Source organism: Brachycentrus maculatus, unplaced genomic scaffold (assembly GCF_059751285.1).
Source record: "Brachycentrus maculatus isolate JH-2025_06_01 unplaced genomic scaffold, ASM5975128v1 h1tg000376l, whole genome shotgun sequence".
Taxonomy (NCBI): Eukaryota; Metazoa; Arthropoda; class Insecta; order Trichoptera; family Brachycentridae; genus Brachycentrus; species Brachycentrus maculatus.
This window is the reverse complement of record NW_028281125.1, coordinates 308,275-433,097: the sequence shown is the minus strand read 5'-3', so window position 1 is coordinate 433,097 and position 124,823 is coordinate 308,275. Positions and strand designations below refer to the sequence as shown.

Here is a 124,823-nt window from a genome sequence, read left to right as displayed (position 1 = left end):
ATATGATTTTATTGTCTATGGAGGAATCTGCGTATGTGATTGGAGAACTGGAAGAGGCGAGGGAGAAGGAAAGTAGAAGACTTGTCCTGTAAGGGGAAACGTCAGGGACTTAAAAAAAAAAAAAAAAAAAAAAAAAAAAAACCTTATTGATCATTGCTTTATTGCTGTCATTGTTAGTTATTGGTTGATTTAATTAGTTTGTACGTGTATTGGTTGATGATAGGATTATGAAAAATATCAACCGCCTACAAGAAAATATTTTGTAAAAATAAAAAAAAAATAAAAATACTTGTTGATATGTTATTTATGCGTGTAGGCTTGATGATATTTTTACGTTGCATTCGTCGTTATCGAATAAAGAGGTAAATGATTTGGTTATTCATTTTATCAAGCACCCGATGATGGATGTATATACGTTAATACATGTACAAATAGTAGACATATACACTATCGGATGTACGATGTCCATATGTTAGGTACATAAATCGAAATGACCTCATATTATGAAGATACGTCAGTCGTCAGTACGAACGTGCAAAAAGGTCAAAGCAATTTTGCTTTGCTAGACATGCTAGACATGTTAGACATGCAAAATTTACTTGCCATTTTTAACAATACTTGTTTTGCTCAGGATCGTTTTGCTGCTAACTTCATTTGTGTTTATCAATGTCACTGACAGCCCCTTTTGACGCGTTGTTTTCTAAACGAGATGTATTTCTAAATAAGATAAAAAGTTTTGTTAATTAATATATTGTATAAAAAAGGAAGAATCGGTTTCTTACGTTACATTATTGATCCGAAGTCTTGAAATTCGTTGTCTAATGTCCAATCAACTTGGATATTTCAGAAAACGATAACCTCAAAACTCCCAAAGAAAGATTGTGTCCACAGAAGAAAACCTCTCTCAATATTATATTATCCTCGCAACACTGTTACGTTGTTCCCGTGAAAACTTTGTATTCTCTTACGTTTCCTTTTGGAGTCATTTCCAGAGTGACGATGTCATGTTTCGAGATTTTTCTATTCGTCAAATCACTCTGAACAATCCACCGATCCCCATCTTTTATAACCCCAACATGAGTTCTGCTGAGATAACCATAACTTGACACGTCCACGTCTACGTGTGCAAGTGTGTGTTCATTTTCAATTTCGTGGATTTGCTCGTGCAAATCCACGAAACTGCACGTGTTAATGCACGTGTAATTGCACGTGTACTTGCACGAGTAATTGCACGTGTATCTACATGCATTTGCACGTGTAATTGCACCTGTGAATGCACGTGTAATCGCACGTGTTTCATCCACGATTAATCGCACGAGGAACTGCACGTGTAATTGCACGTGTAGTCCCACGTGTAATCCCACGTGTAATCCCACATGTAATTGCACTTGTAATCACACGTGTAATTGCACGCCTAACCCCACTTGTAAATCCACGTGAAATTGCACTCACGTGCACGTGCAATTTCACATTTGCACGTGTAAAATTGGACGTGTACTTGCACGTGTAATCACACGTGTAATTGCACGTGTAATCGCACGTGTAAATCCAGAGAAATGGCGCGTGTAATTGTTCGTGTAATTTCACGTGTTATTGCACGTGTCATTTCACGTGTAATTGCACGTGTAATTTCACGTGTAATTGCACGTATAAATCCATGAGAAATGGCACGTGTAATTGGACGTGTACTTGCACGTGTAATCGCACGTGTAATCGCATGTGTAATCGCACGTGTAATTGCACGAGTAAATCCATGAGAAATGGCACGTGTAATTGCACGGTAATTTCACGTGTAATTTCACTCACTGACAGTTCCGTTTTACGCGTTTTTTGGTATCGGCTAAATTAATCTTAAAAGCTTTGCAAGTTTAAAATTGATATTTTAAATTAAAATAAAAACCCGATATTCAAGAATATCAAAGATGGCAAATAATGGTATTTCCTATCAACTTAGACATTTCAGAAAATAATCTCAAAACCACCGGAAGAAGGAATGTTTGCACATAAGAAATATCTTTCTCGATTATAGCCTCGCAACACTGTTTCGTTGTTCTTGTGAACACTGTATATTCTATTACGTTTCCTGTTGGAGTCATCTCCAGAGTGATTACAGTCATTTTACGAGATTTTTTGATTCGTCGAATTTCTCTGAACGATCCTGTTCTACTGAGTTCTGCTGAGATAACTAAGGGTACGTTAAGAAGTGGCACGTCCACGTCTACGTGTGCAAGTGTGTGTTGCACGTAGATGCAAGTCTAATTGCACGTGTACCTGCACGTGAAATTGCACGTGCACTTGCACGTGTAAGCAGTTACACGTGGTATTTCTAAAAAAAATACACGTGCAATTACATGTGCTATTTCTCAACAAAATAAACGAACTTTGACATTTGAAGTTTTGAACTTTGACAATTTTAACATTGACCTTTGAACTTTGACGTTTGAACCTAGACATTTGTTCATTAATCTTTAAACTTTGACGTTTGAACTTATACATTTGTACTTTGACATTTGAACTTTGACCTTTAAACTTAGACATTTGAACTTTTACCCTTGAACTTTGAACTTTGAATTTTGACCTTTGAACTTTGATCTTTTAACTTTGACCATTGAACTAAGCCGTTTGAACTAAAGTTCATACTAAGTCCGGACGGAGATGAGAACACGGAGATGACACGGAGATGAACACGAAGACGGAGATGAAGACGGAGATAAACACGGAGATAAACACGGAGATGAACACGGTAATGAACACGGAGATGAACACGGAGATGAAGACGGAGAAAGAGATGAAGACGGAATCGGAGAACACGGAGACGAAAACGGAGATAGAGATGAAGACGGAAACGGAGATGAACACGGAGATGAACGCGGAGATGAACGCGGAGATGAACACGGAGATGAACACGGAGATGAACACGGAGATGAACGCGGAGATGAACACGGAGATGAACTCGGAGAAGAACACGGAGATGAACACGGAGATGAACGCGGAGATGAACACGGAGATGAACTCGGAGATGAAAACGGAGATGAACACAGAGATGAACACGGAGATGAACATGGAGATGAAAACAGAGACGGAGTTAAAGACGGAGATGAACGTGGAAATGAACACGGAGATGAACACGGAGATGAACCTGGAGATGAAGATGGAAACGGAGATGAACACGGAGATGAACACGGAGATGAACGCGGAGATGAACACGGAGATGAACTCGGAGATGAAGATGGAAACGGAGATGAACACGGAGATGAACGCGGAGATGAACGCGTAGATGAACGCGGAGATGAACGCGGAGATGAACGCGGAGATGAACGCGGAGATAAACACGGAGATAAAAAAAACGGAAACGGAGATGAACACGGAGATGAACGCAGAGATGAACACGGATATAAACACGGAGATGAACCCTGAGATGAAGATGGAAACGGAGATGAACACGGAGATGAACGCGGAAATGAACGCGGAGATGAATACGGAGAAGAACACCGAGATGAACACGGAGATGAACACGAAGATGAACACGGAGATGAACACGGAGATGAACACGGAGATGAATACGGAGTTGAAGACGGAGATGAACATGGAGATGAACACGGAGATGAAAACAAAGATGAACACGGAGATGAACACGGAGATGAAGACGGAGACGGAGATGAAAACGGAGATGAAGACGGAGATGAAGCCGGAGATGACGACGGAAATGAAGATGGAGATGATGATGAAATGAAGACCGAAATGAAGACGGAGATGAAGACGGAGATGGAGATGGAGATGAAGATGGAGATGAGAGATGAAATGAACAATAAGATGAAATGAATATGAAGACGGAGATGAAGACGATGATGTAGACGGAGATGGAGACGGAGAAGAAGTAGTGAGTGAGATGAGATAGTCAAGTACTAGAACACTGTGATCACTTAAAGAGTCATCTTTATTTGATATTACAAAAATATTTTCACTTTTTTCAATATTAATATTTTTAGTATTTATTTTATATTACCCTGGGCTGGTCCCTGAAGCGCAGGAGTGATCATCTAACCTTCATGTAAGTATTGATCAAGATGCAGTGCATAAAGGTAGGTTAGCTAGTTGCTCTTGTGGTAGGTACTTTTTACTTCTAAATTCATAATATAAATACAGTCGAACTCGGTTATAACGAGGATGAAAGGACCGACTGATTTCGCTCGTTATAACCGTTCCTCGTTATGTCCGAAAATATGTAGTTTTTTAAAAATACCTATCACATGAAGTTTTTTTTATTTGGAACGGTCACATAACACAATATGTCATAATAGTAACATAATTCATACAATTCATCCATTACGCACATGTCATCTTTTTCTGTCAATCCAGTTTTCCATAAAAAAATGGAAAATCTTGTGCTGCTTGAGTACAAAACCATTGTAGCAGTTTGATTAAAATTCGTACGATCACAGTTCCCATATGTTTTTTTTAATGCAGATAAAAATACAATATTGACACTGAGAATGACGAAAACTTTTTAAACACTTCAATTTTAATTTCTGCCTGGTCACAAGAGACCCTTTTTCTTATTAGTACATTTGTTTATAATTCGAGGGTTTGTTTTTAACTGACCTGCTCTAGAATTGATCTGACATTCCCCACCTCTTAATGTTTATTATGCAATGTCCATAGTAAGCAATGTCCATAGTATGTTCTATATACATAAAAAATATGGAAACTATCGTAAAAATCCCCAAAACAAGCATGACGTTCAAAAACTATATAATAAGTTATTGTAACAAAGTAGGTATTGTAACAAAGTAGACATGACAAAGCTTGCAATTTGCAACATGCAATTGAAAACCCATATCGCTCACTCCTTTCAACAACGTCATAAATCAAAAATCGTAAATTTTCAGTTGTGCATGTTTTCGAAATGCCCAGAAAATGTACTATATCCCAGCAAAAGCGGCTTATTTTTTACTTAATATTTACCAGCTACAGGGCAAAAAGTGTTGTTTTTGCATTTTGAAGAAAAGTTATTGTTTAATTTGTTTTTTAAAAACTAAATATTTTTCAAATGGAGAATAAACCTTTAGGTTTTACCTAAAAAGATCTGTTGCACAGTAAAAAGTTCAATAAGTGGCTTGATATTTATTTTTAATATATTGTATTATATTTTTAAACTTTAAAAACGTTCTCCTGAAAAATCAAGTATTTTGATTTATGACGTTCTTGAAAGGAGTGAGCGATATGCGTGAAACATTTTTTTTAGTGTCGGTGACAACACCAAATTAGTGTTTAGAGTTATAAACGTAATGCCATCCCGGCGGCAACGGTCTTATTGCGCGGTCGGATTTTATTGCTTAAGGTCGAAAATGTTTTGAAGCATTCAAATATTTTCAATATCAAAAAAGACGATCTCTTTTTGCTCCCTATAGCCGAGAAGTTTCTCGATATAACTGTGAATAAATGTATGGAGAAAATCAGAAACCAAAATGTCAACGAATGTTTCCTCGCTATATCTCGCTATAGCCGTGCTCCTAATAACCGAGTTCGACTGTATACGATTAAAAAAAGTTTTGCTCAATGTTCGGTATTTATTTGGAAAAGACCTGGCAACCCTGCTTACAAGTCACCGTCGTCGGTATACCGATACCTGCAAAGTCGCTGTAGAGCTTATCTATACGGTTTAGTTCTCTGCTTCAAAAAAAATCGTATCATCTCCGAGTCCGACGTAATGTTGACATTTGAATGATTACGGCTCGGATAAACAAAAAACGAACGCGCAAATATCCAACTATGATAGGAGACTCGTCGGTTGCCGGAAGCTGGGAGGATATCGGACGGCCAATGCGGCGACTCGATGCATGTCTGTTGTTGTTCCGATTCGGAACGAGCACGGACAAACATCACCTCCGGAGTTAATTTCTGAATTACAATGAAGATATTTATTTGGTTACATATTTTTACTACTTTTTTGTTAGTTTGGTGTGTATCACCCTCTTCTTCTAGATACCTAGTTCGATTTGCCGCATAATTTACTACATAAATAACTAACGAATTGAAATCGTTTTTAGCCGGTGATCGAGAAAATTGAAAATTTATGTGGGACATACGGAGAACTGTCAAAATCAGTTATAATAGGTGCATATGATTTGAACTGTGATAAAAAAACTCAATATTCGTTAATATTATTGACTGTAGGCATTGTACTTATGAATTAAAGGCTACACAATAAAGATAATCATCAAATATGAATGATTTAAATTTCATGAGCACACAACGGGATTATGTAGGAGCAATGAGGATTATTTTCTCGTTACTGCTGGAGTTGCAACTACATACTTAAACAATAATGACTTGCATGTCACTCTTGAAGTACCTATATGTCATGTAACACGTGCTGATGAAATTAAAAATCTGCGGATAAATATAAGATTAGCACTTAATGAAGTTCTATAGGAACCAACATCCGTAATATTTTATTCAGTTTTAGATGAATAAGTTTATACCACATATAGATTGGATCAAACGCCCAATAACGAAGTCAGAGCTTAGCTAGTGTCCGCATGCCGCGACATGCGACTGAAATTTCACACATAGAAAATCTTCATTTCACACCGACAATTATAAAAAAATTCAGATGTTTAAATTAATGTTTAGATCAACACAAAACACTATAATAATAAATGAAATATACAAAACATATACCTACATTTTTTTATAAATTAAATTATTATAATCCCACAATAATAGACACACCCATGTATCTTAAAAATTATTTGTAATCAAATTTTTTAAATGTTTATATTCTCGAATTTGCATATAATAAATAACAATTGAAAAAATATCACTAAGTTATTCAATATTTTAATATCCACATTAATCATTAAAAAAACTAATAATATTTCTAAAATAAAAATACAATGCACATTCTTTTTTAATATAAGTTTTACGAATACATCAGATGAAAAAATAATTTGACGTGAAAGGAAAAGGAAGCTGATGATTGTGTAATATAAATTTATCAAAATAGATATTGTTTACAAAACACGACATCCGTGCATGATCCGTGTACACTTCTGAAGGGTAATAATGACCAAAGTGCAGATAAACAAACACTAACGCGCATTAAAAATGCGTGCGAATATAGATCACATACGCAGGTATTTTTGAAGTTATTAGATTGAATTTCGTATGACACATATTTAGGAACTTGCAAAAACCGTAAACAACATCTCCAACATTTGGGAAGAAAATAATTTAAGCTAGGGGAGACCACAGAAAAAAGATAAATCATTGCCTCGATCAAAATCGAAAACACAAGGCACAGCGTTGACTTTTTATATTTATTGGCATATTTTACCATCCGGTTTTATTAATGGTTATTTGCATTTAATGTCTATATGTAGTATATAATTTTGATGTAAGTATGCCATTTGGACGTTTTGCTTGAAGGTAAGGAAACTGGTATCGGTATGTAGTGTAATAATAAATCATCTATAAATTTTCACCATCTTATTTTTATTTAGAATTTTATTATTAATCTTTTAAAATCAAATATGTCGAAAATAATTCAGAGTTGTTCTGCACTTATAATTTGACGACAGGAATGAAATGGCCGCCGTTTTTGTTAGTGTGATTATTTGACTGACATTAATTGAATGCATTTGTTTATCTCAAAATATTATAAATGCGATATCTGAAATGTAATATTTACATATTTTCATAATGCATATTCTTAGATTTAGTATGAAAATACTGAATAGACATTATATCTCGACAGCATTTATTGCGTTGTTGCAGTAAAAGTAGAAATATGTATCATAAATAAATTTTTTGAAGAATTTGCTATTTACTTACCTAAAACCGCAAGAAAATGATTGTTTGTGAGGCCTAAGCTGCTGCAGTCGTTATTAAAAATTGAATTAAGTTGTGGTAGATGGGAGAAACTACACACGTATTGTTTGTAATATGGTGGAGAATATTATTGATTTAACAAAAATTATTTGATTTATTCAAATAAAATACTAGTGATTTTTTATCAATGTTTTTGATTTACCGCGCCTGAAAAAAAAAATCATTTCATTGAATAAATTAAAATATTGGTGAATGAGAATTAAGAGCAAAGTGTATTTTTGTTGACAAAGTATTACAAAATAAACATAATGAAAGACAAACAACGATGAATAAAATAATTATGAGCAAAGTGTATTTTTACTGAACAAAATATTACAAAATTAATAAAAAAAAAACAAAAACGACGTAAAAAACCCGTCCTTAGTCCTAAGCACAGATACGCAAAATTACATGGCGCTGCTTCAACAATACTGCCACCCGACAGTAAGAGCAAGCACTATACAACGTTGCCAAATCTATGCGACAGCAAATATATTTTTTAAATACTGTTTCGATAAAGCGTTATGTGTTTTTATGTCATCTGTGCACATTTTGATTTTTTTATGACCATGAAATTTTTTCGAGTACCCAGTTAATATTCTTACAATGATCACCGTCCCAAGCCGCGAATATCTTTGCGACTTATACATGGGCTGTTCAACGCACGAGGAGCTGAAGACGGTTTAGCAAAATAGACCAGAGTGGCGAAGGAGGTGCCATTTGTTGCTGCAGACCAATCCACGGGATTGAGACCAGAGAAGAAGGCTGTCTTACTATTGTAAGGTTATGTGAATTGTGTATTATGAATACACAATTTAATATATGTATTGTAACATGTGTGTTACAACACATTTATGTTTGGAATTTATTTAACAATATTAGTCACAAATAGCATCTTTTTCAATTTAAATTTTCAATAAAAAAAAATACATATCCCAGTTTTAAGGCGGCCACTTCGTTGGGCATATACAAAATAATTTCGGGGGGAGAAAACCCAAAAAAAAAAATTCGGCGGAAGGGGGAGAATCCCACAAAAAAAATTTCGCCGGGGAGAAATCCTAAAAAAAAAATTTTCGGCGGGGGGGTAGAAATCACAAAACAACATTCGGCGGGGGGGGGAAGAAATCCCATTTAAAAAATCAGTGGGGGGGAGAATTGCCAAAAAAAATATTTTCGGCGGGGGGGGGGGGTAAATCACAAAAAAATATCGGCGGGGGCGGGAGAATTGCAAATTAAAAATGCGAAGAGTTATAAAAGAATATAAAAGATTTATCCTACGAATTAAAAAAAAAAATCTTTATCGAAATCAATACTCATGCTGTTATCAAACTTTTGGTTAACGTGCGGGAGACTATTGAAGGTTGAGTGATATTCTTCCGGTATAACATTATGTTCGCAAAGGTACATCAAGTCTTTATATAGGTTCTGGGATTGATAATGTTGTCTTATAGGCAGTGGTTAATTCCATTGTTTGTCTTGTTTGGCCTCTTGTACCTATAAGCAGTCAACAATCATTTCCTGAGCGTCATCATCAAGATTCTTCTATTATTGATAATATTCGCTAATATTCGATAAACTAATTATATTTAGCTACATTAGCCACCCGTATTTCTTTTACTTTGTTCCAATGGACTCTTTCGTTTTAGGTGTTTTTTTTATCCACTTTCGATGTTTCAATCAAAATTTAATATGATTAATATCATTTGGCGACATTTCTTTTATATTATATGGTTTTCCGTTCACTTTGGCCCAACGCACTAGAGTACACCATTCTTCAGGTGTATAAATATTTTACCTTTGGAGGTTTTTTCTATTAAAGCATGGACACTGTCTCCTTCATTTTGCATATGGCCCTATGCGAGGAATCTGTGACATATGTTTCTATTTAATTTTTGCGAAGCATATAAATACATCAAAATACAATTCTGTTTCGGTTTTGCCCACCGCAGTTGTCCGACCAAAGTCTCGAGTCTTTCAATCCTACGGACGCCTCCTTGCAAATAAAATTATGTACACAACTGGAAACCTCGTTTGCTTCCCTTTTCGCGATATTTTCAATACACATATAGCATGTAGCTTCTCTATGGTCAAGATCGAATATTGTGAAATTGTACACCGACAGTTTTCTCTTATAATAAAAAATACTGACTTCTCCGTGAGGAGCATTCAAAACCTTTTGGAAGTCGAATGTTGCTGCGGTAACGGTGGGATTGTTTTGTGCTTCCATTTTATCTTTTTTTTTAATTCGCGAGAAACTATCTTATTCTTATTACGTTGCTCATATCGCTCACTCCTTTCAAGAACGTCATAAATCAAAAATCGACAATTTTCAGTTGTGCATGTTTTCGGAATGCCCAGAAAATGTACTATACCCCAGCAAAAGCGGCATATTTTGAACTTAATATTTACCCGCTTAAGGGCAGAAAAAATTGTTTTTGCATTTTGAAGAAAATGTATTGTTTAATTATTTTTATAAATAAATTAAATATTTTTCAAATGGAGAAAAAACCTTCAGGTTTTACCTAAAAAGATCTGTTGCACAATAAAAAGTTCAATAAGTGGCTTGATATTTATTTTGAATACATTGTGTTATATTTTTAAACTTTAAAATCGTTCTCCTGAAAAATCAAGTATTTTGATTTATGACGTTCTTGAAAGGAGTGAGTGATATGTATTTCTTTGGTCTGCGGTGGGGTTTGCCGTATTCTTAAAAGAATGAAATTTTACGAAAATGGCGGTATACAAATTATCCTAAATTATTATAATTATCTTTGCCTATTGTTTAGAGTTAAGAGCGAAATATAAATTATTTGAAAATTATTAGTGAACGTGCGAGTTATAATTAATAATTGCATAACCGAAGCAAAAATTTGAAAGTTTAAAAAAGTATTATTTCGTGCTACAAAGCTTTGTGTAGAACGCTAACTATGTATAATAGCAAGCGACGTATAGAGCGTGAAGTGGTAGGTAGCGCTTTATACGGGGACTTATTAAAAATACCATTTTGTACTCACAATGTGCGCACACTTTTATATGATACTTAATACCCAATGCTTGATAAAATGATACCATAAATTACGAAAAACTATTTAAAAACTTATTCAAAACGTTACAAAAAACAACATACCTAGTTATGTGTTTTGAAATTTCATATTATCCATAGCTTCATTTTCGTTTTTAGTGACTTTTTTCACCACTTTCTCTCTAAAGCTTACTTTTTTACCTGAAGACAAGCTTCTTAAATATATATATATATATATATATATATATATATATATATATATATATATATATACATATATATATATATATACATATATATATATATATATATATATATATATATATATATATATATATATATATATATATATATATATATATATATATATTATATATATATATATATATATATATATTTATGTATATATATATATATATATATATATATATATATATATATATATATATATATATATATATATATATATATATATATATATATATATATATATATATATATATTTATATATATATATATGTATATATATATATATATATATATATATATATGTTCGTTTTATATATATATATTCGTTTTTAGTGACTTTTTTCACCACTTTCTCTCTAAAGCTTACTTTTTTACCTGAAGACAAGCTTCTTAAATATATATATATATATATATATATACATATATATATATATATATATATATATATATATATATATATATATACATATATATAAATATATATATATATATATATATATATATATATATATATATATATATATATATATATATATATATATATATATATATATATATATATATATATATATTTATATATATATACAGTATCTACTCAATGAATTAGGGCCACCCATTATTTTTTTGAATACTCTGAAATCTTTTGGATTATTATATTTATTTTACATAAATACTTTAAGTTTTCTATTGACATCTAATATCGTGTATATTACCTTCAATAATATGTAAAATATACCTGGATTATTTAAGCCTTTACAAATTTTCAAACCCTTTTTCTGAGAAAGGTCCCTAATTAGTACAGGTAGACAGATAGTTGAAAGTTCTAAAAATAGTCCTATCTCATTTATTAGTGAAGTTTCTTGAGTTCTGGTTGTTGTTTTGTTCAGAGAGGTTATATAGTTATCGTGTCTTGTGAAAAAAACTTAATTTTTAATTTTAGTTCATAAAGTATAATTTTTTTTTGTAAACACAAGTGTTTTTTTTGAAAAGGACAAAATGGGAAAAAGTAAAGACATTTCTGAGGAAAAAAAGTCTAGTGTTATAGTGCTACAGAAATTAGGAATACTATCTAATAGAGAAATTTCAAAAAAAGAAAACGTTTCTCGTCAAACAGTGGACAGAATTTCAAAATCAATAAAAAATCAGTCACCCGCCACCAGCAATCGGCGAAAGAACTGTCGTAGGATTAGAAAAACAACACCGAGGACTGATTGAAAAATCGTTCAAAGTGCCTTAGAAAACCGTAGTGCATCAGCAAAAACATTAAAAATAAAATTGGAAGAAGAGGGTATAAATATATCGGTATCAACACTGAGGCGACACTTTACGAAGTAAATCTGAAATGCAGGCGCCCTGTAAAAGTACCAAAATTGACACCACGAATGAAAGCGGATCGATTAAAATGGGCCAGGCTACATCGAAATTACTCGGTAGATGATTGGAAAAAGGTATTTATTTAAATTGAATTTTCAACATATCATTTTAGTAAATAAACTTATATATTTGAATTAAACTTAAATTTTCATTATTTTTCAGGTCATCTTTAGTGATGAGTGCCGGTTAGAAGCCGTGACAGAGAGCCGTCGATTCGTCAGGAGAACACCAATGGAACGTTACAATGAGGCCTGTGTGGTAAAAGTTATCAAACACCCCACTGCAACAATGATATGGCCATGTATTATTAACAATTTACCTGCGCCGTTGTTTTTCGTGGAAGGAACAATGAACCAAAATTCCTATAAGCAGGTCCTCGAACGAATTTTATTGCCCTTCTACCATACACTCGACCCAACAGAAGGTCCATACACCTTCATGCAGGATGGGGCACCTTGCCACCGGGCTAAATCAATAATAAAATTTTTGTCTAACAAAAATCTGCCTTTGCTCCCCTGTCCTGGAAATTCTCCGGGCCTTAATCCTATAGAAAACGTATGGAGCATGTTAAAAAATAAGGTATACTCATTTCCAAATCCGACAGTAGACTGTCTAAAAAAAAAATATTCAAAAAATTTGGTCAGAAGACGAAGAAATAAAAAACATGATAAAACAGTGCATTTTAAGTATGCCAAAAAGAATTGAGGCAGTTATTTCTGCCAAAGGTGGAAATACTAAATACTAACTATATTTATATGAAAATATATGCATAATTTAAGCGTAATAAAGTGTTCATGTGTAAATAAAATTCAATGTTGTTTTATTCAAGGTTTTCTCTGAGTTATTCCTGTTTGAATTGAGAAATTGCGCGAAATTCTGCGTGGCCCTAATTCATTGAGTAGATACTGTATATATGTATATATATATATATATTTATGTATATATATATATATATATATATATATATATATATATATATATATATATATATATATATATATATATATATATATATATATATATATATATATATATATATATATATATATATATATATATATATATATATATATATATATATATATATATATATATATATATATATATATATATATATATATATATATATATATATATATATATATATATATATATATATATTTCGGGCTAATCCTTAAAATAATTAAAATTTTGATAAAACCTTTACTTTCATATATAGTCTATTTTGAAATCCCTTGAAGTTTTCAAATAATAATTTGTGTTAAAAAACGTGACAATACTCAGATATTAAGTATTTCAGAGTAAGGTAAATTGGCGAGTGAGGGGCGCATGCGCAGGAGGATTGGCGCCTCCGCCGACTGGAGTAAGTGGTCGCTGGTCGCAGAAGGTCCAGTACAGGAGACATGTCTCGCGGGGTCGTACGTTCCTCGCGCTCCCGGGCCAGTCCGCGTGCGCTCGAAACCTGATCACGCGATTTAAAAATCTTTTACACAGAAGTCAATCACGCTAATATTTTAAAGTCGAGACGTACATCACTTATATATATTTCACATAGAATCTTAATAACCGTGTGTTTTCATTCATTATAATATAAAACAATAAGTGATGTACGTCTCGACTTTAAAATATTACGCGTGATTGACTTCTGTGATAAGTAAGTGTTTACTATTGAGCTGGATCAGGTTGTCAACATTTTGAGTTGAAGATTTGCAAGGTAATAATGTTGTGTATATCTTATTAAAATATTAAATTAAATTAATGAATAAATTTAAAATTATAACTTTTCTGTCGAAAAGTTTTTTTGTACATCATGAGGATACTACATCTATACTCGTATACCATATATACATGTGTATACATATATATATATATATATATATATATATATATATATATATATATATATATATATATATATATATATATATATATTCCGTAGTGTAATGGTCAGCACGCTCGGCTACCGTTCTGGAGGTCCCGGGTTCGATTCCCAAGGGGGGTAAAATAAATATAAGTGATTTTTTCACTGTCATATTTATTCAATATTACCCTGGACTGGTACCTGAAGCGGAGGGCTGATCACCTTTCCTTCAAGTGTAAACGATCAAGATAACACTGCGTTTATATGACGCAGTGCCCTATGCACCATTGGGGTGCGGATAAGGGTTTTATTATTTATTATATATATATATACATATATATATATATATATATATATATATATATATATATATATATATATATATATATATATATATATATATATATATATTTATATATATATATATATATATATATATATATATATATATATATATATATATATATATATATATATATATATAATATATATATATATATATATATATATATATATATATATATATATATATATATATATATATATATATATATATATATATATATATATATATATATATATATATTTATATATATATATATATATATATATATATAAATATAATATATATATATATATATATATATATTTATCAATAAATATGTATATTTTTTTAGCTGAATAATAATATAAACATAAATTAATGTATAAATCACATTCATAACAAGTCTTAAATAACAGAAATCAAATAAAAACGTCCGAAAAAATCATCTTATAACGAAAATGTTATATAAAAATGAATTGAACGATGGTGAAAAGTTTTATAATTTTCCTTCATCTGAAGTTATACTCTTTGATTAGATACTGCAAATTCTAATACTCAGTTATGTTGCTGGAGAGAAAACTTAACAACCATCGCAAAAGTAAATTGACAATGGGAGGCTTCTCCGATGATTTTTTTTTATCAGTAGTATGAAACTTGTACCAGTAAATTTATTTAAAAAATGATGATACGCTTACACCATTAATTAAATTTAATCAAAATGGTGCAATGTATTAACTCTTATTATGAATTATTATTTATCTATTTGAATATCAAAAAGGTAAGAGTGTTTTATAACCGTACCATATATGTATTTGACGTTACCTACGAAGTGCGTTTTGTCCACAGACCACAGACCGACGGCGATGTAAGACAAGGGAGGTAGACATGGCGAGAGGGCGCCGCCGGGAGGTGAGTGCGCGGCTAGGCTAGGGGCCCCCGAGATGCTCGTGCACCTGCTGACGCAGTTCCCCGCGCCGTCGCAGCCCGCGCCGCCCTTCCCGGCGGCCAGCAGCTCGCTGCTGCCGCCCTCGGGCTACGAGTTCCGCTCGGCGGGCCGCTCCTCCGCCGCGCCGGGGCCGCCCTCGGCCGCGCCGCTGCCGCCGGGCGGCGCGGAGGCGCTGGCGCCCGCCTGGCCCGACCTGCTGGCGCTGCTGCTCAAGGGCTTCATCTTCGGCACCATCATCGTCAGCGCCGTGCTGGGCAACGCGCTCGTCATCATCTCCGTGCACCGCCACAGGAAACTGCGCGTCATCACCAACTACTATGTGGTCAGTCTCGCCATGGCCGACATGCTGGTCGCTCTTTGCGCGATGACGTTTAACGCGAGTGTCGAGCTGACGCAAGGAAAATGGATGTTCGGTTACTTTATGTGCGACGTGTGGAATTCCTTAGATGTGTACTTTTCTACGGCCTCTATTTTACACCTGTGTTGCATTTCCGTAGACCGATATTACGCGATAGTGAGACCTCTAGAGTATCCCATAACGATGACTCACAGAACCGTGTGCTTCATGTTGGCGAACGTTTGGTTACTTCCGGCGCTCATCAGCTTTACGCCCATATTCCTAGGCTGGTACACGACCGAGGATCACCAGAAGTTCAGGGACGCGAATCCGCACATTTGCGTGTTTGTTGTGAACAAGATATACGCGATCGTGTCTTCGTGCGTGTCGTTCTGGATCCCGGGGGTGGTGATGATTACCATGTACTGCCGCATTTACAAGGAAGCCATCAGGCAGCGCAAAGCGCTGTCTCGCACGAGTTCCAACATTCTCCTGAACGCGGTGCACTTGCAGCACACGTCGCACGCCGCACACCACTCTCATCACCACTTGCATCCCAGTGACGGAGATCTGGGGCTCACCATCGGTCAGATCCGTCCCGTGAGTCCAAATTACAGCACGTTTGTCGAAGAAGCGTCGGAGAGCGCTCCGGTGGTGGCGATTGGCGTTCCGGAGGCGAGTCCTCACAAGGCGGTGAGCATGAACTGTGACACGGCGTCCAGCGGCTACCAGTCGGGGGGCTCGAGCAAGCGGAGATCTAGCGCGGGGCTCGCGGGGCTCGCGGGACACCGCAACAGCCGGCAGAGCACCAGCTCGGCTAGCACTGCAGGAGGGACGATCCATTTTAGAGACTATAGTAGGGCTGCTACGGAACTAAATACAAATGGTGAGCAATTAATATTTCTTTACCCGCTTTTACTGTTACATCAATTTGGTTTTCTAGACGTTCACGTAGGTAAATTATAACAAAAATAATAATTGTCCAACAATTATATGTACAAAATTTTATTTGTCAGAAAATTACAAACACTGAAATCCGAAAAAGAAAATTTTAAATTAATAATTACTTTTACTGGTTCAAACATTAAATCTTTTTATAAGCTGGCAACAAATATTCAACCGCTGGCGTTGGTCGTCTTTTAAATGGAAGAAAATTTAATCAAATATCAAGTATCAATTTATTACAAAAAATGAATACCCTACGTGCAGACAACCCTCTAAAATTTAGCCTTTGCGTGTTATTACTATAAAAATAGTTTATTCGTCCAGGTTATCTTCGTTCTTGTAGGAACATGTCAAAAGTATAATACTTTTTTTTGCTACTTGCTGTGTATTCTGAGAGTAGAAAACCTCTGCATTACTCGTAGTTACTCGATTTAGTAATTAAATACGGTAGTATTACTAGTATATATACAAGTAATTTACTAACATATCATCACCCTGGTTTCCACAGAGGTAAATAATAAAATGTTAAACTTCTCTGTCTTTTCAAACATTATTTCAACTATAAACGGTATCTATTTGGTATTTTAATTTTCTTGGTAAATAAAAAAAATCGTAAAAAAACAGTGCCTTATATTGTTATAAATATTGTAAATACTATGAGTAAATATGTAAAAAAACTCGTGAAACGATGATTCAATTAAATGTTTTCTGTTAGAGTATGGAAGTAGTTTTATAGATTATTTTGTCAAACAAAGTTAACGTTATGAATAATTCTTAGCCCCCACTAAAAAATTATATTAATGAGAGAATGTAGTGTAGAATAGAATGTAAAATTGTTTAAGCGATATATTTCTCTAAATATAACATAAAACAATGGCGACTTCCTAACGAGAGACGTTATTCATCTTAATGCTTATTTTATGGTAAAATATTTCTTTTATACAAATGGGTCTGAAAACGAGATATTCATTTTATGAAAAAAGTGTAAAATACCTTAATATATTAACAAAGTTTATTACTTGCCTAATCTTTCCTTTCACTCAGAACACGAAAACTACTTACTTTTATCTCTCTCATATACCTACATGGACAAAGCCACAATACTGAGTTTTTCATCATTGGGATATAGAGCAGTATAAATACCATTGAGAGGAGTTAAATATTTAAATGTTGTTAATGAATTCATTTAATGTTAAAGTTCCTGTACAATAAAATAGGCAAATCTTTTCATAAACCTTTTTAAAAATACTTAAATTTTACTAGGCTATGATTAAAACGTAGTGTTTTTTTGTTTGTTTTTATAATAATTTATATATTAGGAGGCTTATGGACGAGAAGCAATATTTTCCAATAAACCAAAAACTAAAAACCAACTGTTGATATAAGTCAAAGTTTTAACCTTTAACAGTTTTTTGACATTGAAGGATGGATAGTGCTTTACACAAGTGTAAACGAATTGCATTATGAATGCTCAAATAATTACAACATTGTAAATTGATGACGTCAAGGAACGCAAAAGTAGTACTACCAAGTAAACAGTTGAGAGGGAGGTAGAATAGACAAGTAAAATGAAATTATGGACAGTAAGGGTTCTGAGGATAGATAGAAATGTTTCAAACCATTTTGAAAGTTTTCATGTATGGTGCATTTTTCACACAAAAAAGTAACTTTTTACTTAGTTTGTCTGCTTGCACACTCTTTTTTATTGATAAATGATGTGCCATGATAAAGATAGAAAATGTTTTCCCTTAAGAAGAATTAAACGATAAACCATGAAGAAAACATAAAGTTTTTAACAAGATATTTAGATGCAAATATGTGAAATATTATACAGAAGTGGAAAATATATAACAAATTTAAGCACTGATAGAAATGAGGTTTTTTAATTTTTTTGTCATACTGTATAGTTTTTTTTGCTTTCCGAAATTTTTGAACAATTTTGCATTTTCATATAATCTTTCATGTTTAAACCATCAATGCTTATACGTGTACCTCAAATGTTTTGACATAGTTCCGTATCGGGTTGGAACTCAAATCTAGCTGAATAACAAAACAAATATTCTACTTATCCCTGTCACTAATACTTCTAGTAACAGAGATATTGAATATTTTTAGTGTTTTTAATTCATATAACAATATTTACAATTTAAATAATTTTTGCTACTTAGTTCAACAACAAAAAATGATTTGAAAGTATGGTCAAAGCTTCAGTTGGAAATGGAAGAGGAAAACCTCTTCCATTTCTTTACTTACATAAAATTTATGTATTAATTTTAAATCATAAATTAAAATGGAGTTCAACAAATTAAACGCCAAGTCAATAAATTAATTACATAAAATTATTGTTTTTCACATTTAATTTTTCACCTGCGTCATCTATACTCCATCAAATATATCTTCTTCTTCTGTGTGTCTCATGTGAGGTTCCCTCAACGTCAACTATTACTTCAGAACTGTTCACAGCGCCTAAACGGTTCTGATCCCCATCCAAAATGAAATATGTTCCATTACTAAATTGGAAGATCTCGTGCGTAGAATCGGTCACCCTACTTTCGTGTTATCGAGCATCAAGTAAACACCGCCTCATTCCGATGCGAGGCTCTATGCATCACTTTGGTGCGGATGACGCATGACGTCCGTCATGAATCCGTCAGATTAAGCGTACGAATACTGGTTCACAGTTTGCGAAGTAAGCGATCCTTGCATTTACTCATTATGAATCACTCCTCCTTTTTCTTACGGAGTGTATGGAGTATTTAGTGAAAAAACGAACTTTTCGATGCCTCGGGAAAACCCATTTGCTTATAAATCGCCATTCTATTGACAAATATAAGTTTATACAACGAGTTGAGTTTAAAAATCGTATTTCATTTAAAACAGCCACCGTTTACTAAACATATTTATAAAATACATTATAAATACCACAATATTTATGTAAATTATAAACAGTTCATAAGTCATTTATTTTCGACCTTTGAAATATGACAAATCTTTATTCAACATCGGAAATATCTAATTGTACCAAAACACAATGAGTCCACGCATATTATTTACATGCTTAGGGTCTTTTTAATTTGTCTAAGGAATATCTGTTCAAAGTTATACTAATGATGTCGCTTTGATTATAAATCGCTCACATCTTTCTACATTTAAAACAGGGTCCGGAAGTCACATAAAGATTATTTTAGAACAATGATATTATGCCGCGCATGTATTGTACTAGAATATTTTCTCCGCATTTACGGTCTTATTACCTTCTCCTCACTCCCGTCTTCGCTCCTTCCTTTAGAGCCTTCCGTAATGCTATTATGGGAAGATCTTCCTATAACGGCTGCTTAATTGATTTAGCGTTTACTTATCCTTATCCCATATACTTCTATCTGAAACAAATAAAATGAAATCCCTTACGAACTTAATTTAGGAGCAGCTTAACAGCGCTAGTCTAGGGGACGATATTTTATTATTGTTTTAATAGAGTTACTTCTTTCATGAAAACGTTAGAAACTTGAAACTGAATAGATTTTTGGAGTGATATTTTTCGACAAAACACCTCTCTGTATTTCATACCAATTTTTTTAATCGAATTAGAAACAATAAATTAATAAAAAGGAATATCTTTCTTTCCTTCGATTATTTTTGAAGCATTTATTTTTTCGTCAGCGTAGTTTGTTATTTATTATGAAACACATGTAGTTCATTAGATGTTATTTTTCTAAAACCTTCCTCCGTGAACAATTAAATTGTTGAAACTTAATTTTTTATTCATAAACTGAAAAGGTTTTTGCATTTTTTTGTTTCGTTAACAAAACTTTAAGGTGTCATAATAATTGTACGCTTTATGTTTTGCACAGCAATAAATAACATATATCGGTATTTAAATACGTACTTAAATAATTGTACATGTTTATTTTCGGGTTGTGGTCCTGTGGTTAGTTTCACGGACTCTTAAGTCAGAGTTTCTCGGTTCGAACGCACTCTACCACAAGTTGATACCTATTTATAATAATAAGCCGCTTAGGCTCACAGAAATAGTATGAAATTGAAATAATTGTGTAAATAATAAAAACACATATTTCTCTTTTAAAAAAATATATATGTGTCATAGTTTGTCACTTAGTTAGTGACAAATAACACTTTACTCTATTTACAAATATTAAAACTACCATGTAAAGCAAAGAATCCTTTAAGATGAAATTTTCTCGACTTTACAAGCAAAATGTAAAAAAAATTGTCAATCTTCGTGTAATTTGTTTATTCTATTTTTCTGTCCAAATTTTCAACTATAGTTGTGTCGTTGAACATACAGCTATTCATCAAATATTTCCCTTTAATATTTTGAGTTGTACTTTATCGATTTCAATCTTTCTCATATTTTATTGCCAAACGATTGACTTATAAATCATGGCTTAGTCCGGGACAGTTGTTAAGTAAAGTTTAAATGTGAATAGTAGTAGTCAGTTATAACGCAATATTACAGTAGTAGTCGGTTATATCGCGGGTTTGCGGGTGGTGTATCTGACCCGAGTTAAACATATGATCACCGAATCAGCGGCATCAACGAATTGTCCAAAATTATGATATTTTTCTACGAAGAACATGTCAAATTTAAATTCCCTCTAGATTATTTTTATACCAGTACCTACAAATGTAATCATTATATAAGATTGGTAATCGAGTATATTACTTTGAAACATAATTAAATTCCTTAGCTATGGCGTAAATTTATCCGGAAAAAGATTTAGAAGAGATGTAAGAGATACAATATTTAATACTTGATTAAAATTTACAGGGAAAATGGCCAACTGAAATACCATACAGATTGTTATTCGGATATTTCAGTCTTATGTTTCCTGTATTGCGATTCCCTCGGATATAATATTACAGACCCGGCACCAGTTTGGCTCTACCCACCTCGATCCAACAAATTTAGCGAAGTCGATTAATTAAATCAACATTTATTTTCTGGCTTTTTCTAGCTTGAAAATTTATTTGAGTATTCCCTGGGTAACAAATAAAATAGATTTTAATTATCAGTAATGAATCTCACCATCGCGACTCAATATCTGCATCAGATTGATGATGTCTCTTGATGATTGCTAATCGAATCTCAGGGTGATTCATTTTAAAACGTAGTGCAATTTCATCAAAGTAAATATGGTATCTCAGAATAACAGACTTTATAAAAAAATCCAACATAACCTTCATTTATTATCATCACAGTCATTCATAAGATTGGGGAAGAACCGAATGGAAATTATATAATTCGTAATTAGATTTTTTAGTAAAAATTAAAGAACTCGTGATCAATATCAACATTTGACCTTTTGATCAATATCAGGGAATAAATTCAGTTCTTTTCACTAACATTTAAGTTCCTCCATTGTTTCCTTGCATTGAAGCATTTTCCATGTCGTTTGTACTTTCATTAAGTTTGACATAATATGCTAGCGGTCTTCCGGTAGGAATAAATGCAAACACTGTTTTAGGGCTGACGAACGTTCGCAGTACAATTTGGATCTGGTTTAAGTCACGTTTTTATTAAATTTAAGTTTCGTACTGACATTTATTGGTGAAAATGCATTTTATATAATAAAATAATAACAATATAGTTTTTTTCCACATATGAACATGTTTTATGTATTTTATCACGTTTTTATGGTTGATCACCATAAAACATAGAGGAATAAATGTTAATAAAATCCTTCCATCGGAGTGCATCTTGTGCCTTTGTTTCTCTTGTCCTGAAAAATAAATGCGATTTTAAAAAAAAAGTTTTCATACTTATTCTGAGTAGCTTAATAATCTTAAAGTATTAACATAAATTTCACAATCCACCACTCCATAGACAAATGTAATTAACTTTTTATTTTATCTCAAATACTTTCCGTTATCTTCCTTTTTCTAATTAAAAAAAAATAATACTTTATTACACTTATTTCTGAAACATACACACATACTCGTATATTCCATGTGACAAGAAGGTTTTGTTAAATACAAATTTCAGTGCTGCAAACTGTTTGTTAAAATTTTAATTACTCATAAGTGTAGCTAAAACTTCTATTTGATGTATTAATCCATATAATGAGATGTGCCTACAAATATTTCAGTCATTTAAATAACAATATGTTTGAATGGGTGAAACCTCCGTATTATATTATATGTTTGCGTATAGAGCCAGAGAAGCAGTGAGGGCATAGTCTCGGCAGGTCGGTCCACGGGCCAACAACACCAGCAGTACTGGTAGCTGGTAGCTGGTAGTGCTGTAAGAGAGTAGTTCTCCGCGCCGCCCCCCCCCCCTCCCCCGCCCCCCGCGCTGCGCACCGCAGCACCAGGGAACTAAAATCAATACCCTCCATCCACCCTCTCGCGCTGCAGTCAGCTGCTTCCTACACACGACGCTCCACTCCACTCCACTCCGCTCCTCGACGCTCCACTACGCGGGCTACTCTTCCACTCTATAACGCTAGCTCTCCGATCTCTACCGAGTGCATAACAATTCGCGTCTCACACGTGTTCATAGCACTCATTAGTAAATCCTGGAATACAGAATAGCGATCGACAGTTTTGTTTTGGTAATTCGGATGCAAGTAACGGAATATAATCGAATACAAATTATATTATAATTTGGCTCCTCATACATTGTAAATCATAAAACGATTAAAGCACTACGGAATAAATATGATACCTGCGATACCTCTTTTTCATTGCGAGGCAAGGTATTTTTTTAATCTTATTTTCCTTTTAATCAAATGAAGTTGGGTGCGAATAAAGGATTTTAATTTTTTTTATCACATATCAGTTTTAGTTACTTTAACATTTTTGTTTACAGATTGCTTATGAAATAATAAATCGTTCATTTAAAAATTTAATTACTAACTAATAACTTTTGTTACAATATATCCTCCTCTCAACAAAATTTTTGTTAGATTTATATTATCCACTGACACTTCGTGATGGAATTGCATTTTTTAATATATTATTAGATTAAAACCAATATTTTTAGCTTTTCCACTTTATTTTTATTTGACCAGCGACCGGGTTTCGTCGTCACCTACATTATCAGACTGGTGATGTCGGTAACGACGAAACTCGGTCCCTGGTCAAATAAAAATAAAGTGGAAAAGCTAAAAATATTGGTTTTAATCTAATAATATATTTAAAAAAATTGTTTGAAAACTAGACACTAGCTTGAACACTCTTGTAGTTTTTAAAAATCTATTAAACCCATATTCTATGTAATTTTAAATGTAGAAAATTATATTTAAAAATTTCCATGTAGATACTTAATTTTATTTTAAAATATCGATACATTACGCTAATCAATTCTCACGCACTCGATATCCATTTATTTTCAAGCATTGCTTATTTATTTATATTCTTATTGACATTTATTAATGGATATTATTTATCATCAACATTTTTGCAAACATTAATAAACAAATAAAAACATAGAAATTACTTTTTAAGAAATGGTACTGGTGTGTTAAGAAATTGAGAAATTGTATCACGCTTGAGGTCCCGTGCTTGATTCGGGGGGGGGGGTCTGAAATAACACAAGGGATTATTTTTTTCAAATGAATTTATATAAAAAACCCCAAACATTATTTTAATTAAATTAAACACTTGAATAATCCACTGAATTGAGTTTTATTTTTATTTACGACTAGTTTCGAAAACGACAATTGTTTTCATCTTCTGGTACAAATTAAAACAATTAATTTGTACAAGAAGATGAAAACAATTGTCGTTTTCGAAACTAGTCGTAAATAAAAATAAAACTCAATTCAGTGGATTATTCAATTGTTTAATTTAATTAAAATAATCATGTCATTCCACAAAGTAAATGCCGATTCAATAAATAATATAACCCAAAACATGTTTTTGTAGTTCAGGCATAAGAAAAAATATATAATATGTTGTTTAGTACCAGTATTAAAAGGAATTTTAATAAAATATTTTTCTAAACTTCTAATATTTCTCACTTCTCTCTTTTTTCTCTCTATACTGGAATAGACCGGTCAGTTTTAATCGTTGAAGAGCAGATTTGTCTTTGGATAGTAGGCACTCGTAGTCACAAGTCATTGAAAATACGTGTCTCAAGAGATCTACGGTATTTTACTACCGTCCACGACTCTACAAGACTATTGTTTTAACGTTCTTTACGTTTTATGTTCAATATGATCGTAGTAATACATAAAGTTTTTTTTGTAAAAAATAGTCACGTCTCTCGAAATATCTGAATTATGTCAGTAAAATGTTGACAAAACTCTTTCCCAGAATAAGTGTTAAGATACTAGACATATTTTCTTAGTTCGGAGTTCTCTAGGGCGGAAATAAATAACAAGCGTTCCGAGCAAGTAGCGCGACAACTCTTTCAAGGGAAAATTTAAACGTAAGGGAGGATTTAGTATTATCCGCCTTCGAGGGATCGAAATTTTTTGAGAGAAGTACTTTTTTGAGCCGAGCAGAAGAGTAAATACTCAATATACAAATGTATGGTATATCGAGTAAATTACTTGTAGTAAAGGACGCAGGATGGTGTTACACCTGTTTTTCCATTTCATCCACCATTGGTCTAGCCTCGAGTCGAAGTCAGTTGTTGAAACCGAATCAATCCCTTACTACCTACCACGAATAACAATCTAGGTAAATTTAATTCCAAAATCTAGGAATTGTGATTTTTGCAATTGGATTCATGATCCGGAACTTCGAACATAAGGTCAACGTTTTTAGAATTTGACATACTCGTTCATATTTTATTAAACTTAAAACTTATCCAAATGAACTTGTTATTACTTATAATAAATACGCTCCACGCAATAATAGACGAACTCTTATTCTCGTATTTTCGTTTTCTTTGTGTGAATATTTTATTTTGAAATATGCAAAATTAATATCCATGATGAAGTGAGTTTTATGTAGATCATAGAAATATCTGTTATTATTAGTATTTTTCATAAAATATGTTTTTAATGAAAAAAAACATCCGGATATATGTATTTCGGATACCTAGACTGACAGTTTCATGAAATCCGAAATTTACAGCATAGATACGAATTTCAACTGGCGTGTTAATGCTATGAAATAGTCATGTCATGTGATAACTAACCCATATCTGACCAATGAAACGAATTGTCAATCTCAGTACTAAGTGCGGTAAGCTCTCTAGATTGTGTATTCATGGAGATCCCGCTCCTTTCTCGTTAATTCAATCATAATACACATCACCCCCTTACCTCTTATATTTAAAACAAAGGGAGACTTGACACCTGCAGTCCTTTCCATTCCTACTTGACAATTTCAAACGACCAAACATTTCAGAATTCCATTAAAATTGCAAATTAAAAATGCCGAAAAAAAAATAGAGATTAATTGAATTCTTATATCGTGTATTCTACTCTCACCGATTTTGTACTATTTTTTGTGGTAAATTACATCCCGTTATTAAATTAAATTGAATGATTTATGAGAAATGAAATTTAAAACGGTTTTAAAGCACGCTGATTCATTTTCGTTTAAACAATATGGTAATTATGAATTTTCTACTTTTTCTTTAATATGTCGTTAAAGGAATTTCATACGTCATACCACGTACCACGTCAGTGAATGGTTAGTTTTTGTAATAAGTCTATATACTTTTATAATTAAAAATGTCCAAAAGTCGATTTTTACCTTTTTATAAAGGAAAAGGAAAAGTATATTTGATTTTTAAAAATACATCCACTGAAAATTTTAAAATTAATTTTTTATATAATCAATAGAATATTTGATATTTTATTTTTTTATGTTATAATTAAAACAAAACAATCATATTGTTGATTATCACGTCATTGAGAAATCTCCATAAATATGTCTATACGTTTTCCAAAAATATCATGTTATTTTCCTTTTCCATTTCTTAATAATTATGAACCAACCTTACATCCTCTAATTTCCTTCCTATACAGCAGTTATATTTTTTGCAACGAGCAGTTTAGATTTGGCACCTTCATTTGAATCATCTGTATTTCCTTTTTTTAATATAAAGATTTTTCAAACGTCTATAGTATAAACGAGTATAAAATAATGCGTGATTACAAATACGTATGTCAAGTTACGTTCGAGTATAAAGTTTATATATTTTATTTTTCGCAGTCGTATTCTCTCATAACAAAATCGATAATTGGTTTTAAATTAGTCGATCATTCTAAGTAGAATGATCGAATGGTTTCCAACGGGAGCGGGTCATCACCCCCTGCGATCCACAGTCCGGGAGGTCGCGCCGTCCGCCACGTGAGGCCGCGACACGCCAAGGCCGGCCCGGTAGGTAGGTACTGCCGAAGCGGGACATGCACGGCCCGCAGCACGGTACAGGACACACACGACGCGCGACGCGCGACGGGATGACGTGTCAAACTTCGATTTTCCCAAGTTCGGAATGACCCTCCGTACAGCCTACAGCCCGAGGCGAGGCCGACTGAACGAACATCGATCGCACTCCTATCGAGCCGCACGCGATACCGATACCTTTATTTGGCTAACATTTCAAATATTGTTCATCTCGCAAATAAACGGATTTCCTAAATAGATATTACAAAGATGCGGTTGTTTTAGCTTTAAATAATACCGTCTGAAACAAAATAAAAAATATTTAAAAAAGATACAAGTACCTATATTAAAATCACTACCCACCTCTGTAAACGTATGTACGTGTGTCTTATATTTAATACCAGATTGGCGAATTTTTAAAACCGAAGTTTTTTTTTCTCTAATTACTAGATAAAAAAATTTTACAACTCAATATTTCGTCAAGATAAAACAAAAACTTATTTCTCACGCGATGGTTTCAATTTATCCGAAGGGAACCCACTCGAGCCTAGTTGCGTCTCATCTCGCTCACTCCATCTTGTCGCGGAGGTTGAGAGAGTAGAGAGAGAGTCGGACAAAAATAAAAAAAATTAACCACGTGCCCTACGTTTCCGGCATTATTTATCTTTTTAAAATATAATACATAATAAATGTACATCGGTGGGCTTATTTCTAAGAAACAATGTCTTATATATGTGTATAAGATATTGTGTATAAAACATTATTACCTGTGTAATAATAATCATATATACATATTATTGTCCTCCTGAAAAGATTTTTTGTCAAATAACTCCGAGATAATACTGCTGCAGAAAAGCTGCGGGTCAAATTGTCTAAATGTTTCCGTTTTGCAGCAAAGAGTATCGTAGTAGAGGAAGTGATGCAATTCCATTCGGGTATCTGTCCTTGTCCTTAATTGTGTTCCTCCGCATCGCCCGCCGAACTGGTCCGAGGTCAGCGAGGGAATCAAGTGCACACCACTCACCGCTACCCCTATCTAGACCCGTTTCCAGATGTTACACGCTTCACGACGGACTTTTCAAAAACATTGTATTACGGTTCGATTTGGCCATTATTTACTTCAGAAATGTAAGTTACGTATCAGACAGAGCGAGTTCTTTTATTTCAGGCTTTAAGGAAGTTTAGAGACTTCAAAAATTTTCAATGTTGTTTTCAATTATTTTGAAACATAATCGATCACTTAAGATACATAAACGCACATTTTCTGGAACAGCTTTTAGATTTAATCTATTGAAATGACTTTTTGTTTTCACAATCGAAAAAGTTCATTTTATTATATACTTAGCATAAAAATTGTGTTATTTTTTATGAAAGGAAATTTAAACGAAATCTGCCAGGTTTGCATAATCACACTTGGATCATTGTCGAAACATAAAATTATCTGTCACACGGTTAACCTCTGAATATAGTAATTAATACGATGATAAGCAGTTCAAAGATGTAACTGTAAACCGACTATGATAGATATAAAAACAAACGTTCGCAGTTTACTTACAAGTCGTTAAATTATATTTCTAAAGTTGAATTTGTTAAAGATGACCACAGTGAAATATCTACCTATCAATTAAAAAAATTATAAGAAACTTGTTTTGTTAGAAAGATAAATTTAGGTATTTTAGGTAATTTAATTAAGCAAGGGTAGTCATACTATACACACGCTATAAATACAGCAATATTATTTCAAATAGCTCGTAATGTTATTCTTAATTCTCCTTTCATTTATTTAATTTGTTTGATAGTTTTTTTTTCTTTTCTTTATCCGTAGTTTAAATGATACTTTGATTGATTAATCGATTAAGAATGATGTAAATGTGATAAATACTTTTGAGCTATATCCTCCACACTTTAGAACAGCGGTCGGGGAACTTTTTTGACCATTACTCCAAAATATTTTTTGCGTAAGTCGATATTACCCCCTCCCTCAATTTGGGAATGAAGACAATCAACGTTTATTTTAAATAAACGTTATTTATTGAATTAATTTACACAGTGAAAATAAAAAAAAGTTACATGAAAAAAGAGAATATGCAATACACGAAAAAAATTAAATTCTCAAATTGGATTAAACAAAAATTAAGGTTTTGAGGTTTCCTGTTCAGTTTTTGGAGAAAGATGTTGCTTCGTGTTTAGTACAATTACTTAAATTGGGATTTTTTATGTAAGAGCAATTTGAATTCAGTTTTTAGCGTTTAATCGACTTCTGTCGCACAGACCTGAATCGTTCAAGTTCGTAAAAATACTAACACGTTTGTGAAATGGCAAACTAGAAAATTTGCCTTATTACCCCAAAAGAATTTTTTTTCCCCATTTGGGGTAATTAACTCCGGTTCTCTGACCGCTGTTTTAGACTATTTGATTTTGAAAAATTTGGATTGCAATATTTTTTTTGTTTTTATTGATTCTTCTTTGAATTGTAAGAAATATAAATTATTATCATTGATTTAATATACCTATCAAATCTGGATTAAACACACTCTTCTTATGATCCGATGAATTTAATAAAATAAGGTTAAATAACATGTGTATTTTAGAATGTTTTATTCTTCATTAATAACACGATGCGGTAAGTAGGTAATAATATTATCATGTAGGCTCCAAGTTGTTATTTCACATTTGTGGAGGCGCGTGAGAGATATACGGGTGGTGGCGTGCAAGAGCTGGAAGGATAAATATACGAGATATATTCTTTGATCGAAGAGTACAAATACAGCCTAACACCTTTTTCCTCTTTACAGTAACTCCTAAGTGCTAAGTAAATCCAACCGAGTGAAAATAAGATCCTAATCCCGAGAGAGTTAGTTTTACGTCTCCAGAGAATGGAATGTGATATTCATTACTCGAAAACATGCTTAACTATTACTCAATTTACCCGTTTTACTACTTATTATAAAATAAATAAATTATTGAACACATTTCACGGGGTAAAAAGAAAGATTAAGTAGTTTTGGTGACGACTGTAGTTATGATATGATTAGCTTCAAGTTCAGAATCTTGATGAAGATTTTAGTGTGTGAGAAGAAAATATGAAACACTCAATATTGAAACCATTTCCAAGAAACATACACTTTGTCATAATATGTATCCATTTAAATAATTCACAGAAATCTGAAATTAAAATATATAGAAAATAAATTATTTATACTCGTATAGTATCAATACAAATAACGTGATAATTAAAAAAAAATACAAATACGCCCTCAAAGTCCTCATATATGCAAAGTTTATTGATTTTTAAATGCCCTCATTTGATTATATATAAGGTAATCGAATAGTGGAAATCGATAAAACTTATTTTTATTACATTACTACTCATAAATTGTACTTATACTTTTATAACAATAAACTTTGCATAAATTGGACTGTCATCATTTTCTTTACAAATGAAATAGTTACAACATTTTGAGTGTGTCCAAATACTTGTTCACAAAATCTGTATTATCTCCAATTACAGGAATTATTTTCATATTATTTATTAACATCTCATCAAAGATGAAGAAGAATATTTGGACACAATCAAAATGTTGTAAATAAATTATCTGGTCAAATTATAAGCTTAATAATAAAAATAAAAATGGTATTTTCTGGCGTTTCTCATGTGTCTGATTATAATCTAGGATTCGGACCTCACATACTAAATAAGAGCTTCTGCTTAGTAAAAAGCTTCTTTACATCTCACCAATAGATGTCTCTAGTGAAGTTCTAGTGATTCAAGAACAAGGTTTTAAATTGGTTCATATATATAGAACTTCCAAGAATTTGAATAGTGTGGTTGTCAATAATGGGTAGAATTGGTGAATGTTATACGTGTGTAAAGTGATCACTTAAACCAGGCTATGACGGTCGTCAGCCCCGTAAATGCCCAGACTTCCATATTCTTCTTCATCTTTGATGAGATGTTAAAAAATAATAATGAAATAGTTAATCTTAGATTATAATTAGAGAGGTAGTATTAGCGCCCACCAAGTGGCCCTATTAAAGTAGTCTGATCCTCGTCCCATCTTATCGCCGTTATGAGTGGATGCGTAATAGTGATCTAATTGTGACCTGAACCTGCTTCTTGCTACTTCACGCTACCTGTTACCCGTCACCTGGCAATATACTTGATGTAATTTCACCGCAAAAACACTACCTTATTATTCACCGAATTATTCACTACCGAATCAAAATAATCTAAAACTTTATTTTGGCATTGTTTGTACTTAATCATCTTAGCACTTTGCAACATATTTAAGGTATTTTTACGTAACATTACTTTTTGAAATGAATCATGACGGGAGTTTTTTTTAATGGGATATTATTCCATGTTACGAATGTAGATACATACGTATTATGTTTGTAATAAATATTCGACCAGATTTCTAATTCGAGTACAATATCCTTACAAAGGGGTTCTATAGAGACCTACATGATTAACAAAGCCATACCTGGGCTGCAGCCGATATTAATCAATCCGGTGCAAGATATGCTATATGTACAGTGCATACATATTTACATGGGTGATCAGATATAAAGTTTTACAAACGAAGATCGGAGAGTAGGTTCTCAAAATATGCAAATTACATTTATAATCGTTAAAAAACTATTATCTCACTCCAGTTAAATATTTTTTGTTTAATGTAGAGTTCATTCACTATCTCGTATATGTGCAGTACCAAATAAACAAATGATAATACTTCATTATAAATCTGAAATAAAGTACAATTTGTGTGTAACCTTTTTAAATGATGGTATAATATTTCATTTTGTAAAAATCGATATTTCATTTCAAAATCCTAAATAATTGATGCTTATCGTAAAATGACAATTTCATTAAAATAATAGAGCAGCAGTGAAATATCGTTGTTTGTCAGTATATGTATTTTGGACGCCTTACATAATTTAAAAGTTAATAGAATCCCTAATCATTTAAGTTGGCAGATAGACCGAAATAAGGTGAGTTAGTAGTTAGAATGTTTTCGTATTTGGAGGCATGTCTTCTTCTATTACAAATAGTTTCCTCTGAATAAGTTTTCCGGACTTCCTCACCCCGCTGAGCGCGGACTCCCGCCACCGCTATACACTTACTAGTAAGTGCCTATTCTGATTACTATCTGAGCTGATTACATTACTGCGTGACTTTGTTCAGATCCTTTCTTACTTTTGCCTGCTTACTTATAGCGCCTAACACATACAAAAAATTAACTTTATTATTTCAGTATAAAATAGGTGTACTCGTAAACGTATATGTTAAATTAACAATTTACCCACTAAACTGTATTACTCGCTTTAAACAAAAACAAACAAAAAACGACTAAAATGTCAGTAGTTACATCGTGTAGGTCATTTTTAAGTAGCCATTTTTACGATGGTCATTCTCCTGCAAACTATTTCCGTTTAATTTAAAAAAAAATTAAATCCTTATTCAAATATCAACAAATGGTTTTTTCAACAGGATATCGAAATTTTAGTAAAACAATTTCCTTTTTTGTGTACTTTTTGAGTAAACTTTGGAGGTAATGTACCACGATTCTAAATTTCTCACAGCAGTTTGTAATCTTTCGAATTCTTTATCAGAAACATTATATTCCCTACTTTCCTTTTATATTTACATGATTTACAATTAAAATCCGTAAATGAAAAAACTCATGAAATTACGAACATATTTTTTTAATTACTATATAGTTTTATTCGTGAATATTGAATATTACTATTTCTTCGTACAGTAACATTCATAACATATTTTTAAGTAAATAATAAAAAAATAGGATAGTTTTTTTGACTTAAATATTCGGTTTATGACCATACGGAGCTCACATAATTTTTCTGACATTAAACACAATATAAGTATTTACAAATTTGACGTTTGATTTGTTGAATTCCATTTCAATTTATATATTAAATATTAAAATCACACACTGATTTAAAGAGTTCACATTATTAAAACACATGATTGTTAACCCTTTGCACGCGAATTTTTTTGTAAGTACGTGCTATTTATCAAATTATTACTATACGAGGACTTATATGATTTTAGTTTAAAAAATTGAAAACTTAATATATGAAATAAGGTATGAAAAGTATTGTAAAATTAATATCCAACATCCAGACAAATCTGTAAAACTAGAGGTTTTAAGGGTTATTACTTTCTTAACAAACAATATCTAGGCAATTATTTCGCGGACCATATCGATATCTGGAATATGTCACTTCCTAACCATAAAGCAATTATAATTACAATATTTCAGGTTAATGTATGTTCATCCTTGTTTAGATAAGTTCTTTTAGAGCCCATAATAATCTTTAAATAAGAAAACATTATTTTATCATAAAGTATACAACATATAATATTATATATAACGTCAAATTGGCTATGGTCGTTAATAAAGAAAAAATAAACATAAGTAATAAAATGAATTCTTCTTAATTGTAACAATAGTTAATTGTAAGTAGAAAGATTTTAAATGAACCCACTCTTTTACATTATTTGTACACTCACCACAGTAACTTTGTGTAATGCCTGTGAGATGCACCTTCAACCATTCCACTGACTATCTACGAGGTTGCACTTTAGAATAAAAATAATAAAAGTTTTGTGAAAGCTTTTACTTGCGCTGTTCTTTCTGAAATTGCCTTTCTTGAGGGTAAAAGTACTGAGTACCGCAAATAGTGCACAAGAAAGTGTTTTTCAACGTAAGATCTGATAAAGCTACCTTACCGTGGTGCTCTTCAGTCATTTACTTTTGCTAAATTTCGAAAGACCCTTATTTGGAATATTTAATGTTATTTTGTAATTTGACACGAGTCTTTGCGTCAATTCAAAAAACATTATTTGTTGAGTTTATCAAAAATATATGTGATGAAAATTTCTAGCATACTTAAATGTAGCATCGGATTTCAATGATCCATGCTACTGACTAATGCCGATGAATAATAATATTAGGATAAAACATAGATGAAGAATAAGAGCATATCATTACAATATTTACTAACCTGTTTTTCACAGATTATATTATTTTAAATTATGAAAGCATGATAAAAATTTTCAGTAATTTTTTTTCAATAATAAATTTTTATTTATTATTTGAGGAGGTTTTCTTACAGATGTTGAAACGGAAATATCAGAGTAGCACAAGGTAAGGAAACATATTTTAAGCCGAAATTTATTAAATATAATATCATATATGTTTGCCCTCATTTTATTTTCTGTTTAAATTTTACAATAAATTCAATTAATCGGGGGTGAAATAAGTTTAGTAAAATAATTCTTCTGGCAGTTTGAAGGGTGAGTATAACAGTGGCTCTTAATAACTTCTTACACAATATAAATAATTTAATCGGACCATTTCTTGTCCTAAAGTTTCCCAGAGTGATTGAGATGAACAAAGCGTTTTAATGTAAAGTTTCAAGAAGTCGATTTAAAGAAAATCTCTCGCAACTTAGGGTTCTGATGGTTCTATTCGTTAAAAATAATAATACTCAGTTCGAAGGCAAAATTACCTGGAGCTTAAAAGCTCGTCTCAAAATGGAAGAATAAATACATTCTAAATTGTAATAAAAGGCTTAATGATGTTTGTTGAATCGTCATAGTATGATTTTCTACCTTTATATTGAATAAATATTATATATATCACAACATTTTGAGTATATCGAAATTAGAAGTTATTTTTTAATTATTTTTTTGACATCTCAACAAAGATGAAGAATATGAAAGTCTGGCCATTACGGGGCTAACCGTCATAGGCTGTTTTAAGTGATCACTTCACACATATGAAACATTCACGAATTCTACCCATAATTGAAAACCTCACTACTCAAATCCTTGGAACTTTTAATTTTATTGATCGATTTCGTAACCAACTGTTTGAATGAACTAAAATTTCACTGGAGACATCTAAGATGAGACAAGAGAAGCTTTTTATTAAGCAGAAACTCTTTTATTTGTATGTGAAGTCCGAATCCTGAATTATATTCACATACTCGAGAAACACTAGAAAATTTCATTTTTATTTTTATTTCTTAGCTCACAATTCGACAGTTAATTTATTTACATGTTAATATAAAAAATAAAAATAAAAGCCCAAAGAGTCAAATAAACTTTCTCACAGAAAATATGTTAAAGTTAATATATTCCAGAATTCAAAATAAATTTAGATGTTTTTGAAATTTTCCATAAAATAATTGAACAATTCAAACCATGAGTCCAATCAGATCATAGAAATAGTATTATTTATGTAGTTCTCCATACAGGTATTTTTATTTAAAAAAAAAACTTCAATCCGTATATGGATCATATAAATCCGGAAAACTTTGATAGGTTCCAAGTGCTTTCTATCTTAATTCCAGACCTTTACGTTCCAGTAAGGTCACCCTTTAAGTAGGACACGTTAGCCGTCTCATTCGGTATTGCCTTCAGGGTACTCATATTGTTCTGTTCATTTGACTTTAAGTAAGATACGAAACCAAAAACGCATTTAACTAAGTTTTAATTGAATATTGATTTTTATAAGATTGATGTTAAACATTATTTTTATGTAAAAAAACTTGTAATCCAGTTTGCAATACAATAAGTATATTATTAAGTATTTTTGAAATTATACTGGAAACAATTTTTATTTATTCCAGGCTTTGGTATAAAATCAATATTATTCAAACGATTACAAACTGTTATACAATTAAATTCCAACTTTGTTTTCGAATAATTTTATTTTTATACCTTTTCTCAATCGGTTTCGATAAGCACATTGTCATCTTCAGTGATAGATATGAACCAAAGTAAAAATTGAGAAATATTTATAATTAAGGGAGTAAGTTAAGTAAGTAGTAATTTTATTTTCATGTACAGAATGAAAATATGTACATTGGCCGGGTTATTTCTGATCATATTATGATCAAATTGCTTATGAAAATCAAAAACGGTGTTTATGAAAGAGGCTGGAGAGTGTAAAGTGTAACTGTATTATGTATTTACTGGAAACAGCTTTCACAGCGACCTACTTAATTAAGCGCTCGAACTTTGAGTTTCCGTTACCTAACAGTAACAGTGTGCGCTCGCTGGTGCTGTTTAATTATAACACTTAATGTAAGTAAGTGATTCTAAGATCAAAACTTTCAAGATCAAAAGCAAAATATGTAACCCTGACCCCTATCCGCACCCGATGATGCAAAACGTCTTTTTGTTTATATACGTACAAATATATATAAACAAAAAGAACAAGAATTCTATAAAAGTAACATTGTACTTAGTGAAACGAAAACTAAAAAGCTCAATATACACTTTTAAAGAAACAATAACACACTGGAATTGACCAGGAGTATTTCCACTATAGTATATGGAATATTTCAGAAGTTATCGTGTGACTAAGGTCATGAACTAGATACTTATACCTCGTGTGTTCAGTTCGCGTGAGTGACGTGCAGTGTTACTACGCTGTGTATTGTGGGGTACCTACTCGTAAAGTAAAGCCCGAAATGGAAACCGTTCTAAATATTATTATTTGGGGTCAAGTCCGAGAGCGGAGCTGTCCAGAGCCAAAGCCAGGATTACTATTGGCGGTCAAACGGGATGAAATTCTGTTTTACTTCATTCATCATTGTAAACCATTTATCATTTCGTGTTTCTGTATTCTTTTGCTAAAAATAAAAGTGTAACATTTCCTCCACTGCAAAAAAAAGTCAATATAATGCCACGGGCGTACTTATGACAACCCACATAATTTCTTTTGCAAAATCACAATTTTTTGTTTTAAAATTTCATTTGAATAAAATAAAGCCATTATTTATTGCGAAACATTTTTTCTTACTCTTTTTACCACTAGAAAAAAATGACGAGACTTTTACATTAACATATTGATGTAAAGATTATCTGTATCGGTCACGGACGGATCATTGCGTTATGGTTTGTGTGCACATTTATTTATGTATTGTGTACTTGAATTCAGAGGGTTGAAGAAGAATATCGTTGATGGTAAACAATAAAACTTCAACTTGCACAATGAATAATATAACCGGAAGACTACTTTCAGCGTCTGAACGGTCTTGAAAATTCATAAAAGGATTTTAGTAATTACTACAAATGTACATATTAAGATCGGGTGCTTATTTTTATCATGTCTATAAGTGTGGCATCAAAAGTACATATTACTTTTCTGGGAAAACTTTTTTGGGAAAGTTTCCCAAAAGCATGGTGGGACTAACAACTCGCTCTGCATGTTTTGTATGTGTAGTGATAGTGTATGTGAATAGTACTAAGTGGGTGTGGTGTAGTGTTGTTCGCATGATTGTTAAATTGTAGTGTATGTCCTGACGAAGAGACGGGTACGTCTCGAAACCGGTAGACAGAAATAGTCGGTGAGTGGTTATTTACTAACATTACTAATATCAATTAAAATGTTTGACCACAAAGTAAATGCTTTGAATATAAATATTATTTTTTTTAGCTGAGAATACAATCCAGAAAACCGAGTTATTGATTCCAAAATAAATTGTATATAAACTAAATTCCGTCCGCCTCCGTAGTGTAATGGTCAGCATGCTCGCCTACCGTTCTGGAGGTCCCGGGTTCGATTCCCAGATGGGTTAAATAAATATAAGTGATTTTTTTCACTCTAATATTTATTCAATATTACTCTGGACTGGTACCTGAAGTGGAGGGCTGATCACCTTTCCTTCATGTGTAATCGATCGAGATAACGCTGCATTTATATGAAGCAGTGCCCTATGCACCATTTGGGTGCGGTAAGGGATGTATTATTATTATTTATTAAAACTAAATTCCAATACAATTAGGGTATTTGAATAATTTGGCAAATAGTGTCGGCATGAAATAAGTACAAATTTGTGTTTTTTTTAAATAATGATTTACTTTGTAAAAGCATAACTTGATATAAAAGTCTTTTAATCAGGTTTTAATAGGTAATTTACATTATACATATGTAAAGTATAATTATGTACAATAGCTCTTGTTTTTGGATAGCAATGCCGTCAAAACGATTATTTCCGTCAGTTATTACTTCTTTGAAAGGGCATTGCAAGCTCTGAGGTAGTATAGTATACAAGCAGTCTAAGCTTCGTTACACTTGATGACATCGCGATTTGTTTTTATGTAAATTAAATTTGGTACATATTATTTAATCCGTTTTATTTTCTTTATTTCCTTGCAGATTGTAATAAGAATATACCATTACTGTTTTTCTTCATTTATTCCCTAATTTAAGCATCATTATCTTTTAGTGTTCAGAATATTAGAAACTCAACACATTTCTACGTTGGCGTAGCTACTTATCGACCGCCCTTGGTGAAGTGAATGGAAAATATTGGCACCGAGTCCAAGGGTGAGAACTTGGCCGCTAAAGAAGCATATTTCCTAATAAATGTATATTGGTACGAACAGTCTCCGAACGAGTGTGTATTTTTACGAGTGCCGAATACAGATGTTAAACCTTTACATGTGTGCAAATTTAAAGTATTGTTTTCTTCTGGAAGCGTTCTGCGCATTTTGTACGCGGCGCGGCGTTCGACGCCAATATATGTAACTTTTTATAAATGTATTTAAAATCGATATGGAACAGAACAGTTTATGATAAATCACACAAAACTCCTTTTGAAAATAATTAATACTCTATGAATAAAAACTTTTATCGGCATCGACCGTGATGTGGAATATTGTATAATTTGATTTTTTCCTTTTCAGCGGTTTCTGGCATAGTCCAAAGATACGGAATATTAGTTTTTCAAATCTGTATAAAAATACAGTTGGCATTCATTTAAAATATGTCAACAGTTAACAATTTACTTATATCTTCTTTAGAGATCCGTATATATAAAAAGTGTACGAATTTTACGAGTTAGTACGGGTGTGCAACCTAGAGTGTCCTAACTACTATAACATTATTCCTACTTTCTTCCCTCATATTTTTTATTTTTTATTTTTCTTTTCTTTTACCAAAAAGAATTTTTGTACTTTCAGAATATCATCTGCAGTCAATAAGACATATTTAATAAATTAACTAGTCAAATTATAATCTAAAATAATAAAAGTGAAAATGATATTTTCTGGCGTTTCTCATGTTTGTGATAATAATCCAGGATTCGGATCTCACATACTAATAAAAGAGTCTCTGCTCAATATAAAACTTCTTTTCATCTCAACAATAGATGTCTCTAGTGAAGTTCTAATGATTCTAGAACAACGTTTCGAAATTGTTTCATATATATAAAACTTCCAAGAATTTGAATAGTGTGGTTGTCAATAATGGGTAGAATTGGTGAACGTTACACGTGTGTAAAGTGATCACTTAAACCAGCCTATGACGGTCGTCAACCCCGTAAATTCCCAGACATCCATATTCTTTTTCATCTTTGATGAGACATCAAAAATAATATGAAAATAACTCCTATAATTGAAGATAATCCAGATTTTGTGAACAAGTATTTGGACACACTCAAAATAATGTAAAATAAATATTGCACTATATTCTCCAAGAATGTAGAGCGCAACACTGATTGCCGCGCTTTTATCCGATTCAGTGCATTACGCACTGTTTGGGTGAGATTACGGGCCACGAAAAGAAACAAAAACAACGTTTATAGTATCTACCTACCTCCATAGAAATCAAATCGAGGAGGCGCAAAACGAGACAATTACTGTCAGATTAAGTGTACTAATAATTGTTTACTTGATGCAATTAATTCCACGATTATATCTATTCATCCTCATGTGTAATTTTTGCAACCAGAAGCTCCGTTTATGATTAGGTTATACCATTAGGGTGTCGGGTAAAATCCATAAATATTTCGATGAACCGTGGAATGCTCCCTGATATTATACTGACTGACATTCAAAGTTCAACATAATAATGAGGCAACAGAATACGTTCATGTACTTATTTTTCAGTGTTATTATATTATTACTATATTTAATGGAAGCCGCATTTCTAGCGCAAGTAAATATCACATCGATTTTAAAATACCAAACGCTACTATTTCAATTCAAACACGATCGTGATTTCTGTTGTATAATTAAACAAATAGAGCGAAAAACAGGATTTTTTAAAGACGTTTCATTTGTGCGATGCGGAATGTGGTAATATGAGATAAAATGAAAAAAATATTTTGAAAAACGGGTCTGTACGCGTATGTAGACTAGACGATGAAAGCCTCACTTTAAAAATATACGAGTATTTAATCTAATATTTAAAATCACGATAAAAGTAAACTTAGAGACTTTTTAATTGCCCGTAAACAAGTATATTTTTCGATAGTTAATATAAAAAAATCTCCTCTTAGACTTTAATAATTCATTAATTTAATTTAGTAATTTCCCTGTAATGTGAAGTGGTTAGGGCGTTTAACTACTGGGCATTAATATTTGGGTTCGATTAAACCATAAAATATTCAAAGCATACTCTATTAATGATGTTTGTATAAAAGGAATGAAATTAAACAAATAATTTCCAGGGGGGTCAGAATTCATAAGGTGATTATGTTTTGCCAATATTTCTTTTAATATTACTTTGGAGTGGTATGTAAATTGCAGGGCTTAACGATTTAGTTGTTTAGAGACAACTCGTTGGTGGTAAAGGTTACAAATAAATAATGTATACGGCGTACAATTTACTTACATAAACGCAAAAATATAAATCATCATTCCCTTTTTTTTTCAATGATTATACAAAAGGTTTTAATTTCAGGTTTACAATTTAGAGACAGTTTGGAATTTTATTTTCGAAAACTGCTTTGTTTGTAACTGTACACTAACACAAATTGGTAGATTTAAAAACAATTAAATATATATTGAAGAGAAAATCTCACCCATGACCTGCAAATAACGATATCACCTACAGAGCCGAACCAAGAACGATAGCGTTGTGACAATAAATATCATAAAATGAATTTATCAGGATTTGCCGTCAAGTCTCGAGCTCCACACGCTGACATGACATACCAGAATAAATGTCTAAAATCTCCTAACAGCTAAATAATGAAAATGGAAAGAGACAGATGCGTTCTTATTATTTTTCTTCCGACTTTATCCGGAAAGAATAAATTGAACAGAATGTTTTAGGATAAGAATAAAGTAAAAGAAAAGACCAAATCCGTTTAGTTGAAAGACAAGCGAGGAAGATAAATCTGGACGGATTAGTGAAGCTTCAGTATGGTGACAGCAGAAAGTTGAGGCGACGGAAGGAAATTCCAAGTGACAGTTTCCTGTAGACGGAGAGGGTCCGCAAATTACGTGACATTTTCAAGAAAACGCCCTACTTACATATACATATATATATATATATATATACATCTGATTCTCCTTTTTTGTTCCTGCCAATTAAACGAAGGAATAAGTTTCGACGAAATTAATGTTTTATACCTAATTCTGCTAAGAAATCTGTCAAAATGATTTTAAACTAATACGAATATAAAAAATATATAATGCGGTGTCAATTACAAATGCATAAACATTATTGCGTTGTTCCCTTGGTTTCCAAAAAAAGTATTAATAAAATCATCCGAGATATTTATAAAGAAGCAACTTTTTTTTTATTAAAAAAAAACAAATATCGGACAATAAACATAAATATAAGGAATATCCCGGCACTTAGGAGTTTCAAAACCTGTTATCGGTTAAATTTAACAACTATTTTACACACTAATGTTAAATTCACCATTATATCCGTGATTTGAAATTCTGGTTGGTCTTTTTTTACCAATTGTAACTCACAAGTATTTAAAAATAATATTTTGAGATTAAGTTCAAATGACCTCATTGGACAGTCTTTTATGTATATATATATATATATATATATATATATATATATATATATATATATATATATATATATATATATATATATATATATATATATATATATATATATATATATATATATATATATATATATATATATATATAAGAATGAAGAAACTAAAAGGTTTTTGTATTTTTATTTTATTATTTATTCACTTTTTAGTAATAATTGTAAAGGTTAGATAATTTTCCTAAAACGCAAGCAGTTAAGTTTTATTTCCCCTGTAGTTTTAGTTTATGGTAATGCGAAGAACACACCAACCTTGATCCCGATTTACGCTACATTGGATACAAAATTCTGGATAATCTTATGTCAAACAACATTCGAGTAATCTGTTTAGCGAAGAACTTATTTATTCAGAACGCTGCACTTACGTGAAGGCTTCATCGGTCAATGAGCGTAACTCACATTTTTTCTAAAAATTCACAAAAATAGAGCATTAACATATTTTGGTTCCCAAGAGGTCAAACTGTTTCGATTACTAAATAGTTTAAGCAGTTCTTAAAATGTTTTATTACCTTGTCAGCGAGACTCATCATTTTGAAATGTTAATCGACTTTAAATTTGCAAGGGATTAAATAAAACTTTAAAATTTGAATCATAAAATATAACTACTCATACAACCAATTCTTGACTAATACTCGACGAAACAATAAACGTACTACCAATTTACGTCTCTCTGAACACCACGCGTGGCGATATGATTGCATCACACTAGTGATGCAATCATATCGCCACGCATCAGAACAGCGCAGTTTATATACGCAACAGATGTATGGTAGATTTATCCTTTTTTATCAATACAACATACTAAAAAATAGGAGACCGGGTAGTTATAAGTGGTTGGCTTAGATATTAATGGTAAAAGCATCACACTTTTTTGACACATACTCATATAACAAACGATTGACATAAAAGACGCTTCCCGTCAAAAGTTCTGGGAATATATCGGATAAAAAATGTTGGTGTTGATGACAGTGACAAAACTTAAAGTAAAATTAAGTGTCTCTGTTCACATTCTTTTTTGACATCTCATCAAAGATGAAGAAGAATATGGAAGTCTGGGCATTTACGGGGCTGACGACCGTCATAGGCTGCTTTAAGTGATCACTTTATACACGTGTAACATTCACCAATTCTACCCATTATTGACAACCACACTACTCAAATTCTTGGAAGTTCTAAATATATGAACCAATTTAGAAATATTGTTCTCGAATCACTACAACTTCGCAAGAGACACCTATTGGTGTGATCTCTATTCACATTCATTCGTGGACTTACACTGATTGACTCTATAAAGATTCTTTAATTCAGATTGGCCAAGGCTCCAACCTTGAGCTCGTTTTACAGATCGGAACTCGGAGACAGAATATTCCACTTCTTTTAGTAATCACATTCGGTTCACTGAGTTTTGGGAATAGTTCCACGTTGATAAATCGTTACATTTCCTGTCTGAAAAATAAAGCGAAGAAATAGTAGGCGCCATTTTTTTTCAATTGAAAAAAAGATTTTTAATGATGAAAACAACTATTCCTTAATCTCATAAATAGAAACAAATATATTATTAATGAGAAGAGAATTTTTTTCTGAAGTGTTATTAGCATTATTATTAAAAAATTAATGTAATTCTTTATTAAATTGATTGTTTTTCTGCAGAATTTTATGAACTCTTTTAATTTCAAATCAAAATATAATTATAAAATTAATACAAGTATCAACAAGACGTATCTTCGTTATCACTTTAAATGCTCGAGTACGTCTGTTCACAGTTTTATATTTTTACCTCTATATATATATTTTTAAAATTATTTATTTGGCAGTATAAATTATTTAAAAAAACAGCAACTAGAGGTAAAATAACTGTAAACAGACTTGTAGAAAATCCATTGTCGTTTCTACATATGGAGGAATTTTTTACCTAACGTCCAAGTGACTCTGAAATCTAGCTACGGCTTATGCAACACCGTTTATCATGTCCCTACTCAGGCTTCAACTTTAAAAGTTTCATAGCCTATGCCTACTTGTGAGTGGGTTTACTCTTTATGTTTAAAGTTACTATAATTTCATGTAATTCATGAGTGAAAATTCTAGGCAAAAACACTCGCTCATATGGAGGAAGCGCTACAGAGTCGAGGTGGTAGAGTAAGTCACAAAGATGGCCGATCTTAATGTCAACGTATCAAATAATTTATATGATAAACATAATATCCTACGTGATACTAATTAGTTGGTGTAAGAAAATCCGAATCTACATAGTTATTACTCTATTTTAACTATGCTTGAGTTTTAAAAATAAGTATATATACGATATGCACATATTCTCTGTTATGTATTAAGTAAAATTGAAGTGAATAATCCTCTTAGTGGAGAAATAATCAGGGAAATTCCTGAAAAATATTATATTTTTATATTAGTGCTGTGTAACCTAGAGATGTGTCGAGCGAGAGGGCGGGAGGGGGCGGGAGGGGGAGGTGAGAGGGGAGACGGTCTCGGTGGCTGGTCCAGTTGGCGCCTCCGTAACCTTCAGGGGGCGGGGAGGGCTGGGGAGAAGACTTGTATAGATACGCCCATCCTAACTCAATAGTAAGATGAACGTATTTTATTTTTAGATATTAAAAAAAAACTTTACTAGTTATATTATAAACTTTACTACCCTTGTGGTAAAGAATATGTGTAAACCGTAATTCTCACTTAGATTCGATTCTTGACGAATATTCACGAACCAAATATAAATTCATTATATCAAAACACCGAATATTGCTATTAGTGTATAAGGTACTCCAGCGTCTTAATGCAGCCTTATGTTTATTGTCAATAGTGTGACGTATTGTGGTCCCGTGGTTAGTATCGTGGACTCGTAAGTCGGAATTTCTCGGTTCGCTTAGGCTCACAGAAATAGTATAAAATTAAAATATTTGTGTAAGTAATAAAACACAAATATTTATCTTTAAAAAAAATAAGCTCGACTACAGAGTCATCAATCCCGCACTTAATATGTTTGAAAATGAAATTCACTTATTTTATTCTAAGCCTCTTGGAAATTGAATCCGCGACCTTTATTACGGTAGCCAAACGCACTAACCAGTATGCTACGAAGGCGGACAATGACAACCATCAGATATGTAAAGTAAATGCTAAAAGCTATGTCCATCAGATGACCATCGAACGTCAGGATGAGGATGAATTTGTAATAATTTATTTTCGTCAAAAATCAACCTTTGTAGAGGACAAACTTTTAACAGGATTTGTGAATACGGATATTTGTTCGTAATAAGCGCAGGTGAAGCTGCTAATATATTATTTTCGCTACATCATGAACAAGGAGTGTTCTACAATGCCTCGAGTAAAGAACTTTCACGCGCTTCATGCTTCCACCGGAAGAGTAATCTATTCCGGTCAGATGCGACAGCACCTGCAGCACTGCAGAACACCGCGATGCTCCGAGCCCACGTTTTCCCGATTGCTGCAAGAACAATATCTCTATTGTATATGTTACAGTACGTACGGAACTAATGTAAGGAAGCGCCACATTTTATTTAACACTCTAGATAACGAGTTCTAAGAAGGTATGAGTTTTTTTTTAAATCTTTATATTCATAGACAATAAATAAACAAAATTAAGGATAATTAATTTTGATTAAAAATATAAAAAAAATGTTTGTAGAATAATCCTTCTAAATGGAATTCATATGGGTATTTTTTTTAAATACTACAAACAATTCTGGCCGATTCCGGCATTCACTCTCCTTTATATCGTTGTAAATATGCCCATCTCTAGAAAACATAATTTCATAATTTACGAAAATTTGTACCCAACTATTAGAATTTTTTCCATTTACTACTTTTTCACACCCAAATCTTTATTCTTCTCTTTTAAAAATTGATGGTTAGGATTTGTCTACATTCATCAACGAATCACTTTTCTTGCACATATTATACACCTTTGTCACCTGCGCCTGCATGTTTCAATGAGCAAGAAATAGTGCATTGTCAGTATGTGCGATGCAGATCATGGTTAGGTCATTCCCTTTTAAATGTTCTTATTATTTAAATGATGACTTTTATTAAAATATCATTAAAAAAAAATATAAGTATACAATATTCAATAAAAAACCTATATGGATCGATATATGTTTTAACGGTTTTCCAATACCGTATCAAATTAAAATCAGATCTAGAATTTTCGGTAAAAGTATTTTTGTACTCTTTCGTTGGTTATAATGCAAATACTTGTATAATTATCACAAGAAGATACCTACATATAAATACAAAACGGACTACATTTGCGGTTACATCGCCTAACGGTCGCTCCTTTCTTCCCTCCATCCTAATCTTATCACGACATCACCACAACCTTTTAATTATTAATTCAATTAGAACCCCATTCTTACCATTATAAGGATATGTAGTTTAAAATTTTATTTTTAACGATATTTAAATAATTTTAATCAAATTTTATGGACAGATATTCGAAATAAAAATAAAACGAATTAAAAAAAAAACATTTCTTGTATCAATAACATTTTTAGACTTATAAATATTATATTTGTGAGCCACGGCTTCAGTCAGCATTAATTTATCCAAGCTAGAGCAATAATTGTCACTAAATACCTAGACTCCAAATCTGATTTTATACAATAAATCTCTAATTTAATAAGGAGTCTAACAAAGTTAAAACCGTGTCATTACATCTTTTTTTGAAAAACCCAAAAAAAAAACAATTAACAGAAGTATCAGATAGTCAAAATCTTTATTTGTTTGCTGTTTGATTAAATATAACATCTCCGTGCTTCATCTTCGTTTTCGTTTTAAGTTCTGCAGAACTGAGTGAATAAATTCTTATTGAATTGTTGTTTTGCACCTGGTGACTTCCGGTTTCGTGGGGATGGGAAGGAGAGGAGGAACATCTTTTCCGTCACACTAGTCTGCCACTCTTCTCCTTCACCCCTTCACCCCGCACCCGCCACCCGCCACCCGCCACCCCCACACGACTCCACGGTCAAACAGGCTCCGCTCCGTCTAGCCAATTCGTGTCGCCGGCGGGGAATGATCGCGGAGAAAATTTGTGAAAAAAATATAAATGTACAAACGCGAGTTCTTAATCTCCAAATTTTCCGCAATAAAGATCACACCAGATTACGAAATTTACAAAAATAAGATTTGTTACGAAACCCTTTAAAACGTTGTTTGAAAAAGGAAGTCAAGGAAAAATAATTTCCATTTTTACTTTTATTTTAAGGTTCGTTATAAATGTGAATATTTAAATAGCAGAATAAACCATTGTTTAAAACAATAAAAAAAAATCCTGATTTCGGGGAAAGAATATATGGTGTATACATATATCGCTCACTCCTTTCAAGAACGTCATATATCAAAAATCGACAATTTTCAGTTGTGCATGTTTTCGGAATGCCCAGGAAATGTACTATATCCCAGCAAAAGCGGCATATTTTTAACTTAATATTTACCCGCTACAGGGCAGAAAGTGTTGTTTTTGCATTTTGAAGAATAGGTATTGTGTAAGTATTTTTTAAAATATACTAAATATTTTTCAAATGGAGAAAAAACATTCATGTTTTACCTAAAAAGATCTGTTGCGCAGTAGAAAGTTAAATAAGTGGCTTGATATTTATTTTTAATACATTGTATTATGTATATTGTTAAACTTTAAAAACGTTCTGCCGAAAAATCAATTTTTTGATTTATGACGTTCTTGAAAGGAGTGAGCGATATGTCACAAATAATTGTTAATTTATTACACATAGTAACAATTACTCGACTTGAAAGATAAGTACCCAATGTACACGTATCTTTCGATTCAATTGAAATTTTATTAATAATCTTAAAATCAAACCTGTAAACGAGGAATCAAATGAGACTAACCTAAAAACAAAACAAAAATTGTTGAAAAATATGAGCCAAAGTAAAGTTTCATTCAATTTTTCATTTTCAAGTTTCCAAAACGGCAGCCACGTTTTAGAACTTGTGTAAATTTGGAATGGAGTAAAAATTATCGTTGAAAATTTGTCTTCAAAACTTTTTGGAGAATATTTATTACGTATTTTTCAAGTAAGTAGGTAATATTAATTATGTTTATCTTTACACAAAAGAATACCCAAACAGCTAAAAACGATTCAAATAAGACTTTTACTTAACTCTTACCAGTACATCTATATCAAGATCTAAATACCGAATGTTCGTCATTCATGTGAATTCTTTAAAAATTTACATACTTTCACGTATTCACACGTCTATCAAAGTTAATCCGCCAAAAGGGTTTCTAGCTGAAAGGATAAGGTGGCGACCTTGAAAGGGGGCGCTGGAACAACCCTCTCTGTAGGTACTTGCCCGAGGCATCCTCGCTTAGTCCTCCACTACCCCTTCTGGCACTACTTCCTCCCACTCAAGAATCGACTGTCGTACTCATAACACACTTATTATACTGGTAAAAGTTTTACTTATGCAAGGACTTTCCATCGCTTTAATTTTTCAATAAGTATAAAAAACTTTTTTTTATGATTTCTATCAGTAAATACCTAGTCTTCATTTGTATTTATATCTTATCATTTACTTGGTATTACTTAAAGTACGTAAAAAGGTAATTCATCGAATAAAAAAACAATACTGCAAATGCCGCTTTTTGTTTTCAATATATTAGCACCGATGACGCTGTTATATTGTGAAATAAGCCAATAAAATGTTACCTTACAGATACAAAAAAAAATCGCTTGTAAAACCAATCCCGAAATACTGTTTTATCACAAACCATAAGAGTATAAGGTTTGAAAAGGAAGGACAGAAATAAAAAAGAGACAGTAGCTAAGCGGCTTTCGCTTTTTGTACCCTTACTACCAAGTCGTGAAATAATACGAAGGTGTTTTATAAGTTAAGCATCTTATTATTATAATTTTGAATTATAAACGAAGTTTGAAACACTTTTCAAAGTTTAAATGTTAAATATATATTCGATGAGAAAGTATATTTAACATTAAATCTTTGTCAGTTTGGAACGCGCAATCAATTACTTTTTATGTTTAAAACATAGATTCAACATTTCATAATATTCTGTTTTTCATTTATATATATATATATATATATATATATATATATATATATATATATATATATATATATATATATATATATATATATATATATATATATATATATATATATATATATATATATATATATATATATATATATATATATATATATATATATATATATATATATATATATATATATATATATATATATATATATATATATATATATATATATATATATATATATATATATATATATATATATATATATATATATATATATATATATATATATATATATATATATATATATATATATATATATATATATATATATATATATATATATATATATATATATATACATATATATATTATGGTTTCTAGTTGAATACCACTTTAATTTATCAGAAGGGAAGCAAGATGAAAGCGGATTACTTTTAACACAAATTTATTTAGTTCTATCAAATTACAATCAAGAAAATACTTAAGAATAATCGCGTGATTCTAATATGAGAACAGTTGAAGTACGTGTCGATCTGAGGACGGGCGGCGACGAAGTGCGGCGGGCTCGCTTCCGTTCGTTGCGGGCCTCGTATAGGTAGCTCGCTATTTCACTCGATTTGAGTTGCCATAGTCGATGTACATTATATGTGTGGGTTGCCACAATATATATATATATATATATATATATATATATATATATATGTATATATATATGTATATATATATATGTATATATATATGTATATATATATGTATATATATATATATATATATATATATATATATATATATATATATATATATAAATATATATATATATATATATATATATATATATATATATATATATATATATATATATATATATATATATATATATATATATATATATATATATATATATATATATATATATATATATATATATATATATATATATATATATATATATATATATATATATATATATATATATATATATATATATATATATATATATATATATATATATATATATATATATATATATATATATATATATATATATATATATATATATATATATATATATATATATATATATATATATATATATATATATATATATATATATATATATATATATATATATATATATATATATATATATATATATATATATATATATATATATATATATATATATATATATATATATATATATATATATATATATATATATATATATATATATATATATATATATATATATATATATATATATATATATATATATATATATATATATATATATATATATATATATATATATATATATATATATATATATATATATATATATATATATATATATATATATATATATATATATATATATATATATATATATATATATATATGTATATATATATATATATATTTATATATTTATATATATATATTTTTTTATATACATGTTGGCAAAATTCGGGAAAGGGGTATTATGATTTAAATTGAAACAAAAACGAAAGTTTGTCGATATTAAAGTGGAATAATATTATTTTGTTAAGAATGTGTTGAATATAAAAATATCGATTATCAGACAATTTTCGTGTTACCGAAAAGGATAAGTAATTATTTAATGGTTGTGACGAAAGGGTCATATCACGTAACCTTCGTGAAATCTAATAACCTATGTTTCTACATACAAATTTACTCGGTTTTCTTTGCTGGATTACATATATGTCGGCCCTGGGTTCTGCTGTTATATACCTTCAGTTTTTTTAATAAAAACTTTGTTTTCTGTTTTTAACCTTCCCACCAATACTTGTTTATGTTTTTATCCCTATACCAAATACACGTCAAAGCTGTTTAATTTATGGTCTAGACCCATTCCGTGAGGTCTAATGGGATATAAACTTAGCCTAAAGTTACTATACTCCCCTCCGGTACATACTTTACTCGTAAAGCGGATCTCTACTCTGAAATATTACCGAGAAAACTACTAATGTAGGTGTTGTGTCAGAATATTTTACGATTAGATAACCTTATTAAATAATGCAATTAATCATTTCAATGGGTCTTGATGATCATGATATATTTTTTTGTTATTGTTGTTTGTCTTTGAAGTGATTTTTTTACATTAAAACTGAATGACAATAACTTAAAAATGACATAAATAAGTATATTTCGTTCAAAATGATTAAGGAAACACTTGTTTTTATACCACTTGAGTTTATTGATGACTGCTAGTTTCGAAAGCTAAAATTCCATCGTCAGGTCTGATTAATAACCTAAACGATGGAAGTTTAGCTTCCGAAACTAGTAGTCATTAATACATTCCAGTGGTATAAAAACAAGTGTTTCCTTAATCATTTTAACATGTTTTACCACACAGTAAATGCCGAAACAATAAATAAAATATTTCGGTGAAATAAGTAGGTATATGTAGCTTACCATGAAAAAAATGTTTTGATGTTTTACCATTTTTATTTTGTGTCGTAATGTTATTGTTATAAAATAGTGTTATGTCTATTAGTGGTGCAATGGGTTTAAGTTATTCGAATGTATGAAAGGTCGCCTTACAGATCATTCATCAATTTTTTAACACTTGTTATTTTACAATTAAGAAATACTAATAAAAACTAGAGAATGAATCTTTCTAGCCGCTACCGCTATGTGCGCATTGTGTTGCAAAAGTCACATGCATACGTCTTAAGTTTATAATTTGTTTGTTTAAAAAGGTGTAAACTTATTCGTATGTACAAGATGCTTATGGTAATAAATATTTTACATTATCCGAGTAACCAGGATTTTATAAAATGAATTTTTATGAACACGTTTATTCGTGAATTTCAATTCTGCGACAACTTCCTAAAAGCTTTCGTATCGCTTAATTGGGAAGGCGTAAACTTTTATTTTGTCGCGTTGCTGGGGAGTTGTAATGGGTCTGCGCTCTCCTATATGACTCGCACAGTCCCGCAGCATCACACGGAGTAAGCGATGTACGAGTATGTTAGAGAGAGCTTTTGCTTTATTTAATTAAGTTTTTTGGAACACATCGACACTTTAGAAAACGCGTAGCAAATGAATTCCGCGATAGTTTTTTTCATCGAGTTTTCGCTGAGAAGACACTTAACGTTTGCCTTAAAAACGCTTTCTATTCTAAATCTATCTTTATATCTCGGAACGAAAATTCTGAAAATTTTAATAAATGCACTATGAATTTATAATACTGTAGAGATGACCCCAATCATTAGAAAGTGTTAAAGTTTGAATAAAAAAATATATGTTAAAACAAATTCAAGTTTTTCCTAATATATTAAATTCTTAGCGTATTATGAAAGCTGAAGCTTGAATATGAATACTAAATGAATTTAAATAGTATAGTGAAATTCGCCGAGAAATTTTAAAATATTTTATGCTTATCCTTTATAGGTAACAAACTCCGTCTTAAATACATTATCAACATATTTAGTACTTATAAACAAATTTGTAATACAATTTTAATACAAGAAAAAAACATATGCCTGCTTTCTGAAGCAAAAAGTTTAGACCTTCTGGAAATTCGTATTGTACTTTTGTTTTTCTTTAGAAACATGAAAGTATTTAATTTAATTAAGTATTTAAAACGAGTCAGTTTTCTCTAAAAAATAAGTCAAATTAATACACACAAAATATAAAATAACACTAACCAGCCAATAAAAATTCGTAAACTCTCTATTTATAAGACTTCTATATTCTCAATCGTCATCATGTTATTTTTTTGAAATGTGCGTAAAAACCCTCTGTGAACCTTTTTCTTAGTTACTGCGAATAAGGTTTGGAACACAATCAAAATAGTATAAACTATTAAGGTGTCCTCATCAACCGCTTCATGTGAATTTACTTGCGTTTAAACTTTGTTGGTAAACGAGTCTATGGGTTTATATTTCTACTTTGCTAACTTAATATTGAATTAGTCAAGTTATTTGTATAATATTGGTTACTTTTGTTTGCACAAAACTGCTTGTGTTATTAATCAAAGAGTTACCCCTTTCCAATATTTGTTGTTTTATGCATTGAATTTCAACATTGTTTTAGATTTAAAGCATCGTTATTCCGGATCTCAGGGTTAGAAGAAGTAACGTGTATGTGAATACGGACATCGTAAAAAATATAAACTTTAGGGCATATAACCTTTTTTGATTTATGTACCTTTTAACTTATAACAATAAATCTTTCGACAGCTTTAAAAGCGACATATTTTACTCATAAATTGTTAACTTTTGACAGAATGATGGAGAGGAAAAGTTTATAAAAGGGAAGAAGTTTATTTACATGATTTTTTAACCAAAAATGTGATTACGACTTTAATTATTTTAATAAACTAAGTCGCCATTTAGGACGTATAAAAATTATTGTATTTATGTATCTTAACTATGATAAAAATGGTTGCAGATCGAAATTTAAAATACTCAGAATTCTTCAAAGACCGTTTTATTTTAATTTTTAACTTTTTACTGGAAAGTGTAGTCATTATAGACAGTAGCGAAGTAATCTCGAGTTTAAAGTGCATTAAAAATTGAAAAAACGTTAACAATGTAACGATAAATTGAAGAAAATGCATTTTTTCAATGATATCTATTAGTGTTACACTAACAAGTATACCTACCTGATAAAACGTTGATTGAAAAATGATAATAGTCATCTCAGTATATCATGTAAGAATACTTCTTCAACCTTAAATTTTGAAAATGAGTTTTGTCTGCAAAATGTCTGCAAATTATACGTGTTTTAAATTTTATTATTTATAAGTATTAAATAACTTTTTGTTTGCTTCTTTTAGTTTCAAAACTTTTTGTGTTTGTAAGGTTTAAAAAAACATTTAAAAAATATTGTAATAACATCTGTTCGCCAAAATTAACATAGTTATTCGAGGAACAAAAGTCTCTGCTGTTAAATCTGTCTTATCCTGTAATGATGGATACTAAGTGTTTATGTTCCTAGAAATGCAATTTAAATTTACAATTGCAATAGGTATTGAGGATGACAAAGCACTTATATTTATAAATGAGGTGAATGATTCAGTCTACTGATAATACTGCCAATCTCTAGGTTGGCAATATTATAATTGGTAGGACGGGCAATAGCTATTCTAGGCTAATATTATATCGATAAGAAAATTTAAACAATTACAGAAAATTAAGAAAAATAGACTATTATAACGAGTTACAATCGAATCAGGGGTCAATCCACCATCAATGTTATTTGTTTAATTCCATAATTATTTCACATAACCCTGATACAAAAAATAAATAGTGTAGTCAATTTAATGTACAACCAGAAAACAGTAAGTAATTTAACCATAAATTACTTTATAATGAAAGGAATAAATAAATCTAGAGGGACTTGGTTTTCTTAATACGTATTTTACAAAAAAACTTAAAAAGTATTTAACATAATAAAAAGTATTCGAAGGAAATTTTCGATTCTTGATAAAAAAGCATATTTTGACAGCTGTTCTGCCGTCATAGGCGAAATACATTGTTAGCAAACACCAGACATGAAGACAGACGTAGATTGCTTTCATTCAGAGTTGACATTATATTCTGTCGCCAGAAATTGTACATCAATCGCTTCAATGACCTCTGTGACGATAAATTTGTCGCATCAGTGAGTGACGGTCATGGAAAATTCGACATCCATTCATCCTCCCGAGCGCACTGACGTCTCTCATCACCGAGTGCTGAGTACATGTATGGTATAATACGAGTACGTAGCATCGTGAGAACAAGAGGCCAGGTTACACGTATCTGTTATATATGTATACAGAGCCGACTGAACAACAAGTAATATATCGAGGGCTAATGTATGCTAATCCCTCCTTCACCTAATCTCCCTAGCAACTGTTACAAAGCATTCACTTCAAAACACTAAGATATTCATACAAATAGCTACATCTCTATAAATATATTGATTTTGAAGAGAAAATTCCTCATGTTGAGGTTCTTAGTGTTTACGTTAGATATTGTCAATTTGAACCGGTTTAGTTCTGCGTTGCATATTCTTAAATTAAGGAGTGAAATCTATTTGGTTGGACATTACTATTATATCATACAATTGCAGCATTGCTTGCATGCTAGTTGCTAGCGCAGTGTTTGTCTTTACAAAGAGACGGGTATGTCTTATAGTGGTAAACTAAAATCTCGACTGGTTATTAACATTACTAACATTTTTGTAAAAAAGACTTTATTTTAATTGTTCCGCCTTCAAACATTTTTTTAGAAAACAATATATATACAAACTAAAAACTATTAGGTTTATATTAAAATAGATGTTAGTCATACAGCGCATGTCGATGAGTCAGGAGCGGCGCGGTAGGCGGAGAGGGTAGAGGGAAGAGGGAAGAGGGATGGTTGGCCAGGGGCGGTGGGTGAGGCACCTTTTGCGGTAACATTTGTGATTTATGAATGGCAACATTTCCGTCAAATATTTTCAAATCGCTTGGCCGAGAAATTGCAGGAACGTGAGATGAATTTTTCTTCATTTTTGCGAGATCAAAAATCCTCGACTACATAACGTACCCAGTGTTTCCTCTGAGGTTGAATTAAGCATAATAAATGGCCGAAATAAAGTACGTTATCCTCATCCTTCAAATTATTTTAAAACACAATTTGGTTTAAAAAAAAAAATACTTATTCATTTTAAAATAAAATGTTATATACACACACTTACTCGTATATTCGGTGTACATATGTGTAGCACTTGTATTTCCACCATAGAATTTCACTGAAAACTTAGGTTTAATTTTATTTATGTATCTTCTTTAATTTACTTTTGATAAAACATAAGTTAAAATTAAATGTGCGTATTTCTGATTATGTTTAAAGATAAGTTATAGATTTCTGCAGATTTTAATAAATTACCATAGGTTGCCTTAATCTAAGCCTTAATGTTTATTTTTATTTGATATTTGCTAGACTAAATTTATTAAAAGCAGAATGTATTTCTATTTTTACCCTCGGGATAAATAAAAACAGGCGTGGAACACATCTTTGTCACGCGACGAATACTTCATCGCACCGCGTCATGCTCCCGTCATAATCCTCGTAAACCTGCGAAATAAATTATTTCCACTCGGGGATCAACTTCCCAGCAACTGAGAAAGTAAATATTTTTGTTTGGCAAAAAATATCACGTTGCTTCGGGATAAACGTCGTACCTCTTTCTAGACAATACTTTTTCTTACTTCACCCTATTCCTCAGTTAATAAACTTTTGGTATTTTTTATTACTATTTATTAGGAAATATATTAATAATAGCAACAATTAAAAGGTACCCCTTACATATAAATCTATTTCGAAATAAGGAAGCTTAACTGGCAGTTCATAACGAAGTGCTAGTACCGGCACTAATATATGGAAACGATAAATTGTATTGCCAAAAGAATAATATGACATCAGAGTAAAGTCCGTTGAAATTCGTTCGTTCAGAGGAATGTGTAGAAAGTCGTCGAAGGACAAAATTGGCAAATATGCAAGGGAGGAAAGAACGAGGATGCCCTAAAATGACTCAGCATGCCAGATCAGTCGGAACCAGAAGTTAACCTTATCGGAGGGCATGTTTGATTAGATGTATGGATTAGAAGGAAGCTATGTCATAACAGACGTGGAGTGTATGTCGAGACAGACGAGTGTGTCGAGTGTGTTCTATCCTCCCTGCCTCAGTATTGGTTAATATGGATTTGATTGTGTGTACGAGTATTGGTGCGGTTCCTCAGTTTGCCGTTCCCGATTCCAACTATGTATTTCCCGATTCCAACTATGTCATAACAGACGTGGAGTGTATGTCAAGACAGACGAGTGTGTCGAGTGTGTTCTATCCTCCCTGCCTCAGTATTGGTTAATATGTATTTGATTGTGTGTACGAGTATTGGTGCGGTTCCTCAGTTTGCCGTTCCCGATTCCAACTATGTATTTCCCGATTCCAACTATGTCATAACAGACGTGGAGTGTATGTCAAGACAGACGAGTGTGTCGAGTGTGTTCTATCCTCCCTGCCTCAGTATTGGTTAATATGTATTTGATTGTGTGTACGAGTATTGGTGCGGTTCCTCAGTTTGCCGTTCCCGATTCCAACTATGTATTTCCCGATTCCAACTATGTCATAACAGACGTGGAGTGTATGTCAAGACAGACGAGTGTGTCGAGTGTGTTCTATCCTCCCTGCCTCAGTATTGGTTAATATGGATTTGATTGTGTGTACGAGTATTGGTGCGGTTCCTCAGTTTGCCGTTCCCGATTCCAACTATGTATTTCCCGATTCCAACTATGTATTTCCCGATTCCAACTATGTATTTCGTGCTAGATGAATTTTATTATTATTTTGTATAACTTTTGTAGAGTACGAATAATTCAACATTGCATTCAATTTTTTTCTATCTGTATATTGAAATATATATTTAAATAACGAATAAAGGTTTAAAATTCTATAAAAAACACAAAAAACGAGATAATATTGATATGATAAAAACTTTGAAAAAACTTTATATTTGAATTTCATAAGTTATGTATTATTTCTGCACTACCTTATCGATTGATAACCAAATAATAGTAAGTACTAAATGAAAAAGCAGTCGATGCATATACTGAAATACAAAAGCAGTCGATGCATATACTGAAATACAAAAGCAGTCGATGCATATACTGAAATACAAAAGCAGTCGATGCATATACTGAAATACAAAAGACAGAAGGCTGCGGCCTTTATCTATAAATAGGGGTGATTTCATATTTCGAATAAAGGTTAATGCGAAATGAAACTCGGTTTCTCGAAATGAAACATCGATTGGACCTACACATTTGTTTGGTTTCCACTTATTTATTTACATAATTTTTTTCAAATTATTATTCAATCTACAAAGACGGTTACATCGATATAATGACAGGCAGAGAAGAGGAGCGTTGTTTTTTTGAACCCGTGTTTTGAACTCTAGTTACCTTCAATATTTTTAAGTTTTTATCTTTAGCGAGAATAATAAATTAATAGAAAATATTAAAACATTTTTTGGTACGTGAAATGGTTAAATGAAACGTAAAACAACCCTTAATATTATTTTAAGGGTGAAATTGAAAAAGCTTTTTTTTTCAACGTTCATTTAATTTGAAGAATAAATATAAATGATTATAAAAAACAATATTAATTTGAAGAGAAAAAGCGTTCTTTATGTAATATTTGGGAAAATAAAAATCCATTTAATACTCATATTAAGGTAAAGCACTCTTACCCTCGGTTCCATCCTATGGTTGTAAATTGGGAGCTTTTTAGAAAATTTATTTGTCAAATGTAATCATATGAGACAACATCGCGGTGCGGAACTTTACGCTTTGATACATGAACTGACGTATAAATATATTTAGCTTGTTTTTACTGCGGAGGGTGTCAATGTGGGTTAGTTGTAACATCCCTCGAGACATTCTTATAATATTATACTGTGTGTTTACACATCTGGGTTTCGGAAAAATAAAACATTAAATATAACCACTTAAGAAACGAACCTGGATATTATTGCGAGGGCTGGCATGTTTGAAACAATGTTCGTGATACGTCAAGACACCCTATTTCTCACAAAAAAATCTAACTAAAATTTTTAAAACGCAAAACTCTAAAATACAATTGTTACTAATATTTATATTTAAATCGATTAAATGAGAATAAAGTGATTCGGAATTACTTTTTCACACCATAAGTTGACACCCCGCAAGCAAATTAAATCAAAGCATAAAAAAATTAGCTTTGCTAAAAAAATACCATTTTTCCCGAAACCCACCCTGGTCGGTGAAAATACTCAAACTTTTATACCAAACGACCCATTTCACTGTCAAGTCGTTTTTCCGTGTCACGGAAGGTCATCGATTGGTAAGAAATTGAATAAACCTATTTGTCAAAACAATACGGTAGGCTTTAAGATTCTACCGATCAAACTAAGAAATAAAACTACCTCAAGGGCGCTTCACCGGGAATGAATTGGCCAAAATATTATGGTGGAAATCATTTAGCAAACAAATGTATTTTTAGTTTTTTTCTAAAGATCATCTCACTCTCACTATTTCTTATCATTGGTGGAAGAGTATTCCGCGCCATTGGTCTCGCAACAGGAAAGACACGCTTGCCAAATTTAGTGCGCTGGTTGCGAGCTGGTAAGATCGCTTTGCCCATCGGAGTTGTTGTAGCCGATCGGAGCGCGAGACGTCTATGAACCAATTAATCTGGAATACACAGCTCTTTAAGATACTCTGGAGCCATATTGTGTATTGAATTATAGATGAGTAGGCAGAGTTTATACTCAACCCTTTCGGGAAAGCGTAACCAGTGCAGTTTGTGAAGTAGTGGGGTGATGTGACTGAATTTAGAGATTCCAACAATCAGTCTCGCTGCTACGCTTAATACTGATTGCAGTCGAGTCATTTTATTATTTGGTAGACCCGTGTATATACCGTTACTGTCATTAATTCATGAAATTAACAGTTTTTTTATTAATATATTTGTTGTTTATATTTTGTATTTGGATATTATAATATCGATAACTCTTTGGTTAACCATTTCACTTTAGTCTACATTTGACCTTCACCGTTCACAAACTGAACGGTGAATGATAAGGAGAGTGTCAACTATTTAGTTATTTTAAAATAAAATCTTCTACTTCTACTTTCAACCCCTATTCGCACCCAATGATGGATAGAATATTGATACCGTGTTAATTTGATTGCTATTAAAATAAAATCTTCGCATTTAATCTTCTACTTCTACTTTCAACCCCTATTCGCACCCAATGATGGATAGAATATTGATACCGTGTTAATTTGATTGCTATTAACATAAAAGCAAGGTGATCAATTGTGCGTTTATTGTTTAAAATCATGTACATGCATTCATTTTGACCCCCCCTGGGAATCAAACCCAGAACCTGCAACACCTTAACCAGATACGCTAACACCATAAAGATATATATATATATATATATATATATATATATATATAAATATGTATATAATGTGCTTTACTTTAACAAACGTGTATTTTCTGCAATAGTTATTTACATTGTTAACAATATAGGAGTTTTATATTTCTCTTGTTGTTGAAAAATAAATTTTATGGAAAAAATACGTGTTATACCAAAATCCGTAATATAATATTAATTTCGTTTCCCTTCATCGCTGACGAAGGTTAAGGATAAGTAGTTAAACAAACAAACATGCTGTCTGTTTACCTAAACCACCTTTATACGTATAATTTATACGCCTACAATAAAACTTTTAATACGGAGAAGAATATAATTAAAGAGTATACTGCGATATTAATATAATTTTATTTCAACTGTCATATAAAATACACGATCATTTGACAAAATATCTTCTGATTCAAATCATCTATATGTTTTAGTATTCAGGTATCCCAAACCTTTTTCTTTGTATTGCAATTAACCAAATATCGTCACCATAATAAGCCCGTAAACAAAGACCTTATATAATAAAGACAATACATTCCGTAATACGAGTAGCCCACGCGACAGAAAGCAAATGTTGATTCATTTAACGTCGAACATTTTTTGTTGCTTTAATAAACACGCATTTAAACGAACATGAAATGGAAAAAGTCGGACAAAGAGGCCTCACGCTATACGGTTTTAAAAGCAAATGATGAAAAGAGAATAAATGGGTAAATTGGTAGGGGTATATATTATTTCATAAAAGTATTGCATCGTTCTCTTCTACATTCCTGAAACTCCCAGAAAATGACTAATAGAAAAACAAATTCAATATTTCTTCGCGTCATTCAATGTCACCTTAACTTCAATTTTCAATGAATTCTTTACTAATATAAGCTTTGCAGTACCTTATTTAAATTTAAAATATCAACTGATAAAAATATACATAATGAACAACCATGCTATTTTGAATAACTAAAAGACAGACGGGATAGCATAATGATACTAATAATTTAGGATAATTTGAATAGCGTCATTTTCGTTAATCTACTTCTTGAATGATTCGATTAAACTTCAGAATATAGCGTCAATTAAATTTATATGAATTATCTATGATAGTTTTTTTCTCACATTAGAAAGGAATAACGAAGTTTGAGATTTACAGAGAAAACAATATCTGATAAGCACTTTGGCACGGTTGAGTAGACGTCTGACTGTGAAACTTTAGTCCTGGGTTTGATTCCCACTAATCAAGTGATGTGACTGTTTCTGATGTATTTTTCAATTTAAGGTTTTTTATAATTTATTTTTTACAATCGAGAATTTCATTATTATTATAGTTACTTTACAAATATTTTTACTGGTGCAATCACAACATTGGAGTTGCCATCTGGACGATGTGTTAAAGAATTCAAAGATTGTAACAATTTGCCAACACTCAAAACGTTACTGAAATAAAATAAGTAAACGAGCTTCTTTGAAACTCGTAAAGAGACTTTAAGAGATACCTCTAAATAAAATAAGTAAATTTCGATTTGTGTTAGATTTTTTCTTGTTTATTTGTCAAACATGAAAACATAAAATTAAAACAGGTGAAAAGAGTTGTATTATTAAATTATAATACATATTTATATGAATGAAGTGTTCATATATCTCTATGAAACAACAAAATACGTGCTCAAAATATGAATTAAGAGTATATTCCGTGCATTCGTAGTTCAGTGCGTATAGTTAGCGAGTCTCGGGATTATTTTTCAGAGTGGTTGAAATTAATATTCGTGATTTTTCACACTGGTAATTTTTTGATATCACACGTTTTCCAAACCCATTTTTTTGAGCTAAGGGAAAAAATACCTTCATGAAATAAACGATCAAGATAATATTGTATCGATGCGATACAGTGCTCAATTTTTCATTTGTTGTGAATGAGGGTAGGAACAAAAAGAAATGTTTACTGTGGAGGGTTATTTTCAGCTGTTGTTTTCCAGTAATAAAATATAACCCAGAATGTGAATTCGTAATACATTACACATTACACATTACAATAAGAGGATTCCCGGAAGAAGATAATCAGTTCTGATAGTTTCTCAATGTCAGCTACGGCTGACTACGGTACCTACTCGGAGCTCGGAGGCTCTACCTACTGTAACTGCTAGTACGAGCAGTACGCTGTGTCGGTTCCCGTCTCGTCATCGCGTCGCGTGTTTCTAATAATAAAATTCCACATATCCATTTTATTGAGCACGCGATTCATTACAATCGAATGATTTATCATTGTTCATGAAATGGTTTATTCAGAGTAAAACAAAGACTCTCCAATATATTAGGTCAACCAATAAAACTCTTTCGCTGTCGGCAAACAAAAACAATATTTTAACTAGTGTTCTATAATTTTAGGAATTCTACATTATTTTAAAGGGTGCCTTTGCATTTCATAAGAATTATAATTCACTCGAGATACACAATGTCGTTTTATTTTTATTTCGAGAGTTTTTCTTTTGAATAATTAATGTTCATATTGTCGAAAAATCATTTGATTTTACATATATTTTTAAAAAGAAAAGTTGTTATGTGTACCACTTGATTCAGGGTACTTTGCCATAAAAGAAGAGCAAGATGTTAAATTTGACAAGGACATAGTTTATTATATTGAAAGTTTTATAATTTCTTTTATTTTATAATTGTTTTACAACAATTTTTTCAATGAATTTTGATGCCGAAAATAAGTGAACATATGCAAAACTATATTTCGTAATAACAGATCTGATTAAACTCCTTCTCTAAATAATTAATAAGCGTGGATAAAATTTAAACATCATTTCAAGTATTTTCATTAATTGATTCGGCTACTTTGTGGTAAAATCTTTCTATGTTCAATTTAAGTTTTACTTAGTAAATACCACCTTTTCAAATCTACTGCGACACGTGATTCAATGCATTCCGCGTCATTTGTGCGGAAAGTAAAACTAAGTAAAACATTAATTAAAAATCATTCCAAGTATTGCGCATTTCCTCTTGTCAATACTTTTTAACGGATAATCAAATTATCAAGTCAACACTCGTGCTGATCAATAATGGTAAGATCACAAAAAACTTCTTTTCAAAGAAAGAACTTCTTTTTATTGTTTTTAAACGCTAAGTTATGTTTTTACGACAAAAATAGTAATAAAAAAATATTTTAAAACACATACATAGGTATGTATGTATGTATACTCAAAAATTGCGTTTTTTCATCGTACATAGAAATGCGAAAAAATATGTATCCTAACAAAATAAAATAAATGGTTTTACCTGTCAATGAACAATAAAATGGGTATTGACTAAAAAAACTAACCAACCAACACGCCGCTTCCTCGCAGGGAAAGGTAGAGAGAATAGGACGCCAACCGATCTATCTTTGCAAACAATCATCGCCTTTTCCACATCCGTGCATCTCCTCATATATTTTTTTATTCATTTAAATGTACAGAAAAGATTTTTTTATTCACTTCATGTACAGAAAAGAAATAGGTACATTGGCGGGCTTATTGCTAAAAAGCAATATCTTCCGGCCAACCAAAAACAGACTAGTGATATTGGTCAAAACGTTTGATACCATATACATATATAGCTGTTTGCAATCAGAGAGTAGATAGTGCTTGAACAGACTTTTTTTAAAGCTGCATGTATTTTTTTAGTATCCAAAGTTGTCGTAACAAAATTTTACCAATTACCGAGATTTATTTCTACCAGTTCCAAAACGCACATTGGTCTTAGAACATATTGGTCATGGCATATTGATCTTCGTTACAATATTCGTTGTATCGAAGACCAATATGCCCTGCAGTGGTTGCATGTTAGAGTATCAATTGTCCTGATGAAGAGACAAATACGTCTTAACATCGATCGACTCACCAAGATATTAAGCCGATAACAAATACGTCTTAATATCTTGGTGAGTGGTTATATACTTACAAAATAACATTTTGTTCAAACGTCAGATCACAAAGCAAGTACTTAAAATTTTTATAACATTTTGAGTGTGTCTAAATCCCTTTTCACAAATCTGGGTTATTTTTATCTCTTGGAAGTTATTTTTATATTCTATAATCTCGGGCCTAGAGCAGCCGTGTACTAAGCTTTGAGAACAGGTGTTTGCGGAGAATCTTAGGCGTGCGGTGGTTTGACTTTGTGAGGAATGAAGAGATAAGGCGTAGGACGCAGCAAATCTTGGTCACAACTGTCGTCAAAAAAAGGCGATTCAGTTGGCTTGGCCATGTACTCCGCATGCCTCCTGAGAGCCTTAATCAAGCTTGCCTCTTTTACAAGGCATCAGGTTCGCGCCGCCCAGGACGACCACTGCTGACAATTCGTCGGCAGTTCTCGTCAGAACTTCGCGACGCGGATCTGACTTGGGAGGATGCAAGGGAGCTGGCAGCCGACAGAAAAGCCTGGAGACAGTTTGTGGACTCCATATGCTCCACCTAGGGAGCGGATATGGTTATTATTATTTATTATAATCTCAACGTATGTAGATAAAGAAGAATATGGAAGTTGGGATATTTTCGAGGCTTACAATTCGTCATAACCGGTTTAAGTGATCACATTATACACATGTAACTTTCACTATTCTATCCATGATTGATAACCACACTACTCAAATTTTGTAAATCTATTTGGGTAGAATGGTGAATGTTCGCAAGTGCACGATCACTTAAACTAGAATGTGTCAGGTCGTGAGCCTCGAAAATACCCACACTTCCATATTATCATTCATCTTTGTTGAGATGTAAAAATCTTTATTAATTTATGGTAAAATTGTCTTGTTATGTTTGACAGCGGTTACGAATGTGAGATTTTTTTATGTTTTGAATATTAAAGATACACATACATGATTCAAATGGTTTTCTTGTAAATGCTCATATAAAATCAAAGTCTTCATTTTTAATTTATGGTCCAGAAAATAATAATATATCATTCGGCTCACCATAATTCAACGTGAAAATGACATGAAAAATAGGAGCATTTGTGGTTTATAAAGGTTTTATAAATATTAACCTGAGATACGCACAAATTAAACATCATACAATTTCTTAATATTTTTTATGGTCCACATGATTTAATTTTTTTCAGGCACAAGCATAAGACAACAAGCGAAGAGCTGGAGAGCCGAACATAAGGCAGCTAGAACTCTGGGCATCATCATGGGAGTTTTTCTAATCTGTTGGCTACCTTTCTTTCTCTGGTACGTAGAAACTTACCTAAATTATTAACCTACATTTTTTGCATCTAAATTATTTAAAAAAAACTAGTAATATGGTTATCATATCCTCAAAGTATGACAAAAACTTATCCCTTTTCATTTTAAAATCATTTAAATGCTCGTTTTGAACTCGGTTTACTGTAGTTTGTCAATACTAATAGGTAAAGGACATTGATTCCCCAAGGAATACCCAAATACCTAAATATTTATCCATAATTTTGGTCTAATGTGTAATGGTTTTATCGCTTCCTTTATCAATGTTTTAAGTTTTTTTACACTCTTCAGTTAATTATTTTTTATAATGTGTCACACTCATTGTACCTTAAGTATTTTGTTTTGAATTTATACTGTACAGAACAAACCTTTTCATAATCGATCAAGATCACATTGTCGCGTTACAATTCCATACTCTAAGCACCACTAGTTTTAAATAAGGCTTAAAAATAAAACGGAAAATAATTTTCAAAAATCTGCGCTACTTTTTATCTACTGACATCAACCATAATCGTATTTGATATTGTAATCAGTAAAATATTGATTTAATTGCATTTATTTGTTAAGTTGTCTTTAGAGGAAGATCCATAGCCGCATTAATTGATTGGGCAGACTCTGTGGAGTTATATTTTTTTGGTTAGTTTGAAGACCGTCGGGGTCAGCTCTCCTCATCCTCAGGTTCTAGGTCCTTCTTTCATGAATAACGTCACCTAGGCCATACCTTCGAATCGTGTTATTTTTCTGTAGTATCCATGATTTTTTATCTTTCTCTAGATGTCTTTCGAGGAAGATCCACGACGGTTGTCTGGTTAACTGTTCAGGTTTTCTACGCCCTATGTGCCCATGCCATCTCAATCATCTTTCCTCTTCCTAACTTTTGATGTCAGTTACAGTTAGGCTTCCACGAATGCGTGAACTCTTTATTTTGTCCATAAGGGATATATCCGCTGACCATCTAAGCATTCGCACTTCAGTCTAGTTGCCTAGAAAAGGTGCTATACATCGTCCAGCATTCGGAGCCACAGTTTTTGGCCAATATTAGATTGAAAATAATATTCTTCTTTCTCAAAACATTATTTTTTTTACTTGTATCGCAATCAATGACCACATTTTAAGTACGTGCTTAGTGAGCAGAGAGTGGTTGCCAAATAATAATAAAAATGTTTCAAAAATATAGCCACGTTTGTTTGCACGATAATACTAATATTCCACTTCTTGCATAGCAAACTAGATTCTTCAAGTACAAAAGATACATACTTCATTATTATAAGAATATGAAAACGTTGGAATTATTTCTAGTATAAATAGTGTTCAACCTATAAAAGGATCGAATGAAACCTTTCGAGGAAAATGTCCATTACATGTCCATCCCTAGTCCCGAGGGTCTCTCGAGGGATGTATTATTATGTACTGAGTTCAGGTTTCCAGAGGGGGATCGTTTTGTTCGGCTGGCTTTTAGAACTAAAATATAATCAATTTTCAATTACAAAATTGACCGATTTACACGACGTAAATTAGAAAGGCCGTAAATAATTATTTATTTTAATATCATTTTGTAGAATAAATATGTAAAGTGACAAAATATTATCAGTTTAACTATAATCATTAGAAAACTATATTTATCTTATATGTAAACTATCGCAAAGGCATCTTTTGGGTTTTCATGGGGAGTCCTCTAAAAAAACAGTAAAAAAAATAAATGTATTTAAACACACACACACACACACACACACACACACACACACACACACACACACACACACACACACACACACACACACACACACACACACACACACACACACACACACACACACACACACACACACATATATATATATATATATATATATATATATATATATATATATATATATATATATATATATATATATATATATATATACATATATATAGAAAAAAATTAAAAAAGTAATTTTAAATGGTATTTTGTTAATTGATGTTATTAAAATTGATATATCATTAATTAAAAATATTACTTTATATCTCCTCGCTTTAATAAATTACACATAATTCACTCAATAAAATTTTAAAGGCAATAATAAATATTAAAACTATTGGATTTCCCGTTAGAGCCTCACCTCGCTTTCAATAGGAGGATGAAAACAATAGAATAAAATCCTTTTTCTCATGTACCTACTACTGTACACTCGAGTATGTATTGTATGAATGAGTGTTTGATTTATCGGCAGGTATGTGATCACGTCCCTGTGCGGCGACGCCTGCCACTGCCCCGACGTGGTGGTGGGGATGTTGTTCTGGATCGGGTACTTCAACTCCGCCCTCAACCCCTTGATCTACGCCTACTTCAATCGGGACTTCAGGGAGGCCTTCAAGAACACTCTCCAGTGCGCCTTCCCTTGTCTCCAGTGCTGGAAAACCTCTCCATCATCGCAATACGTCTAATCAACTCCTAAACAGTAACTCAACGCCGAGGAGAAAGGTGAAGTAAACCATACCTACGTTTTGTATATCGAAATGGGTCAAAACACACAGCGTTCCGGACTTTATTACAAAACATTTTATTTCGAAAAATTCAATCCCTATTATGAATGCATTTTTAACATATGTAAATAATTAAAGTGATTTTGATGGGTTATATTATTATTCAGGTAATACGGGTCTATCACCAGGTTTTGAAATATGTAGGCAAGATTTTTCCATTAAATGATTCGGCAGTAACTTTGTGGTAAAATCTATCCATTTTTAATTAATGTTTTACTTAGTAAATATCACCATTTCTTAAAATGTAATAAAATAATAATTATACGGTGTTTGAAAATGATGCGGAATGCATCGAAACACGTGTCACAGTAGATTTTAAGAAATAGTGGTAATTACTTATTTTATTTTTTCCACTTTACTTATCTATATAAGTATCATATTATAGTAAAACAACAATTTAATAATTTTTTCTGCTTTTATTTTTATTGCTATGAACATCACTAGTCTAATTATGTCAGTATTAATTCAAAATTTTATGCATTTACAAACTGTATCAACTTGTTCATCAAACAAACGATTGAATTTTAACAAGGCATTATTTTCTTATTACTACAAAAAATATTTAAATATACTCGCTTACGAGTATACATTTTTATTTTATCTCACGCAACCGGTTGCTGTGTTTTTTGTACGAAAGGATAAATAATATATTGTTAAATATAATAAATAAATAAAAATATATACATATTTATATATATATATATATATATATATATATATATATATATATATATATATATATATATATATATATATATATATATATATATATATATATATATATAATACTTGAATTCAATTTATTTGTTATAAAGTATCTACTATAATGTTTTGAAATGCATAATTCAATTGCAATTTTCGTTAGTTTTTAATTGTGTAGAGAAAATCCAATATTATGTAAGTTGCTAATTTTCGATATTTTAGGCATGTTTTTATCAAGTTTTAATAATCTATATAAACTTTTTGTGTTTTTTCATACCTATAAGTTTTGGCCCATGTGAAGAGAATATCTCAATCGAATTTTATTTACATCGTTTACTTGTAGAAAGTATTTTATGCTTATTAAAAGTTGATATTTGAACAACTATATTTAAAAAAAACTTCTTGATAGTCTTAAATCTCGCACAAACCATACGATTTTATTCAATATTTTTCAAAAACTGTTACTATTGTATGTCATATGGAATTTTATAAGGCTTTGGGAGGGATTGAATATGTAGATTTAATTGTATTAATTTTGATATTTATATTTAAAATGAATTTATAATGTTCCTCAGTGCAATTACCATTAATTCACACGGCACTCGTGTTACAAACTCATTCTTAATAACACATTATTGAGCTGCAACTCTTGCTCCCCGCGAAGTTGTAGCTCCTACGAGTTGACTCTGGTTGTATTTTATTGTAAGTCATATGGTTTTACACAATATTTCATTACTTAAGGCGCGATCCAATAAAAATGACTTTATCATTTAGGATTTCATTGTTGTGTGACTATATTTTTACACTCTAGTAGAAAATACGAAGGAGTAGTTTGTAGAATAGTTGAGGAATCACCATAGAATGAGGGAAAAGTAGCCACCTAACTGCTTTTAGTTGATGCTGAATGACGCGGGCCACAGAAAAATGGAGTGGAGAGTCGCGAGACCGATCTATCACTAGCGAAAGGCTATTTCATATTTGTACCGAGGTCATATTAGTTGAGGGGTGTAATTCGGTTAAGACGAATCTTACTTGATACTTATTATTTTCACTCTAATATATTGAATAATACGTAAATACTATATTTATAGAGACTGGAGTGGTACTCGGTTGTGTAATTGTATATGTTATTACATAAAAGTTTGTGGTCCTATGAAATAATTTAATGATAAATTGTAAAAATTATGAATAATGACACGTACATGATAAAATATAATATTTGTTTCATCTGTAAAAATTTAAATTTAATCAAAGTTATAGTATTTTAAATGACATACGTACTCATAGAATAGAAAATATGATTTTAATGCGACATAAGAAATAAAATAAAGTTACGTACACAAAAATAGTATAAAATTAATAACGACACTTTTAAGTTCAATATTACAATAAAATCTTTCGAATAATATTAAATTCAAGTAAAAAAATACTTGTGCAGTGAAACCTGGAGATTCAAATACCTTTATTTTAGAATAATTCAAGTAATGTAAAAAGTCAAGGAATGTAATTGCACTTTGCAAACGAAATTTTAGGTTACGAATAAAAACTATGCATTCACTTCAGCGGAAGTTTCAAATGTAGAAAAGTAGAATGTTTCTGGTTATTTGGTTTACAAAATGTTTAAACAATACTGCAGCAAGATTTTTTGTGAACATTTCTAATAGCATTAAAAATCGATTTAATGCCAGGCCACGTTTTATTTAAACCATTAATAAAACCAACCTAACCTTAATAAACGGGTATTTTTGTGACACAAAAACTGAATTGGCTAAAAAAATATGAATTTATTACGTAAAAAAGTTTCCTTCATTAAATAATATCTCAACGCAATACTTTCAAGAGGTCCAGAAGGTCTCAAAAAATGTAACGAAAAAATGTTTTTGGTTTCTATGAATACGTTTTACGAAACGAATAAAGTTATTACAAATCGATATTTTCAATGTATTTGGTATTTAGATATCTTCTTCTTCTTCAAACTCTCATCTGCACCGAATGGTGCATAGGGCACTGCATCATATAAATGCAGTGTTATCTTGATCATGACCACATGAAGGAAAGGTGACTAGTCCAGGGTAATATTGAATAAATATTAAAGTGACTAAATCACTTATAATTATTTAACCCCCCCTGAGAATCGAGCCCAGGACCTCCAGTACGGTAGCCGAGCATGCTGACCATTACACTACTGAGGTTAATTTAGATATAAGATTTCGTATTTTCTGCACTCTTCATTTGGCGTTAATCGACGATTATTTTTCAAAACACTTAAATAAGTTACACTATATACTAAATAATTATTTGAGCAACTTTTTAATGGTTTGGTGTTTTACGAAATTGAATTTTTTATGCCATGTTTATGTCAAGCTAAAAATTAAAAATAAATTATAATTAGAAAAAAGCTACTCTTTTACGGGTTAAGGTGCCTTCGGTTAGATATGCTGCATTACTAGAATGAAAAGCTCTATAGTATAGGCTCCATAGTATAAGATATTGATCATGTGAACTAGGATTATAAACAAATCAACTTTCTTTATGTCTTGAAATGCATTACTATGGCGTCGTACTTGATGATTTGTGAAATACAAACATTAACAAATTTCACAAAATTTAGAATATTAGTGTTAAAGTTGTTTTTACACCAAAAAGAGACATAATTTGCATTCGAAAATAATATTATAACACACATTCGTATTCGTTTTGCATATTATGATAGATAAAAGTATTCAGTTTAACAGTTACTTTAAAAAATATTTTCCTGTTTATTGAGTAAAAAAAGTATATTCAATAATATGAATAAATAATGAATATTAGGTCGCAAAAAAATTGGTAGATGATATATATGTATATATACATACATATATATATATATATATATATATATATATATATATATATATATATATATATATATATATATATATATATATATATATATATATATATATATATATATATATATATATATATATATATATATATATATATATATATAAATACATATATATATATATATATATATATATATATATATATATATATATATATATATATATATATATATATATATATATATATATATATATATATATATATATATATATATATATATATATATATATATATATATATATATATATATATATATATATATATATATATATATATATATATATATATATATATATATATATATATATATATATATATATATATATATATATATATATATATATATTTACATATCGCTCACTCCTTTCAAGAACGTCATAAATAAAAAATTGTCAATTTTCAGTTGTGCATGTTTTCGAAATGCCCATAAAATATTCTATATCCCAGCAAAAGAGGCATATTTTTAACATAATATTTACCCGCTACAGGGCAGAAAGTGTTGTTTTTGCATTTTGAAGAAAAGGTATTGTTTAATTATTTTTTCAAATAAACTACTTATTTTTCAAGTGGAGAAAAAATCTTCAGGTTTAACCTAAAAAGATCTGTTGCACAGTAAAAAGTTCAATAAGTGGCTTGATCTTTATTTTTAATAAATTGTATTTTATTTTTAAACTTTAAAAACGTTCTCCTGAAAAATCACGTTTTTTGATTTATGACGTTCTTGAAAGGAGTGAGCGATATATTTGTATAAATTTATAATATAAATGTAAGTTTATTACTTGATATCACAATATTTAACCTTGTACTCTAAAACTTCAGAATTTATATTTCAGTATAATGTTACGTTCGTTGTCAACCAAATAATTTAAATACGTTTACAGACTTTGAGGTAAAATATATTGTTAATTATATTAAGCTTTGCTGTTTTCAGCACGTTTCAACGATAAAGAAAAGTTTTCATTTCAATTCAAAGTGTCACGTCACCAAAAACATATGTATGGATGCCGATTATATTATATTTTATAAAATAATGCATATATATTTATACCTATTTTAACATTAAAACAATAAACATGCGGTATTAGTAAATTGTTACATTGTTAAAAGAGTTATTTTAAATTAAAAAACATCTTATAAATTATATCTTAATTCAGCAATATGTAAGTATAGCAATAGTTATCTTGTTCAATCTGCAATAGAGCTGTACAGGGTATAAATTTGCAAGTTAAACGTATTATGTATGAAGTATTTGTAAAGTAATTACACAAAAAAAGATATTATGTGTATGTCATTACACTTACAAATGTAAATTTGCTAAAAATGAAACATGAACGTAGTTTGTCACGGTTACTGTAAATAATGAAAAATGTATTTTTGGGAAAGTGTATTTTCTCATTCTACCGCCCATTATGGGGCCCTCGTAATGGCGTACCATTCTAGTACCCATCCGTATGCAAGTGGTGCAAAAGGCACCAGTATAATTCGTTGTTCATACGATCATTGTAGAAGGAGTGGAATATATTTTATGGAATACAGATAACGTACATGAATAGGCTTAGGAAAAAACCACTGCAACGGGAAAAAATATAGAATATATTGACTTTGTGAGTGAAAAACGAAATTATCAGTGACTGAAGTTCTCGGGGTTGCATACCCGGACTCTTACATGCTTGAGTGTGGGTTTGTAAAGCTGTTCACGTCCATTCGAGATGTAATATATGTACGTGTATATTATATTTGATAATATTATAATTAACTTTTTTTCAATACCCAACACCCAGAAAATGGTCCCTATAGAATACACGGTTTAGCCAAAAAAACGGTTTCTTATAATTGATTAAAAGAAAGTATTTAAAACATTGATAAAATACATATGTAGATAAAATATACATATAATATGTCTAAACTTATGCAACGAAATTTAAAAATTGATTTATTAAAGACAATCATTTTTTTATTGTACAATCGTGATTTCTTCCTATACAAGGTGATATTATTATTTTTTATGTGGTAGATTTAGTTATTGTTACGTTTAATTATGTGTTTTATTATGATTAATATTTTAAAGAATTGAACACCTATTCGTTTCTTTCACACTTTTGTTTATTTGCGTATTGGCAAAGCTTTATCGAGCTTCGCACACTGGAAAATATGACATGGTATCAATAACTTTGTTAATCATATATAAAATTTAATGCGTTGTGCTATTCTCTGGACTAGCCTTATAGTATTATATGTTTAAATGTTGTATTGTATGATCTCATTTTATACCGGAAAACGGCAAACATTAATTAATTAATTAGTTAACTAATTCTTAGGAATATTAGCAATTAAATATACTAACATAATACTTTATTAGGTCTAAAATTATGATTTACTATGTCGAAAATTTCAACATTAAAACATAAAAAAAAATGCCTGTGTAAAAGGATGTGAATAAAACTTTTTTTAACTGGTAATAAAATGAGAAATCTCATTTATTTCAAATCTCTTTTGAGAGGAAATGTATAAAATATTATTTTTGGGTATTATATATATATATATATATATATATATATATATATATATATATATATATATATATATATATATATATATATATTTATATATATATAATAAATATGAAAGTAATTTAATATAAAATAAATACACTTTTATATTTAAAAGTAGTTCAGTGTATCAAACAACAAAAACAAAAATAGATTACCCCGAATGAAATTTTTGTAACGTACTTTGGTCTTAACTGGTTTACAGTGTGATGACCTTTAAAATAAAATTATGTTCTTACAGTACCAGTATTTTCAGGTGTTTTTCACCTGATATTTCCCAATGTCATTGTTGCAAAAATATCATTTGATACATTGAACTTTAAAAAGATAGGTCAAGGATTTAAGACATTTAGATTTATATTAAATAAAATATCAAAATTTGTGTTTATCAGTGTAGTATTGTGTTTAAACAAATTATTATACTTTGAAATCTTAAAAATCATGAAAAATTAAATGACGAAGGAAATAAATAGAGTTTGTTTTTAGACAAATTAGCCATGCGTTTTTTAATTTTAATTAACCTGCTTTATACACAAATAACTTAAAGACGCTATAAAACATTTAAGTTCAAGTAAAGTTTTGAAGAAAAGGGTATAGTATTTCCAGCAATAAAAAAATACAGGTTTTTATTGATATGTTTGTAATATATTAGGCATTATAACCTAAGCTATGTAGATATTCAAGCTGGATATACCACTCAAGAAAATTGTGTTCGTGTACTATGGGTATTTCTATACTTAAGATAAATTATTTGTAAAATATAGAATATATGTTGAAACTTTCGCAATAGGTTAGTGGGAGTAATATTTTCTCAAACAAAAGCGCTACGAAATTTTCAATGTTATCTTCTTGAAACCTGTCTGATAATATAACACGAAGCACGATAACTCATCCTACTTGTCAAATGCTATTATTAAACTTTTTAATTAACTTAAATTCGAAAAAAAACAAAAATAAATTCCTTTATAATTATTTTAAAATATGCAAATGCCTCGAATTAAAGTTAAAAAAACCATTCTAGCTGTCCCATTTGTATCCTATGGGGTCTGCATCAATCCCAAAGCTTCGCTTACGGGGGATTATTTATTTTATTTTCTAGTTTCCCTCGTGGGATTTTTACGGACTTTTTTGTATTTTAGCTTATTTATTTAGAAAATTGAATATTACGTAAAATTCATATATTTTTGTGTATAAATATGATCATTAGACTTTTTTCTCTTCTCGGATAGAAACGAGGTTGTCTTAGAATGCTTTGGATGTTTTGTTGTGTCTTAATAGTCTTTATTATTACTACCATTACCTTGCTCTTATAAAGAATAAAAGCCTATTTCTGTTTTCGAATGTTCTATTAATAAATCTCTTTTTCAATTTCAGTGAGGAGTTATTTTAATTTTCGGATTTTTATTGGCACTTTGGTTCATTCGTTTGCGTAATAAAAAGTTCCACCTTCGCCATTTATAGGCTCCATCTGTTTGATTTATTAGGCCCACTAAATGTTTCAAGAACTTATATTAGGCATGACATTGGCTTCTTTAGAAATCCATTGTTTGCTCAAATCAAAAAGTGATTAGTTTAGTTAATCTAAAATAACAACATTTTGAGAGTGTCCAAATACTTGTTCACAAATCTGGATTATCTCCAATTATAGGAGTCATCTCATCAAAGATGAAGAAGAATTTGAAAGTCTGGGCAATTATAGGGCTGACGTCCGTTATAGACTAGTTTAAGTGATCACTTTAAACAAATGTAACATTCACCAATTCTACCCATTTTTGACAACCACATTACTCAAATTCTTAGAAGTTCTATATATGTATGAACCAATTTAGCAACCATGTTCTTGAATCACTAGAACATCACTAGAGACATTTATTGGTGAAATGTAAAGAAGCTTTTTACTAAGCAGAAACTCTTATATTAGTATGTGAGGTCCGAATCCTGGATTAAATGAAAATTTTCATCGAGATATAAAAAAATAATTTAAAATAAATTACATTACTTTGAAAAACTATTTTATTTTTAATTTCTGGCAAATAAAATATTTATTTTTAGTTAAAAATCAATTGATTGAAGGTAGAAATAAGCTTTTATGTAGTTAAATAAAGAAGTTTAAAGTGTTATTGTAAATAATAATCTTAAAAATATTTAAGGAATTTTTCAGTTTAAATAAACGAATTTGTAAGGATTGTCACTATTAAACGATCAAGCTTATTTTTCAATGTTATTAACAGAAGAGATGCACCGACCACTGATTTGGTCAATTGCAGACTCAATGTTTCGGAAATTTATTTTGTATTTCATTTTTGGTGGAAAATAACATTACATCTTGCAAAAAACCAAAAAAATTATACAAATATTTTTCTTCTTATCCTTACCAAACCTTTTGGTGCATAAAGTACACCATTTGTTTAATGCAATGTTTATAAACATTGATTATGTGATAAACTTTGCACTAAACAAATCATACGCTTCATTTGATAATAAAGAGTAACAATATTAGAAATATCTATCCAACTACTTACTTTACTTTTCGTATGGTATTTGGAAAGAAGACTATCTTACTAACATGGAAAGTAATGAAATCATTACTTATTCGCTTTGTTGATAATGTTAATGTGATAGTTTGTGAAAAAAACTGTTTTTATTAAGCCATTTATTGATTTAGATAAAATTCAGCCCCTCCCAAGTCAAAAGCAATATTCTACAAGACTTTTAAATTTAATAATATTAATCATAAATGTAGCTTCTTTAAGTTACCAACTATAGTGTATTGTAAGTTCGACGTGTATTTTAGAAGTAGGAATGCAATAATGTCACCTGGTCCTAATAAATTTAATTGTATAAAATAGGATATAAAATTATTACAAATGTTAACAATGTATACAAATATTTGCTTATATCAAATTATCTACAAAGAATAAACAACGTACAGACTCGCACACACACATATATTTATACTATATACACACACACATATATATATATATATATATATATATATATATATATATATATATATATATATATATATATATATATATATATATATATATATATATATATATATATATATATATATTATATTATATTATGTGTTTTACCTTAACAACGTGTATTTTCTGAAATAATTGAAAATAGTTTTATGCTTAAAGGGAAAGCAATTAATTGAGATAATTAATCATAAGAATATCGAAATAACTGCTACGTACATCCATAAACGAGTAGATTAAATTAACGTTTCTCTAGGTACTTGACTGTTTGATATTGTTGTTACTTTTCATTCAAACATATCCTCCCCAGACCTCACCGATAAAAATGTATTTGGTGAAAAAGCTTTATTTTTTTCGTAAATAAATGATTAAATTAAATTATATATCCTGTTAACTCTTGAATTTAACTTTTAATTAATTAATTTATTAAAGCAAGTCCTTTGAAAACACTGATATTATCCATCCTATTTTTCATCTATTAAATAAAAAGGCCATTTTAGAAATATTTTCTACAGCGGGTTTCAATTCGATATTAAGTTCAGCTGAAAAAAATATATACCGGTTTTGCAAAAACATCAATCGCAATCTTGGAAAAGCCTCATTATATTTAGATGCCGGGTCCAAGGAGGATACATTTACTTGTAAAAAACTACCATTTATTTAAGCTTTATAATAAGTAAAACTTTACATTTATGTACCACGACTGCGTTTCTTTAATAACTTCTGCTTAAAATGCTTTGTATATATTATGATGGCCTATTTCGAGTGTTAATTTGTGTATTTTGTATAAAAGAGAATATTTTTTTCAGAATTACAGATTAAAACAAAGCTACTTTATAGATTGTATAGCTCTTACTATTTTCAACAAACTCTTTATGTACTCTAATAAAATTGAATGTTACTGTGATGTTAGACTCACTAATTTGTGGTAATATGTAATTATAAAAAATATATTTAAGGGCCTCAACTAAACATTTACACACCCTATATACTTATCATATATATGTACACATATATATATATATATATATATATATATATATATATATATATATATATATATATATATATATATATATATATATATATATATATATATATATATATATATATATATATAAATGTATACAGTTATATATATATAATAAAATGTTGACAGCAATAATAGCATTAATTAATGTGATATGTTAAAAAATAGATAAGATCTGTGTACACTTGTTGATCTACATATTGTGGAAGTATGGAAACCAAATATATATTAATAAATTATTAAAACAGCTATAATTTTTTTCTTCCCACTTCTCAATAAATGCATATACAATGAATAATTCAATTTGTGTTTATCGTTTTAAAAATACTTAAAATATCGCTTTTTATCTACATCAAATCATAATTAAAAACGATAAGTTTAACAAAAAATATTTTATTATTGTTTTTAAAAAAGCTTCACATCCTTTTAAAGGTAACTTCAACTCCATATCGTTGTACGAGAAAAAGAAATTACAAAACATTGCTTTTCGAGTGGTTAAAACTGATTTCGTTATATTAAAAATGAGTCGTTAAACACTGTTCAATAATAGTGTTATTATTGGTACAAGTAAATTACTTGTGCCAATATTAAGACCATAGATTGCTTTAGGCACAAAGTATTCAATGTTAAATTTCCTCGCTGGAAACTGATTCCAATTACAGTTCCGCCTTTCTAACGGAAGCCCAGATTCATATTTCCGGTACCTAGGTAGATGACACCTGACACCATCGACTGGGCAAATAGGTCACCACAACTTTATTAATATCGACTCGACGTCACCTCTTGGAAGTTTGGCGAGGAGTTGATGTTTCCTGATTTGCTTCCAAATTACTTCTCCGTCTCGGAAGGTGTGAAATTAGAAATATACTTTCTCGCATCTTATTATTTACATATCTCTTATTAGTTTTATGTTTGTATGTATGCTACTTTTATGTCATTTTGATAAGAAATAATTGTAGGAAATTATGCATTTTAGAGAACCCAGTGCTTCAATATACAGCAGGAGTTGTCAACCAACGGTTCCAGATTCCCACATATATAATATTGTTTAAGCCCTACTTTAAACCTTTACCCATAGCTAGTGTGGAATTAAGACTTTAATACACTACTTTAATTTATTTTGTTAGAAAAATTAATCAACCACTGTATTGTGTTTATAATATAATTTTTTTTAGTCTCCCACCAGTCTGATGATGTCGGTAACTACAAAAACCGGCCACCGATCAAAAAAATAGTGGAATAGGTTAAAAAACTAAGTTCTTTTAACTAAACGAGGTATGTATTTAATTATGTTTAATGTTTCTAAGGCTTTCATATGAATGAAAATCTGATTTTTTTAAAAATTATTTATTTAAAAAGTGCACAGCGTCTTTTGTTTGAAAATAATTATGAAGTTTTCAACAAGGATGGAGACTTAGAACTTTTAACTCACAAGTCTGCAACACCAACCACGTGACCTTAACTCGATGACAATTGGTCATTATTTTATTTTTATTAAAAATTAAATATTTTTCATTGGTGAGTCATTTTTCTAGCCTACTTTAAAATTATCAAAATACAAAAATTCACACATTTTTTATATACTGTCTAATTTTATCCATTTAATGTCGTACATTTTTTCCCGCTAACTTGGGATGTTGGAAACTGAGATGGGTACTCAGATAAAGCCTCCGCAGAGAACTTTGCCTATTGAATTAATTTCGAAGATCAAGAAGATATTTGTGAGAAGTCGTATGAAGTAGTTAGGGAAGTAGTTTAATATCAAATACATCCTTCTTCAATTACCCTTCACCGCTTTGTATTGGTCAAACTATTGGATAATTTATCGATTTCGGCGCTCCACAGCCAAAACTCCTAACAACATAGTTGTTTATCTCACCCTGGTCGTGAGACCAACATATTACACATATCTGCATGAAATCTTCCAAAATATAAGATATCTGCATGAAATCTACCAAAATATTACATATCTGTATGAAATCTACAAAAATATTACATATCTGCATAAAATCTACCACACACATACACATTTTATACAGTGAAAATGAACTTAAATACTCTTCTTGTAATTCATCGTTTACTTTGTGTAATACTACTCCAAAAATATTTTTCAAGTATCGGTTTCGGAATAACCGTTTCTTCGATAGATTAAGATATAACCATAATGTATATTTGACCTAACGAGTGAATAGTAAGGTTTTTTTTAGTGAAATTACATAAAATAAACGATGTATGAAAAGGATATTGTTACATTACCAAACCACAAAGTTTCGAATACACAAAAAATGTGTTTTTATATACAAAAAATAGACCTTCAAATCCACATAAGTATACAATTTAAATTTATAATTTGGAATATGAAATATTTTCTTTTTTATATGTCTCTGTAATTACAAAAATTTGAGTGTGTCCATATACTTTTTCACAAATCTGGATTATCTTCAATTACAAGAGTTATTCTTTCCATTTTTTGACATCTCAAAACAAAGATGAAGAAGAATATGGATGTCTGGGCATTTACAAGGCTTACGGCCGTCATAGGTAATCATATTATTTATTAAATTATGTCATCTCTGTAATTAAATAACTAGAAAATATAATACCCTAAAATTACGTCTATTTTACGCAAATATTGTTCAGTTGTCGGATTTATAAGCTAGAAGTCTGTAAGAAATATTTGTATCCTTTTTTAAAATATCAATAACAAATATATCAATTTTTAATTTTTGTTTGTTTCCGAGATCCTTTATTAAAAATAGTAATCAAGTTGCTAGAAACACTGAATCAGAGTCAGTAAACAAAAGATCTTTGAGATTTTATTAAACAAATTGACATTTAGCTTTCTATTTCTCTTCATGAATATCATAACTAAAAACATGTTATTATTACCGATTATTTTATCACTCTTCTTATCATTCATCGTTCTATTTTATTAAAATGGTATTACTAAAAGTGTGCGATGAATGATAAGGTGAGTATTATGTTACTATACCACAAAGTTAACAATGCGTTTAATATACATATTTCTAAATATTTTATTCATAACCATAGGTGTTTTCTATTTCAAAGCAATTATCAAAATCTCACAAAACACTTTTCACTACAAATTAAGAAAGAATAAAACATTATAATCGATCATGGTGTTTTAAAAATAAACATAATTAGATTTTTTGTATACCCTAATCTGGTGATCATTACTTTGTAGGCAGAGAGAATAGAGCGCCACACCACTCTGTCCTCGCAAACATTCTTCGCCTCTTCCACGTTCATGCATCTCCTCATATATACCCGGCGATTGTTTAATAACAATTGATAAAATATTTACACACACTTATATGAGAGTGAGCGACAAGTTTCACTTCTCTCATCTAGTGAGAAGTAAATTACTCCAAATTCATGTCAAAATATGTAGGCCTATAATGAAATTATTGATTACATTCAATTTGGCTACAATATTGCGGTTGGCACTATGGGATACCTAAATACTATTTGCTAGTTACTAGTTAGTGACCGAGGATTTGTTTGAGGAAATTGTGTACAAAAGTCATTAGCACATCAACCAGATGACAGGATTCCGATTAGCATTTCGTCGAGTTACCTCAAGCCGACTAATCCAGGTACCGTAATGTTTTAAATAAACTTTGAAATGCCTTTCAAGTAAAGATTTCTATAACATTACCTCTTCGAGTACCCTCGGATAACGTTTCGATTATACACTGCTCAGATTAAACATTTTCAGCACTTCAAGGGATAGTTCTAGGTAAAATGAATTCGGGAGTATTTCATTAAAGTTAATTGTAACGTTTCACCAAATTTTCAATATTTGCAAACTTAAATATAAAAACTATATCAAAATTTAAGTCACCAATACCTAGAACATATTGTTTGTTGAATGATGAAGCTGTTTAAAAAAAGGGTGATCTTCACCCCCTGTATCCAACAACTCACTCATTAATCGTATATTTTCTATTCATCAGTTGAATAAGCCAGTTACGTTAAATAATGTGCAAATGAACTTTCTTATTTAAATATTACTTGCAAAAATATAAACTCACATTATTCTTGTTTTAATAAGAATATGGTCTTTGTTTTTTTTTATTATTACTTTTAAATATTGTTTTGTTACATGACCAATATCAGACAAAAAAATATCTATAACGATACTTTATGTTCCATGTATATAAATCGGATGAAAATTCAAATATGTTTTTAGTGAGAGGCTAGTTTATCGTAAGTTAGAAAATATCACAAAACAGGTTATAAAAATACAACATTATGTTATTATGGCTATTCAATGATATATTTCTTATTGTACAACTTTTTGAGTGTATCCTTTCAATTTAAAGGTTCTTAGGTTAAATTTTCAACTTGATTAATTAGTCTTTTAAGTATATTTTTATATGCCTACATTGTTTATTCAAGATAGATGATAATTTAAATTATCCCTTTTTAAAACTTTGTAAATGAGTTATTAAGGATAAGTTGAGGCTAAATCCGAATTCAACATTTTAAACTCTGGATTATTTTTTTATTTATTGAATGGATAAAATGGAGCAAAATATTCATAAATCTTATTTTAATTTAAATTCGTGTTCGAGCAAAACATAAAGAAGATAGAGAGGGAATCTGTAAATTTCGAATTAACGACATATAAATATATTTTAGGGCGATAAATGTTTGCCGTTTCAATGGATGAATCAAGTCGGTATTGTAAATCGAGTAAGTATTCCAATCAATAATGTGCAAAGGTAGAATCGGAGTTTCTTTTGACATAAGGAAAAAACAAATTTACCAGAAATATTTTCTTATAACCGAAACTCTTTTCTCGGAATCTTTTCATATCCACATTCATAAAAGGGGTTTTGTGTAAGAAAAGTAAATTCCACAGCATAACTTATACTCCTACACATATCCGGAGAAATATAGCTCATCATTCATTCAGCCCTCAGGAATGGGGAGACGGAGAGAGAAGGAGATAGTCTCCTAACTCCCGAGATAAGTAATGAAGTAAGAATTTAATGGAACACAAGTGCAAACAAGTTTCCCGAGGCAATTGCGAGAACAAATTAATCCAACATCTCCTGAGACAGCATCCTATCAAGAGATGAATATTAAACAGCTCGACTTTAAGAGTGTGTCGCCCATATATTACGATAATACTTAATAGGATTTTTAACAGTTTACTGAAATATTATAAATTATAGTTATTTAAATTTAAAACTATGTTCAGTGATTGTTTCTAACTAAATACATTTATTTTTAGTGCGTTTATAAAAGCTGTTTTTTTAAAGAGAAAATTTAAAATTCTCGATATATTGGCAAATATTTTAATCTCGAACTATTTTTTTGATCAAATCGGATTTCAATCAACTAAAGATATCAAACTGTGACAGAGTGGGTTCAGACTCAGGATGTTTGACTAGTGACGAAACCACAACTTGACACACCGATATCGCAACACGGATACAAAAGTTTATTGAGATGCTAAAAGTAAAGTACTGTAATTGGTAGCTATAAAGCTATGAAACATATTAAATTGTTTTTAATTGCAATCAAAAAGCGTTCGTTCGTCAACTTATTCTTGGGAATTAACAAAAGAATATGAAGATTTTTAAATATAGGAGTTAAATACACAGAGGATTTGCTTTTGAAAAATGTAAAAACGTATGAGTGAAAGGGTTAGTTTTTTTTCGTATTCGTAGAAATGAGCTAATGACATCATACTTATTATTATTTTTATTCTAGACATATGCGAGCAAATCATAAGTGTACCATCACACTGACAAGATACGTAGTGTTCGATATGGAGAGGGGTGCCTGAAGTTAAAGTGAAATTATGAATTGATTTTTTGTTGCTAATGTCTAAAAAAATGACTTGGTAATTTTTTTCATAAGGTTAGAAAAGCTTTCACCCATTAAAATACGTCTTTTAAATAGGGTTCTACCCTTTGATTAAATAATATTGAAAAAATAATCTTAATTTTCTAATTATTTTTCAATTCATTATTTTCTTGATCCCTTTGAAAGATTGCCTTAGTACTGTAACAAATAGAAGCGGTAAAGTTGTTTAAATATTCACAAGCTACCAACTCCAAACTTTGTATTAGAACAAATAAGATTACAATTAGTTAAATTATATTACTCGTCTCATTTAGACTTTTATTCCACGTAATTAATTTTATCACAAGTTTTACCGAAGTGTTTTTTTGTCAATTTTTGTAGGTTAAGAGCAAATCATAAATGTGTATGTATGTTTTAAGACAAAGCTGTAAATATTAAAAACATAAAAGAGAAAATGTAAGTCACTCAATATATTTACGAAAATCGCACTGGATAGGATGACTGTTATCAACTTAATGATGACTGATTACCATAAACTAATAACAAATAATCAATAATTAGTTGTGTAATTGTTCACGTTCAAGACATCTGTCGTGTATACACACGACGTAATATCATCAGTTGATAAATGGTAATTAGACAAAAATCTCATGATGCGCAGGCAGTATCTTCGCTGATAATGATAACACGTAGTTTCGATACCAACAAAGGACCTATAATATTATATTCTGAGAAGAAATACTTTACTAACGTACTACTTTACACCTTCATTTCTTTCTATTAATAAAAATTTTACCTTTCATTCTTTATATCCCCTCTAATATATTCTACCCAAAGGAACCGGATCGTGGCACACGGGACTGATACAGTGCTCTTAGCACCATCAATGTGTCAATATGGGTCTCATCTTATCACCTGTGAGATGTTCTTTAACATAAATTTCTTTGTATTATTGCCTGCAGATCATAAGATAAAGAAATCAGAAATAATGGCTACAGCTGCCATGAAAAATATCTAATATTTTGAAATAAGTTACAAAACCAAATATTCCAAACGAGATTGGAATATTGGAAAATTAAAGAAAAAATCCTGAAGCATTAACTCAAAAAAATTATTAATTTATGGTAAATATCACATAAATGATATGGTCACCGATCTAATAAAAAAAACATAATGAGAGTTCATGAGAGAGTTTACTTCTCTGCTATCTATAAGTCGACTCATCAGGTGGACTTATTCTGTAAATGAATTACTACCGAATTCTGAAGTTGAAGTTCAGAATAAAATATTGAATTTTAAATTTTCAGCGTACATAATTTAACCAAGAATGGTAGAATGAGTTAGAAAGCTGCACTAACAAACTTTTAAATTCGTGAATTTTTGATTTTTCATTAGGACTTTCGAAACTGGCGCGAATGTATGGTAACCTCAAAATTATGCTTACAAATGACTACAACTTTTCGTTAAAAAGGTTTATTGTATGTCCAGTCATATCTCCAAATTTCTGCAAGTATTATTAAATACCGGAAAATTGGTCTTTAAAGTGATTGATTAGATTTATTCCCATAGTACACATTCATTCTATTTCAGAAATAAGATTTACCTGGTTTGTACCGAAAGAGTAAAAAAAAACCCCCGAATATATTTCTTAGTATATGTATATATAGATACATAAGGAGATACAAGGAAATTTAGCAATTTTTTTCAAACAAATGGTAGCATTATGATTCCGCAAAATTGTAAGTTCATTGTCCTTTCCAGATTTTTTTTTGTAAAGTTTTCTAACAATTTTATATACATATATATATATATATATATATATATATATATATATATATATATATATATATATATATATATATATATATATATATATATATATATATATATATATATATATATATATATATATATATATATATATATATATATATATATATATATATATATATATATATATATATATATATATATATATATATATATATATATATATATATATATATATATATATATATATATATATATATATATACATATATATATATCTATATATATATATATATATGTATATATATATATATATATATTTAGTGAAATATATATATATATAGTGAAAGTAATGTCTAATTGTTAGAAAACTTTACAAAAAAAATCTGGAAAGGACAGTGAACTTACAATTTTGCTGAATCATAATGCTACCATTTGTTTGAAAAAAATTGCTAAATTTCCTAGTATCTCCTAATGTATCTGAATTGGAATGTGAATATTAATCTAGAAATTCATAGAAAATGGCATTTTTCCAACAGTCTTAAAAAACTTGTTCTTTGAAAAAAAATCAGGAAAATATTTTGTGAAAGATTTGATATTTTTCAGTAAAAATATTAATGAATCTTTTTGGCACTTTTTATCTTAAAAATCGCATAATAAACCAATAAGTTCGATAAGGGTATCTGGTATTCACAGATAAAATTTTCCCATGTTTATTGATTATCGATGCTTACTGATTCTCTGAGTAAAATGTTCGTACATATGATCAGTTAATTGGAGTTAATCTTTAAATTCTACAACCGATTTAGGCCACAACGATTTACGATAGAATTCAGTTTGAATGAATTTGGATTTAGGGTTTAATATCCGAAAAGGTTTCGCCGTTGTGTACGAATCCGATTATGCTTCGATTGTTACCATAATGTAAATATTTAAATGAGTTATTCTTTCATGGCCATTACTTTAAATTGAAAACATGAAATCGGGACATTATTTCACCCGAACACAGAAACCAGATGATGTAGGCTGAAGGTTATTTTACAAATAATGAACACTTCACTCGTGTATAATAGTAATAAATAAATATATTTAGGAGATAAAAACCGCCCATTTATTAAAAATTAAAACATTGTTTGTACAGATTGAATATGTATTAAAAAGTTTACCATGAATTGTTAGAAAATTGTAACAAATTATTTTTTCATCAAGTACAATCCTGTCGTAAATTTAATTTCCTCCGTTATTTAAAATAAATGTAAGCTCTTAATCATATATTTGTTTAATTAATCATATATCACAAAAATGTGTACGTATCAAGATTTTCGGGATTAAAAAAAATATATCTGTAGAGATGATTTATTCATTTAATTATTTTTTCAGGTATTACATAAATAAACACTTAATACGAAATCATTTCATGAAACTTGCTCCATTCCTTTGATTTTTTCAGGTATTACATAAATAAACACTTAATACGAAATCATTTCATGAAACTTGCTCCATTCCTTTGATTTTTAGTAATTTAAGATTTTTAGAATTTGTGTTACAAAAAAATATTTCGAATTTTGATTTTTATTTTCAGAGATTGAAGCCAAAAACAGAACTTGCGAAAAATTCAAAATTCATTTATCAAATCGTTTAATATAAGACATTCTTGTCATAATTGTCAAAAGTATACGTATAAAATTTAATACAAAGTTTACTTCATTTGTCTAAAAATTGTCCGTGTTTAAATGTTAATATTTAATGAATTTAACATTTTAGTACTTTTTTTTCTTTAAATGTGATTGATGAATTTAAAAGTCCATTTTATTAAACGTTTCAGAACGTATATTTATATTTAAAAAAACCATGATGTTACAAGAACTTAATGTACTAAAACTTAATAAGTAAATTATTGATTTCTTTAAGTAATACCATCAAGTTACAAAACTTTCTTTTTTAGTCCAATTAACCATAATTAAACATATTATTAATATCCTGAATTACGAATAACTCGGCGGAAGCTTTTGAAGATGTAATTAAAACATGTCTATAAATATATGCGTGAAATACTTCACCAAAGCAATTTAACTTGGGGTAAGGAGTTTTGTGTAACGGAATCTAATCTTATTTTGCGAGTCTTGGAAACGCCAAGGATCGTAGAAGGCAGAAATCTGAGTGTACGTCGTGAATGTGGGACGGAGTATATTACCGAGAGACGGGAGGCTACAGGGGGTTGACCATATCGTATAAGTCTAATGCTATTTCAGATTGGTAGGATTTTATTACATCTCAAATAGTTGATCTCAGAAGTTTATTTTCTGCCTAACTATGTTAAGTTTAGTTTACTCAAACTTATTTTAATACAACCAGCGTTATTTCGTATTGAATACTTAAGACAATAAAATAGAATTTTTAATATTCGAGGAAATATGTTCTTTTCTGCAACGTAATAAAATAATGACTTGGTCTACTACTCGCATGTTACCCATATGGTTTGTGCAGTTATAATATTTTAATTTAATGCAACGAAACTCTTTCGTAGAATTTTCGCACAAAGGTTAGAATTTGTCCGAAAGTAAGTTGTGAAACAATATTTAAATCAGTACTGTAATATATATATTTTTTAATATCTATATAATAATGTTCAGTGACATCAAATTATTCAATGTGCGCCTCATGTAATTCAATGATTTTCTATTAGGAAAAAAACTTTATTGCGTTATACTAACACAGAAAACACACGCTGGTTTTAAAGATTCAAACATATTTGGTACCATTTATTTTGTTTTTTTCGTTAACATATTAATGACAATTTTGTTATTCTCAAAAACCCCGAAAGTAGCTATAAGATGTAAGCTGCCGAAATCCCCAAGAGTTGAAAAACCCAATATAATAAATAATGATATCGCAAACCTTAATTCGGAGTTAATGTAACGTAGTCAATGTTGGGTTTTTGGAAAATTAGGTTTTATCTCCTTTGTCTTTTGCTTTTATTGGACAGTACAACGTATGTGTAATACTAGCAGTTTGTGAATTATCATTTAAATAAGAAGAGTATAAAATCAGTTACTTATATGTAGAGAGTAAAGAAAACCAAAATAAAATAAACTATATTTGAAAATCATATATTTTTACTACACATATTAAATTTAATATTTTTAAAATTTTCGTTTTAATATAAGAGTTATACAATGAATTATTTTTAAGTCCGATATTTTCATCATTAACTATAATATTACCATAAAACCATCTCCGCGAAAGGAGAAATTTACAATAAACACCGATTAAATGCGAGATAAAATATGAATAATTTTAAAGAATGTCACATAAATATGCTTCCAGATAATGGGTACGCTTTGCGGCATAAATAAAAATTAAAAGTTAATAACCATATTTTAAAGAACCTCAAAAATGATGTCAACCCCAGTAATTAACATTTTCCCGCGAGAAATGGTTCCAGTTAAATTAAAAAAGAATTTCTTTTGGAGATTTTGGTCGTATTACAATTTTAAAAAAAATAACGTAATTTATTTATAATCAAATTTAATAAAATATGTTTTCCGTCATTTTATAACAACATTTTGAATCAACTTTATTATTTTACCACAAGTATATGATGTAGGACTTCGAAAAGTGAATTGTTAGTTTATATGGAGAAAAAAAGCGTTTTACTTAAAAATAACTGAATTTATTGCGTAGGTAAATCAATAGTCTTTAACAATCTAGACTAGTTTTATTTTAAAAGGACATTTATTCTAGATATCCGTAGGTGATGTGATCGTATAAACTGAATGATTTTTTTTCAAAGTTTGCTGCATATTCACTGGGTAAAAACGGTCCTTCGAGTGATATACCTATTTATACATGTTTTGTATATGTAGTTGTATAATTTTTGTACATAAACATTAGAAATCGAAGCCTTATATAAACATTAATGATCCTCGTGTCCATTAGAAGAACCCCGTATTCAACGTACTCCTTTCAAAATAGGAATAGGCATGAATGATAACATCATATAAAAAGGGAAACCTTTCATTACTTACATTTCAGTTCTGAAATGTAAAATTTGAATGATTATTTTTTTACCCATTATGGTTGATTGTAAAATCCAAAAAATACTATAAAACGTTTTATTCTGCTGAACGTTTCACGTGCACATACCATTAGTACGAGGTCTTACTGTTTAAACAAGTTATTGCACAATTATTCTACTTACCCTCCCCCCCCCCATCAACAACCAATAGACCACAGCATTGAATCAATGCAATGTTAGTTATATGAAGGCAAAATAATCAGTTCTGCGTTTTAGGTAATATGGTGAACAAAACACATTTATTTTGAACTTGGGACCTCCAGTATGATGAAAAATGTGCTAACCACTGCATTACGAAGGTGGACAAAGGGTTAATATTTATTTTTTGGAATCAATACTGCCAAATCTATATTTTTTAAAAGATTTAATTATTTTTTTATGAATTCAGTATTTTGAACTAAATACAAATTCTTGTTATTTTTACATGATATTGGTACAGTTCAAACCCGAATTCAAGTAGAATTTTATTGTTAAATTTATTATTTACATAATGTTTTTGTAAGAAGTTTAGGTACCTAAATGAATAAATTTTAGTTAATTCATTAATTTAATTCCAACTTGAATCCATTGTCACATGTCTTACCTGCATGAACTAACATAGTTTAAAATATTATTTATAAAGCTAAACACATTAACAATTGTTATTTGGTAAAAAACAGGATAGTAATATTTATTGTAATGGCGAGAATAGAGAGTAATTTAAATTTATCCAAAAATGATAAAACAACAATCAATATAATGTGAAAAAAAAATCTCGAATGCCACGTTTTTGGTGACTAGACATAAACCATAGCTGTACAATCCAAACCATTTAGGAGTTCATTCTTCCTTTCAATTTTTAATGATCATTATAAGTGGTTTGGCACTGAAGTTTATAAATATTAAATCAAATACGAAGCTAATCGTTACTCGGGGGGAAGTGGTGGTGGGTGGCTAGTGTGGTTGTGAGCTTTGGGTGTGGGGGTGTGGGGGTGGTGGGGGCGGGGAATGTGTTCGTGTGGGGAAGGTATTCTGGCTATTTTTAAGATGGAAACGATAACAATATAATCACGAGCAATCTGATGGAAGTAACCTTATAGTCCCGAACAAAGGAAAATGGATGATCTGGATTTCTTGTGGGAGACCTCGGCTTAATATGAAAATGCTGCGACACCATTTACTGCTTAATTATGGGTTGTGTACCTCAATATAATAAGGTTTATAAGGGAATTCTAAGTATTCCGTAAAGTTTTATGATTTATCTGACATCGTTTATTTCATTTCTCAAGACGAACCCTAAAAAACGAATGATGAAGTTTTTTAAATGAAAACATATACCAAAATTTATGCCAATTACTCGAAAATGTAACGCCAATTCTATTTATTTTATTTAGGTCTTAATTGAAAAATGGCGGGTAAGAAAAATAGGAAATATACAACGCAATACCCAAAATAAATTTCTAAAAACTAAACTTGAAAAATTTGCTACATTCAAAATATTGATTCTACATCCATCACTAAAAGGGTATTTTTGTTTGTTTAGACTTTACTTAAAGCATTATATATAACCTCTTTTTATTCGGTAGTGTTTTGTAACAGATGCATGATTATAAGGAGATAAATGTACGCTTCATATATTAGTCATGCGAAACAAATTACTGAATAAATACAACGGCAAAATCTTCTCTTTCCCGAGAATCGAACCCGAAATCAGACGAACGGCAATTAGTTTAATGAAAATAATTTTTGTAAAATGTATGAAGATGAGATAGTGATATATTTTATATAACACACACTTGTAATTTTTTTATTTAGTATGTCAAATGCTGGTGGAAAGTGATTGCTGGTATTGAAGGCAGTATGGCGAATAAAAGAAAAGACTGGGTGGAAATTGGGGATGGGCTCGATACATTATATATGTATAATAGACCCATTACTCCTGATGGGTGACGGAGCGCCACTCAACCGCCAAATTAGTTTCACAAAATACTTCACGTCTTGTCTCCCACGCCTAGCTTCTGTTATACGTACACTAGAACTAACTTCTTACTGCGAACCAGGGAACGAACTAAAATTGACAAACAAATCTGTTATTCACTTGGGCGCAATTTACCCTAATCCTTCAGAGCGGTATAGAAACAGCGTTTCTCAAACCGAGGGCTTTCAAAGTAAAGCTTTTTCCTGAAAATAAATATTGTTTTTCGCAGTATCTATTAAAAGCGGTTGTGTATGTATGAGGAGATGTGGAAGAGGCGAAGAATGTTTGAAAAGACAAAGACAGAGCGGCTTTCTGTTCTGCCTACCCCTGCGGAGAAGCGACGTGAATACCGCTGGTATAAAAACTGACTTCATAAAATTAACAAACAAGTTGAAACCTCATCGTTCACTATTTGAATAGATCACCATATCGGTAGGAAGTAGGGGAGAATAAGAAATTGTTGTAAATCATAGTAAATTTGAATATCAGATCCCGAACGTAATAAACGGGGTTGGTTTAAATTGCAACACATATGACAACTTAATATGACATTATATTTAGGGGCGTTTCAGTTTTGATTCGACATCTAAAAATGATTTTATCTCGTTTTTTATGGTATTTAGTATTTTGTAAGCTTTTAGGTGTTTTTCAGTTCAGAACAATTTTATTAAAAAAATTAATAATTAGTAATTTAAAAAAAATATTTAAATGTCATTCCACAAAGTTAATGCCGAATCAATAAATAATAGAACAATTTTTATTGAATGTTTGATAACACCATTTTGGTCATGACCATTAAGGAAACGCATTAATGTTTCATTCTTTATTGTTCTGAATATGAAAAAAATACTAGAAGTATGAATTGTATATGAAATATGAAATGTAAAGTCGTCATCCTTTTCGAACTTTTTTAAAACCCTGACAATGTATTGAAATAATATATATATATATATATATATATATATATATATATATATATATATATATATATATATATATATATATATATATATATATATATATATATATATATATATATATATATATATATATATATATATATATATATATATATATATATATATATAATATATATATATATATATATATATATATATATATATATATATATATATATATATATATATATATATATATATATATATATATATATATATATATATATATATATATATATATATATTTATAAATAAATATATGGTGGGGTGAAAGTTATAGCCTTACGCCGTTTAAAGGTTAAGTTAACGCAAGTCTCCCAGTATAATAATTAGAATTTATTGGAGCACTTCTGATGTAGAGAATGGAATGCCAACTCATTTGTTTAATTAACAGAGATGGTTACACCAACCCACAAATAGTTATAATTAATTCAAATTATTTGATGAGCATTAATAGTAACATAAGTATTAAAATTATTCACATTTTGATAAAATGATCAGAAATCACATGCCAAGGAATGAAAAGAAAAAAAATGCTTTGTAAAAGGAATATATTTGCATTTTGAATTATTTATTAATCGTTTTATACGGAAAATATATTTATACTCATTGCCCTAAGTCTCACAACCAATTAAAATCATTTTAAAAATAGATGTCAAGGTTTGTACTATGGTTTTTAATATAGTGTTAAAAATGGAAAGTGTTAAGATACTATGATTGGAGATGTATATAATGTCATTAAAAATTATATCAGTGCACTAGGATTACAAAAACTATGTAGAAAAATCAGTTTGTAAAACACAATTGAGAAATTTGGTCATAAATTAATAATAAATTGACTGTTTCCAAGATGTCTAATTGAATTTATTTTCACTATTCAATATTTTTTAAAATTTAACTCTATTTTATGTTATAAAGATAATGTAAATTATTACTTTGATCAACTTTATCAACTTTAATTATTGGTGTTTAATTTTATGACTTTAATAATCAACTATCACGTATTTTTCAGTTGTCTAACGTTTATCAGAAAATCATTCCTTCGTGAATATTTAATAATTTTATGGATATATAATTAACAAAGTAATAATCTTGTGTATCTAAAATGTCATTTTATACACCCCAACTTACAAAATATATATTTTCCTATGTAATAAAAACGCGATTTTAATTATATTCAACAAAACAAATCAACTTTGGTATATTACTCCTTTCCTAATTTGGGCATATTATTTTCTTGTCTTTTCACTCTAACCTGTTTAAACAAATAGACGCATTATAGTTTTTTCCGCTTTTATTTTATGTGACTAGTGACCCAAGCATCGTCGTTATCGACATCATACGATTTGTGACCGGTACCGGTTTAATTAAGTCGGTAACGAAGAGACCCAGTGACTGCCCTAATAAAATAAAAGTGGAAAAAACAGAATAGTTGTTATTTTACTATATGAAATATAGCTACACCAAGAGATGCCATTAAATAACTCAATCTGTAAATAAATTTATTCGGTAGTTTAAATTTAAGAGCTTTCTCAACTTTGTGGTATGATAATATATGAAACACTCTCATTATCATTCATCATTCACTTTGTGTAATACATATTTTTGTAAATTTTATATACGGGTTCAATAACTAAAAATATTTAAAAAATCTTACCCTCCCATATACAACCAGCATATTATACAAATAATAATTTACATAAAATCCTTGATAACTCAAAATCTAAAATTGATTTATTACAAAAAAGTGGTGTTTATGAAATTTTGTGTGGAGATTGTGATAGAAAATATATTGGCCAAACTGCGAGAAATTTAAAGATTAGAATTAAAGAACATCATAGCGGTCTTGTTAGTAATTATTTTTCGGAATTTGCAAATCATTTAATAGATACTAATCACTTATTTCACTCTCATAAATTAAAATTATTACACCTTGTTCCATATAAAGGCCAAATTATGAATTGTCTTGAAAATTTAGAAATACAAAAAAACCTGAATTCTAATAATAATTTATTAAATAATATATATTGTTTCAAAATTCTTCGCCATTGCTTTCAATTTTTCCTTTGTTTTCAAACTCCGTTCCTTGACTAACCCCTTCCCCTTACTTTCCCCTCTCCTTATTTATAGAAAAATTTTATATTTTATATTTTAGTTATTATACAGACCTGAATGATGGAAGTTTAACTTCTGAAACATGTAGTCTATAATAAAACTCAAGTGGTAAAAAACGAAGTGTTTTCTTTAATTATTGTGTATTACAACTTCAAAACTACTTAACGACTCCTAGTTTCTAAATACCCACCTCATCAGGTCTTAACTTGACCTCATCAGGGAATGGTTGTGGTAAAGTAAGGTTTTTAAGTGGTATAACACAAAGTGAACGATGAATAATAAAGGGGTATGTAATATAGTCTAGATCAGTGATTCCCAAAGTGGTCTATATCGACCCCTAGGGGTCTATGACAACCTGCAAGGGACAACGTCAGCGAAAAAAAAATTGGGGGTCCATGAAATGAAAATGGGGTCCACGATAGTGGATCTCAACACACACACTGATAATACCTATTTGCTTACATCATACTATCTTATAAAATCAAAAACCTCAGAGCTTCGCTACCTTGCACCGACTTGTTCAATTCGTCACTCTATAAATACGAATGTGGGACAAATACGTTTATTCGTTTCCTGAATCTTGAAAAGGAAAGTGCTAAGAAAATATTTTAAAAAATATAAACAGATAGTATATCACACAAATTATATTGAGTCAGTGTTATTATATATTTTACACAACAGATACAAAATTTTATTTAGAGTAGTTTTAATTTAAATTCAATTAATAAATGCATAAATTAACATGTGTTTTTAGTTAAAGTTTTTAACACTAAACTTCACTACAGTTAGAAATTCACAGGAAATCAATATCAGGTAAGTAGGGGGTCTACCCAACACGGAAAAACATGGCAAGGGGTCTACGACACAAAAAAGTTTGGGGAACTCTGGTCTAGATCTAAATTGTTCTGCTTAAATACTTTTTTATACAATTAATAATTGCACTCTGAATCATTTTGGTTCATTGATTTTTATTTCTTATAAATAAATTTAACAAATCTAAAAAGGACTTTATTATTTAAAACCAAATTAGCGACTTTTGTTATACTGCGTTACTCAATATTGGACAATAAAATTAAGAAACCAGTGTGCTGGTAGAAATTATTATTTAAGAGTAGGTATCTTTATTCGCAATTTTTACAACAGAACTCAAGATGATTCTACTCTAATTTAATTGAATAAAATTTACTAATTAAGGTCCACAGGGTAAAAACAATTAAAACGACAAATAATATTTATTCTAATATTGCGAACATCAAAGTGAGTAGTTGAAATTATTTAACCTTTAAAAGATATTTAGGTAAAAGCTCGCTATAATATTTATAATTGAAATGTAATACAAAAATTTAAAACGGATTCGTTAAATGTTGGGTTGAAATAATATTCGTCAAAGTGTCATTTACTTTCTTCTGCCGTGACACAGACGATAAAATGATCGATTTTTGCTCTCCCACGATTCAAAGATTAGATTCAAACCATTATTCTTGCTCATCCAATCGGAGTTTTCTATTTGATAACAGAAAAAGTTTTTTTTCTAATTTTAAATTGATTTTGGATTCAATCTCTAAATATATATAAAATAGGATAAACAATGTTTTAATTATTTCAGAATTCTTGTAAGAAATCAATTACTGGAATTTTCCCCAGAACATTATATCGAGATTATTCATAGATGTCTCACAGATATGACACGATTTCAGGGAAAATGAATCAAATAAATTTAATAAACCAGTCAATACAAGAATAATGTGTTGATTATTTAAAATCTCGCGTGTTATAATATCAAAATCATTTGGATATTTAATTTTTACAAGTTAAAAAAACAAGCGTTATGGATGTTCAAACATGGATTATTACGTGAAAATATTAAATATTTGTAGTATGGTCACTTAAGATAGCCGACGACAGGTCAAAAGCTCTATAAATACCCAGCACTTTAATCAATATTTTTGTTTCTGTGAGATATATTTAACAATACTTGAAATTATATGTTATATTCCCGTATATTTAAATATCTTTTTATTTACTACAAATATCATCCATTCCTCTAAGAGTGGAAAACAATATGAAAACTTTTTACTTATTAAATTATTTATCAAAAAAAATCCTTCAGATTAAACTGTATGTAAATATTAATTTAATTTAAGGAACTCGTAAAGATTCGCAGAATAATATCTAACTTATGTTATATACGGGTAAACAATTCATTTACAAAAGAGAAGACTTCACCATGTTTGTCCATATAACAGTAATACGTATCCTTTGCCATTAAGATACGTCATCAGTTTCCTATAAAATATAATTCACTCTTTGATCCAAGAATCTGAAGCGCACTAATATTTGAACAAGATTTGGAGATTGAATAATAAATACTAGTTGTGGGTTTAAACTGAGTGGATTTTAATTATTACTTGGACCGTTTTAAGTTTAAAGTGATGTTAGATATTTAATTAGTTTATTCAAATATGATGGGACAAGTTTAGTAGTGTTCGGGATTAGAATTAGGGAAGACGTAATCCGGGATACGTAGGATAGCTCATGGAAGAAGCTTTCAAACGTACGAGCAACGTCGCGATATTCCAATCCTAGCTTAAGAGTTCAACGTTTGAAACTTTACTTAAGGAAATAAAGGATGGAGTTGAGTTTAAATCATCATTTGAATACAAATACTAAATTATTAAAATGGTTGCATGAATTCCTAGTCTTCTTCTTTGTAATCGTCCTCGTGGCTGTGGGCGGTGATCATCACCAAGTCACGAATCTTCTGTATTCTTCTCTGTCACACAAATAAATCATATACTTTTTTTACGCACCATGTTTCTCAGTACAAAGTTGAACCTTTGAATAAACCACGAGGAACGAAAGATATTTAACAAAATCAGAAAATATACACTTGAATCCGTTTCCTTATCAGTCTGTATGTAGTTGACAAATTGAATGTTTGTAGAAGTCTCAAAAAATGAACGATACGACATAAATGTAAAAGTTCGTCGATGATTGTCGAGCATATATTATATGTACATTTTTTGTATGAATTAATCGTGTGTGTTAAATCATTTTTAAACAAGTGTTTCTGTAAAAATAAAATAATTGACTAGGTTAACATTTAGTCACGATGAAATAATATTTTAATATTTAAAGTCTTTATGGATCTGTGAGGTTCACTTCACCAAATCGATTGTTTATTTGAAGAAATGCATCACCAATTACTTTGTTTATAATAATGTGAATTTTTTTTTAACATTAAGAAAACCAGTAACTCTTTATGTATAAAAAAATAAGCTTTTCAATAAAAAAGTTACAAGTGTCTAAAAATGTCTACATTCTAGAATAGCACAATTATTAGTAATGTAATATGTTTGACTGCTATTAAGGGTTTTAGAAATGGGATTAAGGATTTGATTGATTTATGGTTTCTACCCGTTGCTCCATTCTGATTCCCGTATTTTCTTCTCTGGTTACCTAACCCTTACCCTTTCCAAATGAAATATTATATATATTTGATGGTTCAGAAATTGATGTAGGTACATTACAATTTATGTGTGTATGTATATTTGTATGATCCATAAGTATGTATGTATGTAGGGAGCCAAAATACATGATTCATTTATGTTTAACGGCTTATCCTTTCTTAAGCATTATTAAATTTTTGACATTATTAGTAACTCCATATTCATCATAAATTAATATGAAGGTAATTTTTCTTAACGTATTGATTATACTGTCGTATATATCGAATTGCGACAAAACTACTGAAACACGTTTTTACAAAAGAGTTATTCGAATTGTAGTACATTTTTTTTATTACATTCATGGCTTTTGCTATTATATACATTCTATAAATTCATATATTCTTCTTCTTCTTCTTCTACTTCTGCTTGGTGTATGCCTTGTGGCCTGTTTTTAAGAGGGATTAGCCTCCTGCGATGTCAGTTCCCAGCTGTCGATCTATCTCGGTGATCTATGCCGATCTATCCCAGGAGTCGTCTACCTTGGGATTGGCCCTACACTGCAATGTGGGGATGTCTGGATGGTTCCATTCTCCCACAAGCGCATACCATTGCCTCCTTCGTTTCCTTCCCCACCTATCGACATCTTCTTGCAAATTACCCTATTCAATTGTTCATATATTGATAACATTTAAATAAATAGTAATGCAGTCATTCAAATCTGTGCCATCACACCAATATTGTAACGATCAAAAGCAATTTCTTCATAATAAAACTATTGGATAGTTAAAATTACTTCTCATTTGTCAGTAGAGCTAATTACGTGCCTCTTTCAAGACATCACATTGTAATGTTTACGTGTTTTATACGAAAAAGATGAAGAAAGTTGCCAGCAGAGGCCTTCTTCAAGTAGCTAATTGTATGTCTCGCAATACTTGAAGCGGTTATATTGAAAAAATAATATCAACACATATTACCATATTCACATTTTTCTGTTGAGCTCTTTGCTTGCTTCTCCTAAATATCTATTAGATTTGAAAGTAAAGTAATAATTTTATTTTGTCGGCTGGCAAGTAGTCTCATCTCGTGGTTTCCAAACATTTAGTTGCGGGAGCGGGTGGGATATTTTTGAACTAGTTTTAATTGCATTGATATCAACTTATAAAAAACATGCAAATCCAATATACACCCAAACTGTATAAAGGCCGTGTTTAGAAATGTGATTTTCAAAAACGAACATCGTTAGTAAAATTACTGTTTTATTTTTTAATTTATTTATTCGATGAACAGAAATACGTATAATCTTTTTTTTTAATATACATACAAAGCATGCTAATTTCAAAATTCATCCTGAGTGAAAATAGCCAATTTTATTTTTGCCAAAAATGTAAATATTCCCAGTAGATCGCATATAAAAGATCCCGCAGTCCATAATTTGAAATACCAAGCCTAATTTGCATTCATTTATATTCAGACGCATAATATTACTCGGAATTACGAAACACAAACCTATGTAGAAAGGACAGAGAAGTATAATGCTCGTGGTGTGTGTAGAGTGATGACTGAAATATTGGAGCGTTTAACCATCACAACTCATAAATACGTATACGTACAACATGCTAATATATAAAGTCCTTTGAATAATTCCTTTCAGCAGCTCTGAGTGGGTACTCACTACACCTTCTAGAACCGAAACCGAGCGCATGTCGGACGAATGTCCCGAGGGTACAAAGAATTCATTTATCACATTTCGGATAATTGAAAGTCGCCTTTCTCCTGACTACTCAAATTCCATCACGTGATTATGTCCTAACTTTTTGATAAACAATCTTCTTAAAATGATAAATTTTCTAGATTATTGTGAAAAATAGACAGCGATAGAATCGAAAAATAGAATAAAAAAATAGAATAAAAAAATCATTGGACCGTTATAATAATTGTTTGTACCTACCTGTCAAGTTAAGGTGATTTATTTTATCCATTCGACACATTGTTAATGTTTTAACAAAAGAAGACAGTAATTAATTCCTGAGGGTATTTTTCATCAGGACCGTTTGTCCCCGTCCTGATCGATATTTGCTCAACCCTTCAATGGCCACAATATTTAAAGATATACGAACGGGTGCAAAGTTTTAAAAAAAAATATCAATGTCATTAATCTTTTATAAGAGAATAATTATAGACTTTTAAATATTCTCTTATATTTTAATAAATAAATTTGATTTATTTTAATATATAATATTATATTTAGGAACATTGGGTGGCTTAGTGGTTTTAAGCAATGTCTTGTAATAATAGTAATGTTACAATATGATAATATTTCTACCATAAAGACTGCTTGGCCAGATAGAGCTTCTATAAACGAAAAAAATAATTTAAACATTTAATACAGAGCTCTGGTTCTAAGGAAAAAATAATTTAATATATTATTATGTTGGATGGTAATGGAAATTCTCGATATATTACACCAATTGAAACTTTGTTTTATGTTTTGCTATTATTTCAGAGATTTTGATATTGACAATCATTATATATTTATGAATAACAAAAGTGTAATCCAAGCCTATACCTACTTAAGAAGATACGGTAAAGGTTAATAAAGTCGCGTACATAAAGACTTAATGGACGATAGATTTTTTATCTATTAGGTTTATTATGTACATCTGTTGGAGGGTTAAAAAGAGCACCAGAAGAATGAAAAAAAATCTATTGTAAATATAATCAAGTTTTTCACATCCTTAGAAATATTCCTCTTTCGAATCCAGGGAATACCTCCGATCGGGAGGGCCGACGGAGGAAAGAAAAGAAAAATAAGGGAAGGAGACTAATTGAAAAATGTTTTCGAGTACACGAAGACTCACTCGAGCGATGCTCAGAGTTAAATGTTTGCCGAAAAAAATGGTGAACGAAGCACCCTTCTTTCAATTCAATATTGACGTTTTGGCTGATATCATGAATATTCAGTTATTTAGGAAGAGAGGAGAGGCTGAAATGATATTTTCATAATCCTCCATTCGGTCGATTTGATTCGGTCGATTGACTAATTTGGGATTCGTAAGGTCCCTTTATATTACCATTATTTGTCAATAAATCAAATACCCATCTATATAAATTAATTTTTTGTTAACTCAAACTGTACCAACAATATCTATTGTATTTTTAAAACTATACGTAATTTTTATCTTTCAGATACCAAATAATATGCTTTAAAGCCTACTTTATAATTATTTTTTTAATAATCACATTTGTGTAAATTTCAAATAAACAAACATTTAATAGGTTTTTTCTTATTTTGGGGATAAAATAATCAAGTGATTATTCACTTATTATTGAAGTATTCACTTCAAAGTACACGTCACTCTGTATTTTAGTACATTTCGATTTGATATAAAATCCACTATTATAATTTGAATTATACTTCTACTACGAAACCACAACGATAATAATTTTAGAAAATTTAAATATTGTAATGTTTGAAAAATACTTTTTATACGACGGATGGTAAAATTGATGCTTTTTAGGCAAGACTGTATAATGTATAAAAGGCCCGAATGTAAAGAGACTAAGGTATGTTAGCTCAATTTATGAAGGGAGAAACTCCCACTCCTCACATTTTTATCCGTTTTTGATATAAAACACTACGCTCAATGGAAAATACACGAGAAAACTTACACCAAACTATTTGTAAATACTTAATTCATTAATTCGAACCCTTATCCGCACCCCAATGGTGCATAGGGCACTGCATCATATAAACGCAGAGTTATCTTGATCGTTAACACATGAAGGAAAGGTGATCAGCCCTCCGCTTCAAGTAACAGTCCAGGGTAATATTGAATAAATCTTACAGTGAAAAAATTTCCTATATTTATTCGTTGTCTCCTGGGAATCGAACCCGCTAATCGGAAATACTCAATGAAAGCTATAAATGGGTATCCATTGTAACTTGTATAAGTTTGATCTTCTATTAGAAACAACTCCGACAGCCGGTTACTTTATCTTACAACTTCAAAAGATAAAAATATCCAATTATCTATCGGCTTGAAATAATAAACAAGAGTTCAAAGTAACAGGCTTATACTGTTTTCATTTTTCGATATTCTTTTTCTATTTTATAATTTTTAATTTGTTAGTTGAGTAAGTATTCGCGATTGAAATTCAAAATATACTTATTTTAGGAAGCGTCTTAGAAAATATATAAAACACTGATCACCATACATAATGTGAGACCGTTTACAGATTTTCGATATATTTTTTTTATTGAAAGAATTAATCGGAAAAGTTTTTAAAATATAAAACACGATTTTGCATAAAATGGAATGATAAAACTCTCCTATTTTGAATATGATAGAATGTGCTAGTATGAATAATTATTTCGCATTTTTAAAACCCAACCGCCCAGAGTAAATGGAGGATTTTTGTAAAATTATCTTAATCTCTACCGCCGTTCAGAACCTTTTTCAAGTTTGGTTACAGAGCCTGCCGCGGGGTAGAACGACCCCCCTCCCCCGACTCCGGGTGGGCGGGTGATCATCCCTCACCCATATTCCTTTGAAGAAAATTATTATTTAAGTGACTAAATACATTTGGTAATAAAATTTACCTTTAACTCAAAATTAAAACATTTAAATTGAGTTTAGATTTTCGGTAAGGGAAGAAGCACTCGAGATGGTGTTTCTAAAGAAATTACGCAATATTAAAACCATTGAGGCACTACTTAATTTATTTCAAAGACTTAGAACGGTAAATGTGAAACCTCTTTCAGGAGGGTCTTTCCCCGAGGTGTTTGGTGAACCTAATCCCCTCACTTAAGGCTGCGGCTTAAGACGTTTAGAGTACTAATTAAATATTTCGATATGAAATATCTGACAGGTGTTAAATTTGGATATTCGGGAAAACGACGATGAGTGGTTGCCACAGTCCAGGTGAATCCAATCTTATTAGAATTTAAAATAATACAAATGATTTTTTTAAATAAAACCGTTAGTTTATTAATTTTATTGACAGAATTAGAACTTGTAAATGCACAAAAATGATACATTGTATTACGTACTAGTAAATTGACGTATTACATAGGTATACGAGTATGTACGTGTATCAGTTGTCACTAAATATACAAATACATAGTAAATTGTGAATCGCTTAAAACATCATTAATATTTGTTTATGATGACCAGATTTGGTCCTCTTAGATCTCACGCAAGAAATGCCCGTGCGGTATGTGGAGTATTTCATATCTTCTAAATATGTCCAGGATCTTTTATTGGCTATCGATGCCTTGTATGTTATCCTCCTAATTTTGGCCGCGTTCCGTATGTCAGACGAAAACTGCCACCGAATTATCTGCAGTGGGTGTTTTGAACGACAAACCTAGAACTGGATAAAATTTATAAGCTTTTCGGAGGGCCTGAAGATAACATAGCTTAGCCAACTGTTTTTTCATGGTGACATGTAAAGATGAGTTACTGCCGGTTGGTTTTTCACTTTTTTGACGAATTAAATACACCACATGCCTAAAATTGGTCCTAATTATCTATTATCTAGACTACATATACTATTCTGAGCCCTTCGAACGTTCTAAAGTTTTACAATTGCATGAAAGTACATACTTCATGCATACAAGGTAATATGAAATCTTCACCAAGCATAATTAGTGTTGTGATACACTAATTCTTGATATCTTCATACTGTTGAATGGGGCGCCTGCAAGCTCCTAAGCACACTCCTACTAAAAACACTTGATCTTTTCGATTGGCTGGTAAGTAAACGCCGAGGGTTATTTGGATATAAAAGTGGGAAATAGTTCATACGTAATAAAAATAATACACGCAAAAAGAGCACAGAGTGAATGAAATTACATCTAAATGTGAAAGAAAATTAATAAAAATACTTAGTACTATTAATAAAGAACTGAAAAATGAGAAAAAGAGAAATATCTAAGGTTATTATAATTAAGTACTCGTATTTGTATTAGCTTGTGTAAGTTGGATAAGATACTGCTTATATGTACAGGTTACTTTAGAAAAATTTTGAATAGTAAAAAAGATTTTTTATATTTTTATTCTAGTTTGCTTTCATTTTATGAAAGGAAGGTAGAATTTGTACTTAATGGGGTTAGAAAGGGATGATTATTTTGAAGATGATTTATCGATACTTAAAATTCTAAAATTAACGACTTCCGGAAGACAAAGATAAAATTGATGCCAAATCATAAAAAGCTCATAAAAAATTAGTCATAAAAAGTGCTTTTATTTAGCGGAGTTTTTAAGATCTTTTATTGCAACAAACGTAAAAATAAAGTAAATTAAAATCATTATAAGTGCTGCTTTAAATACACTCTTAATAGCCATTGAGATTTTTTTCATATATTTCTCTGTAATGAAAAGAACAAAATATTAATATTAAGTAGAAGGTAAGCATTGATGAAATCAGCGTTAGCCTCGTCGAATATTTTATCATTAATTTAAATTAGAACACAACCAAATATGTATACCAAATTTGTTTGTTTATTCGTAACAGATATTTTGCCTTGCGATGTTTTGTCATACAGTGTCAAAAAATGTATTTAAGAAAAAAATATGGCAACACAAAATTCTGTTATTCCAATACCCGTGTCGTAGTGACTGAATAAAATAAAATCATTTAGAGAATCTGTACAATATGGATCGTTTACATGAGCCGAAAAAAATGTGCTCATTCCTACGTTATGTATACATAGAGGATTACATTTCATGGAGAACTTCTTCCACCTTAATAGACTTTGTGTAAAATGAAAGCATTTAGAATACAACTAAATGTTAAAATACAGGTCAAGGAGGAAAAGGAAGTGGATGAAAAGAATTGTTATTTCTGGGAAAACCTATGAATATGGTGTGTGTGTGTGTGTGTGTGTGTGTGTGTGTGTGTGTGTGTGTGTGTGTGTGTGTGTGTGTGTGTGTGTGTGTGTGTGTGTGTGTGCGCGCGCGCGCGCGCGCGCGCGCGCGCGCGCGTGCGTGCGTGCGTGCGTGCGTGCGTGCGTGCGTGCGTGCGTGCGTGCGTGCGTGCGTGCGTGCGTGCGTGCGTGCGTGCGTGCGTGCGTGCGTGCGTGCGTGCGTGCGTGCGTGCGTGCGTGCGTGCGTGTGTGTGTGTGTATGTGTGTGTGTGTGTGCGCAAATGTATGCGCGTGTGTATGTGTGTGTGTGTGTGCGCAAATGTATGCGCGTGTGTATGAATAAGTGATAAAAAGCATATCCATTTTCACATATTTTTTTAAAATAAAGCTTTTGAAGCCTTATCATTACGTTCCCCTTTCCACACCTGTACCGGCCCCTCTCGCTACACTTCCCGTTTTTCATCACCACCCCGTTACTCATCTCTCCGCCCCAATCAACTTTACTTTTCCATTACGTTTCGATACGCATTAATCAAGTCGATAATATGTGTTTTTGTGACAGCTGTCTTTATTTCCTTCTGAATTAAAAGGAAAGAAAAACATTTTCAAACCGTTATGCCTTTTCTAGGATATATGGACGAACTGGTAATGAAATACTCGATTTTCATAATCATCTATGTATTTTATAATTTAAATATATGCATATTTCATTATCAAAAGCATTCATCTGTAATGAATTATCGTATTTTGTTTAGAATCTTGACAAAGCCCAAATTTATCAAAATATTTAAAAGAAATAGCTCGATTTCAAATGAGAAAACGTTTATAAAATAAATATTCAATCATTTACTCAGGTTGGTATTGAACGAATGCCACACATATTTTTTTTACGTGGTAATCTTTTAGATTTATAGACAAAATTGTATTAAGGCATTCAAAAGTCCCTCGAATCCTTGAGACGGCAATAATGACCAATGCTCTGGTTTTCCTTAGTCTGACTGCAATTGAGACTCACTGACTTTATTATTTTTTTGTATAAAATAATGCGGCAGTACTGTCCAAATTTTTGTAGGCGAACACTGAATCTATCTCGACATTTACAGTGTTCATTAACTTTCATCGCATGACTTAAGAAATTCCTTATTGCTCCTGGACATTATAAACGTATATGCTTATAAATTATCTCCTTAGCTTCTGTACGTATATGTTTAAAAATTATCGAACGTAGTTAAAAAATAACAAATCTAATTTCCAATATTAGTGAATAACAAACTAGAACCATTTCAGTTTTGTCGTATTTCCGTATAATCTGTCACGTTTATAACCGGAATATATTGGGCTTTTGTTTTGTAACGTCGAGAATAAATTATGCAAACATTTATAAATCCTACAATGGTAAAAAAATCTAGGAGTTAAAACACATATAACATACCCTACGGAGTTATAACCATAATCTGCATAAAGCTCTTGGGCAGGATTATAGCATGTCGCTAGCTTACTTTAATACCGCGCATCACTCATATTGAAAATGTAATAAAATAGAAAACAGTACGTTTTCGAAATCCATTCGGAGTTGTATGTAACTTTTAAAATGTCATTCATATTTTCGAAACAAACCAGAAAAAATAAACGTCTTTTAATATAATTTACATATTTAATTAGATTTATGTTTTATACTGATATTTCTTGGCAGAACTGCATTTTATATAATAAAATAACTATCAAAAAATTTCTACACGAATTTTATCTGACCATCAACCGGGTTTCGTCGTAACCGACATCATTTGACTGGATGTCCGACCAGTCTGATGATGTCGGTTACGACGAAATCCGGTTGCTGGTCAATTTAAATTGATGTGGAAAAAATTAAATTATTGTTATTTTATTGTATTATACATTTAAGTTTTTTTCCCAAAGGAAATAAATGACCTTATTTCAACTATTCAAATACTTAGGTTTGCAATTTGTGAAAGGTATACACAGGGACTCAGTTTTCAAATAGATAACAAGAAAACGATATCCTTAAAAAATGGTCTTTTTGCGATAAATACATATTTGCAAGAAATATAAAACAAATCGTTTTAATGTATCACTGGGATACGGATAAGTATAAATTAAAAGCACCCTTGGTCAAGAAAACAAAATATTACACGCTGGGCCTTCACACATTTCATACCATACCTTTTTGTAATAAATGTCAATAGCTCTTTGTATTCCATGATTTACAAAATGGAAACAAACGTTTGTCAAATTATCCAAGGATAATAAAGTGGAAATTTGGAATAAACTATATAATCTTTGATTTGAAAAAGAAACTCTTTAATCATAAAAAAAACTTATATTTCGCAACAAAAATTGTTGAAAAAAATGTATAAATTCAAATACAACCTTGCTATTCCTCTTAATATTACCTGAGGCGCAAGACTGATCACTTTGCTACATGCAATTACGACAAAGTTAATATTACCTCGATTCGAAGTGGATTGTCAAATTAAAGATATGCACATTATATATTTTTTACTTTAAAAATATTTCTTGCCAACGAACATCTGTAAGAAATATTTTTCAAGTAAAAAGATAGGAGAGCTGAAATCGTGTTTTAAAATAAAACAAGTAAATAAGTTTGTTGAGCTTTTGGTCCGATCCCTCGTGACACTCGCTCACCCCACTGGCTACGTTTATACGCTTACCGTATAACTGACCACAATTTAGCCCGCTTTGTGTCCGTGTCTGTAGAGTGTGGAGGATTCGAGGTGACTACGGATTCGGGGACCAAATCTCAATCTTCATTTACTTTACATTTATAGGCCAGATAAAAATCTAACCCTTCCAACCAACCGAACGACCGGCCGACCGACGCCGACGCCGACGCGGTAAAACCACTAAACCAACAACTAATAATAACTCACCGAGGTTTGTTTTTGTTATTTATGACAAAGTAAATTTATTCTGCGCTCTTAAGAGCCCTGACCTTTTGTACATTATTTATCCATTAAATAAATTTATATATATTATTTTCAGCCACATAAATCAGATTAAAGTAATAAAACAGATACCTTTAATATCTATGTTTTACTTTTTAAAACTAAGATAAATAAATTGTTTATCTTTAACCAGGTTTGTGATTTCAAGGTGTAAACAACATATTTGATTTGTTCTAAAATACAAATATTCTCTAGTATAAATCCATACCAAATCACGTCAAATTAAAAACAGAAATATAAAAAAATATGTATAAGTTTATGTAAAAGGTCTATTTGAATTCTATTTTCAAATTTCAGTACCGCTATAAAGCTCTTAAGCTGTATTGAAAATAAAATACATTGAATTTCAACATTTCCTATAGCCCAAGGTCCAAAAGTTTACTCAGGTCAAAGTTAGCTCATAAGCCCTGTTAATCTATGTTATATTATCATATATACCTATATACACTAAAATAAATATAAAACTGTAAATTTTCATTGTATTAGGCATCGTTTATTGTACATGATGAGATATTTTATTAGAGAAGACGTTTTTGTTGGAAAATGGAATATAACTTCCATTATAATAAACGAGACATTTATGATACAGAAGTATTATTTATTTATCATTTGAAAATGGTTATATTGAATTACTTTGTAAGCTAAAAATAATAACGTTTTGAAATACTAAATTTCTTTTTTCATATGCTCTTAGGTGAATTTAAGAAGAAAAAATACTTATTTATAAAATTTAATACCCGTGTAAGATGACGAAATGTTTTATTATAATGGAATAACCAAAAAAGGGAGAAAATATTTATTTTTTAAAATGAATAAAATATTGTCGGTTCGAAAAACTGTCAAAAATTTCAAACTTATTTCATAAAGGTAGTAATAATTTCTGTTCATTTACAAAACATACTTATCGTAAAATACAATAGAGGAACTTACATGGAAAAATAAAATTACTCGAAAGATTTTGCAGCGCGTTCTTAGATATTTTTCTTCATCTACCTTTGCTTTGATATGGCCATAAAGTCAATGACAAATTAGCCTAATCCTTGTTAAAACAATATTCTTAACATAAACAGTTGTAGACCGGATTCATATAATTTTATAATGTTTCGTGAAAAATATCTTATATCCAATAATTATTTCTAAACAAAAATATTAAAGAATCTTACTTAAAAGATATTCAAATCTTTAAAAAAATATAGGTCGGTAATCGATCACCAGGGTATAAAATTTCTCATTCCAGCGTTGACTTCTTTTATCATTCGTGAGAATAAATGTCAGGTTCACATAATAATTCTTGTTTTTTTCATTGAATATGTAAGCGAAAGGAATTCTTTATATGTAATAGTCGTGTTCAGAGTTTAAATATCTTTTTTATATTTATTTTTCTCTTTAGGGGCTGGATGTCATTAAAAAAAATATTAAAAATTTAGGTTTCTGTAAATTATAAAACTTTTGATGGACACATACAAATTTAAAATTGAAAAATGTCTGATAGATACAATATCAAACTAAATGACTTCGAAGCAAAAATTTTAAAATATTTTAATTGGTGCAGTTTTTCATCTATAAAGAAAAATATTAATTGTGGTTAATGTATAGAGCACTTTTTTCATTTAAAAAAGCTCAAAAGTGCTTTAATTAAACTGTGAAACAAAAATCTGAGATTTAATCGAGAAATTGTAGAAATGTTAATGCTAACAGATTAGTTTTTAGTTTTTTTTTCTTCTAAAGATTAGCTCATATCGAAGGCAAGTTCACCAAATTAGAGTACTAATCGGGAGTGGTATGCAAATTTACATAGAAATATATATATATGTATATATATATATATATATATATATATATATATATATATATATATATATATATATATATATATATATATATATATATATATATATATATATATATATATATATATATATATATATATATATATATATATATATATATATATATATATATATATATATATATATATATATATATATATATTGTATATATATGTTTTTTTTTTTTTAATTGAAAAAAAATCAAAAAATGATAGTTTGCATCTGACGGTTAATTAGTTGTTGTGTATTTTGTATCTGAGTTTACACAGTAGCAATTCCTGCTCTACGGGGGTGGCTTTGTACTATAAAACTTTCCAGTATCATAGCCAAGTACCTATTGGCCTCATAATGTTACATACGCTAAAGCACAATGTTGACTTGATGCCAGCTCTTGCAGCGTAAACGGTCATACCCTTGGAAAACCTTGAATAAAGTGCAGCTATTTTTCATATACCGATTTGTAAGCACCAAATAAATTAAGGCGTTTGGCAATTTGCCTGGAGGGTGACCTCTAATAGTTGAATGGCTGATAAGAATAGAGATACCAGAGGAAGAGGGATGTCTTCAATTCATATACTAGAAGTTTCTTGTCAAAAGTTAATAGTACTTCCGCGGTGTCTAAAGACAAAACTACAGGATATAAGAGAGATGATAAATTTTTATCATCTTATCTCAATTATTTAAAAAACACGAAAATAATATTGCGACAATTTTTTCGCCTCGTTATGGCATTTTCAAACGAATATCAACAAACGAAACATTCGTTTGAAAATACCATAACTAGGCGAAACAATTGTCACAATATTAGATTTCATTTGTTTTTTTAACAATAAAATACAACTCATTAGACAAAATAATATGTGTGTGATTTAACAATTAATACATACATTAAAATAGAGTATAGTAATAAATCGCCAAAGCAATTTTCGTGGGAAAGAAATTTATAAGTTTTTACACAGCTTACATCAGCCGATTTTTTTTATGGCTTTAGTGAATTTCGTAAATAAAAATGAGCTATTTAAAGTGAGAAATACTAAAAAATGAATAACGAGCCCATAGTATTATACAATGGTCATGTCGCAAACAAATCTGAAAATGTCACTATTTACAAAATCGACTAACATAATATTTATAAATATTGCCTTGATTTCACTTACACGAATATTGCGTGCTTACATTTTTTTAAATAAGTCGTTTCGGTGTTCAAAAACATGATCAATATAAATCGTTTCATAGAAGTAAATAATTTTAAAAATCAGATTTACATATTCTCTTTGTATTAAAAAAAATAAACTCTAAGATTTCTAGTATAAACAATCTTAATAACAAGTAAATAAATAAATCCAGTATCAGTGTTCGCACAAAGATTAAGCCTTTCAAAAATGTTGTAAATATCATATTGTTAGATTCGTGCTTTCAATTCTTTGAAATGTATTTGATTAATTTCAGGGTGTATACCTAATATTTATCGCATTAAAAAGAGATAAAATACAAGTCTATCCCACGTCGATAATATGTAATGTCCTGTCTATCGTTTGGTCAAATATATAAAATAGTATCCCAGTGGACACACCTTATATGTAGGGGTACGAACTCGAACCTTTTCTTACCGAAATAGCGAATGAAAGGTGGTATTAGCTGCGTGACTATAATATGTGCCTTTAATATGTCACTCGTTAGAGGTAGGCACTTTCCGGCGCCCTCCTATTGTTGGTCAATTTGCTGAATAGGGTGCAATTTATGACTCCATTTATATAAGGAAATGGGACTTATTTATCTCTTAAATAGCCAGCGTAGATAGCCATAGGCAAGGATCAAAATAAAAAATAGTTATTACTTAAAGGATTTCGCGGTAATTACATCTATAAATCAGAGATCTAACGTCTAAAAACAAGTATTACCAGGTTTTTATGTACCTTTTATTATGTTATATTTTCGTCAGCACCTCAAATATTTTGTTAGGAATGTTATGCGCCATTCAGATCATGGTATATCGTTTTTCTCAAAAACATATTTTTATTACTCGCCCTATTATAACATTCTTCAGCAAAATCGTTTGTAGGCTGCCATATCCTGGAATAAATTATCTCTCCATATTACATGTGTTCTTTGTCAACATTAAGAAACGTTTGAACAGTTATAATCTAAATAATACTCAAAATCATAAATGTCGTCAAATAACCATCAAATTGCTCCTTTTTGTAGATCCTCTCCCTCTCTAAAATAGCAAAAAATGTACAACTTTTGACCACGCTACAACAATAATTCGACTAATTCGAACATTTTTTTATTTTTTGTTTTTTTTTTATATTTTTATTTTTCAAGTTTTGTTATTTTTATTAATAAAACGAAAAATCATTGGAGCAACTGAAATATTTGATTTGTATTTTTATGTAATTTCAATTTCGGGAATCTTGAGTTCTGGATCCCGCTCTAAAATTAAATCAATCTTTATGTTGTCGAGGAGTAAAATCCAAATATTTTTTTGTATGTTTTTACTTACAAAAAGCTTCATTTAAACCATTCAGCTCCTCGTTGAGTAATCACTTAGGATACCAATTGAATGAGGTTGCTTTTAAAAAAAGTCAATAAGTATTTGGTTTAGAACTCGATGAAGAAAAATCAAATACAGATGTTTGAATGCCTCGTTATATTTATTTTTTCATCAAAATACTTACATATTCCCAAAACTTAGCTATCGCACAGGCTTGTACGAGTACAGGATTGCAAATCTATGTGAAGAATTAAGTGGACTTTTGACTATTCTTTGGCTGGTATGTTTAACCATATTTTTTACTAAATTTTAAAGAACAGATGTTAACATCCGTACCACTAGATTTTTGTGAGTTTTGTTTGAAGTCAAAAGATCGCTTAAACTTGCCGATAACAGACCGTAAGCCCTATAAATGGCAAAAAAACTTTCATATTCCCACCCCATGCAATTGAATATCTGTTTGAGACATCAACAATAAAACAATAAAACTAATATAGGGAATCGATGTTGTAGTCATTTTTTTATTTCAGTAAAAGCCAAAGTAAGCGTCTACTAAAAGAAAAAATGATTGTAATATATTTCGAAAGTACGGTATTTATTTCAATAACTAGATTGAAAAGTGTTTTGGCGTTGAGCTATTTTTCTTATCAATTCCCTCGTGATATTTCAGAATAGGAAATGTTCAAATTTAAAAAGATGAAATAGGTTTAGAAAATAGATTTCCTTTTTCAGAAAACCATTACTCGATATTATTTAAAGTCAACAGAAACCAAGTTACGAGTATATACGACTTCTTATTCCCTAGAACTCTCAATTTGACTTAAAATATCCCAAATAGAACATTGAATTCTTCATCTCTAGATATATTTGTAACGGAATACAGTAAAGAAAGGATATAAGGTAAAGGTCGAAGAGAAAACATTTAAGTCGTACAAAATTATTCATTCAGTGACGGTGGATAAGTTTTAAATATTGAAACAATATTCACGCATAGACAAGAGTTCGTTCGATTTGAATCAGATAAATAAATATTTTTACAAGATACACATATTTTATAATTTTGATTATTTTGACGTGCTTCCAGCGTAGTGATCATAATACATATAGTACACCGGACACATATAAATCATTCTTTTAATTCTTAAAATGGCAATAAAATATTATATTCTACTAAAAAAAATTAAGTCACTGCATAATTGAGAGATAACTCAAAAACTCGTTTAACTTTGAACATTTCACGGTTATAGATTTAGTACATGGGTATTTCTGAAGATAACAAAGCTCTTGTCGAAACTGGCTGGAGAAATAACAAAAATAAAAGTGGTTAAACACAAAGTCCTAGTTTTATTGTATAAAATGTGCCACAAAGTGTCTGCAAAAAAGTTTTTCAAAAAGGAAGGTGTTTTTTTATAAAAGTAGAATTATATGTTACATTTATGTCAGTTTTTAGCCCCCTTCAAAATTTAAACTTCCAAGATTAATAAAAATTTCGGAATTTTTTATTTTTTTTTTAAATTTTGTATGTTAATATTGTATGTACTGAAAATTGATTATTTCTTTAATAAGCAGTATTTCTTATAAGTTTTGAAAATTGTGTACACTCAATTTTTACCTTTATGCTTAATATTAAATAATATAAATTCTTGAAACTCGTTCGGGCAAAAACTAAATAACAAACCATTTTTTGTTTGATTTTTGACTAACCATTGAGTTCTACGCTCTAAATCAAAGGAATATTAAAAAAATAAGTATAAATTTATAGACCAAAGATTTTTCCAAAAAACTCTTTGGCGAAAATGACAAAACTACAATTTATATAAATTCAAATATGCATAAACTGAATAAATTGGTAACATTATAAGGCATTAAAAAAACACCTATTAATGGACAATATAGATGAACATAGACTAAAAACATAATTTTAGGTTTTTTTAATTAGATTTTGAAGTAATTTTTCAACGTTTAAGCCTTTGTTTTTAACCTTTTAGTGTGAAGAAGGATAAAAAAATACCTTTGTAAAATGTAACAAAAGGTAACTAAATTCAGAAATTTAGAAAATAAAAAATACTCCCTGTTAAATTCTTAAAATCACCTTTTACATACTGGAGTATTTTTTGCAAAAAAAAAATGTCAATAGGAAATAAAATGAGAAGAATATTAAAAGTTATTTAAAAAATCCATTCAAATTGGACTGAACGTTTTTTTATTGAAACACGTAAATAATATCCACCAAGCGCAGAATCTTGAAACTTTCTTTCAGAATTCTCGAAGTGAGTTGAATATTAAAACTCGTCAAACAAAACTTCAAAAGATTTTCCTTTAAACTGAAAATGTGCCACAATATATGAATATCCTCCCTAAAAGGTGAACCGACAGATGTTGTGTTCGGGCACAAAGAAACACACGTTACTTATACAATCTCCTACCACTTATTTTGCCTTTTCTTTGTAAAATTCCAAACCCTTTTTTATAGACTTGTCATTTAACCGGGTTTCATTTTCTCTTCGTATGATCTTATTTTCATAACCGTAAATTCGTTTTTCTTCAAAATTTTTAACGATATTGAAAAATTTGAATCTATAAACCCAGAACGATCTAAGAATACACGAATGTTACATAAAAGATAATAGCGGAGTAATAATAGTACTATAATAACAACTATAAAAATGCTTTTAAATAAAATATATAACATTTTAGGATTCCGATTATTACGTATTTTTTTGCAATAACAGAATACTTATTTATGGAAATGGTAAAAAAATCTAATTCAACTATACATAAGTTCTGTCTATTTGGTGAAATAAAATAAATTTTAAAAATTTATGTTTCCGTTATTCATTACCTTAACAACTAAAGAATTATTTTAAAAATAACTCCTGTAATTGGAGATAATCCAGATTTTGTGAACAAGTATTTGGACACACTCAAAATGTTGTAACTGAAGAATTATTATGAAGTTAGTCCCCAATCTATGGGTTTTTAGAAATGTGTTTTAAAAAGAATAAAAAAAAAACTCGAGGGTTTTTAGCATTTACAGGACCTGCGACTGTCTGACTACGACTACGACTACTGACTACGGACCCAGGACTGGTTTATGTGATCACTATATTCGCTTTGTATAACGCGCGCGTACACACGCACAAACACACACACACACACACACACACACACACACACACACACACACACACACACACACACACACACACACACACACATACACACACACACACACATTTCTATGGTGAATAATCGTTTGGGATAAAAGAGAATAAGAAAGTGAATATAATTTAATGGTATGTATACTTCTATGTGTAATAACTTAAAAATGTTTCTTGCTCGAATGGCAGGTAATTGATTTTGAAAATGATAAACGTACACTTTACATTTTTTCCAAGTTTTATCGATTTATGTTAAAAAGTTTTATAAATATTTAAATTTGAACGAAATCCGTAACAGTGAAATGTTTTATGGAAATCGTTGATATTATTTGAATAAATCTCACCGTGTCGTTTAAGAAGTCAGTGTAATGGTATTCCGAGCAAAAAACGATAAATCAGTTTTATTTTTTCGTAATGGAAAATGTACGAATCTTGTTAGAAAGAAGGCGCAGTACCGATTTAAGTATGTTATTGAAAATAAGCCATCTATGAATGAATTTAGAAAGTATTTTTATCCTTGTAAGCTGAAGCTAAGGTAATATACTCATATTTATCAAAAACGCAAACCTTTTTGAATTTCAACAGAGCTATCTCAAGCGGTCGTAGTTGCAGAAAATAAAGGTAGATGGTAGCACAATTTTATTTATTCTATCACTACTTTTTTCGTTTTTGCAACACAAAATTGTGCTTGATAGCTGTATTTCATATAAGAATATCTCATAAAATTATTACTACATATTATTTTATGTTCTGAGATAGATACAAAATGATACAGTTGCTTTGTTTGAAGATACGATCCGGGTCAGAATAATTACAGACAAGAGCCTAGAAATAAGTCAAACCAGAACTGGACCAAAATTTGATTTCTTTTAAATTAGCCAAACCAATTTTATATCATCTTGAGCTTTAATGTCACAGTATCTAAAAAGCTGATATTAATTGTATTGTTTTGTCTTTTCTCTTCAAGTAGGTTACTAATAATACTAAAGTTATATTTGCGATAGGCATTTAATTAATTTTCGTTGGAAGGAGCGCTGTAGGCGTTAAAAGCTCGAGGAAGATTGAAAGTATTTCCTTTTGCAGTCTTGTGGAAACTTCGAGACGAGAGCTAGACAAATAGTAAGATAAGGTGCAGCTAACTATGTACTTATTTGGGAACTACAGCGCACTGTGAATCATATCATACATGCCACTAGCACAAAATATTTAATAAGTTTTTAAGCGCCTAAAACTTTTAACATTTCTCACTGCTAAAAACATTGTTCATCATATGCTTTTGCTTTTTCATCGTGTCCTATTGCTTCGACATTCTTGAAAATGATCACTTTGTATAATAATTGATGCAATATCCAACCTTTTAAATGTTATACTTTAAAATGACTTACATTTCCACGTGAAAAATGCACCATCTCTAATGACCTTCAAATATTGTCTGAAAACATTACTTTCTTTCTTTGGAACTCTAACTGTCCATTTATCACCTCTTCCCTCCTCAAGTCCTGATTCTTCTCCCGTTTTTTTAGTTTTTCATAATTTACGGCACCATAAATTAAAAAAAAATTGAAATTATTTAGCCATTCCAACTGCAAATAAAAATATTTATTTTTTCCCATTTTATGTACAGGTTTAACTGTACATATTTTATTTAATACCCCAGTTGGTAGTGCTCTTCACACACCGTATCGATCCGACGATGTGCCCTATGTACCACTTTGTAGCGAATAGGGGCCAAAAGAAGAAAAAATACAATTTTCGTGAAAAATTACTTGTTTTATTTATACTTAAGTGAGTTTATTTGGATATCGCATCGATCCGATGCGATCAGTGAAAAAAAGTTGTAGCGGTTCGAACAAAGTTAAGTAAATGTTATAATTAATTTTCATTCTAGAAAAGTGTAAAATTTAAATGATGCATTTCCTACATTAAAATAATATATTGGTGTTTATTATTCCATTAAAATAAGTGAAATGATATTCTACTCTGTATAACTGTTTATGATTTTGGTGGCTAGATTCGTAACAAATAATTTGCATTACCCAGCGCCCTCAAGACGGTGTTTCACTTATTTCATAACGTCAGTAAGCTGTTTTATCGATACACAGATGGTACGTAATAATAATCCAGAAATTCGATATCAGAAATCAAAATACCTTGATAATAAAGTAAAAACGTTCAACAAAAAATTTAACTCAAATCTATTCACATATTCACCTTTAATTTTTTCATAGTGCGGGACATGCACCGCCCAACCAATTAGATAAACAAAAATATAAAACTGACTTCGCTAACTTCACCGACTTTAGAATTAAACAAACTCCAGTGAAAGATGCGGTTCCAAGTAAACCTATTCATCTGAATGGGGTATTAGTTCAGTGAAGTATTTATAACCGGTGCTCCCGACTTCGCTTTTCTGTAAATAAAATCAAAACCTGTTTAACCCTCTGCCGCTGGTGGGCGCTTTGCATTTATTAGATACACAACTTTTTCCAAGTTGTACAATATTACCCTGTAAATAATTTTCTTAACTAAAGTTAAAGCTAAACTAAAGCTAAAGTGCTTAAAAGCAATGTTTTTGCTATTCATAAAACTCAAATTGTAGATAAAATTATTAATTTTGTAATTTTGTATCAAATACCTGTGAAATGTATCGTGCCTATTGGTACAACTAATTGAGAAAGTGTGTGTGTGTGTGTTTGTGGGCGTATAAATATTTGTATAATTTTTTCACTTTAAGGAATTATTACTCAATATTTCCATATATACAAAGCGACATTTCGTGTCTCACTGGGTATTGCGCCCACAAGAGGGTTATCGTTTTCCGCAATACGTAGCGACTGAGTGTTTATTGAGCGTTTCGAAATGCATTTAATGAGTTTTATTTTTTACGCTGGAGGTATTTTACTCTCAATTCTACTGATTATTTATTTCAATATTTTCATGTTGATTTGAAAAAAAACGATGAGGACGGAAACTAAGATTTTTTTTGTAAGTTATTAAAGTAATTTTTTTATTCAAAGTGAGAATTGTCGAGACTAAATTAATATAACCGTATAGGGTACAATAAACGGTAAATTTTGAATTTCGGAATGAAAAAACGAGAGTAAAGCTTTAAAACATGACTATTTTTTAAACATTTTCAAAATTACTCTTTCATATTAGAACTACTTAGTCTACTTAATCAATCTAAATTATTTTAATTTTTGACTTCATTTATAATTGACTAAGGGGATTGGCTATGAATGTCCGCATTTTTTCAATTTAAAATGGCTAATTGTTTATTGTGTAGTGACTACCTAACACCGGGACGCGCGTTTTATTTTAGCACCGGAAGGGAAAGGTTAACTCTTTGATTATGTTTATTATATATTATATTACTCTTTAAGGATCATGTAATTTCCTAGAATTATTATTATCATAACGCGACATATTGTATCATAACGCAAATTCATGTTTTTGTTAATTTGCTACCATACGTTTTAACCTATAAAAGTGAAAAAAAGACCACACTTCCATCTGTTCCTAGCTCTCAGTATGAAACACTTAGAAACTAAATTCACATTGCCGGTTTTTCTATTATTTTTATTTCATTCAATTTATTTCTTATTAAAAATGTATTGAATATTCTTACTTTAGAAGATTGTTTTTAATATAATTAAAAAAAGGTGTTTATTTAAATATGAATGATATTTACCCCAAGTGTTTTATTATAATATACACTCATATGGATATGCTAAAAATGTTTACCTTTATAGAGTGTAAAATTACATTATCTAATGTATTCACGGAAAAATGCGACGGCATCAGTAAAATCATTTATTCACGTGTATTTCAAAACGATTCCGTAAATGGAGCCATTTAGATCTATAATCTACTCAAATGGTTTACTGCTTCGTGCCATATAGAGAAGCATTTTGTAATATGAAAATGTCCTGGATATATAAAAGCAGAATTGGTCAGGATATGTAGAATATTATCTTCTGAGATCAGGGTTGCCAGGTGGCATCGAGAACCGGACACTTAAATAGTATGAATTACTTACTTATTTCTCTTTAACTCTTGTTATCTTACTTATTACTAAGCGTCGCGGTCTTAAAATTGAATATAAACTAGGAATGAATTATATGGTAATTTTTTTTATTATTTTTTTTTATTAAGGTCTATCAAGTTATAGTCCAAACTGGACTTATCCACTCGATTTCATTTAACACAAAAAAATGTTAAACACAAATGTAAAAATATTTTTTTATGTAATTTAATAAAATGGTAAAGTCAAATAAAACAAAATAATATTTTTTTGTCTGTTTCAGTGACGACATTCCTACGTAGGTACGTTACGCGCTGTATGTTACTTGTGTGCCAACCCTGATTGTCTAGAAGCCGTAGCTCACATTCGCGGTGCTGTCCCCAGAATTACCCGCCGTATCCTAAATGAACTTACGAGCCCTCCCCGAGTGTACGTGCTTGTATCGCACGCGGTAATATTGTAGAAGAGTGCCCGCGACCGTGCGGAGCGCTGGCGCTGTATCTCAGGTTCGTCCTGACGCCGATAAATCACCGCTCCGCTCGCTAAGGATATTAATGTCACGCTTTCTTACTCGCCAGGATCTGAATGTCACGAAGGTTATAAATTTGAATAACAATCCATTCTCTCTGATCCCAGCCGAGGATTCCTTCCTAAATACGACGAATAAAATATCTGGAATGTTGCGCTGCTTTTTGCCGCGGAAATGAGGGCTGTTACCGCCACCATAAATATGCTGATAACGCAAGAATACGTATTAAATTCCTTGTTTTCTTCCTACATTACTCTCAAAAGATTTTATCCGCTTATTCGAACCTTTATCATATTTGGCGAATCGTACTACATCAAATGTATGAATGTATATTGTGTAAAATTTACATAAGGCGTGAAAACTTTTACTAAAAATCTAGCGATATTACGTCAATATGAGTTGACGTGATATAATATAACCTACTTAGAAATATCGAGAATAAATTAACAGTAATTCCTAAAGAGGAACAATACACGTTATAGGTACTTAAGTTTTCTACAACCTTTGAACTTGCTCTTTGAGAAGCTTTCAGAAAAAATATACAATAGGCGTACATCGTGTCTACGATTTCAATATTAATAACGGAACTTTATGAACATTTGAACATGGGATGAAAGAATTATTGCAATACAATTAGAAATATAAAGTTTATAGTATTGTTTTAGGAAAAAGTATGGTTTTTAAATCAAAAGACTTTAAGAGTAAAATATTAATGGGCAGTCTCTTAAAGGATTATGAACATAAGTGACGAATACTATTAACGTGTACCACATATCAACGTATGTGTAATAATTTTTTGAGGCGATTTCTTAAATATAAGATTTTTAACGTCATTAAATTACATTTTTTTTTAAAATAAACAAGTCAAACTTCAAGTCAGGAAGATTTTAAAGGTCACCGCTTTTTACGAAAATTTTACCTGCGTAGATAATGAATATATTTCACATGTTTAATTTTCCCATAAACCCTATAAGTCTAGTTATCATAATACTTACTACAGTAACAGTGACATGCTAACTTTAGCTGATTATTCAACCTTAGTCAAATGGAGTTAGGTACTTATCCTGAGCTCCAGTTAGGAAACCTTTTGACAATGCTCAATTTGATTCTTGGTTTGTTATTTTCGCTTAAAATTGGATAAAATACATTTGGTTGTAACTAAATGTATTCAATTTGATTTAAAACAAAATAAAATCATTATAAATCAGAGATACTTACAGGACTTGTGATTTTCCAGAACAACAATTTGGATTTAAAATGATATCGAATATAGTCGTAACAATCGGCGGGTATGTATGAGGAGATGCATGAACGTGGAAGGGGCGAAGAATGTTTGCAAAGACAGAGTGGTGTGGCGTTCTATTCTCTCTGCCTACCCCTACGGGGAAGCGGCGTGATGGTTTGTTAGTTAGTTAGTTTCGAATATCAACTTACATAATTAATATGGGGCTTGTTGTTTTTGTTGTCATTTTTGATATCATGTACTATCTTTTATTTTTTCCAAATCTTTTTGATTGAAAATAAATCTTTTGCTTGATTTGAAGGCTCAGAAAATAAAAATCATGTGACACTCCTCTACCCGTCGGGATTTGGAAGTTCTTTTACACATTCGTCTCCCTTATATATACATGTACGGAACTTACCATAACTCCTATTAGACTGTCTAAGGCAACTGTCAACATTTTGTTATAGCTTAGAAGAAAATACATACAGTAGAGAGATTGCTTCAGACATTGATATCAAAAGTATTTACAAGTTTGTACTGGAACGTAAAATTCTTATGTTTATTTTCCTTTTGCTCTGTTTGGTCAGCATGTCAATCGAATGAGGATAAAACTTTACAATCATTGATAATAATTAAATTAACAGACGGTAAAATCCTTAACCCGTAGTTTGGAATAGTCATCTCAGTTGGAGAATCAGGAAGGAAGGAAGTAAGTATTAATCAAACGCTCTCCGGATCTCAGACTCCGGACACTGTGAGCACAGATGAATGGTGAATCCTCACTCACTATTATTATGACTACCACTACTTCTACTTCTACTAATACAAGTGAGAGTAAGTAACGCTTGTGTGAGTTGATGTGGTAAGGTAAATATGATATATTACAATCTTCGCATGTCATTTAAAAAATGAATTATGATATAGTTGAGTTATTCGATCTCAGAATGACAAAGAAAAACCGAAGAATAATTTAGATCATCTGACATATACATATATTACGTACCCACTAATGTATACATCGAAAAACGACAAATTACTGGCATTTATATTTATCGTCAGCTCTTTCACTCTAGATTATTTGTAACATTTGTCTTTCGCTCTCTTTCCTAACATATCTAAAACAATGTCGATTATTCAATTGATTGAGCATTTCCTTTAAGTATTCAGATTAAATATATGAATTATTGTTGATCACAAAACTGTTAAAATACAAAGCCATTAATGTAATATGAGTCGGTGCCATTTGATTATTTTCTCAGCATTAAAAAAATTCTAGGGAAAGGTTATTTAAAAAAAAAAAATGAAGGTTGTCTGGCAATGATAAATATTAATTAAAAGAGGACAAATTATTCATTACCATTTTAGAGATTATCACCTCAAGAACGTTGCAATAGAAAAATCAGTTTATTTTAATTTTAAAATCATTACAAATCGTATTCGATTTGTTATAATTTTTGTTGGATAAAATAATTTTTGAATAACGAAGTTCGTGTTTTTGTAAATTGATCTTTGTTCGAAGGAAGTTGATTTTATAAGACGTTTCCAATCACAATAAAGGGAATACTGCCGAGAGGTTGTTAAGATAAGGGAGGAAATATTTGCTGTTCAGTTTGTGACAAGTATCCTCGTATACCTACATACTATACACATAGGTACAAATTTATAGCTCCCTCAGACATCCCTATTCTCGTCCAAGGGCGGGTTTTGTATTGTAGGCACTCGACTCGAGTACAATCGGATTTACATGCTTCAGGGAGCAATTTAGTATGGCGGTATATTATATTGGTTTCATTGACATTAATTTATTGAAAAGTGAAACGGAAACCTTAAAATACAACCGCAAAGCTTAAATAATAGGGGAAGCTGCTGTATATCGCATATAATTTAAAATTTCACGAATTTATAAATTACAGGTTATCGGTAAATATTATAAGTGAGCACGTATTGGGTATGGACAAGAGAAATTTTATTTTATGGAAAAACCTTAAAACGAATAAAAAATTGTGTTCCAAATATTACTTACTTCATCCTCCACGTTTTCATCAATATAAGATATGAAAAATATTATACTTTATACTGTCCGCATCCGTAGTGTAGTATTCATAACGTTCGGCTTCCAAATTAAGATCACGGACTCGATTCCCTGGGGAGGGTGGCTGTTTCAAAATAAATATTAGTGATTTTCACTGTTTTATTTATTTAATATAACGTCGGATTCGTACCTAAAGAACAATGCTGATCACCCTTGCTTCGTGTAGTTAACGGTATAACAAAGCTTAAATACGATGTAGTGCTCTGTGCTCAAGTGGGTGCTCGAAGATATAAAATATATCTTCGAGCACTATCTGTTCACTAGATTTGAACTGATGTATAAGGCATACACCTTAAATCATTATTGTATGTCTGTTACTGTTTAGTTGAAAGATATTACTTTATATGAATAAAAATATATTCAGTATGATAATTTTAATAAATAAATGATTGGATACCCATTGTTTAGTGTCGATTCTCTTCATCTATCGACGAAAATACCCATTAACACTTTCAGTTATATAGGACGCAGTCTAACCATTTCATCTCAAACTTTTTGCACCCTTATTTCCCGCATTTAAATATAAATATATCTATAAACTGGCTGAGGGAGCTTTTTATAAAAGAGAAAACTGAGTTTAATATACATAAAGATAAGTTGATATGTGCGTATTTATTTTCAACAAAAAGTATGTGTATTTTCTGAACACTTATTTGAAATCCAGTACTCTTAAAACTTTACGTTCTAGAACTTATCTAGATACATATTTGCTCGCTGTATTATTATGTACAATATAAACGGCAGTAAGTCAAGTTAACAGAATTTAATTTCAGTCTTTCGTTAGTGATATTTCAAGGATTTACATTGCTGAAAACGTGCTGAAGTATGTTCTAAGTAAACACACTAAATTTACTCGTCGGTGTTCTTCAAGTCATGAAAATATACATAATTTCTCCATGTACTACTTTATTTACAAATTTAATACATTTTGGTTTGACATAAACAAACACATATAAATACTGTTATTATTTAATTATATTTATTCGCGAACTTTTGGACTGTGTAACCCAAATAAAACTCTTAATTTCGTTCAGAAGTCTATTATAGAATATTTTTCTTTTTTTCATTTCGCTTCTCGAAATTTTTGATTTGGTTTTTTGGTTCTTACAATTCTTCTGAATTTACTTCTCCACGCCCAATGGTGCCCAAGGTAGGGACCGCATCGGATCAACTCCATGTCAAATTAATCGCTCATCAAATAAAATAAAGGCTCTTATTTATTTCTTGCATTTATTATAATATATTTGACGGGATACAAATGACACGAGTAAAGATGCTAAAGGCAAAAAACTTTACTGTTTTATATGAATAAAATGAAGGAGAAATAGTAAATTGGAAAAAATGAAATAGCAGCAATAAGTAGCACAAGTGAACGTATTGCTATAAATAAGATCTCAAGCTTTGCGATTATCCAGAAGTTTTATTTTTAAGAATGTTTATT

The 124,823-nt window shown here is 30.4% G+C and overlaps 1 protein-coding gene and 1 pseudogene across 1 annotated transcript; one reads left to right on the top strand and one right to left on the bottom strand.

The window, feature by feature from the left end:
- Positions 1-8,482: 8,482 nt before the first annotated feature.
- Positions 8,483-10,099, bottom strand: LOC148303261 (uncharacterized; annotated as a pseudogene).
- A 5,752-nt stretch (positions 10,100-15,851) lies between these two features.
- On the top strand, positions 15,852-68,136 carry LOC148303260 (octopamine receptor beta-1R-like). Its single transcript, XM_088270246.1, has 3 exons — positions 15,852-16,872; positions 65,198-65,309; positions 67,535-68,136. The coding sequence occupies exons 1-3, from the start codon at positions 15,984-15,986 to the stop codon at positions 67,746-67,748; spliced, it is 1,215 nt and encodes a 404-aa protein (XP_088126372.1). The 5' UTR covers positions 15,852-15,983; the 3' UTR covers positions 67,749-68,136.
- The last annotated feature ends 56,687 nt before the right edge of the window (positions 68,137-124,823 follow it).

Excerpts from the sequence above, each read along its gene's own strand:
- LOC148303260 (XM_088270246.1), top strand. The coding sequence starts at position 15,984 with ATGGCCGACATGCTGGTCGCTCTTTGCGCGATGACGTTTAACGCGAGT. Across the intron at positions 16,873-65,197 it reads TACGGAACTAAATACAAATG|GCACAAGCATAAGACAACAA; the intron begins GTGAGCAATTAA and ends AATTTTTTTCAG. Across the intron at positions 65,310-67,534 it reads TGGCTACCTTTCTTTCTCTG|GTATGTGATCACGTCCCTGT; the intron begins GTACGTAGAAAC and ends ATTTATCGGCAG.